General features: G+C 49.6%; 7 protein-coding genes, 1 long non-coding RNA gene and 1 other non-coding gene across 14 annotated transcripts in view; 5 read left to right on the top strand and 4 right to left on the bottom strand.

Annotated features, from left to right (window-relative positions):
* The first annotated feature begins 12,426 nt into the window (after positions 1-12,426).
* On the top strand, positions 12,427-42,033 carry ARPC1A (actin related protein 2/3 complex subunit 1A). The gene is made up of 10 exons (XM_030300448.1): positions 12,427-12,530; positions 18,053-18,145; positions 23,282-23,386; positions 29,173-29,395; positions 31,909-32,016; positions 34,410-34,622; positions 36,905-36,980; positions 37,217-37,410; positions 39,682-39,772; positions 41,633-42,033. Exons 2-10 carry the CDS (start codon positions 18,082-18,084, stop codon positions 41,669-41,671), a joined length of 1,113 nt encoding a protein of 370 aa, XP_030156308.1. The 5' UTR covers positions 12,427-12,530; positions 18,053-18,081; the 3' UTR covers positions 41,672-42,033.
* Positions 22,866-38,146, bottom strand: LOC115503895. The gene is made up of 3 exons (XR_003965532.1): positions 38,061-38,146; positions 37,699-37,700; positions 22,866-22,902 (listed from the first exon to the last, which is right to left on the bottom strand). It is a non-coding gene; the product is annotated as an uncharacterized LOC115503895 (long non-coding RNA).
* Positions 42,034-48,489: 6,456 nt separating the features above from the next.
* ARPC1B (actin related protein 2/3 complex subunit 1B) lies at positions 48,490-62,090 on the top strand. Its single transcript, XM_030300432.1, has 10 exons — positions 48,490-48,589; positions 55,631-55,707; positions 56,460-56,564; positions 57,005-57,227; positions 58,179-58,286; positions 59,251-59,457; positions 59,549-59,624; positions 60,531-60,736; positions 61,457-61,547; positions 61,760-62,090. Exons 2-10 carry the CDS (start codon positions 55,644-55,646, stop codon positions 61,796-61,798), a joined length of 1,119 nt encoding a protein of 372 aa, XP_030156292.1. The 5' UTR covers positions 48,490-48,589; positions 55,631-55,643; the 3' UTR covers positions 61,799-62,090.
* A 3,059-nt stretch (positions 62,091-65,149) lies between these two features.
* Positions 65,150-75,721, bottom strand: PDAP1 (PDGFA associated protein 1). Its single transcript, XM_030300449.1, has 6 exons — positions 75,631-75,721; positions 72,316-72,407; positions 70,886-70,996; positions 69,183-69,304; positions 66,958-67,109; positions 65,150-65,876 (listed from the first exon to the last, which is right to left on the bottom strand). The coding sequence occupies exons 1-6, from the start codon at positions 75,641-75,643 to the stop codon at positions 65,818-65,820; spliced, it is 549 nt and encodes a 182-aa protein (XP_030156309.1). The 5' UTR covers positions 75,644-75,721; the 3' UTR covers positions 65,150-65,817.
* A 247-nt stretch (positions 75,722-75,968) lies between these two features.
* On the top strand, positions 75,969-86,191 carry BUD31 (BUD31 homolog). 2 transcript variants are annotated; one of them, XM_030300450.1, is made up of 6 exons: positions 75,969-76,073; positions 77,278-77,412; positions 78,086-78,206; positions 83,915-84,037; positions 84,259-84,425; positions 85,946-86,191. In XM_030300450.1, the coding sequence occupies exons 3-6, from the start codon at positions 78,113-78,115 to the stop codon at positions 85,994-85,996; spliced, it is 435 nt and encodes a 144-aa protein (XP_030156310.1). In that variant the 5' UTR covers positions 75,969-76,073; positions 77,278-77,412; positions 78,086-78,112; the 3' UTR covers positions 85,997-86,191. The 2 variants fall into 2 exon arrangements, with proteins under 2 accessions (XP_030156310.1, XP_030156311.1); XM_030300451.1 differs by lacking the exon at positions 77,278-77,412 and having other exon boundaries at positions 76,001-76,073.
* PTCD1 (pentatricopeptide repeat domain 1) lies at positions 85,361-103,566 on the bottom strand. 2 transcript variants are annotated; one of them, XM_030300371.1, is made up of 10 exons: positions 103,462-103,566; positions 100,702-101,189; positions 98,300-98,440; positions 95,017-95,235; positions 93,149-93,250; positions 90,515-91,222; positions 89,346-89,462; positions 88,470-88,652; positions 86,628-86,802; positions 85,361-86,509 (listed from the first exon to the last, which is right to left on the bottom strand). In XM_030300371.1, the coding sequence occupies exons 2-10, from the start codon at positions 101,164-101,166 to the stop codon at positions 86,382-86,384; spliced, it is 2,238 nt and encodes a 745-aa protein (XP_030156231.1). In that variant the 5' UTR covers positions 101,167-101,189; positions 103,462-103,566; the 3' UTR covers positions 85,361-86,381. The 2 variants fall into 2 exon arrangements, with proteins under 2 accessions (XP_030156231.1, XP_030156232.1); XM_030300372.1 differs by having other exon boundaries at positions 103,450-103,554.
* Positions 103,567-103,736: 170 nt separating this feature from the next.
* Positions 103,737-117,322, top strand: CPSF4 (cleavage and polyadenylation specific factor 4). Of its 4 annotated transcripts, none has more exons than XM_030300435.1 (8): positions 103,738-103,942; positions 105,369-105,419; positions 107,480-107,632; positions 110,075-110,170; positions 110,560-110,653; positions 111,799-111,871; positions 113,411-113,581; positions 116,417-116,586. In XM_030300435.1, the coding sequence occupies exons 1-8, from the start codon at positions 103,840-103,842 to the stop codon at positions 116,483-116,485; spliced, it is 810 nt and encodes a 269-aa protein (XP_030156295.1). In that variant the 5' UTR covers positions 103,738-103,839; the 3' UTR covers positions 116,486-116,586. The 4 variants fall into 4 exon arrangements, with proteins under 4 accessions (XP_030156294.1, XP_030156295.1, XP_030156297.1 ...); XM_030300437.1 differs by having other exon boundaries at positions 103,739-103,942; positions 113,489-113,581; XM_030300436.1 differs by having other exon boundaries at positions 103,739-103,942; positions 113,486-113,581.
* Positions 106,693-106,825, top strand: LOC115504636. The gene has a single exon (XR_003965740.1). It is a non-coding gene; the product is annotated as a small nucleolar RNA SNORA70 (small nucleolar RNA).
* Positions 117,323-118,318: 996 nt separating the features above from the next.
* Positions 118,319-119,674, bottom strand: part of ATP5MF (ATP synthase membrane subunit f) — a 9,529-nt gene continuing 8,173 nt past the window's right edge. The window contains exons 3-4 of the mRNA XM_032591594.1: positions 119,207-119,323; positions 118,319-118,454 (exon numbers count right to left, since the gene is read on the bottom strand). Of these exons, the coding sequence (XP_032447485.1) occupies positions 118,426-118,454; positions 119,207-119,323 (146 nt within the window). The 3' untranslated portion in view covers positions 118,319-118,425. The remainder of the gene's footprint in view (positions 118,455-119,206; positions 119,324-119,674) is intronic.

Below are 119,674 nucleotides of genomic sequence, written 5' to 3'. Positions count from 1 at the left end.
GGGATGTTAACATTCCGTGGGTGACTCCCTCTCTCTCTTCACATTGGCCCATTTCAGTGCTGGCTTTCTCTAGACAGCTCCAGAGGGAACCACTTAGTTCCTTCTGTGCAAGTGGATCAAACATGGAGACACTGCCCTCTGGCGGTGGGGTCTCCAATGGCATTGTGTGAATTTTCTGGGAGACAACAAATCATAAAATCTTAGAATTACACATATCGGAATTTTAGGGTTCAAAGGGATATTCAGAGGGTGTCTAGTCCAACTCTTAGCCAATTGGAGATTCCCCTCTATAACATCCCTGAAAAAATGGTAACCCAACTTGTACCTGAACCCTTCCAGTGAGAAAAAAAGGCAGCCCGTTGCAGTTTTGACTGACATTCATGGTTCAAAATAATATTGAACCAAAATGTCTCCCTGTATTCTGCCTTCATTTTGATCTGCTCTTCACCTGTGTAATTACATAAAGTAAGTCTAATTCTTATACTTTGAAGTCAGATAAATATGAGTTCCACTTTCTTTCTTTCTCATGCAGTGAGACCATGGGCAACTTAACCTATCTCACCTCCTGTTTTCTCAACTACTAAATGAGGAATAATAACAGTATCTACCTCTTAGGAATGTGAAGTTTAAACAAGATAACCTGGCACAGAGCCTATTATGCATAACACTTAGACACTTGCCATGTTTCTTCTAGCATTCTTTAGGACTTAACACTCAATCTCCCAAGGGAGGCTAGGCCTGGCCTACCAGTCCAGCAGCTTATAGCAACAAGCCTCTTGCTGGACAAATGCAAGGGGAATTCCATGGAATTTTAAGAACTTATCATTGTTTCCTGGTGGATGGTCTACTCATGGTCTCCCCACATTTGGAAAATTCCAGAGCAGCTCCTCACTTTGCTGGGGGAAGGGGAGGGGAGGCAGAGGAAATAGATGTAGACGGGCTCAGTGACTTGCCCAAGACCATTCAGTTAATGACAGAGCTAAACATCCTTTGTTGAGTGGGGTGAGGGAAGCTTTTAGACCCAGTATTTATGAGAGAATGGACTTCACTTAGACACACATGCTGTTTTTGCCCAAGGACATGTAATTTCAGAATGGCGCAAAAGCCTAAAAGGATATAATCTATGGCTTTGCAAAATAATAACATTAAATTAGTATCCACGATGACCAAAATCAGGGCACTGGCACCAGGTACTGCAGAGTAAATGGAGCAACAACTATTCAAATGGTTTTGCTAAATGTTTTGGGCTAGCTTTCAAGGCTGTTAAATTTTGTATCGCTGATTATATTAACTCCATGCTCAGTACGGACTGATGTGAGGCTCAGTCCATGACCCTGGGATCATGACCTGAGCTGAAATCAAGTGTCGGCTGCTCAACCGACTGAGCCACCCAGGAGTCCCTTATTTTCTGTATTTTTGATACTCTGCCATCTGTGGCCTCTCTGACCAAGGAGACACTGCCTCTCCCAGGGCTAGATAATTCTTACAGATAGCAAACGACTTCCATATAGACTAACCAATCCAGAGCCCACACTCCAAACTGCCTCCTCCATCTAGCTCTCATGTTCTAGGAGGCAAAATTCCTCTGTCCTAATCATCCCAGGGCCAGATTCCAAACAACTAGGAACAGCTCCTATGTTCCAGAACCTAATGAAATTATTCAAACTAGCCAATCCTAAACCTGCTCACCTCGCCTCACCCATTCCTGCCCATGAAACCACAATAAAGACTCGTGTGCATGCATTCCCTCCTGGCCTACCCTGGTGCTTCCCCACATGGCCCCAAGGGGCATGACATGCCAATGCTCCTGCTTCTAGGGATGGGTCTATGAGTATAGAAACTTTCCCTCATGACGATCATTTCCATATCTGTATGTCTTATATCCCATTAAAACAAATCCCAGGTACATTTAAAAATGCCAATTATCTTCCCCCTCCTCTCACTTGTGAACCAATCCTGAGTCCCTGTAGGGAAACGAGCATGTCTAGGTCTTCCCAAGGAACACATCTTTGGGTGCTTCCAGAAATCACAAAATCATCACAAAGGCCCCTTGACCCTTCTACTCATAAGCTACCAGGAACTGGGCCTGGAGATCTATTGTGAAAAGGCCAACCCTGAGTTACAGTAAAATTGCAAGACTGGAAGGAAACCTGCTGGCTATTATAAGGGACAATTCTTCCCTCTACTTCCTGAACCCTGGCTTAGACTACTGAAAACTGTACCCTGCAGCTTTGAAGCACTGATTCCATAAAACTTTTCTCTACATACATTGAAAAAAAGTTTAAGTATAGGCAGCAAAATAGTAACCAGACATTTAGACCAAGGGGAAAAGTGTATTATGAGATTTTAGCAATTAGAAAGGCTACTGTGGGGTTAGGTACAGGACACATGCTCAGCCCAGTCTTGGAAGATAGAGGAAGGCATTCTAGAAGAAATCATGTCTTTGCTGAAGTCTAAGGATGAGCAGGAATTAAACATAAAGGGGAGGTAGAGCATGTGGGAACGGAAGGTGGGCGTGGGGAGGACCAGCTAAGTGTGCACTTGGTGGCAGATAGCAGCACATGAGCAACAGTGGCACAAGCAATAGAGACATTTAATGATCTTACACACCAACCCCTGCAGTCCCAGACGGTTTTGGAATTAGGTCTCCACCTTTCCACACTACTTTACTCTCAGGTCTATTAAGACAGTTGCCACAGCTCTAACCATCTTATCTTCCCACAACCATGTTTAAGACAGGAAAAAAAGAAAGACTTCCTCATCATCCTTTTTATCAGGGACCTTATCTGTTCCCAGAAGGTCCCTAGGAAACTTCTTGAGTCCATTGGCAGAAATGGGTCACACGCCCATCCCTAAGCCAATTAGCGGCAAGCAGCAATGGGGCTGCCACGTGAGGCATGGACCAATTGTGGCTCGTTCCCCGGACTAGGGAAGGGCCTGGCTTCTCTGAGAACTACCTGAACAAAAGTAGAGATGCCAAGAGAGTAAAGGTGATGTGTAGAGAGCCACAGTGTCTGCTGCACAAAGGACATGGTAAGAGATGAAGGTGACAGAGCATGGGAGACCTTGACAACTTGTTACGGAGTATGGACTTTATTTGGAGAGCAAGAGGTTTGTCATAATTCAATTCAGATTATGCATTGTGGGCAATGACTACTAACAAGCAAAGTTGTGTCCCACCCACTGCATCACACCAGAAAATACACGATGTCAGTTTGTGTCACTGTTTGTGATGTTAAGTTTGATTACTTGATTAAGGTGGTGTCCACCCCAATTGAAGAACATTTGATAAAATAATTGGTGTGGACTTTTCAAAACTGGTCAATGTTGTGAAAGGCCAAAAAAAAAAAAAAAGGCTAAGGAGCTATTTCATATTAGACTACAGAAATATGACAATTAAATACAACAAATGATCTTAGATTTGCTCTGGCATGAAGAAAAAGAAATTCAGGCATGCCTGGCTGGTTCAGTGAGTGGAGCATGTGACTCTTGATCTCGGGGTTGCATGTTCGAGCCCCATGTTGGGTACAGAGATTACTTAATTAAAAAAAAATCTTAAAAAAAAATTCCTAGAAAGGACATTATTGGTGAAATTTGAATACAAACTTATAACAAACTTAAAATTATGTATTATATAATTCAAGTTTTATAATTAACGTGCCAATTATTTTGATACTAAATAATAATATTAAATTTATATTAAATATCCTGAATGTGATTGTTGTATTATAGTTACGTAAGACAAGGCCCTTGTTCTTCAAGATAAATACTGAAGTGTTTAGGGCTCGTGAAGAGTCATGATGCCTGTGACTTACAAATGATTCAACAAACAATAACCACTGTTATTATATGAGAGAGAAAGCAAATGTAACAAAATGCTAACATTTGGTGAATCTAAGTAAACAGGTATATTGATATTAATTATACTATTCTTGCAATCTTTCTTTGGTTTGAAAGCTTTTAGGGGGAGGGGGTAAGAAATACAGATGTGATTGATGTGACATGACTTGGTAACTAACTGCCTGAGAACCAGTAATCAATCTGTGGTAGATCACGACACCTTGAAGCGAGAGGTAGAGAGGAGAATAGAATCTGAAGTGGGGAGGGGACAAGAAATAACAGGTTTTATATATTTTGAGTTGGAATGGGAGCTGAAGGACATCAGATGGAGAAACTCATTGGTTGTCAGAACTATCAGAAGTCAGCTACCTCTGTATGGTAGTTGAAGCTGCGAGCCTACGGAGATCACTTAGGAAGTGTGTGCAGAGGGAGGCAGAAACTTGAATTCATCAGTAGTTGAAGTTCAGGCCCAGAGGTAGGAACCAAACAAGAACAGTTATACTCATAAGCAAACCAGCTATTTCATTCAGTCCTCTCACAAAAATATTTATCAGATTTGCAATTCTCCACCACTTTAAATTTGTTCCTGGAGAGACACTCTTTGTGTTGGTTAGTTTCCCTCCAGGTGTGGAATTACTCAACTTTTCACCAACATCTTCATTTGGGAGTTTGACAAAATAAGACACCCACAAATATATCTGGGATATGAGCACAGAAAAGCCAAGGTATGCTATATACCACAACTGAACTACAGTCATCCCAAGTTAATCCATTTCTGAAAATGATTCTAAGATCAAAGGAGACTATATTAGATTTCAAGTGAGAAAAGAATGCATGCATTGTCTGCCCAAAAACTCCAACCAGCTTCTCTAAATATCACTAAAACCCTCTTAAACACCCATAAAACAATTCTCCAAACATTTCCACATAATATAAACATTTTATATGTTTATATGTATCACTACCTAATTATTTAACACTTAATAAACACTCCATAGTGATTACATTTGCCAGTAGTATGCAATGATATGCACTATATCAGATGACAATTAAATATTCCCTTTAACCTGCAACAAACATGTATTGCAAAGCAAATAACAATGTGATAATGTGTTAAAGATACATAATTAGGGGCTCCTGGGTGGCTCAGTTGGTTAAGCAACCGACTTTGCCTCAGGTCATGATTTCACAGTTCATGGGTTCAAGCCCTGTGTCAGGGGGTGTGCTGTCAGTGCAGAGCCTGCTTCAGATCCCGTCTCCCTCTCTTTCTGCCCCTCCCCCACTTGTGCTCTGTCTCTATCTCTCAAAAATAAACATTAAAAAATTTTAATAATAAAACAAAGATATAAATGCAATAGAAGTTAGCAAAACAAAATAGAGCAATTTTTTTTAATTTTTAATGTTTTATTTAGGTTTTGAGAGAGAGAGAGAAAACATAAATGGGGAAGGGGCAGAAAGAGAGGGGGACAGAAGATCCAAAGTGGGTTCTGAGCTGACAGCAGCTGACAGGCTGAGCTGACAGGCTGACAGCAGCGAGCCCTATGCAGGGCTCGAACTCACGAACTGCGAGATCATGACCTGAGCTGAAGTCAGATGTTCAACCAACTGAGCCACTCAGGCGCCCTAAAAATAGAGCAATTTTTAAAAATAATTACTTACCAAATGATTCTGGTAATGGAGGACTAGGGTGACAGACAACTCTCCTGCTAATGAGCACTAGAAAGGTGGAAGAATATACAAAACATCTGCTCAGAGATAAGAGAGAGCTAATCAGGTAGTCAATACAAGTCAATATCCAAAAGAAGAGAGAACATCAGAGAGTGAGCCTAGTATTTTAGGACTGCTTTACCCCAAGGACTATTTGTTGATTCCAAACCAGTTGGCTGAGAGCCCAAGCAGTACTTTTAATAGTCTATTATACTACAGAGACAAAAGATGGAGTCCAGGACCCTCCAAGGACAAAGGTCCTGGTAAACATCTATTATATTGGAGAGGGTTCTCCAGAGACACAAAACCAATAGGAGAAAGACAGAAAGAAAGACAGAAATACAGGGGCACCTGGGAGGCTCAGTTGGTTAAGCATCTGACTTGATTTTGGCTCAGGTTATGATCTTGCGATTCATGAGGTGGAGCCCCACATGGGGCTCTGCACTGGCAGCACGGAGCCTGCTTGGGATCCTCTGTCTCTCCTCTCTCTCTCTCTGCCTCTCTCTCTCTCTCTCAAAATAAATAAATAAGCTTAAAAATGAAAGAAAGACATGGGGCGCCTGGGTGGCTCAGTCGGTTAAGCATCCGACTTCAGCTCAGGTCATGATCTCACAGTTTATGGGTTCGAGCCCCGCGTCGGACTCTTGTGCTGACAGGTCGGAGCCTGGAGCCTGCTTCGGATTCTGTGTCTCTTTCTCTCTCTGCACCACCACCCACACTTGTGCTCTGTCTCTCTCTGTCTCTCAAAAAATAAATAAATGTAAAAAAAATAATAATAATAAAATAAAATAAATGAAAAAAGACAGGAAGAAAGGGGGAGAAGAGACATGTAGATATAGAAATAGATACACGGTTATACAGGAAGACAGACATAAAAAGACTTTATAAAAGGAATTGGCTTATATGATTACGGAGACTAGCAAGCAAAAAATCTGCAGAGTGGATATTCTTGTTCAAGTTTGAAGGCCAAAAGCTGCTGTACAACCAGAAAGAGCCAATGTTCCAGTTCAAAGGCTGTCAGGGGGCAGGAATTCTCTCTTACTTGGGAGAGGTCAGCCTTTTGTTCTATTGAGTAGTAAACAGATGCTATTATTGGATGATGCCCACCCATATTATGGAGGACAATCTGCTTTAGTCAGTCTACCAGTCTAAAGGTCAATGTCATCCAAAAAGATCCTCACAGAAACACCCACAACAATATTTGACCAAATATCTGGGCATCCTGTGGCTCAGTCAAGTTGGCAAAATTAGCCATCCCATCTGTGCTTTGGGATGGGACAATAGGAGTAAGGATGAATTAGAAGATGAACATCTTTCCCAGCGACTGAAGTCCATCTTTGAGTCATCTGGATGACCCAGAAAATTCTCAAATCCTAAAATTAGATTAAGGTGATCCCAGAAAGGGGCGCCTGGGTGGCTCAGTTGGTTAAGCGTCCAGCATCCGACTCTTGATTTTGGCTCAGGTCACATCGGGCTCTGTGTTGACAGCCCAGAGCCTACTTCAGATTCTGTCTCCCTCTCTCTCTGCCTCTCCCCTGCTCGCACTCTGTCTCTGTCTCTCAAGAATAAATAAAACATTAAAAAATTTTAAAAAAGAAAATGGAGTAATAAAAAACAATCCAAGAGAAGGCAAGAAAGAGGAAAAAAACCAGAATAGGCAAGACAAAAAGCATATAACAAGATGGTTGAGTTAAACTCAAATATATCAGCAATTACTTTAAGTGTAAATGGATAGATATTTCAAAAATAAATATACTATAATAATAAATTGCAACTATTTGTTGTTTATGAGCAACACATCTAAAAACATAAGGTAAGAGAATACTTATAAGTAAAAAGAGGAAAAAAAAAGATATGCTAGGCAAACCCTAACCCCCTCAAAAAACTGGCTATATTAATATGGCTATATTAATATTAGCAAAGTAAATGTTGAGAGCAAAAGCATTATTAGAAAGGAATATTTCAGGTCACTTGGCTGGCTCACTTGGTAGTCCATGGGACTCTTCATCTCAGGGTTGTGAGTTCAAGCCCCACATTAGGTGTAGAGCTTACTTGAAAAAAAAAAGGAATATTTCAAAATGATAAAATGTCCAATTCATAACACATAACAATTCTATAACATGGAGGCACCTATGATATAGCTTCAAAGTATACAAAGAAAAAATAACAGACAGTAGAAATAGACAACCCCACGATCACTTGAGAGATATTAACCCACCTTTCTTAGTAATCAAAAGAATAAGCAAGCAACAACAAATGAGTAATTAAGCTAGAAATTATGCAATTAAGACAGAAATCAATAACAAAAATATAAAACTCCCAAGTTTAGAAATTAAGAAATGCCAATTGTACACAAACTCCTTCCAAAAATTTAAGACAAAGAGTACTTCTAAGCCCATTTTATGAAGCCAGAATTACTCTAATAACCAGAAAAAAAGATTACAAGAAAAGTAAACTGCAAAACAATATCCTTCATAAGCCAAGATCTTAATTGCTAAATATTTTAAGCAATTGTTTTGACTTTGTTATTACTTTTTTAAATTTTTATTTCATTTTAGTGAGAGAGAGAATCCCAAGCAGGCTCACACTCAGTAACGGAGCCCCAAGTGGGGCTTGATCCCACAACTTTGGGATCATGACCTGAGCTGAAATCAAGAGTTGGATGTTCAACCAACTGAGCCATCCAGGCTCCCCATACTTTGCTGTTACTTTTAATAGTATGGCTTTGAGCAAGTTGCTTATAGCCTATAAAGATTTAATTTTTTTAATTTTTTTTTTTTATGTAATCTCCACCCCCAACATGGGGCTCAAACTCAAGATCCCAAGAGCAAGAGTCACAAGCACTACCAACTGAGCAAGCCAGACGCTCTTTAAATTGCTAAATTGTTAAGAAAATTTTAGCAACTGAATGCAATAACCTATAAAAATAATAATACACCAAGAGTAAGTAGGACTGGGATGTCTGGGTGGCTCAGTCGGTTGAGCGTCCAGCTTCAGCTCAGGTCATGATCTCGCAGCTGGTGGGTTTGAGCCCCATGTCAGGCTCTGTGCTGACAGCTCAGAGCCTGGAGCCTGCTTCAGATTGTGTCTCCCTCTCTCTCTGCCCCTCCCCTACTCATGCTCTGTCTCTCTGTCAAAAACTTTAAATTAAAAAAAAATTTTTTTTTAGAAAGAACTAAGTAGGACTTATCCCAACAACGCGTGTTTAGTTTAACACTCTAAAATCAATGTGTAAAACTTCTATTAAAAACATAGGAGAAAATCTATATAACCTTCGATTAGGCACAGATTTCTTAGACATGACACCAGATAAATGGACTTCCTCAAAACTAAGAACTTCTGTTCTTTGAAAGACATTAATTAAGATAATAAATGAAGAGAAGCCACAGACTGGAAGAAAACAATTGGGAAATAATACCTTGTGAGAATCAACTTGGTACAATATGTTCAAACAATAACTGCCACAATTTATTGAGTGCTTTTAATAAGCCAAGAACTGATAAACATTTTTAAAATGTTTATTTATTTTTGAGAGAGAGTGTGAGCGGGGGGGAGGGGGGGGACAGAGGATCTGAAGCAGGCTCTACGCTGACAGCAGAGAGCTGTACGCAGGGCTCAAACTCACAAAACTGTGAAATCATGACCAGAACAGAAACCAAGCATCAGACGCTTAACCAACTGAGCCACTCAGGCACCCTGAACTGACAGGCATTTTGTATGCGTTCTTTATTTTAATCCTAAGGACAACCCTAAGTGGTGGAAACTACTATCCTCATTTGACAGATAAACTGGGAGAAGTTGACTTGCCCAAAGTCATATGGATGATAAGCTGCAGAGTTTGAACCCAGTCCTATTTATTTCCAAAGTCAATGAATTCTCTTAAGTACTCTATCATACTATCTTTCTATTAAAATACTCTAAGTTTGCATAACAACATGGAAAAAGCATTAGAAGCAAAATGAGTTGGGGCGCCTGGGTGGCTCAGTCGGTTGTGCGTCCGACTTCAGCTCAGGTCACGATCTCGCGGTCCGTGGGTTCGAGCCCCGCGTCGGGCTCTGGGCTGATGGCTCGGAGCCTGGAGCCTGCTTCCGATTCTGTGTCTCCCTCTCTCTCTGCCCCTCCCCCGTTCATGCTCTGTCTCTCTCTGTCTCAAAAATAAATAAACGTAAAAAAAAAAAAAAAAAAAAAAAAAAAAGAAGCAAAATGAGTTAAGAAGTGGCCTTGGCCTCCAGATTTACAGGCTAGTGAAATTAGGAAAACCATACCTGGTATTCATAAGTTTGCTTGTGTGTTTGTCTTATAAGTATATTTGTTAAACTTTGGTATTTATATACCATCTGAGACTATCTTATGCTTCTAGACACCCCACAAACTAACTGGTCCCATCCTTGCACTATGGGAATGAACCGGGGAAGCAGCCTAGAGTGCCAAAACTTGCATGCATTTTTCAGTCCTCTGTACCGAATTGTACAAGATCCTTTCTATAGGAAACTTTCCCTCCTTGGAACCATTTAGGACATGTCCAAAGGAGCAGGGCAATTAGGGCAATATCTAAAGCATAAGCATTATTAAGCATTAACACAGTGCATGCATTTATGCTTTTGTCCTTTTGTTTACTTATAACTTTTACAGGCATTGATTCGATATATATTTCCAACAGCCTTTATGGTGAGTAGATGATAGGCATTAACCCATGTAAGATACAAAATGGAGGCAGAGGGGTGCCTGGCTGGCTCAGTTGGAAGAGCATGACACTTGTGATCGTGGGGTGTGAGTTCGAGCTCCATGTTAGGTGTAGAGATTACTTTAAAAAAATAAAAATTAAAACAACAACAAAATAGAGGCAGATTGGCGGTGTTCACTGTTGTTCAGCTGGAGTTAAAGCAAAAACCAATCTTCTTACCCTCCAAACCACATTCCAGATACTAAATCAAATCCCTCCTGAGCAGAAAGAAATCTTTAGACCTTTGCAAACAAGTAATCTTTTTGACCTACGATTGGGTACTTTCCTGATGTGTCTACACAAGCCTCTCCTCCCACTCACAACTGGTGGTAATATTGTGTTCTCTGAAGTCCCTCACTGTATATTTCATTAATTCATAGTTTCATTCAACAAGTATTAAGTAGGACCTTACTGGTTTGAGGCACTGGGTAGTTCTGTGTATTTAAAATTATGTGTAAACTGGTCTTATCCTAGCTTCTAAGCTCCTTGAGGACGGAAAGATCTTACCCGACTCTTCTCTAATTTACTGAAATGCCTAACTCAATACTTGGCACTTGGTGAGTACTCATTAACTTCTTGATGACTTGAAGTCTGACCAAATTCCAGTTCAATCCTGTTCTAATTTCAACTGAATCAATAACACAAACAAAATCATCCCGTGACAGTATCCAACCCTTCATTTCCTCCCATTTCCCATTTCTAAGTACCACCTTCCCTGGTGCTAATTTTTTAAGAGAGAATCCTCACTTGGAATACAAGATCAGTGTCCTTATGCAAGTAAAAAACAAAACACTGAAAATAACTCACCCTCCTTGGAACGCCAATTGCTCTTATAACCAGGGCATGACGGGATAATGGGAAATGCTCTGGACCTGGCATCAGGAGGCCATCCCTGGCATCGACTTGTATCAAAACCTTCATCAAGGTTTACTGATTTGCATTATTCTCATCTATCCAGATTATAAACTCCTTTGAAGAAGGAACTGTTCTTTGTAAAGATCTAAATAAAACAGTTAATATTTTGACTCCGGATACCAATTCTACATACTTCTGGATTGGCTCACGTCAACTTGCAGACGCGCGAGGAACCCTTGCTTCTACGTATGCCTTCCTTCCTATGCCAAGATAGTGTCACTGAGAGGGAAGTAATTAATTTAAAATGATCCTTCTGTTCTCTCAATCTGTCCTTCATCTCCCCAGGACCAACTTTGTAGCCATGGGGCAAAATGAAACCAATTGCTCCCAATGCAATGCTCCTTGAACAACTGGAATAACTAATCCTAGAAAACAGAGTGTGGTTCTGACATCAGGAACGGGACGAGCTCACTTGTGTGAACATCACCTTCTAGGCAAACACTGGGGTCAAACTCGTAAACCACCAGAGGCACTCTGCTGGTGACTAGCAGTGGCTGCGAAGCCAGGAGTGCTGCTCCAGAATTTCTACTGGTTCAAGGGCGCCAAGTCTAGCTGGAAGCGGGGTTCAGGGCATTTTGTAGAAGCCAAATCTGTACAGCAAGCGCTGCCTCCACGTTTTCTTAATTTGATAAGTCTGTAGTTCACTAGCCTGTAAATCTGGAGGCCAAGGCCACTTCTTACATATTTTGCTTTTAACACTTTTTCCACGTGTTGGGGGCTTGGAGTTGACGAATCCCAACTCCTCTGTGTCGTGGCGCCACTTTGGGAGCAGGGAATACGTGATTCCGACCGAGGAAAGGTCGAGAAGTTTCCTCAGGGAGGGCCTCAGAGGTTTCCACAGTAGGAAACTGGATCTGAAGAGGGAAACTTCCCTCTGAAGGGAAAAGACTAGTCGTTCGTCGGGTCCATGTGGCTCGAAAAGGCCTCAGTTCTCACTAATTCATCTCCTGACAAAACCACTTGTGAAAGCGCCAACGCTCCACGGTTCGGTCCGCGAGTCCGAGGAAACTTTCTGAAAAAAGAAATAAGACATCCATGCTGCTTCGCCACCACCTTGGAGCCTCTGTGTGACGCCACTGGCAAAGGGCCGCAGGAGCCCCGCTCATACGCCAGACCCTCCCCCGTCTCACCCGCTCTGGACTCGGGCCGCGCGCGCCCAAGGTGCGCGCGTGCGCAGACTGCCTGGCGGACGCGCCGCGCAGGCGCCGTGGCCATTTCCGGGATCTGTCAGCCGCTCCCTCTGGGCCCCGGTCCTCCGCCCGCGCCCGCCGGAGCCTGTTCGCGTCGACTGACCAGAGTCCGCGAATTCTCCGCTCCGAGCCGGTCCGGACTGCCCCGATCCCAGGTAAGGGACAGCAGGGCGAGCTTCTGGCCCTGTTGGCCTCCAGTGGCCCGGCCTCTCCCCAGACGTTCTTGAACCCGCGGGGGCGGTGAGGCGGGGGCTTAGGCCGCGGGGCCCACAGGCTGAGGGGCGGGCCGGGTCTCCTGGCCCGGCCTCCGGAGGGGGCGGGGGATCCCGGTTCTCGGTGAGGCCGGCCGAACCCGTGGGGTCTCCACCCTTGGCTTCTCTCTAGGTTCTCCAGCTCCAGACCTCTTCCAGGGCCAGAATTAGCGGCTCCTCCTCCTGTGCTTCTGTAACCCTATTTGCACCCCTATTATGGGCATTTATCACAATCTGTAAAATTGTAGTAAATGAAATCATCCTCCCCTAGTCGAACGTCATGACGGACCATTCCTTTCTTTAGCGTCTAGAATAGGTACTGCACCACGCGGTGAGCGACCCTGGAATGTTCGGCTCCGTTCTAGGGCCGCCGTCAATCTTTCAGTTCGGGGGGCCCTCCCGAACTCGAGAAAAAGACCTTCCCCCGAGTTCTTTTAAGATTCCCCCGCCCGAGTGCCTCATCTTAAGTCAGTAGTGCAGACTCGCTCCTCCCGCTGGCTCCGTGGAACCTTTTATACCAAAATTCCGATCCCGGCACCACCCCTTTTCGTTGGGGGACCCTGGGAAGATTGCTTCTTTGAGTCCGCGTTTCCTCACCTACAGTAGGAAGGTTCTTAGAGTTTTCTTTGAGGATCAAGTAACTTTATTTGCATCAATTGCCTAGACTGGTTCCTGGCCCAGAGTGTAGGCGCTCAGTAAATATTAGCTATTGCGACTGTCCTGGGCATTCTGTGCATACCTATCTTCCCTTCCTTTGCTACCCTCCTCTCCCCGCAGACTTGAGGACCAGAAAAGTGTCAGATTTATTTATGTTTCTGGCCCTGTCCGTGTACTTACTACACTGCTGGGAACATGGTAGGCATGGTAATAAATTGTGGCTTAGAATCCTTGATTATAAAGCTATCTGTTGTCATACTGCAGCTTTAGAACGTGAAGGAAATGCTAACCTACTTTTATCTGCTTCGATGCATTGTCTAAATTAACTACGTTATCCTAGTTCCACTCCCCCCCCCCTCCCCTTTTTAAATCAGTTTCATCTCGGGGCGCCTGGGTGGCTCAGTCGGTTAAGCGGCCGACTTCGGCCTCAGGTCATGATCTCGCGGTCCGTGAGTTCGAGCCCCGCGTCGGGCTCTGTGCTGACAGCTCGGAGCCTGGAGCCTGTTTCAGATTCTGTGTCTCCCTCTCTCTGACCCTCCCCCGTTCATGCTCTGTCTCTCTCTGTCTCAAAAATAAATAAACGTTAAAAAAATTAAAAAAATAAAATAAAATAAATCAGTTTCATCTCACCTTTTGGTTTCTGGTGGGTCCTGGGTTTTCAGGTATCTAAGAAAAAAGGAGAGGCTATCAGTCTGGAAGGTGTTTTTACCGTGCTAGGGGGTGGGTGTAACTGGCTGCTTCCTACTACAGAGTATTCAGAGAGCTTCCAAGGTTAATTCATCTACTTATTATAATGAAAGGAGGGGAGTGTCTTGGAAAAATAAAACACTTGCTTGGAGGAAGAGTGGCAGTATTTGGATCTAGAATCCTGTGCTGAAACAAATTCTCCATGGGGAGGTTTAAAATGATCGGCTGGTGAGGCTGGTGCCTGGCATTGAAACCTCATCTCTGAACCTTGTGGAGGGTGTGGTGATCTTTGTGGAGTACCTGGTATCGCTGGGTTGGGTAATGAGAGCAATTAGAAACTGGATGAATCACAGTGTTAAAAACTTGACTCTAAACCGGCAACTGAAATTTTCACTGTATAAGTACTTTCAGGCTTCAGGGCCAAGAATTCAAAATATATAGACATTTCCAAGTTCAGAGGATACTAACCAGTGTGTACTTCTCGAGGTGGAGAGAGCTAACTTAGTGAGCATCTATTTTGGGCTAGGCTTTTTACTACACGTTTTCATATGTTATCTCATTTAATCCTCATACCAACAGATGTCAGTGATAACGTCAATTTTACGTATGAAGAAAAATTTAGATTTAGGGATGTTAAAGTGACCTGCCCACGGTCTCATAGCTAGTATGTGCCCAAGCCCAGGTTCAAACCCGGGTCCCCTTGGACCTGGCAGCCAAACATTAGGATGACTTTGTACTCAAAGCGATAGGTAAAGAAAGGAGGTGTGTTGTAGGGGAGTGCCTGGAATTATGCTCTGAATTGTTATAAGTCGTTGTTTCTCTCAGTGCTGTATAATAAAAGATTTTCAATAGAAGCATGTTAAATTTAACATCACCACCTTTTTTTGTTCTTAGGTTTTCAGATCTCACCTAAATATTAATAACAGTTTAGAATTAGAATCATCAGCCTATGACAGAAGGTATCTTTATCTTGGTACAAAATTCAAGCTATTGGAGCACCTGGGTGGCTCAGTCGGTTGGGCGTCCGACTTCGGCTCAGGTCATGGTCTCGTGGTCCGTGAGTTTGAGCCCCGCATCGGACTTTGGGCTGACAGCTCAGAGCCTGGAGCCTGTTTCGGATTCTGTGTCTCCCTCTTTCTCTGACCCTCCCCTGCTCATGCTCTGTCTCTCTCTGTCTCAAAAATAAGTAAATGTTAAAAAAAAAAATTTTTTTTTAAACAAAAAAACAAAATTCAAGCTATTATTCTCCTGCATTCACTAATTTTGATGAATACAGACTGTTTACTGGGTGTCTTATAAATGTAACAAGAGTATTGTCTTACCCTACAGACTTAAATTACCCACATGATTATAACTGAAGTATGTCCAAATATGGAACTTGAATGATATGACAAATTTAGAAATGTGATTTTAGAAGTAATTATGTTGTTATGTAAATGTTTACCTCTTTTTGCTACTTTGCTTTAAAAAACTGAGTTGAGGGGCACCTGGCTGGCTCAGTAAGTGCAGCGTGCAACGCTTGATCTCGGGGTTTTAAGTTCGAGCCCCACGTTGGGTGAGTTGAAGAATGAGAAAGTCTTTGCAGCTGTTCTTTTTTTTAACTATACATGAAAAATGTGCTTTTAATGCATGTAGATATTCACATTGAATTATTATTTGTAGGCCAATTTTGTTTAACAAATAAGCCTATAAAATATGCCCTTTGAACTAAATTGTTTTTAATTAAGGAGATATTTGTGACATGGTATGTTATTGTGAGTAACTATGAGTTAAACCTGTGGTGATGGGTAAGCATCTGATACCAGAAAGAGAGAGAGAATCATGCGGTGAGCATCTGGAAGTTTATGTTTTAAAAAACACATTAAGCAGCCTCATATGAATTCATCTAAAACATTTTTTTTTTAATTTCCAGTTAGAGACTTTTTCTTTATTTGTGATTTGCAGTTTGCTTTCTAGGACATGTAAGAGTAAAGTCAGTGACCTAAATATCTTCACTTTAGAATAGAATGTGAAACACTGACATTTCTCTGCCAGTTCAAGATATCAGATGTTTTATTTAAGGGTGTGTTTAATCTGTTTTTGACCTTTGGATTCCTTTACAACAATTAACAGACATTTTTTCTGCTTTCCACTGAGATTGATTTCTGCTTTGTCTGCTGAACTTTCATTGTTCACTTCCTAACCTTCTGCTTTCCTTTCCATTCATTTCCTATTTGCATCAGAATTCTTACATTTTAGCCTCCACCCTAGGTGATCAGACTTGTACAGAAGTGTATTGCAACTTCAGAGTGTTGTGTGAGTGCTTCTTAGAAGTGATAAAGGGGAGAAGGATCTGGCTGCTTTAAAAAAAAATTCTCCTCTTTCAGATAATGGTTGCCTCTTTGGTGGATCTAGATTTGGGTGTCTATGAAGTAGAGAATTTTATTTGATTTTTAACTTAATGATGTGTCACACAGATTCCTGCTTTTCATTTTCAGTAAAAAAGCAGTGTGACAAATACCTGTGTAATACACCTTTTGTGTAGATTCACCAGTTGTTAACATTTTGCCACGTTTGCTCTTTATATATCTACTTGTTGTCCTGAGCCATTGAAAGTAAATCACAGAAGACCTTGTGACACTTCATCCCCAAATACTTCATTCTTTATCTCCTAAGAGTTGGAACATGCTCCTAATGGCAGTTATCATAGTTAAGAAATTGGAAATAACTGCATATTGTTATGTAACATAGAATAATATTCATGTTCTCCTTATTGGACTAAATATGTCTTTTATGGTTGTTTTAAAAATATAGATTACAGTCGGGGCACCTGAGTGGCTCAGTCGGTTAAGTGACGACTCTTGATTTTGGCTCAGGCCATGATCTCATGGTTCGTGAGTTCTAGCACTGCGTGGAGCTCCCGCTGACAGTGCGGAGGGCTCCTGCTTGGGATTCACTGTCTCCCTCTCTCTCTGCGCCTTCCCCCCACGGTCTTTGTCTCTCTCAAAATAAATAAATAAACTTAAATATGTTTGTAGATTATAATCAAGTTTCATTTGTCGAGTTTGATTTTCATAGCTCTTTTAATCCAGAACAGCCTGCTTCACACCCATTGCCTTTTATGAATAGTCCAGGCCAGTTGTTTTCTAGGATGGCACATATTCTGGTTTGAACTGTTTATTCTCCCTTTGTGCTACTTAACTAATTCCACTCCCCTTTATTTCCTGTAAACTGGAAAGTAGGTCTGGATCTTGATTTGATTTAGAGTAAATATATTTGGCATAAATACTTGATAGGTAGGCTTGGCCATATTAGCAGGTTTCCCCAGGATAGTCCTGTGACCTATCACAGCACTAATAAATAATACCCCTATTTACTTTTGCTTTCTTGAAAGTATTCTGATCTAGATGATAAATTAAATGGTCACTATTTGTAAGTGGTGATGTGCACTTCACGTCACCTCCCGTCAGGAAGCCCATCACGTGAGTTTGTTCCACTCTTTATGATACTGCATTTGATCCCTTGGTTAAGATAGTGATTGCCAGATTTTTAAAAAAATTTTTTTCATGTTTTTATTTATTTTTGAAGGAGAGAGACACAGAGCATGAACGGGGGAAGAGCAGATTGAGAGGGAGACAAAATTTGAAGCAGGCTCCAGGCTCTAAGCTGTCAGCACAGAGCCTGATGCGGGGCTCGAACTCGTGAACTGTGAGATTGTGACCTGAGCGGAAGTCGGACGCTTAACCGACTGAGCCACCCAGGTGCCCCAATTACCAGATTTTTTTTATTGTTAAGGCATGTTTTTCTCTTAAAAATTAGTAAGTGTTCTGTGGGATGATAATTTGAGACTGTGTGAATATCCTGGTCCCCAACAATTTTTAACTCGTGGTTTTAGAGTCCCTTGATGACCCTTGACAGAATAAAGTATACATTGGTGGTTACAGTATTTGTTGTATTTAAATGATTAAGTTTTGACATTGAGATTGCTTCTTTTCTAATGGGACAATAATGTTTTATTTATCCTCAAATATTTTGGGATCCCCCGACAACTGAAATATGTATTGCCTGCCATTTTAAATGCTTTTTTCTGTTGCTTATTACAGCTTCCTATCCTTTGAAAACACTAAGAATAATGTCCCTGCATCAGTTTTTACTAGAGCCAATCACCTGCCATGCCTGGAATAGGGATCGTACCCGTAAGTATGCTATTAACTTTACTCCTTTATTTTGGTGCCTTTAATATTTTTATATGTAGGCACTTTTTTAGGGATCACATATTTCAGTGTCACATGTGAAAAGGGCATGGATTCAGAAGGAAACTAGGTCAGTCATTTGGTTTATATAGAGAAAAACTGAGGTCGAGAGTGTTGGAAGGACTTTCCAGCGGTTAATGTCAGAGCCATTGCTAGCATCCAAGCCTTCTGGCTCCTTGTCCAGTACCAGCTGGAGGATGGTTTATATCTGAGGCCCTAAGAACCCAGTGTCTGGAATGGTTGTGTAATATCACCACACTCATCCAATATTTAGTCCAAATACTAGGACCTAAATAAAAGCTATTACAGAAACATAGTTTACTCCTGATGTACTAAGAGTGGTATTAGCTAGTATTTACCGTATTATTTGTAATAAACTTGAGTTTCTAGTTTTCTAGCTGTAACCAACTAGAAAGGGATGGAGAACCCTCTTAGAAGTAGGGACACTACAGCAAGCGAAGTGACAGTATGAAAGAGGCAAAAAAAAAACAAAAAAAAAACAAAAAAAACCCTAAAAACAGAGACAGAAGTATAGTAGTGTGCCCATGAATTTTTTTTTAATTTATTTATTTATTTTGAGAGAGAGAGAGCGTGCGCACACACAAGCCAGGGAGGGGCAGAGAGAGAGGGAGACAAAATCCCAAGCAGGCCTTGCACCATCAGCGCAGAGCCTGATGTGGGGCTTGAGCCCACAAATTGTGAGATCATGACCTGAGTCGAGATCAAGAGTTGGGTGCTTAACCAACTGTGCCACCCAGGCACCCCTTCATGAGCTATTTTTAAATTAAGTTATATTCTGTAGCTACCTTTTTTTAAATAAAGCTTTATTGAAATATAATTCATATTCATAAAATTCACCCTTTTTAAGGGATCAGGTCAGTGGTTTTTAGTACTGTATTCATAGAGTTATGCAATAATACCACTATCTAGTTTCACAATATTTTCTGTCACTCCAAAGAGAAACTCTATACCCATTAACAGTTACTCCCAGTTCTCCTCAAAACTTACAGTCTTAACAACTACTGATCCACTCTGTCTCCATAGATTTGCATATTCTGGACGTTTTGTATGGGTGGAATCCTATAATATGAGGCTTTTTGCATGTAGCTTCTTTCACTGACCATAATGTTTTCAAGGTTTATCCATGTTGTACCAAGTAGGAGTACTTCATTCCTTTTTATGGCTGAATAATATTGTATAGACCTATAGTTTATTCATCAGTTGGTGGACATTTTAGTTGTTTCCACTTTTTCGCTATTTGAATAATGCTGCTATGAACCTTCACTTACCAGTTTTTATGTGGACATGTTTTCTTTAAAACTTTTTTTTAATGTTTTCATTTTTGAGAGAGACAGTGAATGGGGGAGGGTCAGAGAGAGAGGGAAACACAGAATCTGAAGCAGGCTCCAGGCTCTGAGCTGACAGCACAGAGCCTGATGTAGGGCTCGACCCCACAAACTGCGAGATCATGACCTGAGCCAAAGTTGGACACTCAGCCAACCGAGCCACCCAGGTGCCCCTGTGGACTTATGTTTTCAATTCCCTTGAGGGTATACCTAGGAGCTGAATTTCTGGGTCGTATATGGTAACTGTGTTGAGCATTTTGGGAAGTTGCCAGACTATTTTCCAAAGTGGCCACACCATTTTACATTCTCACTAGTAGATGAAGGTTCCAGTTTCTCTGCATCCTTGTCAACACTTGTTATTGTCTTGTCTTTTTCATTATGGCCTGTTCCCACTATATCCTAGTAGGTATAAAGTAGTATCTTACTGTAGTTTAGATTTGCATTTCCCTGATGACCAATGATGTTGAGCATCTTTTCACATGCTATTGGCCATTTATGTATTTTCTTTGGAGAAATGTTCAGATCCTTTGACTGTTTTTCAAATTGGGTTATTGACCTTTTTATTATTGAGTTGTAAGAGTTCTTTGTATACTCTTGATACAAGTCCCATATGAGATACTTTACAAATATCTCCCATTCTGTGGGTTGTCTTTTCTCTTTCTTGATTCCTTTGAAGCACCAAAGTTTTTAATTCTGAAAAAGTCCAAATTATCTCATTTTTCTTTCGTTGCGTATGCATTTGCTGTTGTATTTAAGAAACCAGTTAATTCCGGGGCGCCTGGGTGGCGCAGTCGGTTAAGCGTCCGACTTCAGCCAGGTCACGATCTCGCGGTCCGTGAGTTCGAGCCCCGCGTCAGGCTCCGGGCTGATGGCTCGGAGCCTGGAGCCTGTTTCCGATTCTGTGTCTCCCTCTCACTCTGCCCCTCCCCCGTTCATGCTCTGTCTCTCTCTGTCCCAAAAATAAATAAACATTGAAAAAAAAATTTAAAAAAAAAAAAAAGAAACCAGTTAATTCGAAGTCACAAAAATGTATGTTTCCTTTTTAGAGTCATAGCTTTAGTTCTTATATTTACATCTTGCATTCATTTCGAGCTAATTTTTGTATAAGGCATGAAATAGGGGCCCAACTTCATCTTTTGCCTGTGGATATCCAGTTGTCCCAACGCCATTTGTTGAAGACTGTTCTCTCCCTGCTGATTTGTCTTGGTACCTTTGTCGATAATCAGTTGACTGTAAATGTGAAGGTTTATTGGGCTCTCAGTTCTGTTTCGTTGATGTTTATGTTTATCCTAATGTCAAGGACACTGTCTTGATTACTGTAGCTTTATAGTAAGTTTGGAAATTGGTAAGTGTGAGTTCCAACTTTGTACTTCTTTCTCAAGATTCTTTTCGCTCTTCTAGTCCCATGCATTTCTGTATGAATTTGAGGATCAGCTTATTAATTTCTGTAAAGAAGGCAGCTGAGATTTTGATAGGGACTACTTTCAGTCACTCAAAATAAACAAACATAATTCAGTCTGTAACATGATACGATGGTGAATCTAGAGCTTCTGGTTTGTGATCATCTCACAGATCTTTATAGCTGAGTTTCCTGTGTCTTCTGTCTCCCTTTCCCATGTAAAAATTGGTTTTTGGAGTCTTTCCAGTTACTTTTATTTTTTTTTAAAGAGTTTTTTTTTAAAGTTTATTTATTTTTGAGAGAGAGAAAGCACAAGTTGGGGAGGGGCAGAGACAGAGGAAGGAGTGAGAATCCCAGGCAGGCTCTGCACTGCCAGGGCAGAGCCCGATGCTGGGCTCGAACCCATGAACTGTGAGATCATGACCTGAGCTGAAGTCAAGACATTTAACCAACTGAGCCACCCAGGTGCCCCTCCAGTTATTTTTAATAGAAACTTATGATTGTCCTCAAGGCACCTGGGTGGCTCAGTCGGTTAAGCGTCCAACTCTTGATTTTAGCTCAGGTCGAGTTCAAGCCCCACATTGGGCTCTGTGCTGACAATGCAGAGCCTGCTTGTAATTCTTTCTCCTCCGCCTCTGTCTCTGCCCCTACCCCACTCGTTCTCTCTCTCCCTCCCTCTCTCTCTCAAAATGAACATTTAAAAAAAAGAAAGTTATGCTTGTCCTTATTTAAACTACTTGATAAACTTAAAGTCAAACTTTTCTTATTGTAGTTTGAAATTTGTAATGTTTTTCAGATTTAGATTTGACTTTTGAAATCCCTGTGAGCATCTTAGAAATTTAGAGAAATACATATAATTGGTTTCTAGAAGTACTTGAAGTCTTAGGATTTTAGAGCTAGGTATTTATCTGGTTCCACAGTTTCATCTGTAAAACAGATACACCTTTCCTAAGGAGGGAGGGAAAGGTAATATAATAGAAGCGGGAACTAGTAAATAATTGATCTAAAGTTTGAGTCATAGATCCTAATTTTAATTTTGAGAAATTAGTGTTTTGGGTTTTTTTTTTTAATGAATGAACTAGAAAGGGGGAAAAATCAATATAAGTTCAAAAGTAATCTATCATAAATATTACATTCTTTATATTTCAAATTGGTCCAAGAGATTTCTCTTGAAAATAGAATTTTATTTTGTGATTCATATTGGCTTTATTGTAAAGGAAAGCTTTGATGTATTTTATGAGCAGAGTCAAGTTTTTTTGATAAACTGATGTTTCCAACCTGGGTTCATGATAGCAGTAAGAACCTAGGAACCATTTTCAGTGTTTTGGAAATTCTAACAGAAAGTAAATATTTATTGCTAATAATGGTGGACAAGTGAACTAAAATGTCAAATATCTTTACTGTGGGCTAATATTATATCAGCCAAGTACGATAACATTGTTCTTACTGGTTAGAATCTTTACTTAACAGTTGTAGATATCCCTGATAAAATGAATTTTTAAATTTAGTTTTTCTACAAAACATTTTTTTTAATATTTATTTTTGAGGGAGAGAACATGAGTAGGGGAGGGGCAGAGAGAGAGGGAGACACAAAATCTGAAGCAGGCTCCAGGCTCCAAGCTGTCAGCACAGAGCCTGGGCGGGGGGTGGGGGGGGCTCGAACTCACCGTGAGATCATGACCTGAGCTGAAATCAGATGCTTAACTGACTGAGCCACCCAGGCATTCCTCTACAAAACATTTTATTTTTTTTTATTTTTTTATTTTTTTTTGGGACAGAGAGAGACAGAGCATGAACGGGGGAGGGGCAGAGAGAGAGGGAGACACAGAATCAGAAACAGGCTCCAGGCTCCGAGCCATCAGCCCAGAGCCTGACGCGGGGCTCGAACTCACGGACCGCGAGATCGTGACCTGGCTGAAGTCGGACGCTTAACCGACTGCGCCACCCAGGCGCCCCTACAAAACATTTTAAAATATGGGATCCAAGTAGAGGTAAAAGTAATAAAAGGAATTTTTCAGGGGTGAATATTAGGAAACTTTTTTTTTTTTTTTTTAGAGAGAGGACTCAAGTGAGTGAGGGGCCCGGGGGGCAGGGTGGGGTGGGGGGTTCGGAAGCAAGGCTTACCCAAAGCGGGGCTTGAGCTTACCCAAAGCAGAGCTGGCTTAGTTGGAGGATCATGTGACTTTTGATCTTGCAGTTGGGAGTTCGAGCCCTATGTTGGGTGTAGAGATTACTTAAAAAAAATAAAAATCTTTAAAAAAAAAAAAAAGCCAAGTGTAACATACCTCTTTTTTGGTCACAGTTTCAAGTTAACTCTTGACTTTTTTCCTCCAGAGATTGCTCTTAGCCCCAACAATCACGAAGTCCACATCTATAAGAAGAACGGGAGCCAGTGGGTGAAGGCTCACGAACTCAAGGAGCACAATGGACACATCACAGGTAAGAGAGACATCTGTGAGCTTAGTGTGAGACTTGCAAATTGAGTGCTTTTCCATTTAAGTTTTTTTTTAATGTTTCTTTAATTTTTGAGAGAGAGCAAGAGACAGAGTGCAAGCTGGGGAGGGGCAGAGTGGGAGACACAGAATCTGAAGCAGGTGCCAGGCTCTAAGCTGTCAGCACAGAGCCCAACGTGGGGCTCGAACTGACAAACCCATGAGATCATGACCTGAGCCGAAGTCAGACGCTCAACCAACTGAGCCACCCAGGCATCTCTAGTGCTTTTCCATTTAAATGAAGAGCCTGATAAAGTAAGTCTACCATAGTATTTGAAGCTGTGCAACATTTATGGAATTTTCTTTAGAAAACTTGACAAAACATCATAATAATGGTATCCGTTTTTAAGTGCTTCTTTTAGCCCAGCTGGTTCACAGCACTCTACTAGTGTTAGGGAAAACACTGATCCTTCTCTGAGGACTGAAGAGCTTAGATTAGGTGATGAAATGTGAAAGGAAAACTAGATGGCCCGTCAGCAGAAAACGTAAGCCACTCAGCACTGTGTCCCCAAGTGCTGAGGGGCCGCAGTGTCTTCCAGAAGCTTTCTGTATGTTGTTTGTGGCGGGGAGGAAGACCTTCCAAAATACTGAAAAGGACAAAGAGCAATATAACACCCACATTGCCACCGCTTAGAATTAACAACTATGTCTCTTTTTTCCTGGGCCAGAAAACTGAGGAGACAAAGGTTTAATAATCAGGAGTGGCATTCAAGATAATGGTACAGTCCCCTTTCATCTGCCAGTCCTATCCTATTCCCATTCCCCAGAAGCAGTCCGTAATTCGGTATGACATTGTCCCAGTTCATTTTTAATACTTTTACATACATAGACACATATTTGTAAGCAATACAAATTTAGTACTATTGGCTAGTATTTTCAATGCTACACAAATGGCATCATGTTGCACATCTCCTGCAGCTTGCTTTTGCATCTCATGTCGTTCCTGATCTCTATGTTCATCAAGTTTATTCCTTTTAACTGCTGTTTAACATTTCATACCTCATTTATTTACTGTTCTCTCCACTGAAGGACATTTAGGTTGTTTCCAGTTTTCCTTATATTAAAGTGCTAAATGAGCAGCCCTGTGCAGATCTCTTTGTACACACGTGAATGTTTATTGAAGACTCGTACATCCTCACCTTTGCCAGGCTGGTCATAGTGCCTTCACCCCCACAGCCCTATAGGGGAGTGCTTACTCTCCTGCATCCCACACATACTGGATACGGTCAGGCTGTCTGATGAGTGAAAGGGTGGTGTCTCTAGAAGTTACATTTCCCTGATCGATGGAAAGGTTGAGCATATTTTCAGAAGTTTGTTAGCTATCTGGGTTTACTTCTCATACTTTACCGTCCATTACTCCTGACCATTTTTCCATTGAGTTTTTATCTTTTTCTTGTGGGTTTGTAGAAGACTGAATCTTAAAGCATTGCCTCTGAGGCAGATTCCTGGATGTACGTTAGTTTTCATCTTTGACAAAAACTGTTGATGAATAGATGGCTAATGGTGGCAAGCAGGGCAGTGCAGAGTTTCATTAAGGAACTGTCAAATAAGGAAGGAAAAAGAGTAAGAGAGAAAAGTGGAGAATTTCTATAATGGTTTTCAGAATTCAGTGACCCAAAACCTGATATCATATTTCAAGAGCATGAATTGCTTTGTTATGAAGTGATACCTGGCCATTTTTATTTATTTATTTTTTAAATACTTTTAATGTTTTATTATTTTTTTATTAAAAAAAATTTTTTTTTAATGTTTATTTATTTTTGAGACAGAGAGAGACACAGCATGAGCAGGGAAGGGGAAGAGAGAGAGGGAGACACAGAATGTGAAGCAGGCTCCAGGCTCTGAGCTGTCAGCACAGAGCCTGACACAGGGTTCAAACTCACGAACTGTGAGATCATGACCTGAGCCGAAGTGGGACGCTTAACCGACTGAGCCACCCAGGCGCCCCAGTTTTGATTTCTTTTTGAGAGAGAGAGCATGAGTCAAGGAGGGGCAGAGTGAGAGGGAGACACAGAACCCGAAGCAGACTCCAGGCTCCGACCTGTCAGCACAGAGCCTGATGTGGGGCTCAAACCCACAAACTGTGAGATCATGACCTGGGCCGAAGTCAGGTGCTTAACCGACTGAGCCACCCAGGCACCCCGATATCTGGCTATTTTTAAAAGAACATACTCACTTACTGTTATGTTCAGAAACAACTCTTGTTCCTTGACCTTTACTCCTATAATTTTTTCTTTATCTATTTTCTGGCTGAGTTGATTCAACCTCTTGCTTTGAACACTTTGGTCAAGCACACCAAAACTTAATCTCCATAACCTTTCAATTACAAATTTCTCACTGAAGTCTTAGATTTTCCTTCTCCTCTCAATGACATTTACTTTTTAAGTGGGCAGCAAAGCGACTGATAGTGATTTTTTTTTTCTAATCATGACCCTGGAATTTTGCCTCTAATCTTCCAACATACTGACTGGCTTGAAGATACCCTCTCCCCAGAGAGAAACAGCGTGTTTTGACCTTCTGCACCCTTTATATTCGTTTCCCAGCAAAAACTCGTGACCATCCCTTCTTGCTTTTAAGTGATTTGTATATGGTTCTAGTGAGCAGCAGGGGCCAACTGACTGGACTACTGAACCAGCACAAAAGACATAATGTGTAATTTCTATTTTTGTTGCTGTTGCTTTCCCATGACCTTATTTCTATTAGGTTTGGCCTATTTTTCTTTCTTTAAGTCCCTTTGCCAGTGGCATTATGGCCTAAAAATAAGAACATTCATACTTTAAATTGGAATTTGATCATTGGGAAGTACATTTAAGTGAGAAAGGGCTAAGGTTAAAGGCCAAAGAAATAGCCAAAAAAGTGAAATATTCAGTTATTTTCTTTTTCTCCCCTGCTTCTTTTGGAATCCTTTGAACTTAGGCCTGTTTTCATCCAAATGCTCAGATGACCTCTTTTTTTAGATCTTAAAAAACTGTTGTTGGAAAAATCTAAGTATAACTCTGTGGCAGGAGACCAGGGATCAAACATAGTTTCTCAGAAAGATAGTAACTACAGGAAAAAAAAAATCTCCTGAAGCTTTCTAGAAGGAAAAAGACCAGTCAGTACTACAGAGAAAAAGAATATGGTTAACATCAAAGCAATACCAGAGTAGTGGAATTTGTTTCTTTGAGTTTTTTCTTTTTTAACGTTTATTTTTGAGAGTGCGTGCATGCGTTCTTGGGAGCAAGAGAGGGGCAGAGAAAAAGAGGGAGAGAGAGAATCCCAAGCAGATTTTGCCCTGTCAATGCAGAGCCCAACGTGGGGCTCCAACTCACAAAATGTGAGATCATGACCTGAGCTGAAATCAAGAGTCAGATGCTTAACTGACTGAGCCACCCAGGTGCCCCTGTTGATTCTTTTTTTTTTTTTCCTTAGAGTACCTCATGCTTAAGCACCTCAAGAGTTCTTATAAAACATGAATGTGTTTAATTAGAGTGGTGATCACATGGAACAAGGAGTGAAATTTTAGATTGTCAAATCATCACAAAATCCCTGAGTTTTCTCACTATAAGGCAGTATTCTGGATGTTAGAGGACGTATTTATTTTCTGTTGCTGTGTAACAAATACTACAAACGTAGCAGCTTAACCAAAACATATATATTATCTAATAGTTTTCGTGGGTCAAGAGTCTGGGCATGGTTTATCTGGGACCCCTGCTTAGGGTCTCACAAGTTGTAATCAAGGTGTCAGCCAAGGATGAGTTCTCATCAGAGCCTCGACCAGGGAAGGATCCACTTCCAAGCTCCTTCAGATTGTTGGTGGTAGAATTCATGTCCTTGCAGCTGTAAGATTCATGAGGGCTGCCACACCCTTATGTAATCTTGTCCACAAATGTACATCGTATCACCTTTGTGGCATTCCATTGATTAGAAGCAAGTCACAGGTCCTGCGCACACCTCGAGGGAGGGGACTTCCATAGGTCTGTGGTCTGCCCACCACAGTAGTTTCAGAGATTGCTTCCTGTTGTCAGGAAGCTTATAATCAAGTTTAGAAAAGACATTCAGGGCGCCTGGGTGGCTCAGTCAGTGAAGTGTTACACTTCGGCTCAAGTCATGATCTTGCTGTTCATGAGTTCGAGCCCCATATAGGGCTTTGTGCTGTCAGCTCAGAGCCTGGAGCCTGCTTTGGATTCTGTCTCCCTATCTCTTTGCCCCTCCCCCACTCATGCTCTGTCCCTCTCTCTCAAAAATAAATAAATAAGCTTTAAAAAAAAAAAAAAAGAAAGTAAGCAAGACACTCATAAAAATAACTAGTTTGCATCACACTTTGAGGAGTTTATCATAGATCATTTTAACCAGAACAGAAAGGTATGTTCCTGAATGTTTAGTCCAGTGTTATCTGTTAATAAATGGTTGGAAACTAACAAAACATTCAACATTGGGATGTTTGGGAAATTATTATGATAAGAGCAATGTTCTGAAATAATGTGTAAACCAGTACTAATTTATAAAAAGCAGAAAAAATGTTTGCCATAATATTAATACCATTTTGGGGGAGAAATGTGTATGGACATAAGAATGGGCTTTATTGACTTCCTGCATGTCTCTTTGTGGTGTTTGTTTTATAGTAATGTGAGTATTACCTTTGTAATTAAAAATGAAATTTTAACTCTAATAAGGTTGCAAGATGATCCTATAATAAATAGATTTATAGTCAAAATACACATCACTTAGAATACACTCCCCCACATCTTTTTCCCCTCAGTGGTGCAAATAATTGAGCAGACTATTCCTATAGGTGAATGAATGAATGAACTAACTCTTTCTTCATACAACTGAAATCACTGTGTGTTATGACCAGTGGACACTTTGATTTGTAGTCATCTTACTTTTTTCCATATACCTGTTAAGAATGTTAATGATTAATTTTTAGAGAGATATCTATAATAATTAGTAATATTTCCTTCATTTCCAATAATACCTTCAATGTGGAATGATATTTATAGGAAATAACCTCATCAAGTAACTATAAAATGATTGAGTCATAGCAGATTTTACTCTTGGTATATAACAAACTGATCTTGACTTTGGGATCCTTCACAGACCCACCAATTAAGTAAAGGTTTGGTCAGATATGAAAAATAAACCTTATGTTCAGATACATATGTAGACCTCTTTCTAATTTAGATGCAGAGATACTCAAGGACTCTCTCCAGAACTTGTATCATTTAGGTTAGTTTAAATGACAGTGACCCTCAGAAGAATGTATAATGAATCACAATTTATATTTTCCCTCTACTGAAGATTATTTTAATTTGCTCTGATGTTGTTTTATTTAGATGTGGCAGACTTTCAGTTAATGTCATGGAGTGAGGTCTGTTAATGAATGAATAATGGTACTTTAAACACCCCTCCCCCCCCCACCAAATATCTAATAACGAGGTAAGAAAAAGATCTTCAGGTCTTCCACCTGTGAACAGGTGGAAAAATGCTGCTGCTTAGTTTTTTACCCCCCACAGTTCTGAAACAGGTCTGTTCTCCCTGGCCTTGTAGAGGATCCTGAGTTGCAGAACTTTGCAGAGAAACCTTGCCTTTGAGTGTGAGGTGACAATCAGGACCATAGATGGGGGAAGGACGGGGCTGGGGAGGAAGATACCAGGCCCCCGTGTAGCCCTGCCGTGGCAGTGCCCCCCCTGGCTGTCTCATGGCTTTTATCATGGGCCAGACAAAGCAGATGACACCACGCCTCACTTGCAGGTATCGACTGGGCTCCCAAGAGCGACCGCATCGTCACTTGCGGGGCAGACCGCAATGCCTATGTCTGGAGTCAGAAAGATGGTGTCTGGAAGCCAACCCTGGTGATCCTGAGAATTAATCGTGCAGCAACTTTTGTCAAGTGGTCCCCGCTAGAGAACAAATTTGCTGTGGGAAGTGGAGCACGACTCATTTCTGTTTGTTACTTTGAGTCTGAAAATGACTGGTGAGCAACAGCTGAGTATTTTTTATTTCTGTCTGTGGAATTACACCTTTGGACCACCTGTGTTCTTGGTGACTTCGTGAGTCCCTGGGTGAAGGCTTACCTATAACTTCAGTGTTTCCTCATCTGGAGATTTTTTTTTTCCTCTGAAAATCTCCATTTCCTCTGAAGATTTTTCCTTCTTGTGTGCACAGTGGGTCAAATCTCACATCTTTCTCATATTGATAGAGACCTGTGGCCCTATGTTCTGAAATCATAACCAGTATGTACTGTAAGATGCTGCTCTCCTCAGTCTGTGCTGTCCAAACTGTTTTCTTACTCTAACAGGGAAATCATAAACTTGAGAGATTCCCATGACCTGAGGAATGATTTTTTTAGATACAAAATATCTATGATTCCTACAGATGACAGTGCTCGCCTTTTTTTTTTTTTTTTTTTTTTTTTTAATTTATTTGCTAACCAGAGTGCCTGGGTGGCTCAGTCGGTTAAGCATCCGACTTCAGCTCACGTCATGATCTCATAGGTCCTGGGTTCAAGCCCTGCGTTGGGCTCTGTGCTGACAGCTCGGAGCCTGGAACCTGCTTCTGATTCTGTGTGTGTCTCTCTCTCTGCCCCTTCCCCGCTTGTGCTCTGTCTCTCTCTGTCTCAAAAATAAATGCTAAGAATTTTTTTTTAAATTTATTTGCTAACCAAATCTGTGTCTTCGTATAATATTTTACTCATTTGAGCTGTTGAAGTAAAAATTGACCAGAATCTTGGAACTGTGATCAGCTTGTTAAACTTTTTGTATAAATTACTTATAGCTGAGCCACTCAAAATACAGAGATTGATTTTATGGCTAAGTAACTTATTTTACCTATTCCTTCCCACTTACTTTAATAAGAAAACAACTCTGCTCTATCTGGCATGCACTCAGAAAGGGTGGTAAGTAGCCTTCAACATGGAATTGTCATTTAGTACGAATCTGGCAGTGTTTGTATTTGCACTAAAAATAGCAGAGTATACATTACTCTTTGTGTTAGCGTTACTGTTTCCTTTCTACTGAAACAGTGAAAGGAATGGATTATATTAATGTTTTGTAATTGAGTGAAATCTCAGAAATTTTGATTCTTTGAAAAGAAAGTCTGTAAATTTGCAACGATTCAGTTAGGAATTGAAGACTTGCATTTTTCTTTCAAGCACACGTAAAAATAAGTCTAACAAAACGTTGCCTGGCAAAAATCATTTAGAAGACTCACTGTAATGAATAGATAAGAAAAATTTTCCTTCCTAGGTAACCTTCAGTCTCAGAGATTGCTCACATTTTTATTCATTGAAAAATAGTTTCGAAAATAGGTAAATTGGGCTGTACTGTAGTGCAAGGTATTGTCATTTGAACAAGCTATATGTTCAGAGGCATTTCTTGGCTATAGAACAACATTTTATTGGAATGATGTGAATATTTTAAAATAATCTCTAAAAGCCTTTAAAATAACTTCATTATAAGAAAGTCAAAATGTCTGTTTTTCAGAATGAAATTTTTTATATAAGTTCCTAAGACAGATTCTATGGAAACGTAATTTGGCATTCAAAGATGGGCGTTTGGCTTGATATTCAGTCTCTCAACTCTTACCTTTTTTTTTTTTTTAAGTTTATTTACTTTGAGAGAGAGAGAACACGAGAGCAAAAGGCAGAAAGAGGAGAGAGAGAGCAGCTCAAGCAGGCTCTGCTCTGAAAGCACGGAGCCCAACATAGGGCTGGATCTTACAAACCGTGAGATCATAACCTGAAGTGAAATCAAGAGTCAGATGCTTTTAATTTTTTTTTTTTCATGTTTATTTGTAAAGAGTTGGATGCTTAACCAACTGAACCACACAGGCATCCCCAGTCTTTGAGCTCTTGAACAGCAGAACATGATTGGTTTTTAAGCAGCAGTTTAGGGGGAGAAGTTGAATTAGCTAAGCCGGAATAATAACTGATCTCAGTTATAAATATATCTCAGACATAAATCTCAGACATAAATATCCCTGGAGTGGAGCTAGAGAATTAGAACTTCTGAGAGGTTGTGATTTTCTTGGTTGTGATTCCTCTGTGAAAAAAAAGAATTTGCAGCTTCACAGAGGCTTAGAAAAGAAATGAAGTTATTTTACAACCCAGACTTAACCCGAAATGAAATAACAAGTCACTAAATGTTTATCATAAAAATGTAAGTAATTCAAACTGCAATTTTTATCTGAAAGGTTAAGGTCACATGTAATCTGAAATTCCACGGAGCCGTATCCAGAGTTAATCCATAAATATAATTACTAACGGGGATCCCATGATAGCCAGGAAGGCTCAGAAGGGGCTGCTGTGATGAGAATGTTGTAAAAGACAGAATCGAAAGGACCATTTACGGCTCTTCTCCCTCTCTCCTTTCCGGTCTCTGGCGGAAGGCCTGGTAGCCACCTGTGTTTCACCTGACACGCACTTGTAGGTCCTTTGGGAGCTGTTGCTTGATGTGTGGATAAACTGAAATGGATTTTCTCCTTTTGTAGGTGGGTCAGCAAGCACATTAAAAAGCCGATTCGCTCCACAGTCCTCAGCTTGGATTGGCATCCTAACAATGTTTTGCTGGCAGCAGGATCGTGTGATTTCAAATGCAGGTGGGAACAAATGAGAATTGGTAGGCAGAATTGATCTGTTCATTGTTCATCTTTCACATATTTTTTTTAAGTTTATTTATTTTTGAGAGAGAGAGAGAGCCCAAGTGTGGTAGGAGCAGAGAGAGAGAGAGAATCCCAAGCAGGTTTTGCACTGTCATTGCAGAGCCCGATGCAGGGCTTGAACTTACGAACCATGAGATCATGACCTGAGCTGAAGTCAGAAACTTAACCAACTGAGCCATCCAGGCGTCCCCATCTTTCACATATTCTTAAGGTTTCTTTGCTTTGCAAAGTACTGTGCTAGGCACTGCAAGGGATTCGAAGATGAGTGGAGCTTGTGATCTAGGAAAGCAAGCACCAGAGAGGCCGAGGTAGAGGGAAGTGGACTTGGAGGCGCGGGAGTGGGGAGATGTAAGAGTGGGGCCCGGAAGTTCACCTTAGGCAGAGCATCCGTGTTTGGAGCAGTGATCTAGTGGCCCTCGGACCACAGTATTGTTTCTTGTTTGATAACCCAGGCAGGGACTTGGCAGATTCCAGAGTGAGGCTAAAATGAACAAAACATAGCTGAACAGTGCACTGCTGAGCTATTACTGCACTGTTGTTCCTTTTCAGTTAAAGCTTTTTTATTTGTTGTTCGTGGGAGGCTAGAAGAAACAGCCACTTTGCTAAGAGCTTTAAGGTCAAACGGTGTAATTTCTTTTTAAAGTTATTCTTTATCAAGAAGGCTTTCTTCCCTTAGAAGAAAAGCAAATAAATGTTACTTCATGTTGACTGGTTGGTTGGTTGGTTGGTTGGTTTTTAAAGATACGTGTGGGAATTTGGCTGTGGAATGGGGGGTACAGGGGTGTCAAGGCACTCTCTGGAAAAAGATTGGTTCTTAAAAAAAAAAAATTGTTTCTACTTAAGAATCAGTGTAACAGCAAAGATGCATAGACATTCTTAAGGAGAATTCAGAAGTTTTGTTGTCTGTGACATGTTAGCCAGAGTCATTCTAGCTCCCGTAGAAGATGAAACTGAATGATCCATACCACCTGGGTTATCAAGCTGTGTCTAAAAAATCTGACTGTGAAAATAGGTTACCAATTCTTTTGTTAATATTACTTTCCAGAAATAAACTTTGCTTTGACTTGTAGTCCTGTGGGTAAGAGTCTGCTCAGGTCGCACTCTTGAGTTGGCGTCTGAGAACCACCAGCTATGTCTTGGTCTCCGGTGGCTAAAGCAGTGGCCGTTGCGATGCTAACTTACAGCCCAGTGATTCTCATGATTCTCATTCTCAGTCCCATAAAAATGGAGAACGAACTGATGGCTGCCAGAGGGAAGGGGGGTGGGGGGATGGGTACAATGGGTGACGGGGAGAGGGAGGTACAGGCTTCCAGTTACAAGGTGAGTCACGGGAATGACCGGGAATATAGTCACTGATGCCGCAAGAGCGGTGTATGGTGACAGATGCCAGCTGCACCAGCAGTGAACGGGGCATAAAGCGTAGCGAAGCTGAATCACTGTGATGTACGCCTGAAACTAAAGTAAAATTGTGTGTCAGCTCTACTCAATAAAAAAAAATAAAGCCCAGTGATTCTGAGGTCACGTCCTGTAATCTCACTGCGCCTTTTGCCTCCCTAGTCCTCTGCCTCTTCCAGAGCTGCTGCTGTCATTGTCATTTGGGAGGAAATATCCCAGATCATTTTAGGGAGTCTCTAGGTCCAGAAGTTCTTGAAGAGAGGCTCTATGAAGTAGAAATAGCATCGGGGGCGGGGGGGGGTTTCCCAGACTCTCTTTATCCCTCCTCACACACAACTTCGTGGAATTCGAGAGAGAGGCTGCTGACAGCAGGCCGGAAAGCACCCTTCTTCAACCCAGACCATAACCTGCCACAGAGATGCGACAGGGAGCCCAGGGCCGCGTGAAGCCCGCCCTCCTGATAGCACGAGGGGGAGCCTGTCTGCTCTCTCACTGGTCTCCCTTGGCTTCCTCCTTGGGTGTCCCTTTCTTTAAATGGGTTCATACCACTGCTTTATTGCAGCGTAGCAAATAGTTTCCTCTCCTGCCGTTGGGCTGTGTGGGCTTCCTGGCCTACTGTGTTGAGACAGGAAGGAATGCTGTGCTCAGCGGGGTCTGCCATGTGCGAGGGGGCGGCGTGACAGCAGGACCCTCCCCCAGAATTCCACACTCCTGGGAGGGAAGGGCCTTTGTGTTCATTACTTCTAAAACTGCACCCCTACGCCTGCGACCATTCTTGTCTTAAGAGATTTGTGTGTGTGACTTTGTCATGTTTTTCTCTTCAAGGATTAATCTCTTTGCATCCTAAGACCCCTTACGGCAGCTGCCTGTGGCCTGTTTCTTTATACACATATTTTCACCTGCTTTGTCCTTCTTTCCTGCCCCTTAAACTACAGAGTGTTTTCTGCCTACATTAAAGAAGTGGATGAAAAGCCGGCCAGTACGCCATGGGGCAGCAAGATGCCTTTTGGTCAGCTGATGTCAGAGTTTGGTGGCAGTGGCACTGGTGGCTGGGTGCATGGGGTCAGCTTCTCTGCCAGTGGGAGCCGCCTGGCCTGGGTCAGCCATGACAGCACCGTATCTGTTGCCGATGCCTCAAAAAGCGTACAGTGAGTATTTGCCTTTTGTTTGGAGTTAGGGAGTGGGGTTGGGAACTCTCCGCAGCTTGGCCAAGGCTGTTCTTCCCTGGGTGCCGGTTCAGGATGTGAGCATAAAACTCTGACCCAGAACCGCAGGGCCGCCTTTGAAGTCCCAGACACACGTTTAGATTATCCTTTTGGGGAAATTTGAAAGAGTTAGGTCTCACTTGCAGAAACACTTCTTAATGGAGGTAGTGATGGTGATTCCTCTGAAGGACCCTCCTGGCCTGCTGCTGCTGCTGCTGCTAAGAGTTCCTTCACGTGGTTAGTTTAGTCTGTTACTGTGGATTCCTTACGACAGGTAAATGTCATCCCCCAGCCTTAAGTAGGAGATAAGTTCTTACTCTGTAGTCAAGGAACAGTGACTCCATTCATTTGGGACTCCATCCAGTAATACTTAAAACCCCGATGCCAGTTCGTCTGGAGTATGCTGGAAGAACTCGAATTACAGTGACTCATTTGTGAGTGAGACACCTGCCCAGCCTTGGGGAGGGCACCAGGCACCTTGTCAGACGTCGGAATTTTTATCTGCTCATCATGTTGGAGGGACAGAGATGATGATTGGAATTCCTTCCCCTTACGAATCTTTGTCTTTCCTGGTGAATCCTTTTTTATTGGCAGCTAAAGGTTACCCACCTTTAAAGATTTCCTGACTTGTTGCTGTGTGCTGAGAACTGCTCACATCAGGTGACTCTGTCTCCCTCTGCTGCATGGTGACAACAAAGTGACATTTCAAAGAGAATATTTTTTTCCTAAGTGGATTGAATTGTGGGTTTTGGCAGAGGGGGGAGTTGTTTTATTTTAAGAGAGAGAGTGGGGGAGGGGCAGAGAGTGAGAGAGAGAAAGAATCCCAAGCAGGCACTGTGGTTGTCAATGCAGAGTACAATTCAGGGCTTGAATTCACAAACGATGAAATCATGACCTGAGCCAAAATCAAAATTCGGATGCTTAACTGACTGAGCCACCCAAGCGCCTCTTACTTATTTTGAAAACACCACCTTAAATGTTGTGGTCTCCCAGGTTTTTATACACATTTAGGTACTTCATGTATCTTTTCATTTTTAACACAAATGGGGTTATGCTATACATTTTGTACAGCAGTTTGCTTTTTATTCAGTAATGTTTTGATGTCATAGTTATTTGATTTGTGTACAGTTTGTTGTAATGTGTAATAAGCTTTTAGCACGTGCTTATTACCAGCCCCTGTCTGCCCTCCTATTGATTTATGATTTGGCTTTTCCAGTCCTGCAAGTCAGATGACATTCTCCACCCTTCCCCTTCTCGAACGTAAATGTTTTATGTAGTAACAGCCAGTGTTTTATATAGTAAGGTGCCCCAGTAAGGCCTTAAGATGAGGTACTAGGACTTTAATCCGATGCCAGTGGTATTGGCAGGGGGGAGGGGGTCTCCTTAGACATAGTTTTCTAAATTCTCTTTTACATGAAGTTTTCTAAATTTCTCTTTTACATGAAGCTCTGAGATCCTAATTCAGCAACCAACGTGTGTGCCTGCCATCTCTATGTGACCTGTTGGCCAGGTGCTGGAGCAGATAACTACTATCTGTACGTGTACACACATGTGCCCCAGCCCAGTTGTGTGTGAGATCCTGGCTGGCTAAGGCAGTGTCATATTCATCGGTGGCTCCAGCTCCTCCCCCAGTGCCTGGCAGAAAAAAAGAGAATAGACTCTTCAGATGTTTGTGCCCACTCTCTGGGAGCCCAGGGTGAGCACAGGCAAGGAGAGGATGGCAGCACAAGGCGTTCAGTCATGAGTGACAGTGACAGTGACAGGAAGAGTGTTGGGTGGCCAGAAAGGAGAAGCCACTTTAGGGTGAAGAGGTCCAGGAAAGCTTCATGGAGGTGATCTAATTAGAGCTGAGCTTCAGAAACCATGTGGACTTCGGATAAGCATGTGTGTAAAGGGTGTGGGAGCAAAGGCAAAAGACGGGAAAGAATAAGGGTCACTGGGGACCGTGCCGTAGACCAGTCTGTCATGAGTGGGGAGGCCCCAGAAGCAGGTGGGGCCCAGGCCAGAGAGGCCAAAGACCTCTGTTTCTGCAGGTTACCCCAGGGCTGTGTCGGGCTTGAGATTCTTGATTCCTGAAAGTGTAGGTCATGGGGCTCCTTTTAAGCATAAGAGCTTGTTTATACTGTCCAAGCGCCTGTGAAAATGGGTCCTTAGTCATCTTCTGTGTCTATAAAGAAGCTGTGTGGTCTGTTCCATCTCAATTTAACAATTGTTCTTGTATCTAGGGTCTCAACTCTGAAAACGGAGTTCCTGCCCCTGCTGAGTGTGTCATTTGTCTCGGAGAACAGCGTTGTAGCTGCCGTGAGTATTTCTCTTTATTTCCCCTCGCAGTACACTGTATTTAATTCTCCAGGACGGGAACAGCGCGTGCTCTGTGACTTGCTGTGCTCTCACAGGCCAGCACAGCCTTTTAGGACAGCTGGCCTGTGAGCCTGGGTGGTGTGGTGTGTGGTGTGCGTGTCTGTGTGTGTTTAAGTGCGGTGGTGAGTGTTCTGCTGAGGGGCTGGTAGGTAGGCCTGACCGATGTCTTGTTTCAGGGCCATGACTGCTGCCCGATGCTCTTTAACTACGATGACCGTGGCTGCTTGACCTTCGTCTCCAAACTAGACATTCCAAAACAGAGCATCCAGCGCAACATGTCCGCCATGGAGCGCTTCCGCAACATGGACAAGAGGGCCACGACTGAGGACCGCAACACGGCCTTGGAGACGCTGCACCAGAATAGCATCACGTAGGTGCCACTCAGCCACCTGCAGCCAGGGCCCCGACCACCTGTAGAGAAGCGCTTAGGTGACCAAGATGCCTTTCTGCCTCCTTGTTTCCTGGCTGGATCCCTGTGCCAGTCGTGTGTGCTGTGTGCCCAGACATTCCTTTGGGAACAAGAGCAGGGACAAGTCTCTAGCCTCCCGACTGCAGACTCTTATTTTCAGCTTGTGACAGAGTCATTCTGTCCTTTGAAGTGCAGATGGCACGAGACAGCCTCCCCCACCTCGAGCTGCACTGGTCCTGTTGCCGCCACCGCTGTGTGAGCCGCCTCCTCCCAGGGCTGGCATTCTTAGACCGTGGCTGAGAACGAGAGGAGACCTTCCTGAACGTCCTGCTCCTCTCAGTGAGCACAGGACAGGAACACTGGTTATACCCGTCATTTCAGCCGTGGGTTTCTAGTCACACACACCAGTAAGAAGATGATTGAATGAAAGAAACAGAATTATTTGATACCATATGGTAAAACCAAGGAGTTTCTTGACTTAAATTTTCATCAGGCGTATGTGAACTGTGTTTTATCCAAAAGGTTTGATTTTTTGTTTGTTTGTTTTAACTCTAGAGAAGTGTAGTTTGCTCTTGATATTTTAAATGACTGTGGTCAGAGTTAGGTACCACAGAACTCTCTCTTTTTGATTAGACCTTTTGTGTTGAGAGATTTTCATTGTGGTGATGATGGTGGGAAGAAGAACAGAAAGGTCTAGACTTTCTCTTTGAGAGAATTATTAAATGCACCTTGTGCTTGTGATCACGTTCAATGGAAAGGGCTGCTGGACTTAAAATAGGCTGAAAATACCTGCACTCTCTTGAAAAATAATAACTTGAGGGGCGCATGGGTGGCTCAGTTGGTTAAGTGTTCGACCGGCTCAGGTCATGATCTTACGGTTCGTGAGTCTGAGTCCCACATCAGACTCTGTGCTGACAGCTCAGAGCCTGGAACCTGCTTCGGATTCTGTGTCTCCCTCTCTCTCTCTGCCCCAACCCCACTTGCACTGTGTCTCTCAAAAATGAATAAACGTTAAGAAAAAAAAGTAAAAAAATTAATAACTTGGAGGTCTAACAGAACTTTTCTCCACACTTCAGGTTCTTTGTCTTGAATGAGTTTCAAAACTATTTCTTATGAATTTCTCTTAAGTTTCTCTGCAGACTATGTATCAGGAAGGAAACAACTCATTGCATCTTTTGAGACTTTCAAGTAAAAAGACCCTTGGAGATTGGCAAGGCTCCTTTTATTTGCAGATATTAAATCCTCTTTGCCTTAAGCAAAGGATCGGCAGACTTTTTCTGTAAGGGACCAGAGGGTAGATATTTTAGGTCCTGAGAAGGTATAGAGGCTCTGTCAGCTGTGCACATCTGTTGTGGCACACAGGCAGGCATTGGCAGTATGTATCTAAATGAGCGTGGATGTGTTTCAGTACAACTTTCATGGACACAGAAGTTTGAATTTCCGCATAATTTTCACATCGTGAAGTAATAGTCTTCATTTTTTTGTCACCATTTAAATCGTAAGCTATTCTTAGCTTACAGGCTGTACAGAAACAGGCCGTGTGCACCGTTTTGCCATCTCCTTCCCCAGACAGAATGTTCTAGACGTTTCAGAGGAAAAAGAAAAATATTGTCTGAGCTGTGGAATTGATTTTCTTGAAAGTTTTTCAGATAATTAGGCCAAGACAAGTTGCTGCATTAATCTCTTCCTCTACTTTGCTTGCTTGGAATCCTGCAGGGTGTCTGAGTGTTGCTCATGTTTGCAGTGATTAGTTTCAAATGCAGGGAGAGCAGGGAGAGCTCTTGGCTTACAGGCCCTGGTTGTCTTGGAGGGTGATTTGGGAGTTTCTGTTTGGAGCCAGTTGAATTTCAGTCATGCTTTATCCTGCCTCTAGTTTGTTTTTGTTTTGTTTTTAATTGTTTCCATCTCCGTCATTGCTGTGGTCCTGCCCACACTCTGCTCCCTGGCAGTTTGCATGCTGTGTGCCTGGCTCGTCCTGCTTCTCTGCGTCACTGTAATTAATACAGCTTCTTACCTTTTCTCTCTTTTCAGTCTTGACTTTTCTGGATGTCTGGTAACGAGGTGCACTTGAATGTTTTCTGAGGCAGATTGCCGCAGCCTAATCTTGATGGACAACTTAATATTTTGCGGTTGGGAATTCCATTTCCTTAAAATGCCCTTACACTGTTAGGAAGGTTGGGACTCACTCCCACCACATATCTTACAGTCTCTCTTGTTTTTCCATCTTTTCAGTCAAGTGTCTATTTATGAAGTGGACAAACAAGATTGTCGCAAATTTTGCACTACTGGCATCGATGGAGCCATGACAATTTGGGATTTCAAGGTATTTTCTGCTTTTCAAAAGAAATCTTGTTTGTGTGAAATTCTTCCTGTGACCAGAATGTTTCTCATTTCTTGGAACAAAATGTCAAATCCAGTGCACATCAGAAATGTAGAACAGGAGACTGTAGTCGTCTTTAAAACCAAAGTCAGGGCACCTGGCTGGCCCAGTCAGTGGAGCGTGTGACTCTTGGTCTTGGGGTTGTGAGTTCGACCCCTACATCGGGTGTAGAGGTTACTTTAAAAAACAAAAAAACAAAAAAAAAAAAACCTTAAGACTTGAAAGCCATTGGAAGAAAACCAGACTTTCTCAGTGACTTGGGGTACATCCTTCTAGATGTCCATTTATCCGTGGAGGAAAAAATTCAGTGCTGTTTTTGTAGCTGGCCCTGTGTTGGGCACCAGTGTCTTTATAGATACATTTTTGTGGTTTACACCCATTAATCTAGTAAACGTTTGCTAAGTGTCTGCTGGGTGCCAGGCCTCGTACTAGGCACTGAGGACACCGAGGGGAGAGGGGTTCGTGTGGCAGAGGGGGTAGGGGTTAGGTGGATCTGCAGAAGAGCAGCCAGTGCCCGTGTTTCTACACCGAGGAATTCGGGGGGCACATAAACTGCCAGCGCTGCAGGGAAGGGATGGGCTGAGCTGTATCTCCAGGTGCAGTGGGAGTTCAGGGCACGCGGGGGCGCGGGGCAAGTAGGAGCCGCAGGTGCAGACCAGCCGAGCTCAGAGCACATTCTGGTAGGAGGCACCACCGGTGGTTTGCACTGTGACGTGGGTCTTGCAGAAGCACCAGATGGAACTAGAAGGGCCTGTGGCGTGGTCAGAGAGAGGGAGCTGGGCTTTGTCTGCAGACACCCAGGAGCTGGTCCAGAGCCAGACGGCAAAGCACCAGAGAGTAAGGCGTGGGCGGCCTGGGCAGAGGCTGGGGAGTCCCGTGATCCAGTGAGGAGATGATCTCCAGCTGTGGCAGGGGCTGTGACCCAGAACTTCTGCATTGGAGGGAGATTTCAGAGGCCAAATGGAAGGGCATCGTGACACTGAGGAACAAGCAGGGGGACCCTCACACTCTGGCTTGGCGATTGGGCAGATGGTAGACAAGATGAGGAACCAGAGAGGAGGAGCAGGAGGAGGAGAGGCTGGCCCCTGTGTGCAGCCCTGTAAATTTAATCTCTCAGTGGTTAACCTCCAAAACAGGTTAACGTTCACAGAGTTTTGCTACTGCCTGTGCATTTCCACCGTGTTCGGTGTCCCCCCGCCCCCGCTCCTTGGGTGAAATACATAATATGGAATAGCCTCCAGAATATTTGGGAGAAACAGAGTGTCTTACTCAAAGTCTCTCCCCACCCTCCCACCTTTTTGTCTTCCGGCACTTTCCATCCTGGGCATCAGGGCTGTGAAATTAGCTCCCTGGGCAGTTACACTCTACACTTTATTCTTTGACCCCTCTAAGCTAGGAGGTCCCAGGGTAGTTTCCCCTTGGTCCGTCTGCCTTTGAGCACCTGCTGTGTGTTGTGCACCTGGCTGGCTGCTACGTGGCCTGTGACGTAGGAGGAGGCAAAGAACATGCACATATTGGCCCTCATCACTATGGGCCAATGGCACAGGGAGGAAACATGCAGGTGGGAGCGCTTCCAGACCCTGTGGCTTGGAGCCATGAGGACAGGGGAGCACATGGCTGGAAAGGGCCAATGGGGGGCCCAGTGCTGGGAGAGCATGTCTCACAGGTGGGCAGGGCCAGATTTGGGGGCCACAGGGCAGGGGGGTTGTTGGAGGTAGGTCAGGGAGGAGGGGGTGGTCAGGGGGAAGACTCCAGGACCGACAGTCCTCAGTAACCTTTGGTGTTCTTCCTGCCATTTTCAAGACCTTGGAGTCTTCTATCCAGGGCCTCCGGATAATGTGAAGCTGAGTGAGCCTCCCAGATCCAGCATGACAAACTGACAAAAGTGACAAAGTGTGCTGACACGGCCCGCCGTTTGCATGGTGGTGAGGAGAGCCAGCCGCAAGGAAACACTGAAGACACGTATCACGCAAATATTGTTTGTGTGTTTTTGTTTGAATATAATTGGTGAAAGTGTTGGTTTTTTTAAAAAAGCAGCAATGATTTGGGTTTTTTGTTTTCTGTTTTTTGCTATTTCATTCCATTCTTGACCAAAGCTTCTCTTGAAGTAGTTTATTATGGAAAATTGTCACACTAACTTAAAGGAAAGGGTGGGGAGATATGTAAATTGTCTGCTAAACAGTTAAATAAAAATACTGAATGTGTTTTTGGCTTTGTTTCGTTATAACTACTTTTAGTAGAAAACTATGGACAAATTCTTTATTAAACTATTTAATTTTTAGGGTAAAATCTTTATAACCAGGTTTTTTTTTTTTTCTAATTTTTTTTTAATGTTTATTTATTTTTGAGAGAGACAGAGATAGAATGTGAGTGGGTTGGGGCAGAGAGAGAGGGAGGCACAGAATCTGAAGCAGGCTCCAGGCTCCGAGCTGTCAGCACAGAGCCTGACGCGGGGCTTGAACTCACAAACCGTGAGATTATGACCTGAGCCAAAGTCGGATGCCCCTGAGCCACCCAGGCGCCCCTTAGGGTAAAATCTTAAATTCTCAGTTGCTTTATTTTAATTCTATGAGAGCACAAGCCGGGCAGAGAGAGAGGGAGGAGGAGGGAGGGAGGGAGAACCTTAAGCAGGCTCACACTGAGTGCAGAGCCCGATGCAGGGCTTGACCCAATGACACTAGGGGATCATGACCCAAGTGGAAGTCAAGAGTCAGATGCTCAACCGACTGAGTCACCCAGGTGCCCCTAACAAAAGGTTTTATAAGGTTTTAAAAATTAGCTAATTGTACACAAAGGGGCTGATGCTCTTTAACTTTGAGTTTATCCTTTACATTGGTAGTTTTTCCATTGTCTTAGGGTTGCAGAATTACCCACAGGGAGCAATTTTTAGCAATGTCCAGGGAGGCCCAATCAGTTAAGCGTCCAACACCTGATTTTGGCTCAGGTCATGATCTCACAGTTTGTGAGATCGAGCCCCATGTCAGGCTCTGCGCTGACAGCATGGAGCCTACTTGGGATTCTCTCTCCCTCTCTCTGCCATGCATGCGTGTGCACACGCAAGCTCCCTCTCTCTCAAAATAAAAAGGGCTCCTGGGTGGTTCAGTTAGTTAAGTGTCCAGCTCCAATCATGATCTCATGGTTTGTGAGATCGATCCCCGCATTGAACTGTGCACGGACAGCAAGGAGCCTGCTTGGAATTCTTTTTCCTCTTCCCCACACATGCACATACTCTCTCTCAAATAAATAAACTTAAAAAAAAAAAAATGTTTAGCTTTGTGGCTTTTACTGCCAGGAGTGGAGTCTTGCAGTCTTCCATGAGTCAGATATTTTGACTATGATCTGCTGACTTTTAGGTTAAGGGTCAACCTAAAACCAAAATGGCATTACTTTGGTCACCTTGCCTCCCAGTGACTTGAAGACAGCTCTAGTTTTAGGACACTGGTAATTTTGCCCTTTGGCAACTCCTGGGAACGATACTCCCCTCTAGGAGGGGATCTCTGCGGCAGAGGTATTTGCTGTGGCCTCCTCTCTGGACCGCTGGTGGCAGGAACCGCTTGTATAAATGTGTTTGCACCAGTGCACAGGCTGTTGTCCCAGAGGAGAGACAGAAGTAGCCTCTAAACAGGAATTAGCCAAAAGTCTTTTAGTTTAATTAAATCACATGGTTTGGCCAACAGGCCCAGAGGTTTTTAGAGAAATGTATTCCACGAGAGAGACAACAGCAAGGGAGAAACATTTCTAACTTTGCCTCCAGTAATTTAGCCAGAGTGGGTTGTTTGTTTGTTTGTTTTATAACTTGGGCCATGTCTCCCCCAGGGAGGAAGGCCCATCCCAGTGAGGACAGCCAGAAACCCACAGCCCTGCAGTGCTGGGGGCTATATACTATGCACCCCTCTTCCTCTCACTAGCTCCGAGACTCAGGCCATGCCTGGGGCCACAATTATTACCCATCTGGAGAGCCTCTGGGTGACTGCCAAAGCCCTTTCATTCAAGCCTTTGGGCTCTGATGGCAGGTTATAGTTCTGCCAGGTTGTGTGACCTTGAGCCATACAGTTAACCTCTCTGAGCCTCAGTCTCCTCACCTGTAAAATGGCAGTAAAAACAGGAATTGGTAATTCCTGTTAGTAAAGCTGAGGTTTGCTTTTAGGCTTTGCACTGACGCCATAATAGCCCCGCAGACCCTTATTAACAGTGGGGTAGAATGGGAACCACATATGAAGGCTCTTGCTACCTGAAGAAAAATTTAAGTTATTTGCAGAGTATTCTGAGAAAATCCGAAGTCTGCCTCAGAACCCAGGTTAATTGCTTAGGCATGACTCTTCAGTTTGGCCCCGAAGCCATGTGTGCCCCACTCTGGAGGCAATGGTGTGAAGGGCCAGGGTTTCCCCAGGTGCCTGCAGTGTGGCTGAGGGACGAGCGACCCCACGTGGACTCAAGTCCCATGTAGATCAGTATACAAATCATGAGGTTAGGTTGCTTGTTTATGCATGTATAATTAGAAACCGGGTGCAGTAGGTAGAATAATGCCCCCCCACCAAGATGTCCATGTCCTAATCCCTGGAACTTGTGAACTTTGCAGATACAATTAAGAGCTCAGGTCAGGAAGAGGATCCTGGATTACCCAGCTGGGCCCGGTATCCCAGGGATCCTTATGAGAGGGAGGCAGGCAGGTGAGTCAGAGATGCGGCCACAGGTTAGAGAGCCGCCGGGCCACGGAGCCAAGGAACGCCCGCAGCCTCTGGAAGCTGGCAAACCCAGGAAACCAGGTCTGCCCTGAGCCTCTGGAAGGAACGCCACGCTGCCTGCTGAGACAGGAGACTCTGGCCTCCAGAAACGTAAGAGAACATGTTTGCGTTGTCTTCAGCCGCCCTATTTGTGGCAGGTTGCTCCTGCAGTGACAGGAAACTAATAGACGAGGTCCGTTCAGAAAAAGGAAGGAAGTATGGTCTAGAGCAGTGTTTCACATTGAGGGTCAGAGCCCATCAATGGCTGTAAAAATCAATTTAGTAGGTCACAACTGGCATTTGAAAAACTGAACCCAGAGAAAATATTTTGCGTGTGTCAACGATACCTAGGTTTCAGATATACGTGGGGGCGTGTACTAGGTCATAGTATATATCACTGTGGGTCGTGATCAGAAAAAATTCGAGGGGCACCTGGGTGGCTCAGTCGGTTAAGTTTCCGACTCTTGATTTCGGGTTCAGGTCATGATCTCACAGTTCGTGTGTTTGAGCCCCACGTCGGGCTCTGTGCTGACTGTGTAGAACCTGCTAGGGATTCTCTCTCTCCCCCTCTCTCTGTCCTTCCCCCACTTGCACATGTTCTCTCTCTCTCTCAAAAAATAAACTAAAAAAAAGTTTGAAAGGCACCACCGTAATGTCAGTCCCCTCAGGGTCCCAGGAAGGGTACTGTAGCCACACCTTTGCTGCACTACGGTGAGAATCCTGGACCAGGCACCAGCACAAGCAGTCAATAGGCATTAACTACTCATAGCAACCCTGTAGGGTTGGAACTGGTATAGCCACATTGTATTTATTTATTTTTAATGTTTACTTGTTTATTTCGAGAGAGTGTGAGTGGGGGGAGGAGCAGAGAGAGAGAATCCCAAGAATCTCTGCTCAAAGCATGGAGTCCAACGTGGGGCTCAGTGTCACAGCCGTGGGATCATGACCTGAGCCAAAATCAAGAGTTGGACGCTTAACCCACTGAGCCACCCAGGTGCCCCTATGGAACATTGAAAGGTGACAAAGCCAGGCCAGAGAGGGTTGTGACGGCCCACATTGGAACACCGGCAAGCTGGCCAGAGCCCTGGTGGTAACCGCTAAGCACGCCCCCTGCTGGGCTTGGGCCGGGAGTGCAGATGCCTAGTGACCAAGCTCAGGGGCGGGGTCAGGTCACTGAAAGTGACGGGAGGGGACCTTTCCAACTTGTACCTTGTGGGGTTTTGTTGGAGTTTCCAGCTGAACTGATACAAAACCACGTGACTTGGCAGGGGGTGTTCAACAGGTGCTGCCCCCATCGGGGTCCTGGCACGTGGAATGCTAAGCGTGTTCTGGGCCTCTGCGTGGTGGACATCTGTCCTCCTAGGCTGAGAAAGAAGACACAAGGGTTTCTCCGGTTCGTCCCCATGGGGATCGGGTGGCAGTCCTTTGATCTCAGGGACAGAAACCCGTGGTCCCCAATTGGGGGTGGGCACATGCTAAGATTAGGAGCTCAGACTGGGTGCTTCTGGGACAGGTCTTCCTCCCTGGTCTCCCCGCTGCCTGGGCCAGCCCACCACTTCCGGAGTCCAGACGCCTGGAGCTTGGCTGCCCTCTTGTGACCAGGAGGCAGCAAGGAGGTGGAACAGAAAGCCGGAAAGAACCTCGATGACCTGGGGATGACTGCCTTCCTCCAAGCTGCATTTCTTGGAAACCTGAGAAGGGGGAGTGCAGCGTCTTCACCCCCAGGGTCCCGGGGGACGGGGCACGCGGTTTCCAGCAAGAAACAAGCTCTGTGAGGTGTTCCTAGAACTCCGAGTGAAGCCTTCCGCCCCAGGTCGCCCTCGCTCAGGAGAACCCCACTTAAGGCTTGAAGAACTTTGATCCCAGGAGGGAGCCGTTTCACATAACCCCTCCCATGGCTTCCCAGTGTGTGGTGTGGTCGGGTCTTCCCACAGTGGCTGCAGGCCTGTGAGGGGGTTGCAGCACTTATCACGAGTCAGCCTCTTCATACATTCAGAGACTGAGGCACAGCAAGAAGCACCATTTACCGGAAACTCCATTTTCTAACGCCGCTTGTTGGCTTTAACAACAAGTTAACTTGTTGCGATCATTAACTCCTGCAATTTTGAGACAGCGAACGCTCGCAGGAGGGGCAGAGAGGGAGAGAATCCCAAGCAGGCTCCTCACTGTCAGCGCAGAGCCCGAACTCCTGAGCCGTGAGATCACACCCTGAACAAATCCCCGAGCTGGACGTTTAAACGACTGTGCCACCCAGGCGCCCCGGTTTCTGCTCCCACTAAGTTGACAAGCTCAGTTTACACAGGAGGAGAGAGTCCTCAGGTGTTCACATTTGTCAGGATGCTTTTAGCAACCGGTAACAAAGTCTCGATGGAAACCAGCTTAAATAGTAAAATCGATTCCTTGGCTCACCTGTCCGAAACCTCTGGAAGCAGGTTGGGCTCAAGCTGGCCAGTCAGAGGCTGACCATCTCTCTGGGATTTTCTCCACCTGAGCTCTACCTATGTCGTCATCTTCCCTTGCAGCTGCTCCACTTTCAGGTTCAGGTTCACGCGGCTCACCCGGAAGGGTCTTCCTTTCCCTCCTCCATACTCCAAAGCTGCGGGCCTTGCTTTGCCCCTGCCAGTCTTAGGTCATGAGCTCAGGACAGGGGACAGCCGGAGCCCGACCGGGTTAGAGCACTCAGGCGGGTGACGGAGATGGGGGTCAGCCCCACCTGGGGTCGTTCCCTGGGCATCTAGAAGCCAGGGATGGAACAGATGTTGCCTCGGTGCTCCTAAGCTGCTCTCGTCCCCACAAGACGGGGGTGCCGCTACAGACCATCTGAAACTTTTTATCTGTGCAGACCGAAGCCATCTCTGGGACTGGCCACAGCCAGACGGGAGGGCTGGTAACAGCCCCTCAGTGTCTCCTCAGAGCCGGGGCTGCGCGTCCTACAAACCTCTGGAGTTCAGTTTGCTGAGCTCCACGCGCTCACGGCAGGAAGTGCTCCGTGTTTGGATCCATGGAGTCCTCCCAACGGCCCGGCAGAGGGCAGAGTTCGGTGTACAGGAGCTGGGAGTCCAGTGGAGAGCGGACACCCCTGATGGGGAGCGGGCTGTGGACACAGTGGCCTAAGAGACACGTCCTGCAGGACAAACCGGAGTTGGCCAGGTGGGGACAGGGCGGGAAAAACGTTCTAGGCGGAAAGAACGGCATGCGTTAAAGCCCCCAGACCTCCGGGAACCCGGAAGACCCCGCACCCCATCTGCCGCCCGCCGCCTGCCTGGCACTGGGAGAGAGGGCCCCGAGGGAGGGGCCTGACCGACTGCGAGGGCGCAACAAGGTTTTCACCGGGGTCTCCCGCATCTGCGCAGCCACCGGGCCACATCTGCACCGATGAGGCAGAGGCTAGGGATGGAAAAACCCCTGGGGACCCCTTGGCCCCAAACCCAAATTCAGGTGGCTTCGAGGCCACCAGGTAACTTAGGAGCCAGAGGAGGGCTGCAGCGGACTCCAAGGGCAAGAACTCCGCTGAGGGACCCAGCTGGGTCAGGCACGGTCGCTGCGAGAGGCCGACCCGCACCCCCGCCCGGGGGCGCATTTTGCCGAGAGCGCGGGGAGGGCCTCGCTTCCGACTACACCCGCTTCCGGGCTTGCACTTTTTGCGCCCTGTGGGCATCGGCTCACAGAGGAAGGATGGAGAGGACGCTCTCGCGGCGGTGGGGACGTGCGCTCCCCGCCCAGCTCCCGGCTTCCCGCCCAGCTGCCGCTCGGGCTGTGCGCCTCTCTCCGAGCCTCAGTTTCCCCACGCATAAAGTAGTGAAGGGCGGTCGCGGACGATTTCAGGGCGCCCTGGCTCGGTGCGGCCCCCACCCCGGATGGGTGGGCGGGGCCTGGGATCTCTCGGCCGCCACCCTGGTCGCCGCCCCCGTCCCCGCGGGGCTGAGGCCGGGAGGCCCCGCCCCCCGCCCACGAGGAAGTGGCTGCGGCGCGGCGCGGGGCCCAGAGCCGGTTCGGCGCGTCGACTGCCCAGAGTCCGCGGCCGGGGCGCCCCGAGGTGAGCGGGCTGGGGGCCGTCGGGAGGGGACAGGGCGCTCGGAGGAGAGGGGACGGGGAGTTGCACGCGGGTGGGGAGGGTTACGGGGCGACCGCAGGTGTGGGGGCGCGGGGAGGGGGCCTCTCCAGGTGTGTGGGGTCGCCTGGAGGTGAGGGGACCAGCGGATGGTGTTCTCCTCCGGGTGAGGGAAATGCAGGGCTCCCTGCCCCTGGCGCCCTCGGGGCGGCTCCGGCCCCCCGTTCCCCCTGCCCCCCGTTCCCCCTGCCCCGGCCGCCCCTCCCTGACTCTGCCCCGAGGTCGGTGTCCCCCGTTATTTCGGGCCGCGAGGGCCCCACGCCCAGTCACTTCCCCTCCATCCTCCAGCCTTCCGGGTTGCTCCGGCCGGGAAATGAGCTGGCGCCCCCGCCCACCTTGTCCCTCCCCCCCCCTCCCCGCCCTCCCCCCCGGGCCACCTCCCCGGCCCCCAGCCCGCCCCCGGCCCCTGGGGCCGGGTCCGCGATCCGTACCGGGAGGGGGTCCCGAGTGCGGAACCGAGCGGCCCCTCCTTCGCCGGCGGCGGGGAGGGCAGATAGGCCGTCCAGGGCGGTGACTGTAACACTGTGAAGACTGGCAGGAAGCCCCGGAGCCCGCCGAGCACGGGGACGGAGCCGGAGGCGCTCCCCGGGGTTCTTCCAGGCTGGCCCCAGACTCCCCGCGCGGGGCAGGCAATGCCGCCCAGTGGTTAAGCGCGCGCATTCCCCGTGAGGCCTCCGGGACCCGGGTGAGGGTGCCAGATTCCTTCCCTGGCCCATGATCTCAGCAAGCCGCCTAACTTCTCTGGATCGCAACCTTCCCCATCTGTAAAATGGGGGCCTTTCAAGTTGTGAGGCTTACATGGGATAACGTGTAGAAGGCACTTGGCAACGTGCCAGGCACACACAGGGCGAGGATTCTCTTATTTATTGTTGCCACTGCCGGGATAAGGCCTGCCCACACTTATCAGTGTCCAGATGATGCCAACCTCCGAGATTTGGGGTCAGAATACCAAACTGACGTTGAGGAGCTGTGTGGCTTCGAGCAAATCGTGGCTTTTGTCTGAGTCTGTTTCCTCCTGTACGAAATGAAGGTTTAAAAAAACAAACATCAAAATAACTTCTCAGGCTTGTTTTAGGAAGTAAAAGAGAATGTACGTCAAAGTCTTGGGTAAATACTGGGCACTTAAAGATGCCAGGAAAGTTAGTTTACGTGTGTCTTTGTGCGTAATCCACATAGGTCTTTTCATTTTTTTTTTTATTTTTTTTCAACATTTATTTATTTTTGGGACAGAGAGAGACAGAGCATGAATGGGCGAGGGGCAGAGAGAGAGGCAGACACAGAATCGGAAACAGGCTCCAGGCTCTGAGCCATCAGCCCAGAGCCCAACGTGGGGCTCGAACTCACGGACCGCGAGATCGTGACCTGGCTGAAGTCGGACGCTTAACCGACTGCGCCACCCAGGCGCCCCCACATAGGTCTTTTCAAATAGTTAAATGGTATCCTAACATGTTAGTGTCACAAGTCGTTCCATATTTGGAGTCTTTGGGTTTTTCCACCCCTTCCACCATTCTAAAGGGGGTTATTATGGACGTGTTCGCTTTAAAAAAAAAAAAAAAAGCCAGTGGCTATTTGCTTAGCACCAAAATGAATTTATGCCAGCGAAGTGTGTTATTTTTCAGTTCCTGTTCCTGTTCTTTGTTCCTACAGTTGCTGCCCCTCAGAAAGGTTGAACAACTTAGCAACAAATGAGCATTTCTCCACAACCCTGCCCACATTGAGTTTTATGTGTTTTTGGATTTTGTTTCTGTTTGGGTTGTTTCATCAAGATTTGTGGTGCCTTTCTATGATTGTTTTCATTTGTGCTTCTCGATTTTTGCCTGGTTTGTAAGACTTCAGGAGCAGAGTTGGGGAGGAGAGACAGGCTGGTCTGTTTGGGGTGGCAAGGGCTGTTCCATACACAACAGGAAGCTGAGTAACTGCTTAGCACGTGTGCAAAATGGCTTGCTCGCGGCTCCCTGGAGCGTCTGAGCTGGGTGGGGACTTCCCTGAGTGCCTGTAGGGCCAAGATCCTGCTCCAGACAGCTCCTGCCTGGTTTAGCCTCGAATGCGGGCGAACCATTCTCTGGATTCAGAGAAGCTGAAGCAGTAAGAAACCTACTGCCAACGCCTTGTTCAGCCCCAGGCTTTTCTGATACAGAGGCGAAGGAAGTATAAACTGAGGGTATCCATGGAGAGAGGAAGGAAGGCAGCCTGGCCCAAGGCTTTACCTGCCTTGCTTTGCTTTGGAGAGGAGCTGAGTTCTTCCCACATCCTCAGAGAGGACCTTCTTGATTTCAGGTTTCCAAGCTTTCTTGATTGTTGGCCCTAATCAGGAAAAAAAAACCTGAGCACGTACTCCCGGTAAATACTTATAAATTGCGTACATATGTCACTGAAATAATGAAGCATATTCATTCCTTATAACCTATCTCCTGAAGAAAAGGATGGGATTCGTTCAGTCACATTCAAGAGATATTTATTGAGCACCTACTATGTGCCAGGCACTCTAACTGATGCTGGATACATCGGTGAACAAACACATACCCCGCCCCTATGGAGCTTACATCCCTACCCCAGTGCGTCTCTGGAACCCCGTGCAGGGAGACCCATACCTACTTTGGAGACCCAACTCCCCGCTCCCAGTCCTCATCCCTCTTCCCTGTGCTCTCCCACCCCTAGCCCTGGGGGATCTCCAGTCCATTCATACTGCGCATTCACGGTGTGCTGGAAAGACGCAGGGGAAGTGCTTTTGGGAACACTGAGATCCTGGTTTCAGGCTGGCAGAGGGGAGCCAGCCGGGGGAGACTCAGGGTCTGGCCCACACTCCCCCAGCCTCTGTTTCTGGGTTAATCAGAGCCAGAGTCCTGCACACGGACCTCTGGGCTCCTTCCTCTCTCTGTCCCCAACAGTTAAATGGGCCCATGGTGCTGGCTCAACAGGGCTGCAGTGACAAGTGGGTGGGTGTTCCGGAGACCATGGCCCCAGCCTGCCTTGGTCTCTACCAGGAGCCACTGCTGAAGCACCACCTTGTCCACCCACTTGGGCCAAGTAGCCCTAGTTGCATTTGCCTCAGGGTGGCTGGCTGGGAGTGGGTGCCCCCCTCCCCCAACCCCTGTGGGGGTTTTCCTGGGAGTAATGCAGCCCAAGCTCCCCGTGGCAGGGTGGCCTGGTGTGAAGGCTGCTTCACTGCTTCTGACCACAGGGAACAATCCAGTGATTCTCCTCTAGGAGGATACAGCCCCCAAGGCCACAGTGGCCAGATACCTACTCCCCCCTCTGGATGGCCACTTCCTCATTTGAAACGTGGGGGTTGGGAGTCATTGCTGAGGCCCTGCTGGCTTTAGTTGCTTTGCAGAAGTTACGAAAAAGTGATGAAAAGAAGAAAATGCACCTTCTCTCCCATCCCCTTTCCTACCCTCTACCCCCTTTAAGGTGTTGATTCAGTGTACTATGAGTATTTCTGAATGAATTCATGCTAAAGTGTGATTGGCTGATAGATGTGGTCTGAACCTCCCGCCCCTGCCTGTCCCACTGTGCCTGTAGCCATCTTTATCAGCCCCTTCCTCTCCCACTTGAGAACCTTTGGTTCTCAGGAAACAACGGTCAGGGCTCCCCAGGTCCTCTTGGCTGCGTTATTCACTAGTTCTGGAAGCTGCTGTCTCAGCACACCCAGCCTCTCCATCTTCACAGCCTGGGACTCTGGAGCACCTCGCTAGATGGGCTTTCTACAGCCTGGCCCATGTGTCTAGCCACTCTTAGCAAGACCCTGCAAGGAGCGGAGACCCCCGGCCACACAGTCTGGGACAGCTGGAGCTGGGAAGTTGTGTTCTGCTAATGAGGTGCAGGCTCAAGTCTAGGACCCAGAGACCACCCCCACCCCCCCAGGGCTGTAGCCACAGGGCTTCCTCCTGAGCCACCGGGGGCTGAAGGGGTAGGGGGTGGTTGGCCTCAGCTGGAGTTCTGAGGCCACGAGAGCCCAGCTGGGGTGTGGAAGTGGGCCTCTGCCTGATCTCGGCCCCACTGGTGACCGTGGGAAATGGGGGTGGGCAGATGAGCACAGTATAGTGTTCCGGTAGGCCTGGAGCTCCCACTTCTTAGTCTTGTCATCTGTGGTGTGGACAGCGATGAAGTGCCCCAGCCAAGCTGGATGCCAGAGCTGACCCAGCCCCGAGGCTCCGGAAGTGCCAGGGGAAATCCCCATCAGGCCTGCTGACCCGAGCTGGGGGCCCCCCCAGAGAGCCACTTCCGGGGCCTTTGCCTTCCACAAAGAGGCTTTATAAGGAGAGGCTGGGGAAGTAGCCATGGTGGGAGCAGTGTGCTTGTGTGCGTGTGTATGTCTGGACACGCGTGAGCACAGTGTGCTTGTGTGTGTGTGTGTGTGTGTGTGTGTGCGTGCGCGTGCGTGTGCGCAGGGCTGAGCACGCATGAGCGTGTGTGGCTGGAGTGGCTGCAGGTGTGTCCGCTCTCTCCGCAGTGCTGAGGACCTGCCTGGTGCCCCGCTCCAGGCATGTCCCTGCCCTGTACATGCCTGTGTCTGTCTGTGTGATCTGGGCTGCCCCAGAACCTTCCAGAGCTTCCTGCAATAAATGAAAACAGGTGTTGCATCTGGGCTGGGCAAGAGTTGCTGGGGGGTCAGGAAGCCAGGCCTGGCAGGATGCGTGGTGCCACCTCGGGCCAGCTGGTCACTGAGCCCCGGATTTCTCAGCTGGACGGTGGGCTCCATGCAGCTCATCCTTCTCCTGTGCCTGAGCCCGAGCTCAGTGCTGTGCCTTCCAGCAGGGCCTCCTGGCCTGCCACCTGGGTAAGCTCCGCCCGAACAGGTGGCCCATCTTGTGAGGGGCCGGCTAGGCGCCCGCTAGTTTCCTGGGTTTTCAGGGCTCAGGCCCAGAGCTGGGGAGAAGCCTTTCTTCAGCCCAGTCCCTGGGACACAAGAGCTGCCAGTCTGGTGGGGGAGGCAGCCAAGTTCCTGGTGACACCAGACACCTGTGTGACTGGGCAGGTAGCTTCCGGTTGTTGGACCTCGGCCTCTACATCTGTCATCTGGGGCTGTGGCATCTAAGCACAAAAGTCGAGAGCGCCTGGGGTCCGGGAGGGGTATGAAATAGGTGAAGGGGACCAACCGTAAAACTCACTTTGCTGAGTGCCGAGTGATACACAGAATGGTTGAGTCACTATATTATACGCCTGAAACTAACATTGTGTGTTAATTATACTGGTATTAAAAAAAAAAATGCCTGGACTGTTTAGAGCTGGCAAGTAAGGAGCATTCAGGAAATGTTGGGTGGTAGTGTTTAAAATAAATTTTTTTTTTTACTGTTTATTTGAGAGAGAGCGCGTGCAAGCAGGGGAGGGGCAGAGAGAGAATCCCAAGCAGGCTCCATGCTGTCAGTGCAGAGCCTGATGTGGGGCTTGAACCCACGAGCCATGAGATCATGACCTGAGCTGAAATCCAAGAGCTGGACGCTTAATCAATTGAGCCGGCCAGGCACCCATTTTTTAATTAAAAAAATTGTTTTTAATGTTTATTTATTTTTGAGAGACAGACTCAGAGCGCGAGTAGGTGAGGGGCACAGAGAGAGGGAGACACGGAATCTGAAGCAGGCTCCAGGCTCCAAACTGCCAGCACAGAGCCCAACACAGGGCTCGAACTCATAAACCGTGAGATCATGACCTGAGCCGAAGTCAGATGCTTAACTGACTGAGGCATCCAGGTGCCCCTTTTTAATTTTTTAAATAAAGAACTTACTCTTCTGGACACTAGTGAGACTAAACAATCGTGTTCCTCACATACTTACCGAGCACCTATTACGTGCCAAGCAAAACAAGGAAAGAATTGTGAACAAGACAAGTGGAAAATGTCTGTCCCCATCAAGCTCGTTCCGTCCCAGCTGGGACAGAGAACGGGTGAAGGGAGTGAGTCCAGTGTAACGAATGTTCCATGAGGATTCTTTGTGGAGAAAGTTCAGTCTGGAAGAGGGAGTGCTGAGGTAGGGGAAGGTGGTCGCGGTTTCAAATCAGCAGTCAGAGAGGGCCTCGCCAGAAGGTGGCGTTGGGATGCAGACTTAAACAGGGCAGCGATGAGGGCTCCCCACGCAGGCCCCCAGGGATGGAGCTTAGGAGGCGGAGGGAGCCGCCAGTGCAAAGGCCTGAGGCCCGGTGTGCCCCAGGATCAGCCGCGGGTCTGGCAGGGGAGACAGACCCCTAGTGGGTGGACCATGGCTGGGTGTTACCACGCGGGAGCTGCCATTGCATGAACACCTGCTATGGCATATCATCTTACTTTACCCTCTTAACACCTCCGGGGGCAGGATTCCTGTTCCCATTTTGCAGATGTGGACATTGAGGTTCAGAGAGGGTGAGCAGGGCTTTGCCAAGTGGAACAGGGGTGGGCAGAGCTGTGCGGGAAGGGGTGGGGGCGAAAGGACTGCCTGTGTGTACCCCACCCGGCCGCAGGCTCAGCGGGCTCCTCTGAAGCTCAGCGGCAGGGCCTGAGCGGGGGAGGGGGGGTGCTATCAAGGTGGGAGGTGCCGTCAGAGCTGGACCCAGTTCTGGGGGTGTACCCAGCTGCCCTCTGTACCTGCCTGCCTGCATCCCCACAGCCCAGCCACCCACTCCGGGCCGTCCCGCCCCACCCCTCCTCCCCTTGAAAGGATTTCTGGGTGAGAAAGGGCAGACCTGCCTCCACCTCCCCCCCCCCCCCCCCATCTCCTGAAAGCCAAGCTCTGGGTGTGGAAGGCCTGCTGCGTGCTGGGCACCACCTGCCTTGCGTCCCCACCCCGTCCTTCCGGGGGGGGGGGGGCACTCTACCTGTGAGGAAACCCAGGTGCAGGTGGTGAGCACCGACAAGGCACAGGTCAACACACCCCACCCACGGGAAGGAAGTGGCATTGGAAGGCCAGCCCCTGCTGCCTGCCCACGGGGTCGGCTGGGAGCCCGGTCTGGGATCAGACGCAGGGCTGACTTGGGGTCCCTTCCTCTCGGGCACAGGAGCTGAGCGGTCATGGCTTACCACAGCTTCCTCGTGGAGCCCATCAGCTGTCACGCCTGGAACAAGGACCGCACCCGTGAGTACCCGCTGCCTGTGGGCTGGCAGAGGAGGGGCGGGAGCCCCCTAGCCTGTGGGCTCTGGGGGTTGGCCGTTCGCCTCCTCATCTCTGGTCCTGAGTGTGTAAGAGGGGATGAATGAGCTCGGGGCGGGGGGGGGGGGGGGCAGCAGGCGAGTGGGCACTGCGGGGTGGAGGTGACAGCACAGCCCCGCACCTGCTGCAGGTGCCGCTCGGGCTCCCAGGCTGGGGGTGAGAGGTGAAGACAGCCCGCAGTGGCAGGTAGTGACATGAGCAGTGAAGAAAAACATGCAGGAGGGGAAAGCATGGGAGGCAGAGGCGCTGGTTTAGAAAAGGCGGCCGGGAGGAAGGGACATGTGCACAGAGACACAGAGGAGGCGGGGGAGCCAGCCATGTCGAGGCCCTGAGGCAGGAGAGCCTGGCATCGTCAGGAGCAGCAAGGAGCCCAGGGCTGGAGCTGGGGAGCAGAGGGCAGTAGCAGGGGGAAGGGAGAACTCCCAGAGGTCATGAGACCGCTGTGGGGGTGCCTGGGGGTAGCGGGTACAGGTGAAGGATGGCTAGTCCCCAGGGAGGGGTCACAAGGTGTTTCAGGGAACCCCCTGCCAAGGCAGTGAAGAGCGAGGTATTGCCCAGATGGCCTGTGAAGGGTGTTCCTGGTAGAAGGGAGTCATGAGGGAATGGGTGGGGGGGACTTGGGCACGCATGCCTCCTCACTCCCCTCCCCTCCCCTCCCCTCCCCTCCCCTCCCGCAGAGATTGCCATCTGCCCCAACAACCACGAGGTACACATCTATGAGAAGAGTGGGGCCAAGTGGGTCAAGGTGCACGAGCTCAAGGAGCACAATGGACAGGTGACAGGTGCGTCAGACCGACTGGGATCACTCTCCTGGAAGGAAACAGGGGGATGGGGCAGGGCCAGCCAGGGCCATCCTCCCAATCAGTGTGTTAGGTAGGCTAGTTTGGGTTGCAAGCAACACAATTCTGATTCAAACTGGCTTAAGTTAAAAGGGATCATGTTGCCCCTTATTACTGAAAAACTCAGAGAGGTTTCTGGGCTTCAGGAAAGGTTTGATCCAGCAGCTCAGCTCAGAGTCACCAAGGACCCGTTTCTCTTCTGTCTCTTGGCTTTCCGGCATGTTTGGAGATATTTTGGAGAGCTGTAACACTCTCAAGAAGTTCTAGTAGTATCCCTTGGAGCAGCTTTCCTCCAGATTGTGTCCCTTAATCCCCTCCTCCACCAGCACTGTAGAGCCACCTCTGCTGGATGACTTCAGCCGCGTTTCCTCCCCGCCCCACAGGCATCGACTGGGCCCCCGAAAGTAACCGGATTGTGACCTGCGGCACAGACCGCAACGCCTACGTGTGGACGCTGAAGGGCCGCACGTGGAAGCCCACGCTGGTCATCCTGCGCATCAACCGGGCTGCTCGCTGTGTGCGCTGGGCCCCCAATGAGAACAAGTTCGCTGTGGGGAGTGGTTCCCGTGTCATCTCCATCTGTTATTTTGAGCAGGAAAATGACTGGTGGGTGCCTGGGAGGGTTGGGAGGAACCCTGGGGGCTGCAGACTAAAAGGCGGTGGGGCTGGTGTCCCAGGAAGCACTGGATGGCGTGTCAGGTCACTGTTCATGTGACCCTGGCAGAGTAGAGCCTCGTAGGCGAGGGGCACTTCCACAGCCGTCCCATTGATGAGGGCACAGACCACACCACGACTGCTCGGTGGGCCTTGCGGAAAGCCCTGCATGCATGCTGGCACGGACTCCCCGACAGCCCCCTGGACTGGACATCTGTTGTCCCTACTTTACAGATGAGCAAAGGAAGGCCCTGAGGCGGTCACTCGCCCAGGATGTCCAGCCTGTCATGTTCCAGGGCCGCGTTGTAGTATCTTCCCCTAGGTCCCTGAGGGCAGAGGAGAAGCTGGAGTCTGGGACACCTGAGATCACACTGCACCCTGGCCAGCTGGCTGCTGTGACTCCTCACTGAGCCTGCCCCCCGGGTTGTCATGCAGTTTATTATTATTTTTAACATTTATTTTTGAGAGAGAGAGAGGGGCACAGCACAAGTCGGGGAGGGGCAGAGAGAGGGAGACACAGAATCCGAAGCGGGCTCCAGGCTCTGAGCTGTCAGTGTGCAGCCCGTTGTAGGGCTCAAACCCATGGGCCTTGAGATCGTGACCTGAGCTGAAGTTGGACGCTTAAGCGACTGAGCCACGCAGGTCCCCTGGGTTGTCATAGGGTTTAAAGGAAACCCGGGATAGAGGGCCCACCCTGGAGGCCACTTGGCACATCACTGGCCTGATCTGGGCCCTGGCAGGCTGGTGGGCTGGCAGCACCCAGGCCCCTCCCTCCTGGGACCTTGTCGGGGGGGTTGGGGGTAGAGGGTCTGTGAAGCCCCATGGGAACGTGGAGTCCCTGGGGCACAGAGGCCATGGGTGCTGAGCTCGCCTGTCCCGACCCCCTTCCATCCATCTGTCCAGGTGGGTGTGCAAGCACATCAAGAAGCCCATCCGCTCCACGGTCCTCAGCCTGGACTGGCACCCCAACAACGTGCTCCTGGCCGCAGGCTCCTGTGACTTCAAGTGCCGGTGAGCGGGCAGGGTCTGGATGTCAGCACGGGAACTAGGAGTGGAGGGTGGAGGGAGCCCTGCACCCCGTGACCCAGACCAGCTCTGCTGGCAGGCAGGCTCACCCGGGGCCTCAGCCCTGCATCTGAGAGGTTTTGCTTTTCGAGAAGGGTCGTCGCTGGGCCCCGTCTCCAGCCCTTGTAGAGTCTTGGCAGGATGCGTCCCTTGCTGCCTCTCCGTGTCAGCAAGGAGTCTTTCCTGGGCCCTCCTCTTCTGCTTCGTTAGAGTCCCCCTCCCTCGGTTTCCTTGTCTTCCATCTGGAGGACAACGAGCAGCTTAGACAAACCCGTGCCCCGTTATCTCGGGCCTGGAATGGAGCCTCTGGTTGCTCCTGGCGGTTTTTCACTTCTGGGCCCAGCGCCCCCGAGTCTCCCGAGGCCTCTGGCTCCCAGCTCCAGGCAGATGGCCTGGGCGCCTGGGAAACAAGGCTGCAGCAGGCACCGGAGGCCCCTTTGGAGGCCCCCGACACGCACAGAACGTCCTGATGAGGCTCCGTTGGTGGGTGGGGAGCTGGTTTGCTGGCACCTTGACCTGTCGGGCGGACCCCCGTGTTGGCCCTGGGAAAGCAGGGCAGGGAGGAGGGGCATCCACGGGGCTGGCTGTGAAGTGTAGGGGCCAGCGTGATGGGGACCAGGACACCCCCTGGGGACCGTGTCAGCCGTGCGTGGTCAGTCCTCAGATGAGGGCCCAAGGGCCCTGGGAGTTACAGGACGCAGAGCCAGGACTCACTCCCTTGCACAGGAGGGCACTGAGGCCAGACTCTCCCAAGCGTGAAGATGCGGGACGTGAAAAGCTGGCTGTGGTATCCACCAGCCTCTAGCTGGACACTGACCTCAGCAGGCCACTTTGGGACAGGGAGTCCCTGGTCAGTCCCTCCCGAACCCCCGGTCTCCTGAGTTTTTTTTCTTTTGGTCTCTCCTGGCAGGATCTTCTCAGCCTACATCAAGGAGGTAGAAGAGCGTCCAGCACCCACCCCGTGGGGCTCCAAGATGCCATTTGGGGAGCTCATGTTTGAGTCCAGCAGTAGCTGTGGCTGGGTGCATGGCGTCTGCTTTTCAGCCAGTGGCAGCCGCGTGGCCTGGGTCAGCCACGACAGCACTGTGTGCCTGGCCGATGCCGACAAGAAAATGGCGTGAGTACAGGCCAGGGGAGTGGGGGGCAATGGAGGCACAGAGCAGGCGGGGACGGAGTGGCTGACCTCTCTCTCTCTCTCTCTCTCTCAGCGTGGCAACTCTGGCCTCTGAAACACTGCCGCTGCTGGCCCTGACCTTCATCACCGAGAACAGTCTGGTGGCAGCGGTGAGGCAGGGAGGGGAGCGGTGCTAGTTAGAAAAGGTCTCCCAGAGATGGCCAGGCAGCCCACCACTGCCTACCCCCCACCCCCGACCTTCTTTCCCTCCTTCCTCACTCCCACCCAGCTCCAGCCAGCCGTCAATCTGTGGTCAGAATGGGTCGGTTACACCGCAGTAACAGCACCCCAGTTGCTATGACGTAACAAAGTGTGGGCGTTGTGAGGGGCCCTGCTCTGTGCAGGTGGACGCTTTGTCTCCAAAACACTCCCCCCCCCCCCCCCACCTTGGAGGAAGAATAAGGAAGTGGAGAATCACGCCCTGGACCCTGAGGTTTCTGCTTACATCTCACGGGCCAGTGGAAATTACAGGGTCACACCTAACTCAGTGGCGGCCACATGGTCCAGCCACACATCCAGAAGCGCACTGCCCTCCCTCCTTCCTTCTGTCCACCTATCTGTCAAGTCCCCTTTCAGCCCTCAGCAAATATACTCCGGTCCTGGGCGGGGGGGGGGGGGGGGGGGAGTGGGGGAGGGGATTGGGCCTGCTTTGCCTAACAGAAGCGCCCAGCTGTGGGGTGTCTCCCAGAGTGGGTGTGACTGCTCGGGCAGAAAGTCCCTAGGTTTCCAGGGGCGTCCCAGACAAGCTTTCTCAACTGTCCACTGGCCTTGTTGGGGGAGGGGCCACCCCTAGATGCTTGCCCCCACCGTCCGTCCCTGTTCTATACCTGGGGTCCGTCCAGCCGGCTGTGTGTCTGAGCCGGCACTGGCTTCCCGCTGGCTCCGCCAGAGGCCCCCGCCGCCCAGCCCCTGTCGGCGTCGTGTCTTGCCTCCGGCCTTGGATCCCCGTGCTCAGATTGGGGGCGCCGTGCCAGCCCTCAGCCAGCGCTCCAATGGCACCCTCACGACTGTTGCAGGGCCACGACTGTTTCCCGGTGCTGTTTACCTACGACAGCGCCACGGGGACGCTAAGCTTCGGTGGGCGGCTGGATGTGCCCAAGCAAAGCTCGCAGCGTGGCTTGACGGCCCGGGAGCGCTTCCAGAACCTGGACAAGAAGGCGAGCTCGGAGGGCGGTGCGGCCGCAGGCTCGGGCCTGGACTCGCTGCACAAGAACAGTGTGAGGTGAGGGTGGGGCCGACCTGGACTCTCCTCCCAGCAGGGTCAAGGTGAGGGCCCAGATTTAGGGAGCAGGGCGACCTGTCGGTTGCACAAAACTAGCATCAGGTGGGGACACAGCAGTCAGCGTGCCCCTCGCTTTTAGAACGTGGCTGTGTGGGGACCGTTGTAGAAGCTCTGGGATGGCCAGTGTGACCAGCCCCGAGGCTGTGCCTCCTTGAGGAATGAAGGGAGCGAGAGACGGTCCACAGCTCCCAAATCCTGCCAGCCACAGGTGTCCACTCCACAGCAAACCAGAGAGAAGTGTGGCCGCTTAAACCCTCCAGTAGCCACCAGGTCCGGTGTCCTTTTCAGACTAAACTCATGTCCCCTTTCAGGGCTTGTCAGAACTAGCCCTGCATATCTTCCCAGCCCTGCGTTTTGGTTTTTCCCCGTCCAGTTACAGTCCTGCCACGCTGCACTCTCCCCACACACGTGTGACGCAGGCCCTGCCCAGGCCTTTGCACGTCCCGTTCCACTCGCCTAGGCTTCCCTCGGCTCTATGAACACGCCTGCTCCTCCTCAAAGCAGACTCACGAACCCCGTTCTCTGTGACCCCTCACAGCCCACCCCCGGGGCTCTCTGCAAGCCGCTGCCCCAGAAGGGTGGGAGCTCCTGGAGGGCAGGCAGGCTGGAGTCCAGTGTGGCCACAGGCTGGGACCCATCAAGCCCTCGTCTTCTTTACAGCCAGATCTCGGTGCTCACCGGAGGAAAGGCCAAGTGCTCCCAGTTCTGCACCACGGGCATGGATGGCGGCATGAGCATCTGGGACGTGAAGGTGAGGCCTGTCCCACCGTGCCCCTTCCTCCCCCTCCCCACTGGAGAGCCCCCTTCATTCTTACAGAAGGGCACTCCTTTGGGACGAAGGGTGATGAGGGACACCCTCTCCGGCACCTCCCTTTAGGGCTGGGACAGGGGAGGGTAAGGTCCCTGCGGGTGGGGTGTGGCAGGACCACTGAGAACTAGCCTGTCCCGCTTGTCTCCTTCCAGAGTTTGGAATCAGCCTTGAAGGACCTCAAGATCAAATGACCTGTGAGAAATATGTTGCCCTCATCTCAACTGCTGGGGGGAGGGGGTCAGGGAGGCTAAGGGTTGCTTTGCTGAACGTTTCTAGGGTACCAGTTTGGGTCCCCATGGGGACTGCTCCATCCAGAGGGGAGGGGCGGGGTGGGAAGCTTTTCTTACCTATTGAAGGAACATGTGCCTTTTTCTTAAAGAAATGCTTTCATTTGTTGTGAAAAACAAATGTTCCCAAAGCACGGTGCTGGTCATGAACTGCTTCAAAAACATGGAGGGAATAAAAAAGCAATCACAGACCTGGTCTCTGTGTCTGGGAGAAGTTCATTTTCACAAGGGCTCAGGTAGCTTATTTTTCCCTGTCAGCAAAATTGATCTTTAAACCCGAGGGCCTTCCCCTACATGGTTCCTTTCCCTGCAGTCCAGCCAGGGGGCTGCCAGAAGCAGGTGTCTGTCCCGTCATTCAGTAGCCTGATTCCCAGACCAGCGGTTGCACATTTTAGCTGGTTCTGGGCTTTAATGGGAAAGCATTTCTCTACTCGATGCTGGCAGTTGATTTTTGATATATGCACATCATTTCCTGAGACAGTTCTTCCCCCATTCCTGTTTCACTCAGAGCGCCTATTTAACGTGTGCTTCTTAGTGTCCTATTCACGGTTTTTTCTTAGTCTAGTTGGGTAACATGATTTACATCAACAGATCAGAACTGTGAACTCCCCCTTACGTTTGCATAAAAATGGTACCTCAAGATGCCTTCTCTCAAACTGTTCTAGGCCCGTCCCTCAGGAGAGCCTCCTCAGTCGCAAGAGGCCCACAGATCCTTTTTTAAATCACAATGAGACGGGCCACACAACTCCTCTTATTCTCTATGAAATGCAGTGCCAAGGTCCACCCAGCCAGTACCAGCCCTCTGCAAAGTGAGCTTCTGGTCCTGACTCAACTGTTGTCAGGCCCCGGAAGACCACGGAGATATTCACATACCTTTTCCTACAGCTCAGCTTGGGGCTGGAAACATGGCCCCAGGGTATCAGTGTTGTTCCGAGACCCCAAGGAACAGGCCCCCCCTTACTCTTAGAGAAAGATGAACGGCAAACAGGCTCTTGTTCGGCCACCGAGGCCTCAAGCAGAGGCTTCACAGTGTCAACCGTCTGCCCTCATTACAGACAAGTCTTGGCTTAAAGCTGACAGGCTCGGGGTGCCTGGGTGGCTCGGTCAGTTAAGCGTCAGACTCTTCATTTCTGACAACGTAGAGCGTGCTAGCGATTCTTTCTTTCCCTCTCTCTCTGCCCCACCCCTGCTCAAGTGCTCTTTCTCACAAAACAAACACTAAAAAAAAAAACCCCCCCAAAACCCTGATAAGCTCAGTCATTTGCTTCTACCAAGAAAGAAAAGGCATTATGACACCGTAGGGTAGGACTGGCTCCTCAAAGGGTGGTCAAGGCTCCTGTGGCAGGTGGGAAGTCCCATCAGGGAAGGAGGGGATCTGGACCCTGTTCTGTGATGTGCACATCACCAGTGGACACCAGGACCACTGGCCGGGCTTGCTGGGCCTTCTGTGCTCTGTGCCATGTCCTACTGGATGCTGAGGACAGTGAAGGAGACAAGAAGCTCATAGTCTGGTGGGGGAGGTAGATGATGACAACCCAGTGTTTTTGGTAGGGGGAGAAGGTGGCAGAGAAAGAAAAGGAGGGGTTGGGGCTGAGGGAAGTTTCCAGGCAAGTAATAACATGCAAGGGCTGGGGGCAAGGGTTTGACCCTTCTAGGAGTCAGAGGACTGATAGGGCGCAGGACAGGGATGAGATGGGTGGGTAAGGCTGGGAAGGTTGCTGCTGTTGTGTGGGTGTGAGATGATGTGGGAACAGCACAGGCCCTGGGGACCAAGAAGATGCAGGGGAGGAGGGACAGGGAGCAGCTGGGGTGACCTGGGTGAGTGGTGGAGGACACAACTGGGAGAATCCTAACACCCAAGAGTCACTGTGTCCCCACCTTGGGAGGAAGGCTTTGTTATTCCCATTTTAAGAGCATACTGAATGCCAGAGAAAGAAGTTACCTCTTCAAAGTCTCACGGGCAGGAGGCAGCAGAGCCAGGATCCAAGCTCAGGTTTGACTTCCAAGCCTTGAGGGGCGTCTGCTGAAATGTACTCGATGTGTGTCCGGATCTCTAGCTGAACCAGGAAGGAAATGCCCCAAGCCAGAACTCTTGCCAGCATGTCATCCAGGCGTGCAGCTGAGATCTATACAACCTCTCATGGGCCTGCAGCCACCAGGGAAGTCCTCGCCTCCAGTCTCACACCAGGTCCAACAAGACAACAGTCCTGGGCACACCGGGAGCCTTGCTGGCCAAGCACGGCCTCTTCATGCCGGCCACTCCTGCAAATCAGCTTCCAGCACGTTAGAAGATACTTCCTTACCACCCCACGTGGCTCCAGTTCTGCTGGCTGGTGGCCCCTGGAGGCAACGACCGTGCACTATCTGTGCACCTTGCCAAACAGCCACCACCTTCTTGTACCTTCCTCCATCTTGTCAGAAAACCTCATTTGCGTGGGACAGACCGAACCTGAGCTATGGCAGGACCTCCAGGGGAGGGGGAGGTGTTCTCGCAGGTCCCAGGGGCAGAGGGATTTTCTGCAGGCCAGGGTGAGCTGTAGACACTGGCGGCCGTGGTGTCCCTGCCGGGGGCTCCTGGGTCTGTTGACCTCTAGCACGGTCAAGCCCAGGGGGGCATGGTAGGAGTCCCTGGAAGTCAGGGGCCTGATTCCATCTCTGCCCATTAAATCCCTCTTTCTGACCTCAGGCCAAACCCCTGCTTGGCACAAGTTACTGACCTCTCAGGATCGTACACAAAGGACACTGCCGTTCACAAGGCAGAGCGCCCCTCATGAAGGGGTGCAGGAGAAGGGACAGGCACAGTGGCCAATTCTGCAGGCAGCTCACGTGACCACGACGTCTGTTTCCCTGCTGCCATCTCCACCACCCGGGGTGGTAAAGACGGGATGAGGTGATGCCTGGCAGTCACGTGGGTGCTGGGACACTTCCTTCCAGCACTCAAATCCTGAGACTGTTACCAGCAGGGGCACCTGGAGGGCAGGGCGGGGAGGCGCAGAGCTGCTGTCGGCCTGCTGAGGGCAGCGGACGGCACCCTGGCCACTCCAACTTAAGGTCCGCCATGGTCAGGTAAAGGGAGGGGAGGAGCTGGCTCTGTCCTGAGGTCTCTCCTAGCTCGGAGGCCCAGGGACAAGTCCCCACACACTGCTGGATGCTGCCTGAACCTTGCAGGGCAGACTGGCCTGACAGCAACACCATGCCCTGTTGGGTGAAAGGGGCCCAAGCACGGGGGCCCAAAAATGGATCACAGAACAAACGTTACGATAATGTCAAGTTTAATCTGCCAAATATACAAGTTGGACTTGTGGAGCATGTTCTGCCTGGGTGCTGCACAGTAAACAGAGGTTTCTTGAAATGATCAATGGGCAAGGTTAAGAATGGGCCCTGGCTCTGGCCAGAAGGGTGGGAATGGGGTGGGGAAGGGCGAAGGGGACTGGCTGGGGACAAGCCATGACCCTCAGGGATCCAGGGACACGGGCTCCTGGACGACAGCCCCTCTGAGCGAGCACCCAGGCAACACAGACTGGCGCTGGTTGTTGCAAACTCAGCAGCAGCTGCCCCTCTGCACAACCAGCCCCTACTGTGCAATCTACGGGATAAACGGAAGCTCTTCTTACCCCACCTCCCAGGCTCCCCCAACAAGAGTTCTGAATTCTAAAAACAGCAAAGACATTCCAATGGTTACATATGAAATGCTGTCCCGCATCTTTCGGTCTCAAAGATGGCAGCTGCCCCTTCCCCCAGCACCCTCCCACCATCCCCCCCCAAACGATTTCTGTGCCAAGATGAAAAGGAGGCCCCAGGCCAGGGTGGGGGCTCCTTGCCGTGAGGGGCTGCTGCAGCGGCGCCAGGGCAGGGCGGGCGAGACGCGGCAGAGGTCCTGGCAGAGCGGCCCAGGTCCCCGGTGCCTCCTCCCACAGGCCGTGCTACTTATTCAGGGACAGCGACTGCACTCGCTTTCCCGACAAGGTCGCGTCGTCTTTTGCTGAGGGCAGGAAGGGAAGGGTTGGTGTTAACACAAGACCCCCTCCCTGCGCACACCCCCACGCACCCCAGAAGCACTGCCCTGGAGGGCCGAGGGACCTCAGAACACATTCTGGGCAACAGACTCAGCTGGCAGAGGGGGAACAGACCAGGAAGGATTCCCGCAGGAGCCACTGTCCAGACATTCTTGCCAAGTTTGGGTGGCTGCCCCTGACACAGGGCCCCCAACACTCAAGCTACCGGCAAAGAGAAACTTCTTACCCCACCCAGAGGCAGAACCCCGTAATTACAGCCTCTTTTGTGGGGGCCGAAACCTCCAGTCAGCAACACCTGAAGTTCCTCCCCTGCCTGGGCTTTGTGAAGCAAGAGCAGGGAGCCGGGACAGCAGGCTACCTCCAGTGTGGTGACAACCCTGGGGCAACTTATTTCCAGATCTAGGCCTCAGTTTCCCCGTGATCTGGTGAGGAGGCAGGACAGCATGCTGGTCCCTAAGGGCTCTTGTGGCCCCACATGAGACCAGGTCCTGAGTCAAATGCTCCTGTAAACCAGACCAACTCCCCACAGCTATCCTGGCCTAGGAAAAGGCTCCACCTCTGACCCCATTGGGAGGGAGGGCATGAGGGAAGAGGGACAGTTGGGCCAGATTTCACCTGGGTCTGGACCGTGAAGTCTGGTCCAGCCCAGCCCTGCCGCACCCTCTCAAGCCCCTCAGATGGACGGTGGTTCTCCGAGGTAGCTTTCCCAGCCACACAAGGCACCGGATAATTTAGTGGAACCTTCCAGCCTTGAAGGTCTGCCCTAGGTACATCCCTGCGGCTTCCCTCAGATGCTGTAGACAGTGCTCTGCTTAGATCCAAACCCTCATCTGACTTCCAGCTGCTGCTGAGCCCTCCCAACACCCCAGAAGGTTGGGGCAGAAACGCCCACCTCCACCGATGAGAAAGTAAGTGCATTTACACACAGGCTGGCCCTCCACCCAACAACCCAACCCCATCCCATTTCACAACAAGTACACTGAAGCGCAGGGTTTAGCGGCTTTCCCAGAAACCGTCAGGCAGTCACACCGGCAGCTCAGGACTTACCTTTCCTCTCCTCTTCTTTCTTCCTGGCAGCCTCTTCCCGCTGTTTCCGAATGATTGCCAGCCGGGCAAGGTCAGCTTTGGCTTGCTCTGTCTTCCCAGCTAAATGCATTTTCATGTAACGCTCTTTTGCTTTCTGCTTCTCGATTTCTTCTCTGTTCGGATAAAATGGTGTCATAAGGGACATCTTCCCCACTATTATCAGCCGAGCTAGATGTGGGAGCCAGAATAAAAGCCAAGTACTTGGGCCCGGAGCCCAAGTGGAGGAGGGTGCCCTTGCTCTGTGTGCCCCCTCCCTGATGGACACTCAGCAAACAAACAAGCAAAGGGACAGGCCTGGACTTCTCAGCGGGCTGGAGGAAGTTCAAGCAGTGTACCAGCTTCCCCAGACACGTAACATAGGATGGGGGTGAACTCAGCACACGGTGAACAATGTCTGCATTGGCCGGCGGGGGGATGCTGACTAGGGTCTGGTGTCCCCGGTAAGAAAGGGGGAGCAAAACCAGTGGACTGTGTATCAAGAGATGAGCAAGAGGAGGAAGACACTGGGAACCACATTCTACGAGGGGTAGAGAAGGGAGTAGCCACAGATGGGAACCACACCCACCCAATCTCAGGTCCACAGGACATGGCACATTCTCAATTAGAGCAGCTCAGATGTGTAAGAGGCTGCCTTCAAAGTGGTGAGCCCCCACCAAGGAGGGTGTGGGCCTAAGAGCTCTACTCCCACAGGACAAAGGTGTCAGTCACCAACCCACTAGGTAGAGAGGTGATGGTCATTAGCTCCTCCCTCTCATTAAGTCTTCCCTCTGAGATCCTCCTCCCAGGCCTGAGATTCTGGAGTGAAGCGTGCACTTTCCACTGAGATATTAGATTGTCCCACTTATACCAGAATCCCTGGACGAGCCAAGTATTGGAGGAAGGGACAGGGAAGCCCTAACAGGAGCATGGGAAAGGGACTTGGCCTCCCAGAGGCCCTGACAGCACACCGCGCTGGGTGATAAGAAACAAGGCATGGGGCCTGGCCAGAGGGGAGGAGAGCCAGCCACCAAAAGTCAGCTGAGCAGACGTTTCGCCCAGGAGACTCTCAGTAAGACACGTGCAACAGAGAGGAGACTGGAACACCTGTCAGCCCAGCAGATCCTACCCTGGGAGGCAGGTGCAGGGTCAGGAGCCTCTGAGCTAGCAGCAGAGATCCAAACCAGGGTTGGGGGGTGGGGAGGGGGGGTTCCCTGGAGGCATCTGGAACAATGAGCAAGACTACCAGAAGCTCTGCAAGGTCCTCTGGGTGAAGGCTCGGGGCCAGGCAGGATGCCGGCCTTCATGGCTTTCACTCTGCAGCCTCAAAGGGTGGGGGTAACAACAGGATCCTCTTCTTACTGGTGAGAAGGAAGCTACTGGAGGAGTAGAATCCTTAGCAGCCTCTCATCACACCCCGAACTTGTGAGCCTTTTCATAAAACCCTCAGCCGTCATGGGGTTAGCACAGGAAGGCGGATTTAAATCTCAGCAGCCCAGGAAGGGAAAAACAAAACAAAACAAAACAGGACAGCTTTCGCCAGTGGCCTTCAACCTCTTATAAGGTCCCTGCTGTCAGCTGGTGGCCACTGAAAGTCCAGGCACTACCTGTCAAGGAATGGCCATATGCAGGGCACTTCAGCACTCAATTGAGACCCTCATATAATCGCAAAGAGAAGGCTGTCTGCAGCTCCGTTTCCACCTGGGACTTAGGGAGCACTGGGGCAGCCAGCAGACCTCTCTGTACTGTGCTCTCTGCACCGTGAACCTCTGGGTTCTCCCAACCCCCACGGCAATGACATCAAAGAATGCAGGCCAAGAATGGTCAGACTGGGCTGGGTAAGGAACTCTCCCCAGAGTGGGGTGCTGTGGAGGAAGAGACTGTACCATAACCCTCCATTTCCTTGGGCATTACTTCAAGTGTGACGCTCAGGTCTAAAACTGTTGTTCTATTTTCCCTGTTGTGTTCCTACTGGTGAAAAATTATTTCTGTTTGGTGTTTCTGGAAAAGCTTCTATAGAGCCTTTGAGGAATGAGATAAACAAAAAAAACAGATACTGTAGCTAGAGCCCTCACCCAGTCCCTGGGAACCCCAGGGCCCAGGAGGCAAGGGTAGGGGAACTGGGTGCCTCAGCCGCTCCTCCCACCCCGCCACGAAGGTCAGCCCCCTGCCCACGTGCCCAGGTCACAAGGCCCAGTAGCAGAGGTTACCGTTCTCTCCTTGAAAGCTCCTTGGGCCCATCCAGGTCCAGTTGTGTGACCTTTTTGGTTGTCTGTGCCACCCTGTTAGGGTTCTCAATGTCGATGAGCCCTTCCACGCCTTTGCGCTTTTGCTAAGGTAAGACAAGAAGCCGGCTGTTGGAAAAGTCCGTCCAGCAGAGCCCCTGAGGGCCATGCCCACCATCTCCCAACAGCCCCCCTGGGCAGGAACAAACTTCTGCTCCACCCCCGGACAACATGATGCTCGGCCCAAGCCTCACAGTGGGAACAGCACCTCGGGGTGTCTTCACCAGCCCAGGAGGTACAAGGACGGCAAGTGCACGTGACTGGAGCCCAACCTATGCCAAGTCCCAGCAACCAGAGGTTATTGTCTCAGATTCACAGGTGACAGAACAGAGGCACAGGACTAAACAACTTGCCTAAGGCCAACCAGGAAGCAGACCGATGAGCTGAGAACCCAAGCCCAACTCACAAGCTCTCAACACAGAGCACTACGCCCCTACTTCAGGCTCAGCCTCTGGAAGCTCACGTCTGACTGCAACAACCACTGCTGGGTCCCCAGGGCAGGCCACACTAAGGATGTTCTCAGGACCAATTCCAATTCCTACCCACCTCAGCTCATGGGAGGGAAATGTGACATGAGAAGGAGCCATGGGATCGCAGTCTACGGGTTTAGGGAGCCTGCACCTCCCACCTCCCCTGGGAGATGTTCAACAGGAGCACAAGTCCCCAGTATAGCAGGCTGGGCCCAAGTCTCAGGTGCTGTTGACCACAGCTTTTCTCTTTAAGTGACCAGGGAAACAGGTTCCAAATACCAGCCAATCTGACGCAGAGCTCCAGACAACAACAGCCATTTGAGCTACCTGTGAACACGTCCACTTGTATGTTCATGTCACAAGCGAATGTGCCTAAATGGAACTCGAGACTCACCCCTCGCCTACCCTGCTCCTTCCGACCATCCTTATGCCATAGCCTCATGCCTCCTTCCCTCAGTCCCTGGACCCACCCTTCAGCAAACCCAAAAACACAGCGTGAACCTGCCCCCCTCCCCCATTGGCCCAGCCACAATCTCGTCTGGTGACCTGCTGCCATTTCCCTGCTTACATCCTCTACAATTTACTCTTTGCAGAGAAGCCACAACCACCTTTTAAAAGCAAATCTGGTCATCACTCTCCGCCACTTCAAGGCCTCCACCAGCTGCCCACTACCCGCAACAGTGAAACTCAAACCCTTCAACTGCCACTCGGGAGCTGCCCTGGCCAACCTCTCCTCCCGCATCCCTAGCCACTCTACCCCTTACCCACCTAGGCACATGCCCACCAGCCTCCTGCTGTCCCGTCCGACCCCGGAGCCCCTGCACTTGCCAATCCGGCCACCCTGACGGCTCTGCACGTTGGTTTTTCACACACCCGGGCTCCAGCCTGTTTTTCAGATCTCAGTTTAAAAGTCACCCTCCTCACCACACACTGCTTCAAGTACCCATGATCAGTCCATCTTCCTCATAATACTTGCTGCTACTTGAAATCATAACATTTGTTCACGTCCTCATTGTCTGTACCTTGCTATTAAAACATAACCCCTTAAGATTGAAGACTCTGTCTGCATCCACCATTGGGAATGGTGACCAACAAGCACTTAATAGATGTTTGTTGAATGAATGAGTCCAAGTCCCAGGCCTCCACCAAACTCAGCACCTGGTAATCATCTTCTTCATCTTCACTCTCATCTGAGTCTAGGGATTTCTTCTCCTTTTTGGGGTCCCCCGCAGCCCCATCTCCACCTTCTTCTCCTTGTTCCTCTTCTTCCTGTTTCAGAAATGGACAACCTGCAAAATCAAAAATGCACAAACCCCCTAGACTGTGAACCCTGCTCCCACCACCTCCAGACTGTGGACCCCGAGGAATTAAACCCCCACAAGGCTGGGACCAAGTATGACAAGGGTCCTACTCTGTAACCCCGGCCCCTGGTAGGGGACCTGGGTCAGAGGCAGCCTATATATTTGGCTCCACAGCCTGGAAGCCATTCTCACACTCCAGCCTGGGTGAGAAGTTCATCTCCCAGGGTCAGAAGGACTCGGCTGTGGGGCGGGGAACCTCAGTCCCGCTCAGCCCCCCTCCTGCTTCCCCAGCTGCCACATGCAGCTGTCAAACTGTACTGTTTTCCTGGGCAAGTCCTCCCGTGTCCCACTCCCACTGTGGAAATGGAGGGCCAGTCACTCGAGCCTGCCTCTGCAGATGCCCTGCTGCGCTGACTTCCCGGGACAACGCTCAACATGCCACTTCCCTCCACCTTTCTTGCTTCCCCACCAAAAACATTCCTAACAAAGCCAGTACATCCTTCCCCCTACCACTTGCCCACATACTCTCCAAGGTCCCACTTAGCTGGCAGCTCCTCCATCCAGCCCTCTGCCCCCTCCTCCATTCAAATGCAGCTCCTCCCTTCTAGGGGCTCCCAGGCCCTTCACAGCGGTGTCACCCATCCAGCCTGACTGTGCTCTTTTCGGCCCTTATTCAGGCGAGGATCTAATGGTGTGGTCAGGGATGTGGACATTGACGAGGATAGAAATATTCCACCTCCTGACAGTAGGCTGGAAAAAACACCGCAGGAACAGAGTGGAGGGAACTGCTAAGCTTGGACCAGAGGGGGCAGGGTGAAGAGCATCAGTGAGAATCATAGAGGAGATGACTCTGAGCAAGGTCTGGAGGAACAAAGGGTGCTCTGCCTGCTGGGGGTGAGGGGAGGCAGGGCACTATGTTGTGCTGGGTGTGGCATGGCTACAGCAGACAGATGGGGAGTGCGGGAAGTTTGAGCTATGGATGGGCAGGGCCTGGCAAAATGACAGCTCCCAAAAAGCAGGACACAGGACCAAGAAGAGACACCCACTAAGGCGACCATCGCTAAAAGAACAAAGTTCTCATTGATTCAATCAGAAGATACCTCTCCTCTTCACTGTCGCTGGTTGTTCAGGGACACCCGCCTGCTGCCCGTGCCCCGCCCACCCCACCCCCCCTCAGGTGCTGGCTTCTGCCTAGGAATTGGTGGTCCCTGCCTGGCCTCTCTGGATGACAAAGAGGCAGGGCAACGCCCTGGGCCCCTGGAGTGGCTGGCACAGGCACGTACTCACCCTGGCCTTCTGCTTCTCAGCCTGGAGCTGCGCGTCGATCTCCTCAGGGCTTGTGTACTGCCGTGCCCGGCCTTTGTGGCCTCCCTTTCTCCCTGCACGAGGATCGGCAGCTTAGGAGGTGGGAGGTAATCAGCTTCCCTGATTGCCCTGAGCCCCAAAGGGCTGCGTCCTGCTTGAGGTGCTGTCATCAGAGGCTGCAGAGACCTCCCCTACCCCTCACCAAGCACCACCCAAACCTATTCTCCTCCCTTCACATATCCAAAGGGACAAAAGAGGCAACATGCGACCACCTGATGCAGCACCAAACTACGTGCTAGACATAGGTTCCTACAGATAAGACCTGAGAGGAGGATGTGGGAGAGGGCACGCTGCATGGAATAACTGGCTAAATCCCATGGTGCCTTAGAATCCAAACTCAGGTCAAAATGCAGTAAGAACATTTAACACTACAGTCCTTTTTACTTGCAAAAGTTCTGGCACAACCATAGACCCTCTTGAGCCAGGACAATGGACTGACCCCTGCTCTGCTGGTTCTGGAGGATGCTGAGGTAGTTGTGGCCTGAATCTAGCCCCACCTTTGAGCCCATATGTGGAGAATCATGGCTGATCCCATTCTAAAGACAAGACACTAAAGATTGAAACCGAATGATGAAGAGCATGAATGCTGGAGTCTGACCCTCAGGCTCAAATCTCAGCTCTACCACTTACAAGCTTTGGGAGGGTACCTGACCTCTCAGTCTCAGTGTCTTCAGCTGTGTCCCTACCTCCTGGAGTTGTCATGGGAATGAATTTGTTAACACATGTAAAACTGTTGGAACAGTGCCTGAGATCGGATTAAGCACTACAAAAACGTATGCTATGTTTGCTAATTTTCTAATAAGGTATTTTGGCAGGAGATAAAAAACAAAGCCACTGACCACATTAGTGATTCCCTATAAAAGTCAAGGAATATAGGACACCTGGGTGGCTCAGTCGGTTAAGCGTCCGACTCGGTTTCAGCTCAGGTCGTGATCTCATGGACTGTGGGCTCAAGCCCCACATTGGGCTCTGTGCTGACATGGCAGAGCCTGCCTGGGATTCTCTCTTTCCCTCTGTCCCTTCCCCTATTGTGCTATTTCAAAATAAATGAACATTAAAAAAAAAAAAAAAAGGTCAGGGGATGTAATGAAACACTTTTTGTTCACCTGGTCATTATACTATAAGGAAAAAACCCTACACCTATCGGAAACTTTCTTGCATGCGGAGTAAGAAACACAGCTGGCAAAGTTAAAGTTGAAAATAAAGCTGACTCCCTTCTAACAGTTAAAAGTGTGATTAGCAATTAAAGTTCATCTAAGAGTATCAGTCTGAGCCTCTTGAGCTAGGACAATAGACTGACCCCTGCCCTGCTGGTCCTGGAAGACGCTGGGGTGGTTGTGGCCTCAATCCATCCCCACCTCTTCTGGAAGCTTCGGCCCAGCTGATTTCTAGTGAGTCTGAGTGCAGAGAATCTGTAATTAGACAGCCACAGCTTCTCTGGACTCGAGAGACAGTAGCAGAGATACCAACCTCCTCTTATTTCCTAGACAGCAGCTGCAAAGCCATAATTGGGCTGCTACAGATCACACCACCCATTTTTAATGACTACCTGGGTTCCCGGGGGGTGTCTCAGTCTACGCTCATCCAAGTCCTATTGTGAGAGATCAAGCTTGCCAGTTAAAAAAAAAAAAAAAAAAAAACCCAACAAGCTTTCCAGGCCTCTCAATATTCCAGGCAGTAATAACAACTCAAAACTGGCTACTACACGCTGTCATTCCGCACACTTGGCTAGGGGATATGGACCTTAGTTCAGACTACAATAACTTTCACCAGCATGCCTTTGAAAATGCTTTACAGTTACTAATGGAAACAAGAGTTCATCCTTTTCTCTTGGATAATTTTATACTTAAAAAAAAATCTTGTTTTCTTTTGCTTTTCAAGCAAATAAACCCAAGCAAAATAGGTAAATCTTATCTGCTCATAAAGCTTTTCACAAGCCAAAGGCCAAGTCATTTAACCAAGAATTCATATTTAGGATTCTGTAACCTCCAACTTTGACTCAAACTATCTATGAAGTAGGACACTTAGAACCAGAATTCTGGAACCAGAAGGGTTCAGATGGCACCCTCATTTTGCACAACAGGAGGCTGTGGAAAATGGAAGACACCTGGCTCTTCCTACCAAGCTAAATCAACAGAGAGGTAGGTTTAAATGGATTCGATTCTGTAAGCCCCAATATCTCTCTGCAAGGAGAGAGTCAGGAAGTCATTTAGGTTTGAAAAAGCTCCAAGTAGATTTCCTGTGGGCTAAAGCATCTTAACCAACATGACACTTGAGCTACCACTATTAACCGAACATCTGTTCTGGGCCAGAAGTTAGCCAGGCACTTTGAGTGCTCCATTATTTTATGACCTCTATCTCCAGCTCTCCAAGCTAAGGGTTATCAGCCAGGTGTTCCAGATGACAAAAATGGGCAGGAATTAAATAATTTGTTTCAGGCCACAGAGTTGGGCAGTGACACAGCTAGACTTGAAATCAAGAACTACGGACTCTTAGGGGAAAGAGAAAGGACTGTCTACGATGCACTGGGAAGCCACGCATCTTCTATCCTCTTGGCCAAGAAATTGAGGAAACCGTATAAATAACGCTTAGCGAGCGCTTGACTGCCTGGAGCTGTGCTGCGCACTCCACGTGGATCACCTGGTGGTGTAAGCCTCACATCACTACTATGAGGTAGGTACAATCAAAAGCCCCTTGCAAATGAGAAAACTGAGACACAGGGAGGTTAAGCGACTGGCTCAGAGACACACATAGAGCCGCTGCCGAATAGGGACATTCAAAGCCAGTCAGCCAGCCAGCCTCGAGAGCATCAAGTTAGGTCTCATTAGGCAGGCCTCGCTCGCCCGGAGCTCGAGAGGCCCCACGTTTTACGCGCAAGGCAGACGGGCTCGGCACAGGCGCGGGACGCGGTGACTCAGTCCCCGCGAGCCTGGAAGAGGGAGTAAACTCCAGGTCCCTCAGGCCAAGAGAAGCGCGCCCCAGATCAGGCCTTCGGCGTCGGCGAGGAGCCGGAGCCTTGGGTCTCCTCAGACCCCCCGAAGGAGTGGCTCGTAGCCACTCCGGTCCTCAGTTTCTCCATCGGGACAATTGGGCGCCGAGGCCCAGGCCTGGCCCTCAGCCGGCGCGGACGTCCTCCCTCGGCGCCGCTCTCCGAGACACCCGCGGGCAGAATGAACAGCGGGAGCCGGACTCGGGCAGCCCCTCGAGGCCCGCAGGCCACGCGCGCTTGGCCCTCACCTCCTTTAGGCATCGCGGATCCGGCGGCTGCGGCAGCGGCGGCGGCGCCTCGAACTGACACCGGAACCGGAAATATCTCGGGCTCAACTTCTTCCGCCCGGCCCAGTACCCTCAGCGCGCCGCCGCCGCCTCCTCGAGGACCGGAGCACGAAGACTGTCCCGCGAGCCGCCTGAGTCCAGGCTCGCCCGCGCGCTGCCCAGGCAACAGCGCCCCCAGTCCCTCAGCCCCCGGGGAGACGCGTGAGCCTGCCGGTCTCCCCCCGGGAAGTGACAGCAAAAGGCAACAGCGGGCTGGAATTTATACAGGCGGAGCTGCAGACACCTAAAATGACGCAATCTCAGCGCGAGAAAGGGAGGGGATCCGCGAGGACCTCATCCTGGAGAGATTGCCTGGGAAGCGGAAGCCGTCGATAAAGAGGCGGCTGACGGCGACGGTGGTTCAGGTGAGTGCTTTTCCTGTGTTCTCTAGTACCTTGGTGACCGCTAAGGCCAGGAATCGGAGATCTGCACTGGCCCAGAGGTGGTGGGAGCGGTTGGCTTGGGACGGGTGCGGGCTTCTGGAGCGGGAGGTCAGAGTGAGTTCCCGAGAAGAGTCGGCGCCTGGTTCGTTCTGCCCAGGGAATGGGTTTAGGGGTTCTCTTGCTTCTAGGTTCCCACTCCTCCCACTGTTTTCTCTCCCGAAAATGTTTTCTGTCTAAATGCTGTTTGTTCTTGTAAGCTCGGCCCAGATGTCCTCTCAATGAGCCTTTTGTACAGTCGCGACTGTAATGTTTTCCCTCCCTAGCTCCGAATGCCTTTCCACGCTCTTCTTACGAGCGCTACCACCTCTTACACCACCCGACACCCCTTGATCTAGTTGCTTCCTACCAGTTTTCTATTGTGGGTTGTCCTCTGACCTCCAGATGAGCCAGGGCTCTCGAATTTCCCTGGGTCATAGCAAATTGGTGTCCCGTATCTTTGTTCTTCCAGCCGGGCGCGCTTGGGCAGGGTCCAGATTCTGACCATCTCTAGCTTCAAAGCAGGGAAGATACGTCCAAAGACCACTGATTTGGGAGTCAGGAGCCCCCCCCCCCCCCCCCCCGCCATCCGAGTCATACTTTCCCAGTTTTCATCTGTGTGACTCTGACTTTACCTGCAGAAGTTTCATTTCTCATCGGTAAGGTTGTTAGTGGAGGATTAAGGAAAGGAGGCTGGGGGTGGGGGGGAGTGGACATTGTAAACTGTCAGGCACCCCACAGAAGGGAGGGACCAATGAGTTTGGGGGATAGGAGTCTGCTATGCTGCACAGTAGGAGGTAATTAACCTGAATTTGCTTTGCCACCTAGAAATGCCTTGTGACTTGAGAAATGTGGTTGTTTAGATTTGGACTGGCTAATTGTGTGGACTTTATATAACTTGCCTTTATGTAATACTTTGTTGGGTTTGAAGACTCTTTGGGGGTGCCTGGATGGCTCAGCTGGTAGAGTATATGGCTCAGGTCATGATCCCAGGGTCATGGGATGGAGCCTGTGTTGGGCTCCGTGCTGAGCTCCTACTTAAGATTCTTTCTCCCTCTCTGCCCTGTTTGTGTGCTCTCTCTCTTAAAAAACAAACAAATGAACAAAAACTCCTTGGCAATCAAGCTAATTCACTGCTCTCGTTTTACAGATAAGACTGAAGACCAGAAAGGGAATGTGACCTCCCCCAAAGTTACAGTAATTGGTAGAGCTGGACAAGAAGTTGAGTTTGTAACTGAAGAGATCAGAGATCTTTCTGTTACACTCTTGGGAAGCAGACCCTGAGGTACTTTGACTTGACAGCATCTTTTTCCCTTTTAAACGCTCATTCCCTTGTCTCTCCCAACCATAGTCCTTCCCACACTATGTTGTAATTGCCTTGTCACTTTCTTTTTTTTTTTTTTTTAATTTTTTTTTTTTTAACGTTTTATTTATTTTTGAGACAGAGACAGAGCATGAACGGGGGAGGGGCAGAGAGAGGGGGAGACACAGAATGGAAGCAGGCTCCAGGCTCTGAGCCATCAGCCCAGAGCCTGATGCGGGGCTCGAACTCACGGACCGCGAGATCATGACCTGGCTGAAGTCGGACGCTTAACCGACTGCGCCACCCAGGCGCCCCTGCCTTGTCACTTTCTATCTCCTTGCTAGAATGTCACCTTCTCAACTATAGAAATTGTGTCTTACTCTTTGTTCTGTGTTCCCAATATCCAGTACAGGGCCAGGCTCATAGGTGATGTTAATGATAACACCAAAAAGTCTATTAAACACATTTAATGTAGGCATGTTGCATATAACTACAGTTAAATCTTCACAATGGTCCTATAGGTAGATTATATTATCCCCATTTTACAGATGAAGAAACAGAGTAAGGGAAGTGAATGTGCACCAAAATGGTGGCTAGTGAAGGCCTTTGGGGATCTCAGGTTCAGAAACCAATCCATTTAATTTTCTGCCCCCAGATCTTTGCAAATTATCTTGTGGGAAACATGCCTAAAGTCAAAAGAAGCCGGAAAGCTCCCCCAGATGGTTGGGAGTTGATCGAGCCGACACTGGATGAATTAGATCAAAAGATGAGAGAAGGTGAGTGGGGGAGTTCGCGACTGGGTGAGGTGTGTCTAAGGGTCACAGGCTTAGATGACCCCCCAGGGGCCAGGCATAAATGCAAGTATCGGTGGGAAGAGACAGGCAGCGCCACTATGGCCTCCTGACACTGACGTGTTTTGTTTGCTTATTAACTCAGGAATGTTCTATGTCCTGGAAAATAGGATGGCACCAATGAAAAGGTCCTCAAAGCCATTTTGGGGCCAACTAGATATGAAAGCTTTAGAGAATAAAGATCAAATAGCAGACCTATAATTAGTTACTATTTTTGGTTAGGTACATATTTAGAATTTTACAAAATATGTTTACTTGGAAAATCCTGTCCTTTTTCATTTTCACATTTTCTGAAACAGTTTTATTATTTTTCTTAATAAAAATATTGGGTCTTTGACACTGGTTTCATCATCACTTTGTTTCTGCATTATACACTAGTTTTTTACAATGTACGTTCCCAAAAAATGTCGATGATCCTGAACTTTGTGAATCATGTAGTATGGTTTTAGAAAATTCATCCGAAGCCATGAGCCTTATATCTTATATGATCACAGTGTAACTACTTACTGAATTGCTTTTTAAAGCGGTCCTTTCTTTAAATTTTTTTTTTTCAACGTTTATTTATTTTTGGGACAGAGAGAGACAGAGCATGAATGGGGGAGGAGCAGAGAGAGAGGGAGACACAGAATCGGAAACAGGCTCCAGGCTCTGAGCCATCAGCCCAGAGCCCGACGCGGGGCTCGAACTCCCGCGGTCCTTTCTTTAAAGCTTTTTGGTAACTAACCCTTGTTATGAGGTCATACCTCCAGCAATAATTATTAAATCATTGTTAAGTCACGTTGCCTTTTTTCCCCAAAACTGATTGTATCAGATAACTTCTGTTAAATACCTAGAACTTCCAGTAATCAAGGTCATTTTTGGCTTAGAGATTTCTTCCCCAAACCGATCTCTATTCAAAATAAAGGAACCTGGAGAGCGCTATAATAGAAAAGATTTTGTGAGTCCTTGAAAATTGTCTCCAAAAGAAATATTCTTTTCCATTTTTGTTTAATCATATAGGCCATCAGCATTTCTTTGCTTTCCCATTTTTTGATAAACTCACAGGTGTAAGACCTGTTTCATGTTGTCCTTCCTTCCATTATGAAGAAAACAGTGGATGGCAGGTGGCACCAGACTTGGCTTTAGTGTTGGGAACAATAGGAAACTCTGAGGATGTGGCAGACTGGACAGGGGCAGGAGCTGCTATTCACCCGAAGCCCATTTTACCTTGGGATCCAGGCTAAGTTTTGCCAAATTTTCTGGGGGGGGGGGGGGGGTTCCCGTCCCCAAGAGAAGCCAGAAATCCAGCTGTTTTATGTGAACTGGTTTTTTTTTCTCCAGGTTTATTTTGAGAGAGCGAGAATGAGCGGGGGAGGGGCAGAGAGAGAATCCCAAGCAGGCTCTGTGTGAGAGCACAGAGCCTGATGCAGGGCTCGATCTCCTAAATCGTGAGATCATGACCTGAGCCGAGACCAAGAGTCAGATGCTTGACCAGCTGAGCCACCCAGGTGCCCCCATGTGAACTCTTCTAATTTAAAATTCAAACTTAAAAAAACAAGATTCCTACTCTTGATTTTGGCTCAGGTCATGCTCCCAGGGTCATGGGATTGAGCCCCACGTTGGGTTCCATGCTATATGGAGCCTGCTTAAGATTCTCTCTCCCCCTTTGCCTCTCTCCCCTGCTCACACTTTAGCAACAACAGCAACAAAAAACCGCAGGTATTTGTGAAAGGAGCCAAACAAAGCCTGCCTTCAGGCTGGCTGGGGCTGCTGGTTTCTCGTTTGTAGCCTCTAGCACAACTTTTGCCTGTGGTATCTGTGGCCACACTCCTAGACATGGGGGACCCTTGTGTGCCTTTTGGCACAGAGGAGCCCAAAGCCAGTGGCATTACCAGGCCTGTCCTGATCTGAGGGCCACTTACAGGACAACTCACACTTACTGAAGCAGATGGAGTGTTCCCGTTTTCTCTTGTAGTTTGTCCCCAGTGTTTGCTAGCTTGACTCTTGACCCTGCCTGGCTCTTTATGTGTCTGTTAGGTCATACTCAAGTTTTTGTACAGCTGCTGTGGCCCTGGAGGTCCCCAAAGAGCCTGATTATAGCAACTGAGGGGCAGAGATGGGGGAAACTGTGTGGCAGGGGAGTTTGGTGGGTAACTCAGAAATAAAGGCACTATTTCTGTGGACTATAACCAGGACTTGTAAATAACTGCTTTTATAAGGACTTTAAACTAGTTGAAAATAAGCATAAACACTTGCATAATGAACCCTTAGCTAGATTTTTAAACAATAACATTTTAAAAGAATTGTTGCCAAGGTTTTGAAGTTAACGGGCAGTTGCTTTTGAAGTTTTTGGCATTAGCAAAGTGGCAAAAAGCTACATCTAGTTTGCGCCACGATGCCCCTACCCCCGGCCTTTCTTCCTGCCCTATCCTCCTAGGGGCAGGACTCTGCATCAGCCACCAGAAACGGCGTTCCACTTTGTGTGTGGACCTGTACAAAACAACATCCAAGAATGTGCACGTGGTTTTGGGAAAATGGGTCCAAACGGGACTTTAAAAATGGGAGTGCTGCTATGATTAAAAGACTGAAAAGTGACCAAAGCTCAGGGACGGAGGCTCTGCTTCCAGCTGCAGCCTAGGCAGCAGTGTGCCCTTCCCTCAGTGGCTTATCCGGATGCATGGCTTTCCACACTCTGCCCAGGTGACCACATCTTCTCCAGCCGTGACTCAAAACTAGACTCTATATACCAGCTGCCTATGGAGTGGCCCCATTTGGACATCTCAAACTTAACCATGTCCAGAACTGAACCATTCATCCACCCCAGAGCTGCTTCCGTTCTGAGGCCACAACCACGGACCCATCCTGGACTCTTCTCATTCTTTCTTCCTATCCAAGCATCTAAGACATCCAGATTCCTAAGAAGGGTGACAGGATGGAGGGAATGTTATGAGACAGACCAACAAAGTACAACGTCTGGATGTTGTTTGGACCTTAATTCAAACACATGCATTGTCAGCAGGTGTTTTTGAGGCAATGAGTGAAAACTGAACTGAGTATGGTTGCTAATAAGGAGGAATGGTTGGTTTTGTTGTGTGGGATATTAGCATTGTGGATCCTTTTTTAAAAGTCTTTAACATGTTAGAGATACATAGATATTTATGAATGTGACACTTGATGGTTTGAGATCACTTTAAAATACTTCAGTTTCCCACCCCCAGAAGTGGGGAGAACCAGATAAAATAAAAATAGCTGAATACTAGAAATGTTTGAAGCTGTGTGATAGGTCTTGGGGGTCCAATATGCTGTTTTGTGTACATTTTAAATTATCCATAGTGCAATGTTAGAAAATCCACAAGTCTAAATTTTGATTCCTTTTAAATTCCACCACATGGTCCAAGCTACTCTCACCTGGATTACTTCGGCAGCTTCCTACTTCTCTCCCTACAGTCGTTTCTACAGAGTAGCCAGGGTGAGGGCTTCAAATTGTTAAGTCAGATCACAGTGTGCTCAGGACCCTCCAGTGGTTCACTTCCCCATCAGAGCAAAACCAAAGTCCTGAGGCACCTGGGTGGTTCAGTCGGTTAAACATCCGACTTTAGCTCAGGTCATGATCTTGCAGTTCGTGGGTTCCAGACCCACATCGGGCTCTGTGCTGACAGCTCAGAGCCTGGAGCCTGCTTTGGATTCTGTGTCTCCTTCCCTCACCCTCTCTCTCTCTCTGCTCCTCCTCCACTTGCACTCTGTCTCAGGTAAACAAAGTCCTTGCGTGGCCTTCCAGGTCAAACACTGTCTCACTGCAGCCCCCTCCTTAGTTCCATCCCCTGTCTCTCTCCCTTATCCCCTGCCCACAACTGCTGTTCCTGGATCTCTAAGTAGTCCTGCCTCAGGGCCTTTGCATTGCTGTTTGCCTTATAAGCATGTTTGCCCCTCCCCTTTTTTATTTAAAACTATTTTTTGATGTTTGTGAGAGTGAGTGAGCATGAGTGGGGGAGGAGCAGAGAGGGAGACAGAGGATCCAAAGCAGGCTCCACACTATGAGCACAGAGCCTGACATGGGGCTTGAACCCATGAACCATGAGATCAAAACCTGAGCTGAAATCAAGAGTTGGCTGCTTAACCGACTGAGCCACCCAATGCCCACTCCCTTCCCCCTTTTAAATTGGGATCTAATTGATATAAAACATGCATGTTTTATATCATGCACATGATTTTAAATCATGCACATGCACATGATTTGATATGTGTATATGAAATGATTAACACAATGTGACATCCAGGCCTTACAAACGTACCATACAGTATTATAAATTATAGTTCCCATGCTATGCCTTACATCTCCAGGACCTGTCTTCTAACTGGAAGCTTGTACCTGTGATCCCCTTCACCAATTTTGCCCAGTCCCCAGCCCACCCCTTGTTTCTTAAGGTCTGTGATCAGATGTCCCTCTTGTGCCTTCTTTGATCACATGTATAAAGTGGCAGTCCCCCCTCTCCCCACTTGCCATCCCCTCTGTGTTCTCCCTGGCCTCTACCACTTACCACCAGGTGCTGATCTGCTTCCCTCCTCGGAACGGGGCTCCAGACCTGCTCTGTCTGCCCCACTGCCTTGTCTTCAGCACTCGATCAGGGCCTCAGCTGCAGCAGGCACACAGTGCGCACTGCTCAGGCCTCAACACCTGCCTTTTGCTTGGATCACAGAATCCTGTTCGTGGAGCTGAGTTCTACATCCTAAGTCATAGAATGTCCCCAAAGTTGGAGAAATGGAGGCACATTTTTCTTGACCACTCCTCCCCTTTCTCCATTCTCTAAAAAGTGAGTCAAGGTGATAAAGATCAACTTGGAGCTGCTAAGAGACAGAATTGCCACTTCAATCTTGTTTAAATCATGTGGCTCATTTTTTATCTTTTTTAAAATAACAGCTCTATTGAGACAGAAGTCATATTCTGTAAAACTTGCCCTTTTGAAGTGTTAAGGGTGTTCAGTATATTCAGAGTCAAGCAGCCATTACCCCTCCAAAAGAAACCCTGCACCCTTTAGTAGTGCCTCCCCCGCCCCCCAGTCTGAGGCAACCACTAACCTACTTTGTGTCTCTGCACATAGTCATCCAGTAGGTGGGCTTTGGGGATGAGGTTTTTTTCACTTGGCTTCATGTTTTCGGGGTTCGTCCGTGTTGTAGTAAGTCCATACTTGATTTCTTTTTACGGCTGAATGATATTCTGTCCTGTGGGTGGGTTATGTTTGGTGTATCCATTCATCAGTTGGTTGAGGCTGGGTTGTTTCTACTTTTGGCTATTGTGAATAATGCCGCCTAAACATTCATAGAGGAGTTTCGTGTGCATGTGTTTTTAGTTCTTTTGGGAATATACCTAGCAAGAGAACTGCTAGGGCACTTGGTAACTGTTTAGCTCCTGGAGGAAGTGCCAGACTTTCCCAGAGAGGCTAGGCTGCACCATGTTACATTTCTACCAGCAGCATATGATCCAATTTTTCCACATCAACACCTGTTATGGTCACTTTGATGACAGCAAACCTAGAGGGTATGAAGTAGGATTTATTCTTTATCCCTAGTTATTTAAAAAACAAAACAAAACATTGTGACCTGTGACTGAACGCTGCCTGCCACAACAAAACAAACACACCCCTTTTTCTCCCCAGCTGAAACAGAACCTCATGAGGGAAAGAGGAAAGTGGAATCTCTGTGGCCCATCTTCAGGATCCACCACCAGAAAACCCGCTATATTTTTGACCTCTTTTATAAGCGGAAAGCCATAAGCAGAGGTAATTAGCTAAATTCTCTTGGCCTGGACAACTTGAGTGGCTTTCACATTTATTTAATGGTTCTTATTCTTACAGCCTTAGCAAATGTCATTTGTCTTATTACTAAAAAAGGCGGGGAGGGGCCACTGTTGGCGAAATAGTCTTTTTAAGGAAGAGTGGTGATGGGTTGGGGCAGCTGTGTTATACCGTGGTCTGATGCCCTTTCCTCATTTTTTGGACAGAACTATACGAATATTGTATTAAAGAAGGCTACGCAGACAAAAACCTGATCGCAAAATGGAAAAAGCAGGGGTATGAGAATTTATGCTGCCTGCGGTGCATTCAGACACGGGACACCAATTTTGGGACGAATTGCATTTGCCGGGTCCCCAAAAGCAAGCTGGAAGTGGTAAGTGAGGTCTCCGCCCCTGTAACATCTGATGATCAAGTTGGAGGTTCCTTTTTCAGTTCAGAAGTGTGTCCTGGGTGACGCCAGGGGATTTTACACTGTTTTGTTGGGCTGGAATGTAGTCCTTATTGCTGGATGGCCTGCTGGCCATTCCCGAGAGAGGGAATCGCTCTCTCGGGGAACCCACACCCGGCAGTTTGGCAGCAATGGCGTGTTAGGTCTGGGGGGGGGGTCAGTCTCAACTCCACCCTTGGGCAAGTTACTGAAGTCCTTCCTCATGTATGACCTGGGGGTGGGAAGGCTGAGTCAGGGAAGCACAGGCCAGTAAGCAGACATTCCTGTCCTTCCCCTCTGGGGCTCACTCTTCAGGTACCCTATTTTCCAGGCCTCCTTTTCCTCAGAATTACACTGTATTTCTTCTGTCAGAACCTTGTTCTCTGGGGAGCTCCGGAATGATGCTGGGTGTGCAGTAGCTGAGCTCACAGCATCAGCCTCTCTGAACTGGAGCTAGAGAAGGAGGCAGTTACTGTGATGTTACCCTTAGTGGCCTTTGAGTGCAGCACCCTTGGCTGCTCGTTGTGGGCCGAGCCAGGTGGTCAGACTGGACTGCCCGCCTCCCAGTTGGCTGCCTGTCACACAGGTGCCTCATCACAGGGTCCCTCTATGCTGCACACTAGTTACAGTTTACAGAGCTTTGACTCCAGGCACGGGGCTTTAGCTCAGCAGGTAGCTCTGTCTCCCTGAATCACCTGGAAGGCCAAAGGGCAGGGGGCGTCGGAGAGGGCTGCCTCCCCAAGGGAAGAATCTGGGTATGAATTTTCTGGTAGGGGCAGGGAGAGGTGGTGAAGTGGCAGAAGCCTCCCCTCTGAGAGCCCCAGGATTCTGTGGTGGCATTGGGTCCGGGGTGCTGGCCCAGCCCTGCGGCCAGGATAGAGCCTGCTTTAGCTTTAGTTGGGTTTCACCTTCTGATCTTGTTTGCTTAGGTAAGGGTCTTGCTCCTCCAAAACAGGAAAAAGGAAAATCAATACAAACCACTGCTCTAGGGCCTTGTGTTGGGTAAGCCCCCAGCCAGACATTGGGGCCCACCTAGTCCAGGGGATAGGACTCTTCGGCTGCCATACAGATTCAGGTGTATATCCTCTTTCCCGGTGCCCCCACTAGAAAGTTCCCCAGCCCAGAGGCCCCTGGCACTGAGCCCCAAGTAGTACACAGACCCAACTTCCAGCGTATTGAAGGGTGTGTCATGCTCACTTCATAGAATAACAAGAATTGCTCACAGGTTTTTTTTTCCTTTTATGGTGGGGGGATAAGCATGTACATAGAATTTGCATATATTAAGTGCACAGAAGTGTAGCTTCAGGGTCCACAGTAGCTGTTTCCATCCATCATGGAGGGCTTTCTGAAGAGTGTCACGGTAGACCGTGAATGTCCCACCACCTTCTTGGTGGGAGGATTGCTGCGCGTGGGGGGAGGGGTGACACGTGGTGGAAGTGCGGTGTCTCAGCTGTCCTCTGTTGCAGGGCCGGATCATCGAGTGCACGCACTGCGGCTGTCGGGGCTGCTCTGGCTGAGGCCCTCGGGCCCTGACCTCTCTTCACCCTGAACCTTGGACTTCGCAGGTTTCTGCCTGTCGCGTCACGCCCTCTCCTGGGAGCAGCTCTTCTTGCAGAGCGGTGCTCCAGGCCCGAGTGGGATTATGGTCTCTACATGTTAAGGCTTTGGTGTTTATCAGCTGTGATTTGTAGAAATAAAACTTTTAAACCTTTTGGGCCCTGCATTTGTTCTTTCAGAGAGCCAGCCATCTGTAGAACCCAGTGGGTGAGCACCAGACCCGAGGGACCCGTCACCCTTGGGACTCAATCCTGACTCCACCTTGTAGGTGCTTTGTGACTCCGAGCCAGTTCACTTTCTCCATCGGTGATGGGGGCAAGGATGACCTGAGAGGGCGTGCCAAGGTCAGCCGGTCTGCTCTTGGACCTGCCATGGACTCGTCAGGCCCTGGGCCCAGTGTGTCCTCGTACCGATGCCTGCAGAATGCTGTAGCGCTTCCTCTGGGCCCGACCATTCCCTTGCGCTGGAGGCCACTGGAACACATTTGTGGGTCAGCTATGGAAAGCATCCCGGGGCTCCCATGGAGCCCTGTAGACACCACGCACTCTGTTCCAGCTCTGCCAGAAGTCCCCGGGGCCTCCCTTCACCTGCCTCCAAGGCCTCTGTCCACGTCAGCCTCAGTGATGGCGTCTTGGTTCCCCTTGGGCTTGGTCCGGAACTTCTGCCACGGGTGGGGGGTTTCCTCTGCTGGCATCACTTTCAGCCACTGCTTGTAATAAGCTCGGAAGCCATCAATCTTCTCCAAGTAGGTGTTTTTCTCTTTGTACTACAAATGGAAACGCATGGGGTTCAGAGGAGCCATTAGTCATTGCAGGCTACCTGTAGCTAATCCCAAGCCATGGCAGCTGGCTCAGGCCTCAGGGAAGCTGTTCTTGCTCCTAGTTGGTTAAAGGGAGAGGGCAGAAGAGTTGTTCGGTCCCTGAGCAGCTTATGTAGAGAGACAAAGCTGCTGTGGGGTAGACCAGACTTCCTCTGCTAACACTCCTTCGAAATACGAGCTGCCGTGCCACACCAGGGACGTCACCCCAGCCCCCCAAGCTAGAATCCCCTAACTCTGCCTCCACAGCCTGAGTGCCTCTCTCCATTCTCAGCACTGCTGTAGTGGTCTCTGGAGAGGCAGGCAGGAAAGGAGCAAACAGCATGAACCTGGCAGATCCCAAAGGAAAGCTGGCAGAGGAATATGTACAAAAAAACCCGAAAAATGTCCAAGTTGAAGACTGTTACCACATGATGACAAACAGTCTGATTTAAAAGATTCAACCATTCTAAATTTGTATGTATCTCATACAGCCTAAAAGTACATAAAACAAAAACCCGACCATCTCAAATGGAAATACATCACTGTCGTAAGGGAATACAAATGTGATTTGAATCCAATAAGCTTTGGGCCTGTGGTAGTCCGGTGACTTGACTGAACCTGAGAAGACCCCCCGAGGGCCCTACACCACGGAGTAAAGAGATCTACGAACTAGAAGATATTGCAACATGGAGCCAACAAAAGATTAGCATCCAAAACACATAACTCGGAAGAACCAATGAGAAGACTTAACCAACTGTCCAAATACTCCCTGCTGTGCCCTCTGCCAGGCACGCTCTCTACTGCCATCTCATGAATTCTTACTGGGCCTTCAAAATGGCATTCCAGCATTGCACCGGCACGGCTGTCCCTGACCCCATGCCTTGCTGTGTCCCTGCCAACTCCCTACCCCCTGGGATTGTGCTCCTTCCTCCAGGCCACAGCTGCTCTGGAGCCACTCAACACAGAGTCTGGCTCCGTAGACCTAAAATCTGAGCCCCCTACCCCCACACTGCCCCCGAGCCTGCTCTCTTCAGAACAACAGGGAAAGAAGTGGCCAGTACAAAGCAGATTCTTTCACTGCTGCTGCTGTCCCATTCACTTGACAAACAGACTGTATTAGGCACTGGGCAATGGGCAGGCCCCGGGGAGCCAGCAGAGCCAGGCAGTCTCCAGCTCCAGGGGCTTATGGTTTTGCAAAGGTGAAAGTCACGTGCACGTGTAATGACAGGTTGTGAAGCATGGCAAAAAGGAACAGTGCTGTACGTGATGGGAAGGGGCAGCAGTAGTGGGGCAGCTCTGAGAAAGAGTCATTCAAACTGAGGCCCACAGGATGAAGAGCCAGTTGTGGGGAAAACGGGGAGCCTATCAAGGCAGAGGGAATACAAAAACCCCAAGGCAGGAAAGAGGCCAGTAGGACTGACTGTGAATACAGGGAAGAGTAGCCTGAGATGAAATGAGCCACAGGGACGGAGACTCACGGGCTGTGTTTTGAAGAATTTGGAATTTCTCCTAAGGGAAGCCACTGACAGTTTAAAGCAACGGAATTCCACCGCTGAAAGGCCGGCCCTAGGGGTGAGGGGAAAGGCAGGGGTGGTTAAAGAGAAGACAGGTGAGTTGGAACTTGGTGCACACACCCGATCAAAGCTGGGTGGGTACTGGGCTGCAAACTCCAGTTGGCGGATGACCACCTCATTCACCGGGACTCTGTTCTGCCTCATGTCCTTCAGGATGTCAATGAGATAGGTGTAGTCCAGCCTCTTGAGGGCGGCGTTGATGAGGGTGCTGTAGATGTGGGTGTTGGGAGTCATCTGGCATTTCTGGAACATCACAGACATACAATCAGCAAGGAGATGGCCACTGTTGGGACAAAGCAGCCTACCGTGCGTGTCAGGCTAGGGGGCTTACCTTGCCGTTCAGGCTTGCTCTGCAGACCAGCAACCAGGGCAAGAAGGGCAGAACCCTGTGGCAACGATGGGCTGTCCTTCCTGCTCCAGGAGGAAAGCGTGTGCCCCCACATGGCAGGCCCAGCCCACCCAGCTGAGGATCCTACCCTCTCAGCCCTGAAGAACTTGCTCAGAAATCAGTGGACTCGGGCAGTAAACCATGTGCAGACCACCTCTTCGGCTCTTGGCTGTAGGTTTACCGCAACCCCTGCCCCCAAAGTTCTGACAGATCCCTGCTCCGGTCATACCTTCCGTCCCTCCAGAACTGGGCCTAGTCTCTCCCCACGACCTCCCTCAATCTCTCCCACCACAGCCACCTTGAAGACTGTCACACCCTCTGCTTTCAATGCCGGCTCCTGCAGCAACTGACCAGGGTCCACTTTCTCTCACATTGGGCCAATGACCATTATACACTTGAAGCTAGAGCATCCCTACTCCCCACCCCCATGCACACTGTTTATGCTGTCTGGGTGCAGAGGCCTGGGGGTTCAGGAGGGCCCAGGCCCTCTCTTCCCAAGTACCCCCCCCCCGAATTCTCAGCACCTGGCCTGGCCAGGACGCACTCACCTTCATGTCTGCGAGTAGTCGCAGGCCGTCCCCCGGCCTGTGGCACCCAATGGCCAGGTTGCAGAACGTCTGCAGGTTGGGAAGGATCCCCCTCTTTGCCAGGAGTGGCAGCAGAGCCTGTGAGGACAGACATGGCACTTCTGTAAGCTGTAACCCACCGGGCCCAGCCAGAGCCTTCCCTGGTTGAAGCCCTGGTTGGGTGCTGTAGGCCTCGGGGGCACAGCAATGCTCGGGGGCCTCGCAGCCCCCTCTGCAGCCACGCTAGATGCTGCTCTCAGCCCAGCTCCCCAGAGTTCAGCTGCTCTGCAAGGACTACCCTGCCTTCTCCCCGAACGTGAATGGGAACATGAATCCCTTCACATTCCTGTCTCTGTTCCACTGTCGGTCATCCACCCTGGCCTTCGGCCTTCAGTGTCTAAGGCGGGAGACAGCGCCAACAACAGCGTGGGAAGTAACGGCCGAGGCTGCCCGGGCCAGGGGCTGCGGAAGAAGATGGCCTCGCAGCCTGCCTGGCTCAGGGAGGGGTTCTGTCATGTTTACCTTGTCTAGAAGGTGTGCTCTGCACTGAGGGCCTGAAGGCAGAGGCTGTGTCTCTTCACAAGACACAAGAGCCCACAAGAGCCCAGGTCAGTGCTCTGACAAAAGAGATGTGACAAAGACACATGGACAAAATCCCACAAGGACTCCCGTGTCCCCATCTATGAAATGGGGAAGCCTGTACCAGCACAGCCTTGTGGTGCAGCCAGTGAAGAGAGGAAAGGATGAGAAGCTTGTAGAACAGCATTTAACACAGAGGGCTAAATCAGTGTGTGTGTGTCCGGGGTTGTGGCTGAAGGGTGGGCACACTTGGGAGCCACCAGGCTCTTAGGCCACGTGTCCCATGTGCCCCTCAGTGTGAGGATGTTTGATGTCTGCCTCCACCCACCTGGGAGCTCCTCAACGGGGATGGGGAGAGTGGCTGGCTGGTTCACCGTTCGACTGTCAGCTTTGCCCAAGTCCAGGCTCAGGCCCAGGCCCAGAACAGAGGCCCCAGACAGTCTGGCCACCTACTGCAGGAACGGATGACACACCCTGCAGGGGAGCCAGGTCCTGCAGTCAGAAGGTCAGAGGAGGGAAGGGAAAGGAGGGACCGCAGCCTTGAACCTGGTGCCTGCCTCTGAGCCCCTCACCTTCGCCCCCTCCAGATCTCCAAGCTTGCTCTTCTTCCTCATCAGCGTGTTGAAGAACGTCACATCAGCCTCCACCTGGTGCATGTCCAGGACGGTCAGCAGTGAGGACTCCGCGGGACTCCCGGGCTCCACCACCTCAGCAAGCAGTGTGAGGGTTTTGATGTTGGGTCGGAGCCCGTGCTCTGCCATCTTGCCCAGGAAGCCCTCCGGGCCCCCCATCAAGGCTAGCCGGTCAGCCGGGGTGGTCACAGTCCCAAAGGAGACCACAGCTGGGGAGACTGCTCCCAAGGTCAGGAGGTTGGTCTCCGGCCCCCGGGGAGAAGGCTCTGGGGCCAAAGAAGTGAGGGCCACCATGTGGTCAGGCTCTGTCTTGGTTTCCACCTCGGGCTGGGCCTTGCTGGGGCCTCTGGCTTCCTGAGGCTCCAGACGGCCCTCAAGCACCTGAGAAGGTTCCAGAAACAGCTGCCTCTCCAGGGCCTCCACGTCCAGCCTGACTGACATGCCGTCGCCCTCCCGGGCCTGGGCTCTCCTCCTTGCCCGAAACCCACCTGCCAGGGGCTGGAGCAAGACTGTCTCCTCCCTGGGCCTCAAGAGCAGTGCCGAGGCCACCTCCGGGTCCCCCAGGCCGCAGTCTCGAGCTGCTCCCAGGAGCAGGTTGTAGCCATGCTGGCTTGGCTGCAGCCCCAGACTCAGCATCTGCCTCCACACCTACCGGGGAGAGACAAGCTTGGCCCTGTGCTCCTTCTCAGAAAAGCCCTCGGCAGAGCCGGCACAGGGAGTCAACAACCATTCGGTAAATGCAAAGGGCACAGGAAGGAGCTGGACAGTATCTAATCCAACGCCAGGTTCTAGACAACTGAGAATCCTGAGAATCTGAGGACTCTCTGGAGGACCCCTGTCCTCCCTCTAGTTTACCCCAAAACTGTTCTCGCAATTTCATCTCTCTGTCCTCTCCCAAGGCCCCTGTACTGGGAACAGACTTTGCCCTGGGTCTCTGCCTGCCTTCTCTGTACTCCTCTGGGGAGGGACGATCAGAGAGGCTAGGTTCCGGAAGAGTCTAGAATGACTTAAGAACTGGATTTAGTTGTACTTCCTGGGTGCTCACTGTGTGCCCTGCCCCGTGCAGCCTTCTCACACTTCCTGGAGAGCAGGCACAGTGGAAGGGGACTCAACCAGGAAGAGTGCCTCAGAAGCTGGCAGCCCTGTTTCCTCTTGAGATCATTTTTATCCCACAGCACAGTGCCTTGCACACTCAAGTGTGTTTTCCACAGAGGACTGCCCTGATCATGTCTGGGTCAGTCTGACACCAAAACCACGCCATTTCTAAGATGCCATGAGATGCCACACAGGGCTCACTGGTCTCACTGCCTTTGTGGGCTCAAAAGAAGGCCACCTTCAGTGGGATGAGAGCTCACATCCGACTTCCTATCCTTGTCAGGGTAAGTGTGCAGACAAGGTAAGGGCTGGTCAGGCCCAGGTGGGTGCAGCTTGCAAGACATCTGCTGCCCATCAGACAGGGATTTAAGAAGGGCAAGGATCTCAGCAGGTACCCCCATGGGAAACGCTGACAGAACTGAGGTTTAGTGGGGGCCTGGGCTCTAAGAGTCAGATGGATGTGGGTTCAAATCCCAGCTCTGCTTCATAGCTCTGGGACCTTCAGCAAGTTTCTTAACCTCTGTGAGCCTCAGCTTCTTTGTCTGTAAAACGGGGCTATTGGTGCCTAGCTTGAGCAGTTTAATAGGTGCAAAACACAAACCAGCTATTAGCGTTACAAACTACCTCTAACTAGAACAGATCTAGAACAAGGAAAGGAAGGAACAAGATCTTGGCTGATTTTCACTATAAAGCTACTGCTTCCAGGGAGTCTGCAGAGGGAAGGCGAGCTTTTGGTCAGGGCTGTCCCAGGGGACACATGGGCTCACGCTCCATGTGGATCAGCCACCTGGGGATCTTGTTGAAATGCTGATCTAGGCGCAGTAGGCCCAGGTGGGGCTGAGACCCTACCTCTCTGGCAAACTCCCAGGTGAAGCTAAGCTGCCAGTCTGTGGGCCCCGCCTTAAGTGGGAGGGCTCTAGGTGAGCTCTGGGTCCTCCCCACCTGTGAGAAGCTACGAAAGCAGCTGTGGTACCATTCCTAATACCACCACCCCACTTCATTAGGAGGGGGGGTTCTCTCGGGGGTCCTGAGGTGGAATCAGAGCAGTGTGTCTCAACTTCGATGTCCACGAGAATCTCTCAGGATTAAATGCAGACCCCTGGGTCCCACCTGCAGAGATGCTGAGTGGGGGCCTGAGGGAGGTGGGCTGAACAAGCACTCTGGGTAAGTGTGCTATGGGCATTCAGAGACCGTGAGCATAGCCGATCTGAGCTTGCTGCACAGAAGGCCACTCGGTAGAGTGGGAGAGGACTGGCTATGCCCTCACTTGGGGGTCAGCCATGCCGCGTCTGAGGGCCTCCTCTCCCTGCCATCTGTAAAACGGTGGGAAGCCATGTGCTTTGCAGAGGCCAAAATACCACAAATATAAAAACACCCAGCACAGGGCCGTCACAGCCGCTCAGATGCACGCATCATCATCTGCACCTGACACAGGTGCACAGCGGGAGAGGTAGGAAGGCAGAGCTGGGAGGGACAGACCTGCAGGGCATATCGAAAACCCGTCTTCTTGTCCTGGATGCAGCCCATGAGCAGCAAGCTGAAGGTCCTCTCGGTGACTGCATGCCCTTTCTGGACAATTTCCTGGGGGAGGGAACAGAGGTCACACTGAGAACCTGTGGCAGAGCCCAGTCCTGGGCCCGACGGGGCTGACTCAGGGCAGACACTCCTAGCGCACCCCAGGCTGTGCATCCTGAAGAGGTGGGACCTGAATCTGGCTCTAGAGTGGCTCAGAACAAGCCATCCAGCTGCTGCCTGCACTCCGTCCTCCTCTCCTTCCAGGCTGCTCTTCCTGGCCGAAGCAATCACTTTCGTGCAGCCCCTTGGCAAAGACCATCCCCGCAGCCACTTCTAGCCCCTGTGCTTGAGGCACTGGAACTGCACAGAACTGGCTTTAGGTCCCAGCTTCGCCATAGGCCAGCTGTGAGCGTGGGAAAGGCATTAAGCTCCCTGGCCTCAGCTTCCTCATCTGTAGAGTGGGGTCACAGGTAGGACGTGCCTTAGAGGACTTTTGGAACAACCCTACCAAAAGGTGTGGGGCCTGCACATGGTACGCGCTCATGGCGCTGGCCTCTCCCGGGCTTGTCGGGGTTGGCCAGACTTCTTGAAATTTCTTCCACCACTCAGCACCTCAGAGTCTCCTTAAGCCTGTCTTCCTCTGTCCCTCTTGTGAGCATGGGTGTTCCCACCCTTCCGGTCTGCTGCCGCTCTCCCGTCTCCCCCTCAGTCACCAACTCTTCCATCTCAGTGAGCTTCTAGTTTATGCTCCCTCTTCCTGGACAATCACTGCTCTTTCTGAACTGGGCCCTCTCCCCCATCAGCCAGAGTGACCTGCATAAAATATCAATGCCATCTCTGGACAGGTCAGAGGCCTATCAGCCACACCACCCTCTTCTGGAAGCTTCAGCCACCAGCCTCTCACACAGCACCCTTTAGAGGGACTTGTCACTCAGGGAGGTCTCCAGACTTGAGACCCCATGATCCTGCCTCTCCCACAGGCCAGGCCGGCTCAAGGCAGCCAACCCAGGGACTGGTCAAAGGCTGTCCCGCACCACATGGTACTTAGACACTCCATCGGGTCCTGGCTCCTGCAGTGCGCAGGTGGGACCTCACTGGAGTAGTGAGGAAAAGCGTCGGTCAGCCATGGGAAGAGTGAGACAGAACTTAAAAGTAGAGAGCAGGCCGGCCCTGAGGGAAGACAACGCTGCCAAGGGTGTGTCCAGTTCTCCTGAGGTTTGGTCGTAGGCACCTAGAGCCTTCCCTGCTTCCCATGAGCCTTTGTCTGGGTGTTAACTCATGTTGATCTCCCTTCACAACCTGAGAGTGCAGAACCACCACCCTGCTCTCGGTCCTCCCTGCTTAAACCTCCTTCATTGTCTCCTTCTCCGGAACTGGAGATAAAAACCCTAAAGCTGGGGAATAAAAGAGGCTGCAGGCCAAAGCCCTGAGGCATTCAGGCCCCTGCTCAGCACTCCCATGAGCCCACTCACCTGCTCCCCTCAAACCTGGCACACTGACCTGCCAGACTCCACCCTCCCAGAAACCAGGATTTTTCTTCCCACTGCTCTCTCTAGGCAGGAGGCCTGCCCTGCTGGGCGTTGACTTGCCCTCAGCGCTATGAAGCCCTGCCCTCCTCTGTAGCACCACGAGTCCTGCACAGGGAGACACAGCACACAGCGGCGGCACACACAACCTGCCTGCACAGGGGAGGGGCCTCTTTATGTGTCCCACGAGGCCTCTGAGTCGTGAAGCCACGCCTGACCCCTGCACGAGGGACGCAGCCACAACCTCACACCTGCCACGTGAGACTGGCCCCAAGCGGGGGATGAGGAAGGAAGAGGCACCCTCACCTTGAACACATCGAGGCACATCCTGAGGTCTGCGCACATGGCGGCCATCTTCAGCAGTGCATGGTATGTTTTCAAGTTGAGCTGGAAGTTTCTGGCCTGGAGCTGCTGCCGGAGCTTCAGGGCACTCTGCAGAGCAGAGTCCTTCCAGGGCGACTCAGCGCAGACGTTGAACAGGGCCGTATATGTGGCATCTGAGGGCTCCAGGTCCCGCTTTTTCATCTGCATTGATGGGAAGAAACTTGGAAGTGGCTCTGGGGTCAGCTGGACACACAGGTGACAAGCTGCCCTGAGAGGAAGCTAGAGAGGACTCTGTTCCTCCATTAAACAGGCCCCCAGCAGGGCCTGTGCTAAGGTGGAGCTGAGCAATATGCCAAATATGGCCTACTTCTCCAAAACCCTGACTCAGCCAGAGGGACTCTGAAAGCTAACCCTGCACTCCAGATGCACCAAAGTCACCCTCCCCATGGCCATCAGCCCACTCTGGGCCTGAGATGCTTTTAGCAGGATCCTCCAGATGCTCCCACCCACTGGCCGACGAGGTCACCTTGACTGTGAAGATCCATGGGGTGGATGTGGTCTGGGGAAAGGTAGGAAGGAACAATCAAACCCCTGCTCCCACATTTCCTAACTGAGTGGTCACAGGCAAGCTAGCTCCTCACTGGAAAAATGGGGGTGATACCATCATCTTGAAAGGCTGTTGCGAGGGCCAGGTAGGAGAGTGGCCCCCACACTAGCAGCACATCTCAGGATCCCCCACCCTGCAGAGTCACACACCCAGGAGTGAGGCTGACGCTGTGTTTATGAAGCCCTCCAGGTGACTGAGCAAGCTCGAGTTTGAGAAGCTCCTGGTAAAGCCAAGTGCTATTTCCCAGACAAAGGCCACCTGACTGAGGGCAGGTGACAAGATGCTTGCAGAGGAGTGTAAAGAAACTTCTTTTTAGAGTCAGGCCGTTTGGGGCTCAAATCCCAGCTCCAGTGTTCTCAAGCAGGATAACTCTGGACATAGCACTTTATCTCCCAGGGCCTCCATTTCCTCCTCTGAAAAATGAGGATGGTGATCCTGACTTTGAGGACGGATGATGCGTGCTCTGTGTGGACTCACATATACAACAGACGTGTATGAGGACTTCCTACAAGCCAGGCACTGGCCACCAGTGGTTACCAGGACAGACACAGCTTGTATTCATTGAGCTCATGCTCTAGACAGGAAGAATCATACCAGACAAATAAGTAACCAACAACAGTAGTAGCAGCTGTGAAGGACACCCACAGAAAAATGGAAAAGGAAAACCAGTACAGGTGGGGAGACCTGGCAAACACTACTTTCACCAAGCGACCAAGAAGGTAATGTCATTTGTGATAGGTCCCGTGACACGAAGTGAAGAGGGCACTTCACCTCTGTGATATTCTTTCCCCAAGCCCATAACCCCAACCTCATCACAAGAAAGTACAAATTGATCAAAAAACTAAAAATTGAACTATCCTACGACCCAGCATTGCACTACTAGGTATTTATCCAAGGGATACAGGTGTGCTATTTTGAAGGGACACATGTACCCCCATGTTTATAGCAGCACTATCAACAATAGCCAAAGGATGGAAAGAGCCCAAATGTCCATTGATGGATGAATGAATAAAGATGTGGCATATATATCCAATGGAGTATTATTCGGCAATGAAAGAGAATGAAATCTTGCCATTTGCAACTACATGGATGGAACTGGAGGGTATTATGCTAAGTGAAATTAGTCAGAGAAAGACAAATACCATATGACTTCACTCATGTGAGGACGTTAAGAGACAAAACAGATGAACATAAGGGAAGGGAAACAAAAATAATATAAAAACAGGGAGGGGGACAAAACATAAGAGACTCATAAATATGGAGAACTGAGAGTTACTGGAGGGGTTGTGGGAGGGGGGATGGGCTAAATGGGTAAGGGGCATTAAGGAATCTACTCCTGAAATCACTGTTGCACTATATGCTAATTTGGATGCAAATTTTAAAAAATAAAAAATAAAATTTAAATTTAAAAAAAAAGTACAAATTGAGAGACATTCTATAAAATCCTTGACCAGCACTCCCTAAATCTGTCAATATCACAGGGGGAAAAAAAAAGGAAACTCAAAAAAAATAATAATAATCACAAAATGGAGAAGCCAGTATGAGAACCCAGACTGGATACAGGAATAGAAAGAGGATATCAGTGGAAAAAGTGGTGAGATCCAAGTAAAGTCTGGAGTTCGGTTAACAGTAATGTGCCAGTGGTGGTTTCTTAGTTTTGACAAATGTACCTTCACTATGTAAGATGTTAATACGGGGATTAGCTAGGTGAGAGGTATTTGGGAACACATATCTCTGTAGCTTTTTTATAAATCTAAACTTATTCCAAAATAAAAAGTGTATTGGGGAAAAAAAGCAGCAAATTGATAGAGAATAAAAAGAATGAACTGAGCTTCTCCAAGGTGACACGTGCCAATTCCCTTAAGGATCCCCCAAGTGTAAGCAAGTGTCTGCTTCTGGACTGTTTACCAAGAACCACAATAAATACCCTCTGGCCCCACCTGCCCCTCACTTACCACCTGAATGCTCTTTGCTGGCTAGCTGATCATGTCTTTCTACACCATGGTATTTAATTAGGTTTTTTAGAGGACATGTTACTTTACCATTTGTAACCACAACTCTTCCCCCTTGCTTCCAGCCAGGGATGATCAGGCCTACAGTAAGAGCATCCCAAATGACCAGCCGAGGGCTCCCAACAAGTCCTGCTGGGAGAAAGGATGCTCCCAGCTTCTGGCTCCAAGAGAGGATGGGGTCTCTTATACTGGAGTCTACTATCCTCTTTGGCAAAGCTCTCTCCTGAGTCACAAAAGAAACAGCTTCCTGGCTCTGCGAGTGATAAATACAACACAAGAAGTGGATGAATATAAAGTAAAATCATCTTCCAAGAGAAGTAAAAGCCCTTTTTTTCTGAAAGAAGGGTGTGCATGTGCATAGAGCATGGGGGGTAAGGAGGAGAAACAAACTGGGGGTGGGTAGCAGTGGAAAAGGAAGAGGTCGGGTGGGGCCTGCCCTGGTCGGAGGACTTACAAATTCATGTAATCTTCCAAGACCACCTCCAATTTACAGATGATGAAACAGAGGCTGGGAAGGTTAAACAGTCTGACCAGGGTAATGCACCAGCAGGTGACATCTCATGATATGCACCCAGCTCCTTTTGACTCTAAAGCCCATGCTCTCTGGAGCGTTCCCCTCTGGCCCCGTGCCCCAGCCCCCACTCACATCATTGTAGAGCCTGAAGGCTTTCTTCAGGTATCCGGCTCGCCCGCAGCCCCCGATCAGCACCGTGTAGTTGCATTCGAGGGGCTGGAGTCGCTCCTCTTTCAGCATCTGTCTCTCAAACAGCTCCAGGGCCTCGGCCAGCTGGTGGGGGGGGGGGGGGGACATGGGAGGGGGCTCAGGTCAGCCTCAGAGACCCTCAGCAAAAGGGAAGGAGACTGAGACTGAGGGACCCTCCCAGGCGTGCCCGGGAGCCACACATCCGCCTTGGGCCTCTGCCACCAGCTTCTTGGTTCCTGTGCTCTGCAACAAGGGAGCTTCGTGGTGGCCAGGAAGAAAAGCCCCCTAAACTCCCACCACCTACGAAAGCTCTCAGCCCCCTTGCCATGCCTGCCTTCCCTCCAGCCAGAGGTTAAAGTCCTCAAAGGCAGGGCCATGTCTTTGCCTGTCTGTGGGCCTAGAGTGGAGCCAGGGCCTCATCCTCAGTAAGTCCTCAGAAAATATTAATTCTGCAGATCCTGGAATCTGCCCTCCCCCTCCTTCCTTGGTGACCCCATCTGTAGTGCCAGCCCCCCGGGTCTAAGCTGGATGGGAGACTGGGTTCTGGCCAGTTTGGTAGGTACACTCAGGGCCACTGTGCTGCACAATCACAGGGGGCCATTCACAGCAGCAGCCTCCTGAGATGGCACAAGAGAGCAGCCCTGAATGACTAGCTTCCTCTGGCTGCAAATCCCCTTGGCCCATAGTCGTCTCTACCCCGTCCCTACTCCTATACCACCCCCTTTAAATCCTCAATTCACTCCTTTACAACTTAATTATTTTCTTTGTCCATCGGTTCAGCCAGTAATTACTGAATCCTACTATGTACCAGGCAAAGTCTATTCGCTGGGATACAGCTACGAACAAGAGGGAGATCCCTCATGGAACACATCTTCTAGTGTGGAAAGAGACACCAAATGAGATAACTAAGAAAAATATACACTGTGTCAAATGGTGATAGGTTTTAAAACAAAAATAAAGCAAGCAGTGCCAAAAGAAGGGTATGGGGGATTCAGTTTTAGATGTGACAGCCAAGCGGGGCCTCAACCAGAAGATGACAGAACAGCGATCTGAAGGAGGCGAGGGAAGGAACCATGCAGCTATCTGAGAAAACAGCCAGTGCAAAAGGCTTGAGGCAGGAGTCTCCCTGGGAGTTGGAGAAGCAGAGAGGAGGCCAGAATGGCTGTGGCACAGTGAGGGAGGGGGAGATGAGTGGAAAGCCAAGGGTGGAAGGCAGATCTTGCAGCCTTCATAAGCTATTGTGAGGCTTTGACTTCTCTGTTTCTCAACTTTTCGTTACGGAGAAGTTCAAACAGGGGTGCCTGGGTGGTTCAGTTTGTTAAGCGTCTGACTTTTGATTTCGGCTCAGGTCGTGATCTTGCAGTAAGTGAGATCGAACCCCACGTCAGGCTCTGTACTGACAGCACGGAGCCTGCTTGGGATTCTCCCTCTCCCTTTCTCTCTCTGCCCTTCTTTGCTCACACACACTCTCTCTCTCAAGATAAATAAACGTTAAAAAAAAAAGAAAAGAAAGAAAAGTTCAAACGCACACAAAAGAAAATAGAACTACAATGATGATGAACGTTCAGCCAATCTTGTTTCACCATACCCTGTTCCCGCCCCTTCCAAACTGAATTTTTTAAAGCAAATTCCAGACATTGCATCATTTCACTCCCCAAATCTTCAACACACACCTCTAAGAAATTTTTAAACATAAATGCAATGTCTTTATCTATACTTAATAAAATGAACATCAATGTCATTGAACACATTGAGAGTCCTGGAAAGAAAAATAACAATCTTCTTTCTGCTTTAATAGGATGGCTCTGTGCTGCAAGCAGATGTGGGAGAAAGAGGTGGTGTGAGCAGCAGGGAGCCCAGTGACAAGGGTTTTGATAGCCGAGGGGCTGAGGTTAAGGTAGGGGTAGCCCTGAGGGAAGTGTTAGGACTGGAAACATCTTGAACATGGAGCTGGTGAGAGAAAGAGAAGAGTTGGGGATGGCCTGAAGGCATCTGGCCTGAGAGGCATCACCATTTAGTGAGATGAAGACAGTGCAGGGAAAACAAGGCTGTGAACAAAACCTTCAGATGAATGTGGGTAAGTGTAAGGGAGATGGTGAGGTAGCTGGATATGCAGATTAGGAAGGATGGGCTGAGGATACCAACATGAGAACTGTAACAAGGAGGGGGACCCTGACAGCAAGGGGGTTGGTGGGTCACCTGGTGCAGCACCCAGGGTGAGTGAGGACAGAGAAGAGCCCTGAGCATCCAAATATTTAGAGATAGGGAAGGTAAGGTGGCCCTTCGAGAATACTGAACTACCAAGAAGTAGACCCAGGAGCAGCAGAATCCAAAGGTTCCCTCACCTTTCCTTCTTTGATCAGGTGTTTGCACCGGAAGAAGTACCAGTAAGGGGTGTTTTTCCGGCCCCGCCGTGGCTTTGGCTCCAGGTCCCTCTCCTCATCTTCATCAACACTCTGTTCCCTGAGCCGTAGGTTATACAACTGGGCTGTTGATTTTTGGAACATTCTCCTTGAGGAATATTTGTTGGAGAGGGTCCCAAAGCTCTCTTCCTCTTCCTCCTGAGTGGCCATGGGGCCAGGCTGGCTCAGGTCAGAGCTGACGCTGCTCCTGTTCTTCTGGTTCCCCTGGCCAAGGGGCAGTTGAGAGGGGGAGCTGCTGCAGGCTTGTGTCAGCCCCGCAGCCCTCAGCCATTTAGGCCACTCCCTGCCTCCTGCCCATTTGGCTCTGAGAGGGTCAAGGTGCTGAAGGGCATACAGTCCCACTGGGCGAGGGCCGGAGAAGAGCCGGGCGAATCTCACAAGGTCCATCTCTGGCTTTTCCCCTCTAGGGCCTGGCAAGGTCAGAAAAAGAATGAAGTCTAACTGGTCTTGTAGTCACAAAAGGCAGAAAGAGGACACAGAAGTGAGTACAAGCACAAGCTCTGAGATTAGAAAGCCCAGGTTCAGATTTCAGTTTTGCCAAACCATCATCCACGAGTCTCCCAGCACTGGCTGCTCTGGTCTCAGTCTCCTCCCCTGTAAACTGGGGTCAACTACAGCACTGTAGCAATGATCAAATGAGGCTTCGAATACATGGCCTGCAGCATGGTGCTGGCATAGTAAACACCCGACAGACATAAGCTATTGATATTATCAACCCATGATTTAAAAGATTGGGGACTGAAGTTAGAGCTGAGTTTGAGTCCTGCGGGACTAGGCCCATTACTTGACCTTCCTGTGCCTAGATATCATCAGCTGTAAGATGCAGATAATCCGAGGTGCCTAGGTGGCTCAGTCAGTTAAGCGTCCAACTTTAGCTCAGGTCATGATCTCGCAGTTCGTGAGTTCAAATCCGGCATCTGCTCTGTGCTGACAGCTTGGAGCCTGGAGGCTGCTTAGGATTCTCTGTCTCCCTCTCTCTGCCCTCCCCCACTCACGCTCTCTCTCTCATAAATAAATAAACATTAAAAAAATTAAAAAAATGTAAAAAGTGAGGATAATCCCACCGACCTCACCACGAGGGTAAAGATTAAATGAGGTATTTTTAGCACATTTCATTTAATAGAAATTTTAGAAATCGTAGCTATTATAATGTATTATTAGGAAATATTTGTCAGCATTCTGGGCCTCTGCACAGGGAAGTTAATTCAAACGTGTCTTTCCTGCAAAATATGTGGGTAAATGGACTAGAGGTGTGTTGTCCAATATAGTGGCCACTGGCCACATGTGGCTACTGAACACTTAAAACATGCCTAGTCTGAATGAAGATGTGCTTTAAGTACAAATTACACACCAGATTTCAAAGACTGTGTCCAAAAAAAAAAAAAGAAGGTAAAATATATACACGATAATCTTTCGACATGACATTTTGAAATAATTTTGGACATACTGGGCTAAAGAAAATTAACATGAGTTTCCCAATTTTTAAACTTTATAATAACACGAGTACTTGAAAATTTTAAATCACGTATGTGCTCGCACTGTATTTCTATTGGACAGCTAGACATCCTGGTCTGCATACTTGAAACTCTTTAATAAAGAAAAAACACCAGAATAGCCAGCCTGAAAATATTTTAGGATCTAGTTACATTAGAAGGTCACAGTTGGTAAGACTGCAGAAGTGACTGCAGATTGAACAGATTAGTAACTGAGGCTCAGGAAGGGGAGCAACTGGCTGGGGGGTCCTGCCGCAATACAGTGGAATATCAAGGTAAGACCCGCCAGCTGTGGAACTGGGCTGACTTCCAACCCAGGTCCGAGTAAGATATTGGACAGCCTCTTTTGACCACCACCCTAGTGACATTAGCACAAAGGGCCTTTTCCACGTTGGATGATGCCTGCAACTCTAACAGAAATATAACGTGAGCACATATATAATTAAAAATTTTCAGGTAGCCATATTAAAGTGCTTATATGCATTAAATGAAACACATAGCACTGCAAGAAAAAAAACCAATGATATCAAAATAGGTATCAAAACGTTTTGAAAACAAACACATGCTACATTAGTTTATACGCTGCTTTTGCAACACACCGAATACCAAGATTCTGTCATCCTGTCAAAGCAGTGATGGGCGTAAATGATAGCTTGTAAGTAGTTGCAGATACTCTATGTCCAACCATCATTTACCCTCCTCCCCACTGGAAATCACGACTTAGTTTAGGGCACTGCTAACGTTACTCCGTCACGGAAGGAAATGCTCATTTCACACAGAGAAAATTAAAGGTGTAATTTTCTTCCTCCCCAAGTTCATTAACCTGCCCAAGCTAATAACCCCTGATTTAGTGACGCGCTGCCGCTGGCCACTCTGGGGGATCCGCCCCTCGGCAGACGCTCCCAGGGGCCCTTTGGCCAGCCCGACCACTCCACACCGGCCTTTAGAGCCTCGGTCGTCTCACTCCATCCCGGCGTCCCCCACTCCGATCCCGGCGGTGACACTCGCGGCCCCTGTCCTGTCCCGGCCCAAGTACTGGGCTCCAGGAAAGGTCAAATGGGCTCCCACTCGAAAAGTCTGGCCCAGAGAACGCAGCCCGGACTTCCAGCCCCGCGTCACCCCCAGTGCGGCCCCGCGTCACCCCGCCGCGTCGCCCCCACTCGCGTGCCCGCCTCACAGCGCCGCGCACCAGGCCCTGATTCCCGGCCACCTTCCCGTAGGCACGCGTCTCCGCCGACTTCGCGCAGGCTCAGTCCGCTACGCGAACTCCCCAGCCGGTGCGCGCGGATGCAGGTTATCCGGTGCAGCGAGGCGAGGCAGGAGATCGGCGGGCAGCTAGTCGGGCCTGGCGGAGCGGCCCGTACTCCGCGCTCTATTGGCCGGGTCTGGACAGGCGAAAGGCCGGCGCGGGCTCCGGGAGCTCCCGGCATCCCTCGGGCGGCGGCGGCGGCGAGGCGAGGCGAGACGAGGCGGAGGACCGTGAGCGGTGGGGCCGGTGGCGGGTAGAGGTGTGAGGGCGGCGAGGGACCTCAGGGGTAGTCGGGCCGGTGTGGCCGCCGCCGCCGCCATGCAGGAAATCATCGCCAGCGTGGACCACATCAAGTTCGACTTGGAGATCGCAGTGGAGCAGCAGCTCGGGGCACAGCCGCTGCCCTTCCCCGGCATGGACAGTGAGCGCGGGGCCGGGGCTGCGGGCGAGGGGCGCGACCGACTCTGCCCCGGGACCCCTCTCCCTCGGTCCCGGGGCCTGCTCCCCATCGGGCCTGGGACTCCTTTCCTCCCCATTCTGGGACCCCCTTCAGGCTCGGGAGCCCCCCTTTCTTGGATCTTTGATCCCCTGGGGCTGTCCCAATACAACCTTCAGGAGGGCAGAACCATGTCTGGCTGTTCAAATAATTCTTGAATGAAAGCGAGTGTCCTGGATTGGAAATTACTTCGCTCCCCCAAATAAAGGAAAATAATTAGATATCCACCTTTTCCGCTTGCTCCCCACTTTGAGCACCCTCTTCTTGCTTTCATCAGTACTGGGCGGTTGGAGGAGTCTTGCTGGAGGAAGGACCACCTGTCCCTCTTTGTAGGAGATTCCCAATTAGACACTCAAGCTCCATTCTTCTGAGACTTGCCCCCCCTGGGAGCCTATCCCTCACTTTCTCTCTGGACCCCAACTCTGTGTCATTCATCACAGCTGGGCAGCTGCCTGAGCTCCCTTCCTTCTCCACCTTCAGATGGTAGCTCCTGGCTCCCCCACCCCCCAACTTAGGTGGATGTCTCGCACTTTATTTTTATTTATTTATTTTCTAAAGTAGGCTCCACGTCCAGCACGGAGCCTGATGCCGGGCTTGAACTCACAATCTTGAGATCAAGACCTGAGCTGAGATCAAGACTTGGACACTTAACTGACCGAGCCACCCAAGTGGTGCTCCCATGTCTAGCACTTTTTTAAAAAAAACCCAGCAGTTTTCTTGTTTCCTTTCTGGACACACTTGGAACCTGATGTTGTAACATTAAAGCCTAGAGGTCATTACGTTCAATCCACAGATGGGGCAACTGAGGGCTGGGAGGGGGAAGGGACTTGTGGAAGACCACTTGGTCTATGGCCATTCAGTACCTAGTAAAACCAGGTGAGCTCTCCAGTGTTCTTGACTGGTTTGGTCTGCGGTTCCCTATGTTGTGTTTTATGACTGCCAGAGATCCATGTTCTCCTACCAGTCCGTGGCCTGGAAGAGCCCCCTGTAGCCTCATTCCCCTCAAGTGGCCACACTTCTCATGCACAGTCTTAGCCCTCTGGACCATCCCATGTCCGAACTGGGGGTAATTAACTTCTGTGATCTTATGCCCTAACCTTTCCACAGCCACTTGAAAGCATCTTGCTTATAGGAGGTTCTCAGAATAACTGGTCCCAGCATATGTGTCTCATGTTGCAGGGAATGGCTAAAATGAGCAGCTTTTTTCTGGCTTGGTCTGGTTTTGCATTTTTTTGCCAGAACGTTTCCTGTACCCTTTGTGGTTAAAGGCAAGAAGGGTCCCCTCCCTGTGTTTTCAGCTGTCCCTAGTCACACCTCACTTTGTTTGATGTCTCTGTTTTCCTTTCTGCAGAGTCAGGGGCTGCTGTCTGCGAATTCTTTTTGAAAGCTGCCTGTGGCAAAGGTAAGAAATCACTGGCTCCCCGACATTCCTCCTGAGGTGCTTTCCACCACCCAGCCTTCAAGCAGACTTATACGCTGTCAGGTCTGGTTTGCTGCAGACTAACAGTGTCCCTAGATGAAATCACTGTGCTTTGGATAGGCTAGGAACACTATGGGGTATTTTGCCTGAAATTTAAAACACAGGATGGACCCTCACTCTGAGTCTGCCTTCTCACCTCACTTTCCCTGTGGCCACGAGCTGACCTGTGACATGGGCAGAAGGTGTGAGTATTGAGGTGTTCAGGCACTTTTTCAAGATTACAGAGTTAGTGAGTGGCTGAGCCAGTGTCTGAACCCAAGCCTTTCTGATTCTACAGTCAGCACAAGCTCACTGTCCTCTGTATCCTCTCATGAAAAACCCCTACAATAGTCTGTCCTGTGGAGCTTTGTTCATACTAACTGGGCTCCAACAGAGGCTGCTGGAACCAGACCATCCATTGATTCATAGGGAGACAGATTGCAGGTGAGACCTTACATGCCATGTATAGGTCTGGGCATTTTTCTTCCTGTAGGCAAATTTATTTGGAAACTAAATTTTTTTTTTTTTAACGTTTATTTATTTTTGAGACAGAGAGAGATAGAGCATCCGACTTTGGCTCAGGGCGTGATCTCGCAGTCCATGGGTTCAAGCCCCACGTTGGGCTCTGTGCTGACAGCTCAGAGCCTGGAGCCTGCTTCGGATTCTGTGTCTCCCTCTCTCTCTGATCCTCCCCCATTCATGCTCTGTCTCTCTCTGTCTCAAAAATAAATAAACATTAAAAAATTTTTTTTTAAAGAAAAAAGAGTTTCCAAAAAATAATAGTAATAAAAATAAATGAAATGATATGAGTTTCCAAAAAAAAATAATAATAATAAAATGAAATGAAATAAAAATAAATACGAGTTTCCAAGGGTGCAGCTCTGTCCCATCTGGGTGGCTGGTCGCTCAGTTCCTGCCACAGAAGGCCAGTTTGTATACAGAGCATTTCTTCAATTCTGAAGTTGATTTTCTTTCCTAATTCTTGGAGGCTAAGTGGGCATTTATAACTAGAGGTGGAGCCCACTTGGGGTCCAGGCTTCTGCTGGTATCCTCTTTACCTTCTGTTTCTTAGAGCCGTGTTTCCCAAACCCCAATCTTTTTTTTTTTTAACTACCCCTACAATTTTTGCTATGTCTGTGTATCACTACAGCTATTCTTTAATTAACAAATAAGCTTATTTCCCCACCACCCGAAGGCTTATTAAGTTTCCATCTTACTGCAGCCAATTAAGCCGACTGTGCTCTTTTCCTATGGGGCTCGGTGTGGTGTGCCTGCAAACAGCAGCCTCCTTGGTGGTCTATACAGCCTGTTGATTGTATAGGTTGCCCTAAGGGACCTCGGAGACAGCTTTTTCTGGTGGACATTGAAGTTTGGCCTCACGCTTTCTCCAGTCTAGGCTCCAGACAGGCATGCGGGGTGCCTTTGGAAAGCCCCAGGGCACAGTGGCCAGGGTCCGCATTGGCCAAGTCATCATGTCCATCCGTACCAAGTTGCAGAACAAAGAGCATGTGATTGAGGCCCTACGCAAGGCCAAGTTCAAGTTCCCTGGCCACCAGAAGATACACATTTCCAAGAAGTGGGGCTTTACTAAGTTTAATGCAGACGAATTTGAAGACATGGTGGCAGAAAAGCAGCTCATCCCAGATGGCTATGGGGTCATATACATCCCTAATCGTGGCCCCTTGGACAAATGGTGGGCTCTGCACTCATGAGAATCTCAGCACTACCCCTCCCTATTTATGCCCACCAATAAATCCTGCTTTCTATCTTAAAAAAAAAAAAGTTTCTATCTTACAGTAATATCTGTGAAAGCATGGTTTGATGTTTTAGTTAGATTTTTCCAAAACACATAGAAAATATAGAAGTACTAAAACTTAGACGTGTGCCCATGTACTGCCTTCTGCCAGGGGCAACCACCGCCGCCCAGGACATGTTGCTCCCAAATACTGCAGGGAAATGTGGGGTGAAGGCGCCGCCCTCCTCACAGTGCGCTTTCTTGGCAGGGGGCATGTGCCCATTCCGCCATATCAGTGGCGAGAAGACGGTTGTGTGTAAACACTGGCTGCGGGGGCTGTGCAAGAAGGGGGACCAGTGCGAGTTCCTGCACGAGTACGACATGACCAAGATGCCTGAGTGCTACTTCTACTCCAAGTTCGGTAAGCAGATGGCCCGGCCCCTCTCTGTACTCGGACATCCAGGCTCAGGAGCTCTGGAGAGGCACCCAGAACGGAGACCCAGAGGGGATAAACAGCTGCTCAGGTGCCCATGGTGTCTGCTAACTCCCATCTTTACAGCTTCACATGAGAACCTCATGCAGTGCCTGCCAACCTCACCTGGCCCTCTAGTTTCAAGTTCTTTGGAAGCTGAGGCAACTGAGGGTCCCATGGTGGGTGCAGCTGGCGGGAGGCCTTGTTTCTGCTCACGTTGACCTTTTCCCTCATATCGGCTGTTGCTTCCAGACTGGCGACTCCTTGCCCCCCAGGTCTGAGCTGGTTCCTTCTGTCTGGGAGTGCGATCCCAGGTATTACTTTGACTGTCCTAAACAGGGGGCTGTCTTGTGGTGGCCAAGAGCTCCACTCCTCACCTTGAGGTTGCCTTGCTCGCTGTGTAGAGAACATGTGCCCTTGGCTGTCCTGAGGACTGCATGGAGGAGCGGGGGCAGAGGGGGCTGCTCAGCAGAGCTCTTATGCTCCCTGATGGAACTAGAATCCACCGCTCTCTGCTGTGGGCGGAGGTTGCCCAGGAAGGAGCCCTGTTGGTCAGGATGAGGATGGGCTCTGGTCCTGGGACCGCTGGCCTTGTGCAGGGGCTCAGCGGGGGGCTGGAAGCCTGCTATACTTTGCGGTGGGCTGGGGGTGCTGGGGAGCACTGGACATGCAGCACGCTTTCAAAGCACCGTCATTAGGAGACATTAATTATTCCAGCAGCCCGATAGGCATGCCCTGCTGGTTTATTATGATAGTTGTGGCTTTTTTTGTAGAGGTGGCATAAGCTATGAAGTCAATGCACAGATAGTCAGAAGTAGGACCCAGGCTTCCCAGCCGCACCCCCCCCCCCCCACTGCCACCACCAAACCAGCACTGGAACCAGCACTGGAAGGGGGGTGTCCCCTTTTCATGGAAGCCATCTCCCATCTGGACCCAAAGGCAGGAGACAACCCTCCTGGAAGACTCTTAAGAGCACCCCTGAAGGCTGGCCTGGGTTCCTTCATTCCTGCCGGGCCTGGCAACCTCCCCACTGCCTCTGATGCTTCTCTGCCTGCCCTTTCCCCACAGAGCTCGCCCCGGTGCACATGTACCATGCAGCTTCTGTTACCTGTGACACAAGTGAGGGTCCTCTTTCAGCACTGGAGTGTCGGTAGTAAACGGGAGAGACCCATTTCTCGTCCCGCGGTGCTTTTGTTCTGGTGGCCCAGGGAAAGAGGCAGCTGACAGCAGTGAGACAAAGTTGAAGATGATATGCATGGGGCACCTGGGTGGCTCAGTCGGTTAAGCATCAGGCTTCAGCTCAGGTCATGATCTCGTCGTTAGTGAGTTTGAGCTCCACATCGGGCTCTGTGCTGCCAGCTCAGAGCCTGGAACCTGCTTCACATTCTGTGTCTCCCTCTCTCTCTGCCCCTCCCCTGCTTGCACTCTGTTTCTCTCTGTCTCTCAGCAATAAATAAATGTTAAAAAAAAAATTAAAAAATAAAAGAAAATGATATGCAAGGGGCGCCTGGTGGCTCAGTCAGTTGAGTGTCCGAATTCAGCTCAGGTCGTGATCTCACGGTCCATGAGTTCAAGCCCTGCGTCAGGCTGTGTGTTGATAGCTCTGAGCCTGGAGCCTACTTCTGATTCTGTGTCTCCCTCTCTGTCCCTCCCCCACTCACACTCTGTCTCTCTCACTCTTAAGAATGAATAAACGTTAAAAAAAAGAAAAGAAAATGACATGCAATAAGCACTCTAAAGGAAATAAACAGCAATGGGACCACATGAGGACCATATTTTCCTTTAGGCTAAGTGGTCAAGGAAGGTCTTTCTCAGGAGGGGAGACCTGAGCTGGGATCTGAAGGCTAAGAAGGGGCCGGTCACGTGGGGCGGGGGGCAATGTGGCTGGGGGTGGAGGAGCCTGGGGAGGAGTGGGCTAGACCACATAGAGGCTTGCGAGTCTGGAAAGGGATTTGCGTGTTCTCTGGCCACCAGTGATCAGATTGTCCTTCCGTGTGTCACATGGATCGGGGAGGGCAAGCGCGGAGGGGGTGGATCCCGTAGTTGGGTGAACGATGCCACTGGCCAGCTGGTCCAGTTGCTCCTAAGAGGAGCTGTCATCATAAAGGCTTTATCACATTCTGCCACAGGACTTCAGCCTTGAGTTCCCAAATCTTCCCTGTTTGTTCTGAAAGGTGGAATCCTCAGACCTTTCGCCTGTCCCGGCTAGTAGATGTGAAGGGCTCATCAGGGTAGGCCAATTATTTCCTGCTCTCAGTTGGTGCCTCTGCATATTTGGGCCCCTGCCCAGTGTCCAGGATACCCCCTTTGGGTAAGAGAGCCATGAGGTGGGTCTGGGTCTGGCTCTCCCGGAGCTGCCCCAGGTGGACGCACGTCTGGCTTTCCCTGCAGGGGAGTGCAGCAACAAGGAGTGCCCCTTCCTGCACATCGACCCTGAGTCCAAGATCAAGGACTGCCCTTGGTACGACCGTGGCTTCTGCAAGCATGGTAGGTGTCAGGGTGGCTGGGCCCCCAGCAAGACGCTGGTCCTCGCTTCCTGTCCCCACATGTCCCTCTACCTGTCCCAGCAAAATCTGGTGTTAGACATCTGGGGCTAGTGAGGCTTTTTTACACCCTCAGCTCGCCCGAGCCTCCCAAAGCTCCTGTGTGGACTGCACTCTCACCTAGATTTTCGGTAAGGAAACTATCGGTTTAGAGGTTGTGTGCCCTGCCTGCTGTCCCTTGTGAATGGATATGAGACAGAGCCAGCATCTAAAGCCCTGCTCTTGCTCTCTGCACCCCAGGCAGTGGTGTAGGCAGGGTTCTGACTGGCACAGGGGCACGAGGCCATCCCCCGAAGAGGGGAGTCTGAGTGACCCAGACGCTTGGCTCCACAGGTCCCCTGTGCAGGCACCGGCACACACGGAGAGTCATCTGTGTGAATTACCTCGTGGGATTCTGCCCAGAGGGGCCCTCGTGTAAATTCATGCAGTGAGTAGCCAGACCCTGTTCCCCTACCCGACTCCTGCCCCAGGCCCTGCTGCCTTCTAGATCTTTCCTGGGTCCAGCTGGGCTTTGATCATTAGGTGGTGTCCCCACAGGACCTGGGGCAGGGGTCACTGCTGCTCCCTGAGCTCAGAGGTGGCTCTGCCTAGCCCAACACTTAACCTTTCCTGGGTCATAGATCTGATGAAAGCTGGGCTGCGTGCATGAGAAAAGCTCATGCCTTGTAAGGGACCTCTGTTAAGAACCTGAGCCCTAAAGGAAGGAGACTGCAGTTTGGGGGCCTCTGTGGAGTCAGAGCTTGGGATTCCACATATACTAGTTTGTATAACTCTCAAGTGTGTGTGAGAGAGGATGACCCCATTTCGCGCGTGGGAACACTGAGGCTCAGAGCCTAGCCACTGGCCTCGGTCACATGGTGGTAGGGTTGGCACCTGGTCTGAGGCAGGTCCGTAGCCTCTAAAGCGGGGTTCACCTTGCCCAGCAGGGCTCAGAGCTCCTCTCCTGGGCCTTAGTGCACATCTGTCACTTTGGGTGGTTGTGGAGTCGGACTTCTCCCTGGGGTGGCGCTGGGACCGCAGAGTAGTGTCGTTCCCCTCTACCCCCCACCCTGGGCTGCTTCTGTCCACACCACGGACACCTGCACAGAAGCATGGTATCCTGGTCACTGCCACCCAGTGGGCAGGTGGCAGGTGCTGCAGACTTGGCGCCGCTTTCTGGATGAGAGCCAGGAGCCTGCAGGGGGCCCAGGGATTCCTGCTTGCGGGGCGGCCGGGGTGTCCCTCGGGATTGTGTCTTGTCGGAGGTGGTCTGGCACCTGAGTTAGAAGTGGATGTGGGGGCGGGGGGGGGAGGTCCCATGAACAAAAAGCCCTCCGGAGGCAGCACTTTGTGAAGGTCCCGAAGCTAGATGTGGGCAGAGCTGCCCAGGCAAGTCATTTCTTTTCACCCCTGTCCCCCGGAGGCTTCAGGGGCGGAGCTGAGAGCCGGCACCCTCCTCACGTCTGGGTGAGTTGCTCTGTGCTTGGGCAGAGGCTGCCTGTGATCTCCCGGAAATACCTCCTGGCATGGCCCCTCTCTCATCCCCTCTTCTCCTCTTCTCCTTCTCATCCCCTCTGGCTGCGGGGTGACCAGCCCTCGATTTGAACTGCCGATGGGAACCACCGAGCAGCCCCCACTGCCACAGCAGACGCAGCCTCCAACAAAGGTACTGTGCCCCTGCCCCTCCCTGGCCCCGTAGTGCTGCCGGCCCCCGCACTGCCTGCCCTGGTGCACGGTCCGCCACAGCCCCGGCTGGTGATATGTGAGAAGGCAGTGAGGAGGTGGGACAGGAGGGGAGTCACCCTGAGTTCCAGCAGAAAATTCAGGGAGCAGAATGGTTTGCATCTCCCTGTAGAGGTGGAGGGCTCTCTGCTATGTCTGCTAGAGCCGAATGCCCACTTGGCTTCTCACCCCTTCTTGCCTGGTGAGTGCCTCAGTGGCGCCTCACCCCCCACCCCCACTCCCAGGGGCCAGAGCGGAGGGCAGCGCGAGCGCCGTGGGTCTGCTGCGCTTGCTTCTGGTTCCAGCCCTTCCTGTTTCAAACAGGGAAACAAACTAGAGGGAGGGCCTCGTCTGAGGTCCCGCAGCTGGGCAGGAGCAGCTGGGGAGCAGAACTGAGGCTGACTGGTTCTCCTGCCAGTACCCTTAGCGCTCTGAGTGGAGGTTCCTAGCAGGACAGGCTGGGAACAGAGCTGAAGGACCAGCTGGCTTCACTTTTCTAGACAAGGGGTTCCCACAACCCAGCAATGGGCTGATCCCCTCAAGCATGAGGAGAGGGAGAGATGCCATAGACAAGTGGGAATCTGCAGCAGCAACCCCCAAAACCAAGGGCACCCGGGAGTCAAGGGTTGGGGGCCCAGAAGAAGGGCTGGCCAGGTGCACTAAGCAGGGTCTCAACAGGCTGAGTAAACCCGCCTACTGATCTTGAATCCTTACCTGTTACCTGGCTGGACTCTGACCCCATTGCCAAAGCCCTGCTCATCCTTCATTGCTACAGGCTGAGCAGCTGGTAGGGGGCATGCCCCCCCGCCCCTGGCCCCACTGCACTGACCCCCACCCTCAGGAGGCTGTGGGACGACTCAGAACTCCTCGCAAAGCCAGGAACTGGGTGTGGGTACAGCCATGACAACCTGGGGCTTTCTAGCTCAGTGCTCCTGTATTTGCGGAGGCCGGGCCGGGACCCCTCTTGGTTAGGAGGTGGCCTAGCTATCCGGCCCGAGCCCCGAGCCCCCCGTCCCCCTTGCTCACATGACTCCCTAGTGGAGGGCCCTCTCAGCCCCTAGACCACAGGTCAGCACGTCAGCCTCCAACTGTTTTTCTGTGACTGTTGCTCGCCGTGTAGGCTGCTAAACATCTGGCTGAACCAAGCGTTCATCCTGACCTGAAGCTAGAACCTCAGAAACAAAAGTAAGGCCTGCTCATGCCCTCGCCCTGCTGCCCCAGAGACCTCCTCGTCTCTTTGGTGTTTTGTTTTCTACTTTTATTTTTCGTTTTTGTGTGTCTGCATGGTGTTTTTCGGGCAGCGGCTCCTGCCATCATCACCAGATGTTTCTTTTCTGGCTGCTCTCCTGAGCCGGGCCACCGCGGAAGCCCTTCTTCCTGCTGGTCATGCGGGAGCAGTCCCGCCCTCTTTTTTCCTGTCCCCATTGGTAGTCTGCGTGCACGTGTTTTCCGCAGTAAAACCGTGTTGTGTAACTCTTTCCAGCAAAGTAACAATCCGCCATTACAAAGGTCGTCCTCCTTGATCCAGTTAACGAGTCAGAACTCTTCTCCCAATCAGCAGAGAGCCCCGCAGGTCATCGGGGTCATGCAGAGTCAAAACAGCAGCGCAGGCAACCGGGGACCCCGGCCGCTGGAGCAGGTCACCTGTTACAAGGTGAGTCCTGGGGCTGGGGGATGGGGCAGGGTCTTCACAGTCAGGGGCTGTTCCCTCATTCCCCAGACAGTTAATTTTGAAAAATGAAAACATCTATGTTTTTGCTGACCATAAAAGTGACAATGGGCTGCTCTGTGACCATGCTGCTTCCTTCCACGACACACCAGGGCCAACAGAACGATCACACATGCTGTTGGATGCAAGGACAGAGTTTGAAGGAAAGGGAGGGGAATCTTCCAGAGGCCAGTAACAAAGTGGAAGCATGGGTTAAGGGAAGGGAGTAAGCTCTGAAGCTTCTGGATGTCCTCACATCCACAAGGGCGCATACCTGAATGAGAGGGACAGCTTTACCACCCAGGAAAAAAACAGACTAGAATCCCCCTGAACAGAGTGGGACGCTCAGGGGAAGGGTAAACTTTTAAAAGTCCTGCTAGAAAACTTGTGTTGTTCTTGGCTCTGGATGGAAAGGGGGGGAGAAAAGTGCCTTGAGACTTCATAGTCACCAATGGTCCCTTCATGAGTTTGGGGCTGTATGCACACCCTTGGTGAAGGCTATACAGACTTGAATTTTCTAATCAGAAACAGCCCCAAATGTGGGCCCCTGGAATCTGGCTCTATGAGGAATTTATTCTCAGCCCAACCACACAGAATTCCCACAGCTAAAGTTCCGAAGAATGAGTTCATAATCAAAAATCACAAAACCTAGAAGGAAGCAAACCCCACTGAGGGAAGTCAGCAGAAACAACTGATAGTAGAACTAGGCTTACAAAAACTTCAGATTTCAGTATTTTACAAAATACAGAATTAGTACACGCTTTCTGTAAAAACATTTAGAGGACAGATATGTTTCAGGTACACAGTGTTATCTCTATTCCCACCTTTCCTAAAACAGCCACTTGACTTAGTGTGCTGTGTTGTCACGATTTTTGGTTTTGGTGTTCCTTCAGGCCCCATGGGGGACCCCACTTAGAGAACGGCTGTGCCAAACTTACTCACATAAGCACAATGAAAGTACATTTTAATGTACATAGGGCCCTAGTATGTATAACTTTCTATAGTCTCTTTTTCTTAATACTATGTTGTGGATTGAACTATGTCAATATATGTGAATGTAATCTGTTTCACTGGCTGTGTAATATAACTGCAATTTACTTTCCCAGTTCTCTGTGGATAGCAGTTTATAGTTTTTGTTACTAAAAACCATGCTGAATCTGACACTTAGACCTCTGTGAGCTCTAGTCTGATAGCATCCATACCTACAAGTAGAAGGTCCGAGTCAAGGGGCATACGCTTAGCTTAAATTGTTCCTAGAACTTTCTCTCAAGAAAGGCTGAGCCACTTCCCACAGCCATCACTCACTCACTATGCACCTGCCCTGGGCCAGCTCTACTGAGAGAACCAAGACTGTTATTGCTGTTACCCAGGAGGGGTTTGTGTTCTGCAAGGAGGGGAAGGCAGGTGCCCCCAAGCACCCCCAGGTGCTTTAACTAAAGTTAAATGTGCACTTGGGTTCACAGAATGCCTCAGGGATTTCTGAGCCTGAGCCCTCCCAGGTGAGGAGAGAACAGACAGCTTCTGACCAGTCATTCGTCAAGTACGAGGAAACAGGCATTGTAGCTGTTCTCTGGACACCCCTCGCCCCCACCCTGCCCCAGGACTCTGCAGCGAGGCCTTTGAAGCCAGCTCTCCCAAGTCCTGGGACTTACAAAGGTGTAGCCAGAACCCAACAACCTCTTCTCACGTCAGGCCCTTCATGGTTGATATTCAAGACACCTTGTAGGAATCCTGGGTTCTCCAGGGCCAGCTGTGGAAGCTGACAGACATGCCAGGTGCTGTGAGCAGGGTCCCAGTGAGCCCTTCCCTCTGGTGATCTCACCAGAGGGTCAGCCGGCAGCTCCACAGGCCACTCATCCAAAGTCACACATACATATCAGACAGCCTTGGAAAACGCAGGCCCTGTGGGGTCAGGGGGATAGAGCAGACGAGAGATCTGGGCATTCCAGGGTGAGGAAGCTGGGGTTGGGAAGGCACTGTGTGCATTAGTGCAGGGTGAGTGCTCCTACCTGTCTCCTGACCGTTGTCCCGTGCTTGAGGCTGCCATTCACTACCTTTTAGTTCCTTTCTTTTTGGGGAGGGAAAAGAATGAATGAAGAGAAGCTAAGGCAGGGCCTGGAAAATCAGAGCTGGGACAGGTCAGAGTCTGCTAGATTTTTCAAGTGATTTTCTGGGTCTGTTCATCCAATTCTAACCATTGTCCCATCTCTCTGATCCTGTAACCAAAACTTGCCCTGGGGGGGTAGCTTAGGCAAAGGTGCAAGAGGCAGGCAGGAAAACTGTGGGTGCAGCCCACCCTCCGTGTCCATGCCAATGACTCCCCGAGTTGGGGAAGGAGCCTTGTGGCTTCTCTCACCTTGTTGCCTCCCGTCTTCAGACAGTGCCTCAGAAAGGTAAGTGACTGGCCAGCCTTCCAGAGGGGCTTGGTCCCCAGGCAGGTGGGGGAGCTCGATTCCCATGGGATTCTCCTCATCCTGCCACCCACGACAGACCTTCCATGGATAGGTCCCTTGTTTGACGTGGGCGCAGCCTGCAGAAACCCCCGCTGTGTGCTCTCAGGTCACCCTCTGGCTGTGCAGCCCCCTTCCATCTGCCGAGTTCCTGGAGTTTCTGCAATACCTTTGGAGTGTCTTCGTTGGGTCTGAATGAAAGTCTGGATGACTGAGAATTTTGGAGTCCCCATACCGAACCTGGTATTTGGCAGGTGCTACTTTACCTGAAAATTGCATTTGAAAACGGTGTTGTTTTTTTGTCTCCTCCCTCCCTCCCTGCTGTTCCCAGTGTGGCGAGAAAGGACACTACGCCAACAGATGCACCAAAGGCCACTTGGCCTTTCTCAGTGGACAGTGACAGCAGCTGGAGCCAGCTCAGAGCAGCCCAAGGGTCCCCACTCTCAGGGACCACCCTGGGCCATCCTTGGGAGCGTGCACTTAACTGTTTAACGCCAGTGTTGGTGCAACTCTGGCTGGAGCAGGCAGGCAAGCACGCCAGGGTTCATCATTCTGAGGGGCTGCGTCTGACAGTTTCCCTATTATTTGCTGTAAACTTTTTTAAAAGGGGACAAGTGCTCCAGTTTGGTCAAGTCGGCATCATGTCTGTCTAGGCATCGACACCTGTCCGCAATTCCCTGCACACCGCCCTCTGGGGAGGGGAGGAAGCGGTGGGGAAGGGCTCCTGCCAAGCAGTCTGTAGGGAAGGCAGCCCTTCCCCTCGAGGCCTCATTAAACACCAGTTCTTGGTGACCCCAGGGGCTGTTGGATCATTTAAAGCTGGTCATGCCTGCTTCCTCCACATCCTGCTGAATTCAGAACCTGTGCCTGTCCGTGTGACTTGAATGAGGCGGCCCCTTGGGGCAAACTTAAGTGCACTCCTTGTCTCTACGACTGGGCCCTGCTCCGAGGTGGCAGTGGTTGAGAGGAAGGGCACAGGGCTCTCAAGTGTGAGGGGCTTTTGTTCTGGGCTCATTTCCTTGGAGTGCCTCCTTATCAGTGGCATGGCTGAAGGTATGCCTTAAGCTGGAGCTGCAGACCACCCAGTAAATCGATGACACAGTCTATCTGTGCACCTACCTCCTGCCCCTGAACCTGGAAATGTGAGACTGTCACCTGCAGCCTGCTGGGCAAGTGGGCCTGTTCAAGTTCAGTTACAAGAACAATTTTTATGAGATCGATTAAAGCTTGTTTTTTACGCTGCGTCTGGTTACTTCAGGGACCCACACCAAGGAGAGGACTCTTGCTCCTGGCTGCGCTCAATGCCTGGCACAAAGCTTCCATACCAGAGTTTGTTTGTCCCCTTTCAACAAACGTGAACCCGCTGGAAGGAAGGAAGGGCCTCTGTACTGGCAGCTGTTGAAGTCTGGAAGCTCAGCCTCTGGAACAGCCACATAGTAGGTCTCCTTCATTTCAGATGCTGGATGATATTTGCCTATTCAAATTTGGATCTTCTAGGAGATAATTAGCTGCAGCATCTCACCGCTTAGACTCCATGCCGTATATGTGCTTACCACACACCTCTCAAGAGGCCAGTTCTGGCCCTCATATCACTTTACCGAAGACCTTTTTTTTTTTTTTTTTTAAATGTTTATTATTTTTGAGGGGAGTAGAGGGGGGAGACAGAGGATCTGAAACAAGCTCTGTGCTGACAGCAGAGCGCCTGATGCAGGCCTTGAACTCACAAACTGTGAGGTTATAACCTGAGCTGAAGTCAGATGCTTAACCAACTGACCCACCCAGGCACCCCTACTGAAGACCTTTGATGAAGGGTAAGGATGAAGGTGCTGGAAATGGGCAGCTGTGAGCTTCTGTCAGGGCCTGTGTTTTCCCTCGCTCCCCTGAGTCATCCCACTGAACTTCCTACAGGTTCTGTGGCCTGAGAAATGCAGAAAGGTTGGGGAGGGGAAAGCATTCTTAAGAACTCCAGGCACCAGTTCCCCAGTCCCGTAGATGTAAAACCATCAGCCGACAAGAGGCCAGAAGTATGCAACATTCAAGGCAAAGAGCAGGGAAACCCCTCTGGGCACTTGACAGGCTTAACTAGATGACACCCCCACCTACGGTAAGCTGGGATGAGACCCGAAAGCAGTGGTAGGAAGCCCCCCGTGGATTCAAAGCGCTGGGCATTCCACAAGAACCCCAGCTCTTAGAGCTCTTAGAGGGCAGGGAAATGGCTCGACCAGGGAAGCAGTCTGAGTATCAGTCATCTTTTATTGGACATTAATTCTGAATTAGGATATGAAAGGATTCAAAGGTCACGGTCAGGAATGCCGAATGTGCCTCCACACTGGGCCCTCTTCAGTGGTACTTGCGTAGCCGCTCATGTTCTGAAGTTAGAAAGGCAAGGTGGTAAGTTTCAGGTAAGGTATAGTGAAAGCACAAGACGACAGGAGGGCTTGCGGCTAAATTCACATAAAAGCGTCCTGAGAACTCCTTTCGGGAGACAATCCAGAACCTGCCTGCCAGCATCTGGGCAGAATCCACAGACCTGGAGGTACAAAGGCACCTCGAGCTAATCTGCTGCCTGGCCAGCCTCTTCCTTCCCAAAAGGAACACGCACTCAAAAGTCCCCAAGATTCTGGCCTTCAGAGCTAGCATCACCTGGATTTCACAGATTGGCAAGGGGCCAGACACTGTAAGAAACCGCCCATGAAACCCAGTCCGTGGCTGCCACTGGAGCTGTTTGGGCATCTCCCACCACAGGAGATCCTCTCTGGTCTTAGAACCAGGAAAAGCCACCCTCTTCCAGAGCACTGAACAGACCCTGGATTGTACCACTCAACCTGTTTCTCTCTTCGCGCTGGCTGCTGGGAAGATGAAGCTCCGCGGAGCCCTGCGGTACCTTAGAGAACGCTTCCCAAGTGTTACTTTTATCCCAGCTTCATGTCACTTTTTCCTGTATTTTCTCTTTGCCACAACTTTCTCACTTAAAATAACATCCTACATTCTATATTCTAACAAGTCCCTCCCAATCTTTCAATTGTCAGTAGAATGATGTACTTGTAAACCTGACCGCAAACCAATACCACCCTGATGAGAGAAACCCCACTGAAGGGAAGGCAATCTGAGAGACACTCACTGAGTTCCTTGTAACACCGACAATAGTTGAAAAGCACATAAGCTGCCAGCACCATAGAAATTCCAGCAACGCTCCCTTTCTTCACATTGACATACTTGTTGTAATACCGGTAGTAACCTGCAAACAGGAGAGGAGGGCACTTTTTGCTTTGCTGTGAACGAGGCACACACTGCAAAGTGGAGGCTGGCTTAAATTCAGGGATCCAGTCCTGCTGTGGCTCTTGAAGCCACTCACCCCCTAAGTTCACCGGCTGATAAAGGGAAGAGCACAAGTGCCCCATGGGTTTTGCCCCAGGAGCCCAGGACAAGACCCCACTAGGCAGGCCCACCTTGATTCTGCCCCTGTGCTCTCTGGCTCAGCCTGTTAGCCTTTGATCCTACCTCACCCTCACCTCCAGCCCTATGCGATCTTCTTACCCTAATTCTGACCCAAAATCCAACCCCAGTAAGGGCCACTTAGCTGTGGCCA

The sequence above is a fragment of the Lynx canadensis genome, chromosome E3, assembly GCF_007474595.2.
Source record: "Lynx canadensis isolate LIC74 chromosome E3, mLynCan4.pri.v2, whole genome shotgun sequence".
NCBI lineage: Eukaryota > Metazoa > Chordata > Mammalia > Carnivora > Felidae > Lynx > Lynx canadensis.
The sequence above is the reverse complement of the archived record's forward strand: the minus strand, read 5'-3'. Positions and strand labels throughout refer to the sequence as shown.

Bases quoted from the DNA above. Each gene is read 5' to 3' on its own strand.
- ARPC1A (XM_030300448.1), top strand. From the start codon at position 18,082: ATGTCCCTGCATCAGTTTTTACTAGAGCCAATCACCTGCCATGCCTGG. The intron at 34,623-36,904 runs GTGAGTATTTGC...TCTTGTATCTAG, and splicing joins GATGCCTCAAAAAGCGTACA to GGTCTCAACTCTGAAAACGG. The intron at 36,981-37,216 runs GTGAGTATTTCT...GTCTTGTTTCAG, and splicing joins AGAACAGCGTTGTAGCTGCC to GGCCATGACTGCTGCCCGAT.
- ARPC1B (XM_030300432.1), top strand. From the start codon at position 55,644: ATGGCTTACCACAGCTTCCTCGTGGAGCCCATCAGCTGTCACGCCTGG. The intron at 57,228-58,178 runs GTGGGTGCCTGG...CCATCTGTCCAG, and splicing joins TTTGAGCAGGAAAATGACTG to GTGGGTGTGCAAGCACATCA. The intron at 60,737-61,456 runs GTGAGGGTGGGG...TCTTCTTTACAG, and splicing joins CTGCACAAGAACAGTGTGAG to CCAGATCTCGGTGCTCACCG.
- PDAP1 (XM_030300449.1), bottom strand. The intron at 67,110-69,182 runs GTAACCTCTGCT...TTATCCGAACAG, and splicing joins GAGCTTTCAAGGAGAGAACG to AGAAGAAATCGAGAAGCAGA. The intron at 65,877-66,957 runs GTAAGTCCTGAG...TCCTGCCCTCAG, and splicing joins GAAAGAAGAGGAGAGGAAAG to CAAAAGACGACGCGACCTTG.
- BUD31 (XM_030300450.1), top strand. From the start codon at position 78,113: ATGCCTAAAGTCAAAAGAAGCCGGAAAGCTCCCCCAGATGGTTGGGAG. The intron at 78,207-83,914 runs GTGAGTGGGGGA...TTTTCTCCCCAG, and splicing joins AGATCAAAAGATGAGAGAAG to CTGAAACAGAACCTCATGAG. The intron at 84,038-84,258 runs GTAATTAGCTAA...TTTTTTGGACAG, and splicing joins GCGGAAAGCCATAAGCAGAG to AACTATACGAATATTGTATT.
- PTCD1 (XM_030300371.1), bottom strand. From the start codon at position 101,166: ATGGACCTTGTGAGATTCGCCCGGCTCTTCTCCGGCCCTCGCCCAGTG. The intron at 91,223-93,148 runs GTCTGTCCCTCC...TCTCCCCGGTAG, and splicing joins GTTTTCGATATGCCCTGCAG to GTGTGGAGGCAGATGCTGAG. The intron at 88,653-89,345 runs GTGAGTGCGTCC...GTGATGTTCCAG, and splicing joins GACTACTCGCAGACATGAAG to AAATGCCAGATGACTCCCAA.
- CPSF4 (XM_030300434.1), top strand. From the start codon at position 103,840: ATGCAGGAAATCATCGCCAGCGTGGACCACATCAAGTTCGACTTGGAG. The intron at 105,420-107,479 runs GTAAGAAATCAC...CTTTCTTGGCAG, and splicing joins GAAAGCTGCCTGTGGCAAAG to GGGGCATGTGCCCATTCCGC. The intron at 107,633-110,074 runs GTAAGCAGATGG...CTTTCCCTGCAG, and splicing joins CTACTTCTACTCCAAGTTCG to GGGAGTGCAGCAACAAGGAG.